General features: G+C 43.1%; 2 protein-coding genes and 1 pseudogene across 2 annotated transcripts; 2 read left to right on the top strand and 1 right to left on the bottom strand.

Annotated features, from left to right (window-relative positions):
- Window positions 1-47,470: 47,470 nt before the first annotated feature.
- LOC118992500 (V-type proton ATPase subunit d 2-like) lies at window positions 47,471-48,410 on the top strand (annotated as a pseudogene).
- A 17,699-nt stretch (window positions 48,411-66,109) lies between these two features.
- NID2 (nidogen 2) lies at window positions 66,110-125,456 on the top strand. The gene is made up of 19 exons (XM_037054307.1): window positions 66,110-66,452; window positions 67,098-67,409; window positions 75,397-75,629; window positions 82,457-82,614; window positions 93,173-93,307; window positions 93,732-93,977; window positions 95,358-95,558; window positions 96,914-97,144; window positions 105,093-105,236; window positions 108,452-108,571; window positions 109,523-109,753; window positions 113,167-113,388; window positions 113,983-114,152; window positions 118,233-118,362; window positions 119,056-119,227; window positions 119,909-120,066; window positions 121,501-121,624; window positions 124,343-124,455; window positions 124,765-125,456. The coding sequence occupies exons 1-19, from the start codon at window positions 66,225-66,227 to the stop codon at window positions 124,773-124,775; spliced, it is 3,339 nt and encodes a 1,112-aa protein (XP_036910202.1). The 5' UTR covers window positions 66,110-66,224; the 3' UTR covers window positions 124,776-125,456.
- A 107-nt stretch (window positions 125,457-125,563) lies between these two features.
- RTRAF (RNA transcription, translation and transport factor) lies at window positions 125,564-142,131 on the bottom strand. The gene is made up of 8 exons (XM_037054308.1): window positions 141,969-142,131; window positions 140,358-140,482; window positions 137,556-137,655; window positions 132,226-132,312; window positions 130,603-130,691; window positions 128,258-128,326; window positions 126,017-126,065; window positions 125,564-125,892 (listed from the first exon to the last, which is right to left on the bottom strand). The coding sequence occupies exons 1-8, from the start codon at window positions 142,027-142,029 to the stop codon at window positions 125,738-125,740; spliced, it is 735 nt and encodes a 244-aa protein (XP_036910203.1). The 5' UTR covers window positions 142,030-142,131; the 3' UTR covers window positions 125,564-125,737.
- Window positions 142,132-144,179: the final 2,048 nt, after the last annotated feature.

The following is a 144,179-nucleotide window of genomic DNA, read 5'->3' as shown; positions in this document are numbered from 1 at the left end:
CCTGAAGTGAAGAGCCATCTCCTCTCTGATGCCTGTACGTCAAAATTAAATTGATAGTGATGATGCAATTTCACTGAAGCAAATCACTTCCTGAAAAAGATGCTGAAATATATTCAGGAACAGACTTCATATTGCTGCCCTGATTTCTCTTTCTCTTCTCGATTCTTTCTCTTTGTCTTCTCTTCTTATCTCTTCTCTCTTTCTTCCTCTCTCTTTCCTTGGGGTGGGGGGGCGGGGTAGCGGTTCGGGAGTTTGAGGGGTGGGCGCAACAGGCATTTGATGGTTTCTCACCGGAAAAAGAATGTGTCCTTAAATCCTCATCTGGTAATAGATTAACGATGCCATTAGCTCCGAAAGTTTTAAGAAAATCTTTGGGCAGCTCTCCGTGTCTCAACTCTCACTGCATGCCCTCTGGTTTCAGCTCTATCCTGGACAGACAGGTAGAAGGCTCTTTGCAGCAGGTGTCATAGAACGTAGAAGATGCTTTCCTGTCAGCACAGGTTAGTACAGTGTCCTCGTCAGCATACTCCGGCACGCTAATGACTTTCTCTGTGAGCAGCTATGGAATTTTGTTCCTGCTGAGATGCCCGCCCCCCAAATTTCCTGAATTATATTCTGCTCTGTGTTATTTCACAATGTCCTGATTCTGTAGACTGTATCAGACATTTGGACACATCTTATGTGACTGCTTGGTGGTGGATGAGTGCTGGTTATTGTCGAACTTTGCTTCTACTTTACTTGGCTGCCAAGAAACTTTTAGGTCTTGCATGCCTAAAATTGTAGTGAATCTGACTGAAGAAATATTTATGTAATGGAAAATTAGTGAAGTGTCTGATAATTGTCATTGACAATGTGACAACTACAATGGAGGCTATCAATGATTTAGAAACCACAGGAACATATTCTTCTGTTTATAGCCTTCAGAAAGTAATTATAACACAAAGTAAGGTAACAGGTCTTCGCAGTGAACAGGAAGAAAGTAGGCTCCTCCTGCCAGTTCTTCTCCTGTCCCCCTGAATGAAGAGGCACTGGGAGCTGCCATGCCATGTACACATCTATCTATCTTACTGACTTAAGACTGAAATAGAAGCTATTCAGTGTTAATGCAGCTATTTGAACAAATGCAGTTCTTTAAAAAAAAAAACACCCAAGGATATGTTCATTGATTATTAGAGAGAGAGGTATGGAGAGAAAGAGAGAAACATTGATCAGTTGCTTCCCATACACACCTGACTAGGGATTGAACCCACAACCTTTCAGTGTATGGGATGCTGCTCCAACCAATTGAGCCACCTGGCCAGGGCTGAAAAAATGTGCTCTTAAATTGGCCTTTATATGTAACATATTTCTGCCCAGCTGGACCAAAGTTCACTAAACTGATATGCTTGGTTTTTCTATAAGGAAATTTGCACCTAGAATTCATAGCTTAAATAAGTTGAAAAAAATATTTTGTATTCAACTACTAAAAATTGTGTCAGTATACAGCAATCATTTTGACAAGTTTCCATTTTTTGACCTCGATCGACTCAAAATTATAGTGTTGTCTTTTTAAGGCTGTTTTGAAGTTTGATTATTAGAAACAACATACTTGATTACCAGAAATATTTCTCCTTGTCTTTATGTGCTTTTTCTCTTTATTATGATTGTATAAAGATGACTTGTTATGCACACTGTAGTTCAGAATTTATAATTTTTTTCTTTCTTGTAAAACTTTCAAGTAGTGAACTCCTTATTCTGCTTCCTACCCATTTTCACAGCATGTAAGCAATTCTCAAATAAAATATTTTCTTGAAAGACTCATAGCCTACATGGAATTAAGTAACTAAAAATTAAGTATAATTTATCTGATTTATTTTGTCTGACATTGCAAATATATGTGTACCCAATAGTCGCACAAAGTTTGGAACTATAACTCAATTTCTATTATTCAGCATCACATTATTACTGGGATTCTCATAAATATTTGTTGTTTCTAAAAGGATATATTTTACTCCAGCTAACTTGTCTTCTCTCAATAGTCCCATTAACTATTACCCTATTTCCCTGCATATTTAACTTTTTGAAAATTCTTACCTCTTTTGTACATAAAATGAAAGCTTTTGCAATCATTAATTATTGTAGGATTTGCTTTTGCAGTAATAAGTACACATACACACTGTGGTAAACTGAGAGAATTTCAATATACGGATGCTCCTCTACTTACGATGGGGTTTACCTCCCGATAAGACCATTGTAAGTTGACGGTATCCTAAGGTGAAAATGCACTTAATGCAACTAACTACCAAACATCTTAGCTTAGCCTGCTCACCGTGAACACTTACATCAGCCTACAGTTGGGCGAAGTCATCTCTTTGCGGCTGCCCTGCATCACCACAGAGTAACAATGGATGGCATATCGCTGGCCTAGGAAAATATCAAACTCAAAATTCAAAGTATGGTTTCTACCGAATGCTTCCACACTATCGTAAAGTCAAAAAATCTTAAGTTGAACCATTATAATTCAGGGATTGTCTGTATAAAGTACATAAGGAAATTCTGTACCTCGAGTTACATCTACATACTTTAAAGTGACTATTCAGATACTAACAATACATCATAATAACTAGTCTTATGTTACTAACATGCTTAATCTCATCTGATATGATGGTAACTTTTTCAGCCACCTGGTCATTGATCATACACAGACTGCAAGGACAGAAATTGTGTTGACATCATTGTTTGCCTTTTTGTCTTTTCAAAAGTCAGGACTAAAGCCGAACAGTAGTTTTCTTTTTTAATTTATTTATTTTTAACAGAGAGAGGAAGGGAGGGAGAAAGAGAGGAAGAGAAACATCAATGCATGGTTGCTTATCGCGAGCCCCCTCCTGAGGACCTGGCCTGCAACCCAGGTAAGTGGCCCTACTGGGAAACAGACTGGTGACCCTTTGGCTCACAGGCTGGCACTCAGTCCACTGAGCCACACCAGCCAGGGCCAAACAGTAGACTTTGATAGCAAAAGGTGAAGAGAAAGTTCAACATACTGCTAAAGAGATCTGAAGACTAGACAACAGTGGATGGGAAACCGAAAGGCTTGTGGGGAGGTGGCTGATAGGGCAATGCAGAGAATTGAGTACCTAAGTGCCTACAGAGGACATACGAGGGAGACAAGGCACGTAGCCCTGCAGATTCCTGGAGAGATTCAGAGCCTGGAGACACTGCAGTACTGCAGAAGGTGGTGGTGACATGCGAGGCTGACAACAAGAAAAGAAAGTTAAGTGTGTATGGGGTGGCCATCACTGGTCTACACTCACCCTGCAGTGGGAAACGCTCCTGCCCACCCCCCACCCCCCACCAATCCTTCCCACCTACCTTCTCCAGGGGATTAGACATTTATTTGCTTTTGTGTGTGTGATGTGTAGAAAGTCAGACTAAAGAACTGCAAATTCCAGGTATAGCCGAGTAGAAAGAGTAAGGAACAAAACTTAAAAAAAAAAAAACACTTTGAAGAGTGGGAAGCTTCCCCCTAACCCCCCCCCCCACCACCACCACATGCAGCTCTTTCCCTTTTCTGCCTTCCGTGGGCCAGGCGCGCACCCTTTCTCCTAAAGAAAAGGGTCGGGTGCACTCTCTGGAGAAAGCATGTTCAGGCACTGACCTTTGTGGGTCCCCAAATGCAAAAGCCTGTTTGTCAGCCAGCACCTCACAGCAAAGTCATCAGTTGACAAGGCCCAGCCTCACCCACAGAGTTTGCACTTAGCTTTCCAGGTCTTGGTCTTAAATGTGAAGAGTCTGCCAAAACTCCCCCGACCTTTGAGGAAAGACTCCATCCAAAACATATTAAAACAGGAAGGACACAAAAAGCTTCAGGAGAAAGAGTGATGCAGAGAGCCAAAGAAAACCTGCTTTCCTGCACGTTACTTGAACTGCTCCCTGCGCTCTGTCTTTCCACCCAGTTACCTGAGGGTGGCGCGCTTTCAAATTCACCTGAAGTATTGTAGCGCTCTCCCATCATTCCTAAAGAGATTCCGTCCTGCCTCGGCAGATACAAAGATTCCAGTTAGGTTCAGCTAAACGAGGAATTATTTGTTTTATGACTTTATCATGAAAAAGAAAATACAAAAACTGGCAGAAGCCTTGAAACTGCAGTTGTTCTTTATAATAGAATCCAGGATCGAATTCCTAGGCACACAGTCTGCCCACACAGGCCGCAGGGGCCCGGGCTGTTTCCTTCTCCTAGATGGTTATCTCACAAACTTTGAAGTGATTGCGACTTTGTTTGCTCAGCTGTCCCCGCTGCCGCCACACGTGCACTGCGGCTTTTCTCTGGGCCCCAAAGCTCTTTCGGCTAACCTTAGACACTTGATTTCTAAGTGCTTCGAGAGCTTTGAAGCCCCGGCTCTATGATCTCCTCCTCCCTCGAGGACATCCACAGAGCTCCACCATCCTCGGCCAAGGGCTCCTGGAGGTCGGCCCTGCTAGCTCACCGCTGCAAAGGTGGGTGGAAGGTCTGAGTGGTGACACAGCGCCGCCTCTCATATCACGGTGCCGAACAGGCCTCTGGAGACAGCACGCTGGTGGTTGATCCGGAGCTAGACACCAGAATTCCTGGCCTTGATGCCATTACTCTCTCTACTCCATAAAATAAAGGGGCAAAAGCAGAGTCAAGGAGGCAGACGTCGTTCCTAAAGGCAGGGAAATAGCACAGTTCTGGGTGAGGCGGGCACCAAATTCAGGAGACTGAAGGGCCCCTGGTTAAGGACTGGGGGGCAGATTCCTGCTGTGAGGATGACAGGTGCCACCAGGATCCTGATGACTTCTCTGAAGATTGTTTCACAAGCCACATCCTCTCCTGACCCGCAGCCCATTTCTCATGGCCAGACATAACTTCTGGGCAGGGTGGGCGGGGGGCGATCCTGAAGGAGGGCTTACTTCCTTAGGGCCCATGAGCTTGGATTTGGAACTTCTTATATATTTTTTAAATCCTCACCTGAGGACATGCCTATTGGTTTTAAAGAAGGGGAAAGGGAGATAGAGAGAGGGGGAAAGAAACGTTAATGTGAGAGAGAAACATTGATCCGTTGCCTCTTATCTGCCCCTACCTGGGACAGAACTGCAACCTAGGTATGTGTCCTGACCCAGGATCAAACCCGAGACTTTTTGGTCTATGGAATGTCCCCGCTGGAATGATGCTCTATGCAACTGAGCTATCGCAGCCAGGGCTGGCACTTCTTCTTTATCACTGTTATCATCTGCCAGGTTTCCCCAAGCAGAGCTGCGGCTCCAGCGACACAGACACCCAGGAAGCAAAGAAGCCAGGACTGCAATGGGCCATCCCCAGGGGCCGACAGGAGAGGGAGGAGGGGCATGCAAAGAAGGCACAGCGTAGGGAGGGAGGACACGACGAACAAGCGCGGTGCTGTGGGAAACTAAGAACCTCAAGTAACAGAGCCTAACATGCCAAATGCTGCAGAAATCAGAGGTGAGGACTGTGGAAGTTTAGAAAAGGTTGTCTCTTCAAAGAAGGAGTTTGTCGTGCTGGAAGAATATTCTGATTGCAAAGAAAGAAGTGAGGTGGGGGTTGTGAGACTGGGGAGGTCAGCAAGAATTTACTACTATAAGAGACTGGTGTTGAAGGGAGTAGAGAGACATTTAAGAAGGGTTAGCAGGTAACCTTGGCCTGCTTACCAGTGACAGTTCAGTGTATGGTATTTGATATATATGATACACGGCCTGGGAAAGCTGGTGGCTTTGAGGAAGGGTTTTAGAGAAAAACCTTCAAGATTGGAAAAAAAAAGTCTCTGCTGGTCTAACTACAACAGGTGGGGCACCAGGCACATGGTATAGTGTAGAGGTGCTCTAGCAATACCCACATCTGAGACTGGGCCAAAGGACCAAGCTTTGAGAGGGGCAGCTGCACGCTTCTCCCCGGGGGCTGCGGACCCTGCCCCCTCTCCTTCCCTTTCTTCAGGCCATCAGTATACCTCTACTTTCAAGGCCCAGGGGGGCAGAGAGGCACATTGCCTAGAATGCCTCTTCTCCACCCACGATGCAGAGGGTCTGGGAGACAGTGGGGACTCTTTGGTGACCCTAGTTATTTTAGGCTTGTCTACCCTTTAGCAGGAAATTGGCACTTGCTCTTTTATTTCCATAAGGGAATAAATAAATTAAAACTTGCAATGACATTTCTGAAAGGCTAACAACTCCTGATACCAATGCTATGAGGGGTGGCCTGTGACGGGATGTCCAGGGTAGGGAGGAGAAGAGGTGAAGGGAGAGCTGAGGGTTGGTTTCTCGGCTCTTGTTAAGACCTTAGAATTGAACCGAGACTGGAGTTGAACTCCCCACTGGCCGTGGCCTCTGAATTCTCTGCCTTGGGAATGTGCTTCAGTTTCTATCGCAACCTATGAATTGTGACTTCAAATGTGCCCAGCAAGGCACAGGGATGTCCCTGTGAAAACACGCTGCTGAGATTTGATCTTCTGCAGATGGAAACCGGAAGAAACTAGACAGCTCTGCCAACAGTGGAAATTTCCCGATGTTTGACATGGGCTGTCCTTCGCTGTCCAATTTGATAGGTGCCACCAATGACACAAGCAGAACTGAAGCCTTCTTGGTAGGGACTCGGGCTCGTTTTTTTTCCCCCCTTAGGCAGGGCACCCTGTCTTATTCAGGTCCTCCAACCCGAGGGCAGCCCAGGCATCACTGATTAGCCTGATGAGGAGGAGGAGGAGGAGGAGGAGGAGGAGGAAAAGGAGGAGGAGAATAGTGCTAATAACAAGAACTTAACTGTGTGTCAGGCACGGTCCCAAGTGCTGTGCAAATATCGCCTCACTGAGTCCTTCCACGACCCACCAGGATAGCTGCATTGCCACTTCCATTTTGCAGTCGCGAAAGGTGCCGTGGTGAAGCAGGTCTCCACCACTTACATTAACTGTATGTCAGTTCATGGTGGCATGGCATCTGCCCTGCTCGGTAGCTCTGCCAGATGCTGGAGGCCAAAGGAGTGTGTGCAGCGTGTTATGGATGGTGTGATGCGCGTGGCGTCGCATGCAGGCATTGCGGTGGTCGAGTGCAAGCCTTCGTATGGGAATCTCTGGGTTGGATTCCTGACTCTGCCCCCTTGGGTAACTGACTCAACTTTTCTGTGTCTGTCTGTCTTCATCTGAATCAAGGAAATACTAGTGCCTTCCTCACAGGACAGTTGGGAGGATGAAGGGAGATAATCAATGTATAGCATTTAGCACAGCACTTGCACCCCGTAAGTTCACTAGATATCAGTCATTATAACCCTAGTTCAAATGAACTATGCATTTGTTAGAAACACACCACGGAGTTAGTAATCTCCAGGATGTTGGGAGATAAGAAGGTGTAACGCTCTGGACCTGCCTTGAAAACAAAGAACTGAAACACGACTAATTCAGAGTGGTTGCAGTGCACGTCTCTTGTGTTTGCCTGCACAGCACGTGGTCTCTCTTCCTCTGGTGAAACGACCCGGCTGTACCTGGGGAAATGGGTCATCCTGGTTCCGTGGGGTTCTGACCCAGTTCCTCCCCATCAAGCTACATGGGCTCCTTTCCGTTTCCCTCCTGATTTTCTAAGCTCCTGGGACGGCAGCTGGGCTGCTGACAGTCCCCGTCCCCGTGCTGTGAGGAGAGCCTGCTCGAGGGGGAAAGAGCGCGAGCCAGAGCTCTGAGGAGGTCATTTGCCTCTGGGCCCCCAGATGTGCCCAGAGCTGGGTGCACGTCGGGCGCCCCTGACTTGCAGCTTTGATAGTCCTCTTTTCTCCTTAACCTACTTGAACTCAGTTTCCATCTTTGGTGTTCAAAGAGTACTCCAGATACAGTTATAAATGCTATTTGAATATATCCCCAAATCCTAGGTGGAGTGCAATTTTATATGTTATTACGTACAGAATATTTTTGTATGCACACGGCTTATCAAAGGTGATAACAATAATCCCACTGATCCCTGATCTCCCTGCCAGCCTGACCCAAGGTTGATCAGGTTAAGGAATTTGTTCAAGGAATAAATGAAAAACAGAGGCGGGATTCAAACTCAAGTTTTCTGAACGTAGAATCTATGAGTTTCCTACCACAGCAGGCCTCCGTATCACCTGGGGTGAAAAATTTTTTTCATCTGAATGCATTTTTGACAATGTTACAATATAAAAGTCAGTAAATAAATAGACTAATTTAGCAAAATTCATTTTGATTGTCTTTTATGGGTCATTCTTTTTGAGAAGGACAACTGGAAGTGAAGCTTTCTATTGTGCTACTCGAGTCCGACCTGCCTGCCCCCTGCCTGTCCCACAAGCCTTGTGTCCCAGGGAAGAGCTTGATTTCCTCTTTTGGGAACCATGAAATTAATATGCAGTTTACAGTTACCTCCGTGCGAGGTAAACTATGAGGAAATGGGGCTGAGAGTGTGGCCTTTGCCTTCAAGTAGCTTGATCTCCAGTGGGGAAGATGTGAAGGCAGTGAACCGGATCTCTTGCAAGCCGGTGAGGTTTGTGCCACTAATGGGCACAAACTATGGGCTGTAGCCACAGAGGAAGTGATTGCCACAGAGTATCAGTGGGAATGGGTCCATCAGGGAAGAAAGGCTTCTAGGGAGGGAAGTATTTAGCGACGTCTTGAAGCGTGAAAGAATTCCTCAGAAGAGTGTATACTCAGAGTTTACAAAGAGTTTACAAAGCTGGATTGTAGCACGCTCTAAGGTTTCATTGTTGGCTGGCTACCTGCAGGTATGGGGCTGGGAGCCTGGAATAGAACAGGGATACAGATGGAGTCCCCACCGTCACAGGGTTTATAGTTGGGTGGAGAGGACCAGCAAGGGGATTCAGTGAAGGGCAATGGGAGCGAGTGCGGGGTGCTGGGAGCACGGAGCAGCGGCCCTGTCTTCAAGGTCCGTCCTGGAGACTTGTGGTAAGACAACCCGTTTAGGGAATGGCAGGTGGTTTGCTAGAGCGTTTCTACAGGGGCTGGAACCGGGAGATGAAGTGAGAGCCTAAGGAGGAACCTGATGGAGACAGGAGGACCCAGGGAGGAATTGCGGTTGTCCCTAACCCCACCTTCTGTCACTGACATGAGGGAAATGTGAAGGGTTTGCTTCCAGCAAAATGGATTTGAGGCTTGCGAGGAAGAACTCCTGTTTTTTCTCTAGCTCTTTCCTCAGCTCATCCTCACAGAGTTTCCACCTCCTTCTACCTTATTTGTTACACTCGGGCCCAAACCGACATTCCTTGCCTGTGAGTAACATTGCAGGAGTGGCCACCTGGAGATGGCAAAGCAAGTCTTTCCTCTCCTCCAGCCCCAAGGCACTTCTCCCCTTTTCTCTGCGCCCCGTGGAAGACAGGGATTAAGAAGTACAAAAAATAGTCACGGGGGTGTCAAGCACAGCATAGGAAACACAGTCAATAATGTTGTGATAACTACGTGTGGTGCCGGGTGGGTACTAGACCTTTGGGGAGTCACCTCCTAGTGTCTAACCTTTAGCTTATGCATCAGAAACTAACATTAAATATCGAATGTCAACTGTAGTTGGAAAATAAAAATAAACTTTAAAAAATAAATTCTTAAGCTATTTACACCAAGTGGTATTTGCTTATTCTCCTGTGCAAGTTAAAATTAAAATCAGATTAGAAGAAATTAATGCCGCTGCTACATCAAGAAGGAAACTGTGTTCCTACGTTGCCTTACATAGGCAACAGGCCTACTGTGTATCAGCTGTAGTGTTTGAGGTTCACCACTAGGTGGCAGAAGGGGATAAAAGTTTTCCTCAAAAGGATGTTCGTCAAGTGGAGTATTCGATTTTCCTGGTTCTCTTCTAGCTTTATTTCTCCGGGTTTGTTTCAGGGTCTCTCAGGAGCGGTTTGGGAGGCAATTACAGTGCCATCTTTGAGGCAGAAAGGTTGTCCTAGGTCAATGATTCTCCAAGTGTGGTTCTCAGATTCCTGGGGGGTCACTGGGACCCTTTCAGGCGGACCATGAAGTCAAACTCTTTTTGGACTAACACAAAGACGTTATTTATCTTTTTTCCCTGGGTCGACATAGCTGCGCCAATGGTGCAAAAACAGTGGTGGTTTAAACTGCTGACATCTTAGCGTGAAGCAAGATACTGGCACCAGGCTATCGGTGATATTCTTCACCATCACACATTGGTAATAAAAATAAAATAAAATGCCAGTTTCACCTAAGAATGTCTTTGATCAAGCAGTATAACTATTAATTTTACTAAATCTCAACCCTTTGATGGGGGCTCAAATGTTGGAAAAATTTTAGTTTGAGGTAATAGCTAATAAGCTTAGCAATCAATGTATGTGAAAAGCCATTGTCCCAGGAACTGAAGGATGACCCACCCTGACTCCGGGAGACCATAAGCAGTTCCACCTTTGTGCCCCAGGAGGACTGCGAGCAATTCAAGATGATATCTGAGCCATTGTACTCCAGGGTGAGATGACCACTGCCCAGGACACAGATAAAGAGACCACTGCCCAGGGAACTAAGGAAAGAACACTGCAGCCTTTTATCTGATTAACTTCTTCCCTGAATTCCCAACCCCTTGCCTATGGTTTCCTTCTCCTTATAAAAAAGGTTGGTTTAAAATGGAATTTAAGACAGTCTGTTAGTGTCCAAACCTGCCCTCTTCTCAGGTCGCTGGCCATCTGAATAAAGTGCCCATAAAGATTCAGTCCCTATCTCTGGGACTGAATAGGGTCTGGTAGGTGGCAGGCAGCATGAAGGCCAGCTTTCCTGGTTTCACCTTGAATTCGTGTCTTTTTAGTGTTTAGTGAGACAAAGTTGGAGTAACACAAAAAGCAGTTATGCATATCAAAGTAGGATGGTTGCCTTGGAGAAAAACATTTGTACAGCCTCAGCAAGATTCCCTTCTTTGAACACCATTTTTACTTTAAAAAAAAAGAAAAAAACAACGCAGTCTGGCAAACAAATTATAAGTTCTTTCTCATACTCTAGATGTGAGGCAGGTATTTATTCCAAGTAAGGTAAGCAAATCCCTTTGAGAAAAACAACTAACACTATTTGTGCCAACAATAAATGTTGAGCTTTCCAGTGAAATGAGAAATTTGGAAAACTTGGATCTAGCACAGTGAGCTTCACAAGTTTTCTGTATTTGAAATTTTCTGATAAATTTCGTGGTGACATTAATGAGTTAGATATATTTTAATATTATATGATGAAATGTGTCAAAAATCTGATTTGTATAACCCATTGAATCCTGAGTAAAAGATCTATCCAAAGCGCAAGAAAGATCAATATATTTTAATGTAGCGGAATACAAAAAGTTCATCAATATGGTTTCAGATTCTGTGTTGTTACTAATCTTGAAATGCCAATATTGGTAGTTTGGTATTGTACCAATAATTACGAGCGTATCTGAAGTGCCTCACCCTTTTCCAGCTACTCATCTGCGTGAGGCTGAATTTTCTTCACATGCGTCTAACCCCCAGCTCTGCCGTGTTTGAGGAAGTGACTGTCTTGATCTGTTCCATCGCCCGTTAACCACCACAGATGAACACGTGTTCCTCCTTTGTCTACAAACTCTCTTCTTTAGACAATAAGATCTTGATCTGGTATCTTGATTATAAGATAATTTCACTTGGCTGTTTGTGCTTTGCCAACAGCAATCTGATTCTATCACCTTGTATTGTAAATATTTTGCAGTTGACAAACACCATATGGTCCTCTCAGATGCCCTAAGGAAGATGAGGTTGAGAGGGTACTTACCCACAGCCATATTAGCTCTGGCTTTTGGATTCATTTGCTGCCCCATGACACCGTTCCCTTTGGAAAGCAGTTCTCCATGTGGATGGCTTGTTAGAGGAGGGAGGGAAGAAATTGGAGACCAACCAATTCTGCATTTGGTAGAGACCCAATCTGTGTCACTTAGGCAGGACCAACAAGGGTGACATTCTTGTGTGTGGTAGTGACTGTCCCAACTACACGCAAAGTCAGATTCTTTTTTTGTTTGTTTGTTTGTTTAAATATATGGTTATCTTAAGTTTATTTTTTAAAGATTTTATTTATTTATCTTTAGAGGGAAAGGGAAGGAGAGAGGGAGAGAAATATCAATGCATGTTTGCCTCTCCTGAGTCCCCTGCTGGGAACTGGCCTGCAACCCAGGTGCCCTGACTGGGAATCGAACCAAGGTTGTTTGGTCTGCAGGCCTGTGCTCAATCCACTGAGCTACACCAGCCAGGAAATTCAGATTCTTTATTCAAGTGTCAGGGAGCCCTGGGAACAGGGAGAAAATCCCAGTTGCTTTGGAATCAAAGGCAGTGCTCCTTCCAGTTGAGCCCTCAAGGGGGCACTAGAGGGTTTAATCTGTCTTTGCAAGTAAAGTGGCCTACCACTGGCCATGGGGTACTGGGCTCTGTTCTAAATTGCAGTGTCTTCACTTCATCCCTTGTTACATCTTTGTTTCCAGTATAAACAGAGCCGCAGAATAACTTCAAGCGAGGGAAGCTATGAGTACAGTCAAAAGGATGATTTCTTCAGAAGCTAAGAGCAGTTTGTGTAATCTGTCATCGTTGCCTCTTCTGTTTATTCTGTTTTCCTCCTTTAGACAACTCCTCTCTACACATGGCAACTTTAGCAATATTTACATTTGTGCAGCCCCTCTCAGTTTTCAAAGTATTTACACAATCATTAGGAGACNTCCCTTGCTACATCTTAACAAGGGATGAAGTGTCTTCACTTCATCCCTTGTTTCCAGTATAAACAGAGCCGCAGAATAACCTCAAGCGAGGGAAGCTATGAGTACAGTCAAAAGGATGATTTCTTCAGAAGCTAAGAGCAGTTTGTGTAATCTGTCATCGTTGCCTCTTCTGTTTATTCTGTTTTCCTCCTTTAGACAACTCCTCTCTACACATGGCAACTTTAGCAATATTTACATTTGTGCAGCCCCTCTCAGTTTTCAAAGTATTTACACAATCATTAGGAGACAGGATAGTGAGCAGCTAGGAAAATTCCTTGGCGAGTGGAACAAGGAAACTAAGACAGGCAGCTGAGACAATGGCAGAGCAAATTACAGCCAGGTGCTAAGGGTCATCAGGGCTGAGGAGTCCTGAGTGCGCTGCTGGGGGCAAAACTGGGGAAACCAGGACCTCACTCCCATGGTAACCTCTCTTACGCTGGTCTTTTCTCCCTGGAGATAACATCTAGGCCTCCATGGTGCTTCACTCCAGACCCCCAAAATCAGCAAAACCAGGGGGGGTGATGCCAGGACTCTTGCAATGAATAAAAACCCACCCTCACCCACCCTGGCGCTGGCCAATCAGTGAAGACCACAACCCTGAAAAAGCACACCTGGGAAACTGATGAATAGTCTACTGAAACCCTCCCCTGAGGTCTCCCTTAAGATTCTGGCCTGCAAGAGAGAGATAAAAACCCTTAAGGCAAAGGACCCAGAAGGTACTCTCCCTTGCGGAGCAGCCATGCCATTCCTTTCCCTTCTTCTTCCCCCATTTCTTTCCGCACAGGCACATGTCTCCTGAATCCTCAGGCAATGGACAGCTGGCAGGTTGTTCCAGGCTGACCCCCTGAACCTGTCCCTAAGGCCTCCTTTTCTCTGACTTCCCAGTGAGCTCAGGAAGCCCTAACTAGGCTGTCCTGTTGCTTCTTCCACGCTAGGCTCTTCTTTACCTTACTGTGCCCAGCTTTCATAAATGTAGCCTCATAGTCCCCTGGACTCATGTTGTGAAATCTTTCCTACATGAAGTCAAGAACCCACTCACTACAGGCTGGCCCTAGGCAGACCCACTCAGGGCTAGGCCCCTGTCCAGTAACACTTATGTTCAATGAACTTGAGAACAGAGCCCTACCTCGGTGAGGAAAGTCAGCCAGGTGTCATTGGCCTGCAGTGCCTTGGTTTTAAAATAATTCACAAGATTGCTCTAGACTGGCCTGGACAATAAGCTGGTAGGATGGGGAGGAACTACCCCAATGCAGCTTCCCACAAGCCCAGCACCACCTCCAACTTAGAGAAGAGAAAGCACCAGAATCCAACATTCCCCAGACCAAGGAACCAGTATTTCCCATTCACTCGGATCAGGGTGGGGCCTGAGAATGAGCATGTCTATCAAATTCTCCATAGATGTATATATTGGCAGTTACAAAATAGTCACAGAGATACAGAGTATAGCATAGGGAATACAGTCAGTGATGTGGTGACTATGTATAGCACCAGGTGTGTGCTGGGGATGTTGGGGAGCACTTTGTGAAGTATGCGATTGTCTGGCCACCGTACTGTACACCTGAGACCAATGCAAAGTAATGTTGAAGGTGGACGTTATTGAAAAAAAATCCCAACAGATGCTGACGGCCTGGGGACTGCACTTTGATAACCACTGCTTGAACTCACACTACACAGGCTTGCGGAATCGGTTTATACCCTTGTTGCTAGATGGGTGGCATCCATGTTTATAAAAGAACTCATCTTTTTTTAAAGGTTTTATTTATTTATTTTTAGAGAGAGGGTAAGAAAGAGAAAGAGAGGGAGAGAAACATCAACGTGTGGTTGCCTCCCACACCCCCCCCACTGAGGACCTGGCCTGCAACCCAGGCATGTGCCCTATCTGGGAATCCAACTGGTGACCCTTTGGTCCACAGGCTGGCACTCAATCCACTGAGCCACACCAGCCAGGGCTAAAAGAACCCACCTTTTATGAATAGCCCTTTTTACTGATGACAAAGGTGAATGGGGATTGTTATGTGTCCAAGGTCCCATCATAAACATTTGTGTTCTGAAGTAGACGCAAGACCTTCTGATTCCTGATCAAAAATAGTTCCCAAAACCACTAGCCTTGTGTAACTTTATAGCAGACAGAGATGACAGGCAATTATTACTAAGTAAGTGTTCAATAAATACATGTTTAGTTGGACTTTTTGCCAAGCATGATTTAAGAAAAGAGCAAAAGAAAAATAATCCTCCCTATTTTTACTCACGGCACATTGTAAGGGGTAGAAATGTCTTTCAGTACAATTAGGAACATCAGTCCTGGACATATGTAAAATACTTAATTTCAGCTCTTTAAAATCACATGTCTAAATGCTCCTGGATTTCCAAAGATAATGATTTTAATCCAACTTAATACAATTTTTTTTATGTTTACTCTAAACAAATAACTGTGCTGGGCTGTAAGCAAGAACTGGCCAGTGTCTGAAAGAAATGTATCATCCAGTGGGAAGAAGCAGAATGTTCATAATTAACGGCAGTGTTACTGCGGGTGGAGAGCAGTGTGTACTAGGGCAGAGGCCCACGGACGCAGTGCAGGGAGACAAGGCCGGAAACAGCCTTCACTTAGGAGACTTAACGAAGGATTTGTGGAGGCAGTGGCATCTAAACTGCTTCTAAAACATAGGAGCACGTTGCCTGGTAAACCAAGAGGGAGCATCTTCTAGGCAGAAAAAACTGCCCGGGGAAAAGATACAGGTAAACACAGGGCTTGTGTGGGGAGCAGCTGCTTTTCCACGTGGTCTGGGAAGAACGCACGAGCGCACTGTTAGGTGCAGCCAAGAAGCATCCAACTGTTCTGATTCGGGAGAGACACGGGAGAGACACGTGCAGAGGCGAGCTGCTGGGGCGGTGGCTGGGGCAGGCAGCAGCATGAGGGACGAGTGAAAGGGACGGGAAGAGACCAGTGAGGAGCACACTTCGGAAGCTGACATGAGTGAGAGAATGGGTGTTGAGTCTTTCATAAAAAATCTGTTTTTGAACGTGGTTTCACTTACCTCTCTGGCTTCAGCAAAATACAACTCTCTTTAAGCTTTAGTTTTCTCACCTGTGAAGGGGGAGGGCCGATGTCAGCTAATGTCAGAAATCCCCAACATTCTGGGATTCTGAGACTCTTATCTGCCCTCTGCTACAAAGCTACTTCTGGGTGGCTTAGGTAAATTTTTTGTACTTTAACTTCGCCAAAATTAAGTGTGGTTCCAGTTAAAATCACCAGTTGAAAAAAGATGCAATTGAAGGTCGCATGGATCTGGCCATACTTTGGGGTAGAGAAGAAAAGATAAAATTCTTGTGTTAGAAGGTATTTGAACCTGCCTTATTAGACTTATTTCAACTATACCAACGTTTCAGGCATGGTGGATCTGCAACAGAGAGTGTTTTATCTTGCTGAGTTCACAAACGCACGGGACGGGAAGCATGATTTCAACTTTAAAGATGTGGTAAATTACTTAGGTTACTTCTGGTAAACACAAGGGTTTACATCAGGGGTAGAGGTCAGACTTCATGACTGTATCTGGAAATCTTAGGGAACAGATGAATCATATAACCCATCACTTCAATCGGAAAGCGAATGCACCCTGCTGTTAGAGTTCATCCCAAAGTGCTGTGTGAAGTATAGGGACCTGGCAGGGCTCGTGGCCCACCCCGTGTATAGGGCGTGATGGTCTAGCGCAGACTCCAGCCAGAATACCGAGTATCGCCTTTTGTTCTTTCCTAGGGGGTGGAAGGATATGGAAAACAATGTTCTGGCCATGGAGAAGATTCAAGGGAATGAAAATGAGTCATCACTGGCCGCCAGGAAACACCAGGAGTGCTCTAAAGGGAATAAAGTCCCCTGTACCTTGGGTGGGAGGAGAGGGACTGAGGGGAAACAGCAGCTGGCAGGGGAAGCCACAGCTGGAGAAGGGGCCATGGCAGCCAGACAGGCTCACAACCGTGGGGCAGGAACAGACCCAAAGGGATGCAGTTTATGCTGGTTTCCTGTGGGTCCCTTAGGGAGATTTTTTTTTTCCTGAGCTGCCCTTGTGATTTCCTAATCAACTGCCCCAGCCTCCAGTCTCCACCCTATGCAGTGTCATCTGCATGAAAATGTGGAGAATGTGACCCACTATTCACGGGGACGCAAAGGGCTCTGCGAGTTATGAGGCTGCCTGTGCAGCCCGCTACATAAAGGGCCCGGCACAAGCCGTGGCCCTAGGGCCCTGTGCAAGAAAGGCCTGAGGTCAGGAGACATCTGGAGTCGCTTCCAGGCCCTGAAGCAGGGATTTAGGGGAATTTCAGGCACATCCTGCCCCTTGCTGGAGCTGGGACATGGGATTTGGGCTGGATTCTCTCTTGCTTTCTTGTGCTCCATTAATTAACTAATTGTTTTTTTTAACATCCTATGTCTCTCTCCATTTATTTGGGTATTTAGTATCTCTAGATAAAGTCTTTTTAAAAAACCTTTCTTATCAAGGACATTTTCAAACAGACAGAAAATTGACAGGATCGTATGATGAACCCACACCACCTACCTTCAACATTTATCAATGTTTTGCCAAATCTGTTTTATTTTCATCTCCTCCACTTTTCTCCAAGAATACATTGAAGCAAATTCCAAATACCATATCATTTCTATTGTAAGAACTTCAGAATATATTGCTAGCCAATAAGGACTTTTTAAGAGCATAACAATAGGACTACCATGTGCAATAAAATCAGCAATTGTTAATGTCACATAATACCCAGTGTTCTGCTTTCTCCAGTTGTCTGAATATGTCTTTTGTGAAGTTGGTTTGAGTGGAGGTCTGATATGTGTGTGTGTTTTCCGGCGTTACCAAGGAACCCTCCGGTTCTCAGCAGACACTGAATGGGAGCCCTCCAAATTTCACTCCGTCTGACATTATCTACCTGGAGACAGCATCAGATCCTCCAGGGTGAGGGCTCAGCCCCACAAGCCTGCCCCAATTCAGATGCCAGTTGCAAGTCCAGGCTGTTACCTGCGCTCCTGACTGGCTACATACAGATTGGAGGTTTCCACCACTCCCTCCTCAGGTTGGACTAATTTGCTAGAGTGGCTGGTAGGACTCAAAGAGATGTTTGGTTTTGTTTACCAGTTTATTGTGAGGGATGCAGAGGACAAACAGCCCAATGCAGAGATATGTAGGGCGGGGGCCAGATGGGCCCAAGAGCAGGAGCTCCTGTCCCAGTGGAACTGGGGTGCTCCACCCTCCTGGCATACGGATATCTCCACCGGTCTGGAGCTTAGCAATTTTTGTTGTTCAAGAGTCTTTATAGAACTTAATCCGTAGCCCAACAGCCCCTCCCCGTGTCCCCATCCTAGAGCTGGGGGTGTGTGGCAGAAAGTTCCAAGCCTCTAATCACTAGGTCTTTCTGGTGACCATCCCCATCCTAGGGCCCCCACTGTAAGTCACGTCATTTAGCTGTTGCTCACTAAAGTGTTTCCTTAGAATGACAAAAGACACAAACATCCAGGAAATTCCAACGGTTTTAGGCACTCTGTGTCAGTAACCATGGACAAAGACCAAATAGTATATTTCTTATTATACCACAGAACATAAACAGGATCTACACTTAACACACTCTTTTTTTTTTTCATGACATTTATTTGTAGATGAAATTAGGTCATAAGTTCCCATAGAATTTCCCACATTCTAGATTTGGCTTTAATGCATCTGTGGATGACAAAGAGGCCACATACTAACCCTGACAAGCTCAGGGGAGGCCTGCTCGGTGGGCCTTACAAACCCAGAGATGGAAAGTAGCCACATAGAATGGTCTGGACATAAAAATTCCGAAGGAAAAGTACGTCAAAGTGGGTAGTCACGTCACATCCTTGGCCTGTAGCTTCCTTGACAAAGGTCAGTCTTTACCTTGAGTGAGACTGTCTATTATCTCATTGCAGCGAAGATAACCCAGCTTCCGAGTGTCAATCTTGTCCAGACCCCTCAGGGCTCACCCACTGCACCAGGGCACAGATCACAGAGCCCCTCATTGTACTCTTGTTCCCCACATACCATCTCCATGTGCTGCGAGTATTATTTATTAACTATCCTGTACCCACCAATGTAAAAGAAGAATGTGTCTCTCTGTTTTACCTTGTATCCAATCCCAGAGATTTCTCCACTTTGCTCTCTCCTGCCCCCTTAATCTACCCCCAATGGGTTTCATGTAACCCTCCCTATATCTCCTAATTTGAGTCTGATGTGTAGAATCAGACGCCTTCTTTGAGTCTGAGCTACAAAACTGTTCTTCTCCAGAGCGTGTTGTCTTATGGGTTCAAATAAACTCATACAGATTCTCTATCAGTTTAGACCGTTCTTACATTGACACATCCTTGTGATAATTTTTAAAAAATCACTAGTGTCTTTCAAATGGGAAGAGGTATTTAGAGACTATCTTGTGCATAGGAGTGATATTCTTTGTTACCAAGTTGTCTTCATTCTTGGATTTCTCAGCATAAACAGTGAAGAAATATACCTTTGAAAAGGAGAAAGACCGAGTTCCTATTGGTATTTCCAATGTATGATTACAGAATTTTAACTTCATTTATTTTATTTTTAACTTCATTTATTTATTTGGTTTTATATTTGTATCTTGTTTTTTTCCTTTGCTAACCAACTTGAGTTCTGTGATGATAACAATTAATTATTAGCTGTAGTTTTCAACATTACAGAATGTAGGTTGAGATTTCTTTGCAATAATTATATGGAGGCAATGTCTATTATGCTTCTGAAGATGTAGTTCCTCCCTGCACTGAGGTTTTCTTTTTTCCCTTTATTATTTCTGTTTTCCTTAAATATTTAGTGAACCTTTGGCTGTTGCTTCAAAAGGAAGAGATACTAAATCATAGTATTACTGATATCAGTAAGGTTACTGAAATAAGGGAATAAAATCAAAGAAGCTAAATGAAAACTCCATAATCTTCCATATGAACAGTAAGTATCAGTTTGAACTATTAACCTAAAGATAAAAGGCCGAAGTGAGAGGCCACAGCATTTATTTGAGATCTAAACGGATAGCCCTTTGGGAAGGACTGATTCAGGCAGAAACCCAAATAGTGTGAAGGCACTATTAAAGGTGAAGGCAAAGGGTATTTATGGGAAAGTAAAGGGGAACAATTACGTAAATAGAAAAGATTTCTATAGATACAGATAAGTGAACACAGTAATGCTAATTCTAAAGAATGCCTTTCATTTTCAGCTTGTGGTCATAATGTCTGCTTTCCTGTTGGCTTCGCAAAGGGTTGTTCTGAGTACAATGCTGCTGTAGCCCCGATCCGACAGTTACTTTACCTGGTTTTCACATCCCAGAGGAGGAGTGAGACATGCAAGGCTGTTTCTTTGGAAGGGCAGCTCCAACTCCGTTTTGACGTGGTTCCCTTTATCTTATTTTTATACTGAACTTATTTTTTCACTTAAAATAAATAAACAATGCATATTTCATCACTCTGCCCCCTGAAAAGACCTAGACATAATAATGACAAACCAGGAGTAATAAGCACAGCAAATGTTTAGGTTGTGACATCTAATTACATTCCCCCCTAAGAGAAACTGGAACTTTCTGGGAAAATGCCTGATTCCAAGTCTAGGGCAAGAAGTTAGAGAGTAAGTCTGGGACGTTGTTTTCTGTCAAAGAAGAAACAAGGAACCCATTCCAAACGAATGGGGTCACATCAAAAGCCACCTCTGAGGCTCTCATTGACCAGAGAGGAGGCAATTTGAGCATGAAAAGAATTAGAACATGTCAGATGCCTAAAGATTCATGAATTTATTCATTTTTTAAAAATTTCATCAGTTGTCTTTGGAGATTGCCTATGCACCAACTCATTTCTTAAAAAATGTTTTGAAAGGGAAAATATCAAGAATTCGTCCTGCCTTTTCTGTACGTGCTGATTTCAGGACAACCAAGCTGTTGATGAGGAAAAGTACTTTATAGACGAATTCCAACCAGTACATGCAGAAGGAGTGAGAGAATTTTAAAAATCATCAGTCTGTGACACCTACTGCAATAATGAGTCCAGGCAACAACAGTCAGGGTTTGATGAGACAATTAGGTCAAAAGCCGACAGAGAACTTTATAACAGAACTCTTAGACTGCGGTTGCTGGGGCTTACCCGTCGACCTTGTTATCATCGTAACAACCGAACTAGGCGATCATGCCCTACAACAGAACAAGCCCAGCACACCTTAGGAAGTATTCTTGTCTAAAAGAAAATTAAACCTGAATCTTATCAAGTCAGTAAATTTAGCTTTTTCTAAATAAGCAGAGTTTTAAAGACAACAGAAAAAAAATCTTGGTAAACATAAGGAAGAAAAAGAAACTGGGTATGTCCAAAAGACCATTTAAGTGAACACAGTAATCGGTGAGCTAACCAGCTCCTCTGCAGAGCGTCTTTCTCTCTACAATGTCACTGCCAGTGCTGACTGCCTCTGTCCACACGATTCCTGCAACACGCAGACACTCGACTGTTACGACCCCTTTGTTTTTCGAAGGCTATCTTCCTCCTGTTTGTATTTGCGATGTCACCTACTCCACGCCATGATAAAAATCTCATGATCAATATGATTTACAGGCCTTCAGTTTGTTTTAAGTAGTTAGACACTAGATTTACATTCCCTGAAGTCACTAACGGGAGCTCACACAAGGAAGCCCTGTCTAAACCTCAGTGCTGGTGGGGCTTAACTCGGTCCTCCTAAGCTGGCAAGTCCTGGCGTTGCCACTGAATTCCTGACAGCAAACTGGGGACTCATTTTTCTCCCAAGCCTATTACCCACCATCCACTTACTACAGTGACTATAAGCAGAAATTTTTTTTTTTTGGTTTTTAAAAACTAGCCTATTTCACAACACAGCTAACAACCAGCTTGATTCAAGAATTAAATCTCTCCCAGTACAGACTTCTCCTTCTCCTGAGAGGCAGGGGCTAGGAGGAAACAAATGAGCCTTGTGCTCTGCCCTCAAGGTCAGCAGATTGAATGTGGCCTTGTGTGCGTTGTGAATGTACAGTACATGACATCATGCATATTCAGTGGGCTTTTCCAACCGCCCGGCTCACTAGTGACCAAAATCTCTCTTTTGAGAGAAGCACTCATCTTTGCCTTCTGAGATGATTTTACTATCCTAGGACTTTTACCTTTTTTTTCCATCTTAACCGTGATTCTTCTTCCTGACTTGCTCCTTCTCTCTTCTCCTCCTTTCCTCTGCTTTCCCTTTTTCCTCCTTTTCTCTCCTTTCCTGCCCTGCTGCCTGCCCTGCTGTCTCCTCCCTTCCCTTTTCCTTCCGCTCCTTTCCCCGTCCTCTCTCCCTCTCACCCTCTCCATTCTGCATGTATACAACTAATAAAGATGTCTGACCTCAAGGATTAATTTTAGGTGGATAAATGGAAACTTTGTGTATTGCTTTCACCAAGTTCCAATCCTGCCTCTCCACCAGACTGCTAAACACTTGTATTTGGATATCCCATAATGAAATCTAAAGTAAAACTTACACTCTCCCAAAAGATTCTCCCTCCCGTTTTCTTTGACGTGAATGACACTTTCAGTCTCCAAGCTGCCCAGACTTGGAACCTCATAGCGCGTGCTCTCTCTCTCTCTCTCTCTCTCTCTCTCTCTCTCGTTCTTTCACTCTGTTGTTGAGTCAGGCAATGAATTCTGTTCTTTCAATCTTCAAAATGCATCCTCGCCCCTCCCTCCCCTCCACTTCTACCGTCACCAGGTGGTCTAGGCCTTGTCATGATGAATTATGATAATAGACCCCTTTATGCTCTTCTACCTTCTACTCATTTTGTCCTTGGGTTCCCAGGACCCACTGCGCCCACCCCCTGATGATTCTCACCTGAACACTGCTTAACTCATGTTACCCCTAAAACCTTCTCTTCAGCAGCCCAGGTGGTCAGGCTGGCATTTGACTTTTCATACTCATTTCCACCTGATCCGTTCACCCTTCTTTCCATCCAGATCCTGTATTTACAGTGCTTGTTTCCTGACCAAACCCCACCTTGCACTTTTGTTCTCGTTTAGGATACCACACTGCTTCTTCTGCAGTGTCTATGACTCATCCACTCTGCAAGTCCACACAAAACCCTCTGCCTGCAGAAAAGATTCATGGAGGAAATGACTGATGTTTGGTTTTGCTTTACAGTAACCCCCTGGACAGTGGGAAAAATGAAAAAAAAATGACTTGGCCATGTGTTGGTGTGTGGGGTACTCAGGGGTTCATTATCCTACTCTCTCTACTTTTTTATATGTTTGAAATCTTCATTATTAAAATGTTTAAATGAAACATGGATAGGAAACATGGTGTCCTATACTAGCAGGACGTATAGCAACGGGCAGATTCCAGCAGAATGGCAAGTTGGTTGTGGGGAGGGCTGGGGGAAGAGAGGTGGCTGATGGCCATGTAATTTCCTATAAAATTAAATCCTACAGGATCTGTGACTATTCTCCTATTGCATATGGAATACTCCTAGCCCTCCGGAGTATTTGTTGGATGAATTTATTGAATGAATAGACGATCTATTAATCAAGGTAGATCTGCCAACAGTTTGCAAATTCACTCTGTAAAGGAAAATGGTTATGTTTCCCTTGGGCTCCGAGTCACATGACAGCGTACCACAAAACCTCAGGTAAAGATACCAGGTAGCTCGCCGCCTATTCGGAAGGTTGTCATTGTGTTCTCCTTCTTCACCTGTGAATAAAACAGAGAACAAAGGAGTCTCTGCACTCCGGGGCTGATATAGTAGAGGAGACACAGACAAGGATACCCACGATACAGAGAGGCAAATGCAGAGCAAGGCACATGGGCTCATGGGAGCACAGAAGAGGCACTGCTGACCCCGGAGCCCCAGAAAGTCTTCTCAGAGCTGCAACCTGAAGGGTAAGAAGGAGTCAGCCTTGCGAAAAGAGAAGAAAAATCTCTTTCTAGCAGAAAAAAAGAAAAGCTCTGAGAAGAGAGGAAGAGGTGAAAGAATTTTGCCATGGATGAGTCACAGAACAGAGGATGGGGTGGGGTGCTTGTGCTGTGTCAAGAGATAAACTGAACAAAAAAGCAGAGGCCAGATCCTGTAGGGTCCTGCACGTCACTTTAGGAAATGTGAACTTCATACAAAGAGCTCGGAAAAGACATTACAAACTTTTGGAGCAGTCAGAGTGAGTCATCGGATTTTGCGTTTTAGATAGTTCCATCAATCCAAAAGTGCAGAGGACGGATAGGAGGGTGGGGAGTAGACCCTGAACATAAGAAAAAGAGTTTGACGTGGCAATCATTTTAGGAGATTAGGGAGTGCTCGCTTGTGTGTGGAGTGGGAGTACAGATATTTTAGGATGCCTGGTGAGCTCCATCTTCAAAATAGAAAATGAGGAAATGAAGTACGTATTTATTTGTTTGGACCTTCCTCATCCATGCAAGTTTTTCCAAAATGTTTTTATTTGGGAAAATAAAGAAATGTCTGTAAAATGTTTGTCTGTATAGGGAGTGCCCAGTTTAGGAATGGACTGCAGCGTGAAGGAGAGGAAAGACTGGTGGCCTGAGAGTAAGGAAACTGGGTTCTAGTCTTTAAGGGCTGTTTAGATTGTTCCACTCACTTTGTTTTATCACATAAGTTCTTTCACTTCTTTGCTTCATTGTCTCCATTTGTGGAGGCTGATTTTCTTAAATACTCCATGTGTCTTGGCTGCGGGCTTATTTCTGTGGCTGAGAGATTCCCTTTTGGATTCTCCATCACCTGCTTCATGGTCGGCCTGGGAAAGAGGCAAGAGTTGCCCTTGAAGTTGCATTCGTCCCTGCTTTCAGTAGGAGGAAGGACAGGCTGTGTCATCTGGCAGTGCACCTTGCTGGTTGGTCTCTTAGATGTTGGTACTGACCGTTTCCCCCTAAGGTCACATGGGCTACCTTCTGCCCTGTCTCTGACCTGATGGGGCCTGGAGGCAAGCATCCTACTATTGCTGCCTGGTTGCTGTTGCTATGGTATCTATACTCCATCTGTTGCCCTAGATTCCTTTCTGCTGCAGGTTTACAGGGCCTCCAGGTGTCCATTCCCATAGTCTGTTCCCACCTCTCAAATGGGCCTGGGCTACAGACATTCAATCCAACCTCCTCAAATTTCATTTTTTAAGTTATTTATGACCAAACTCTTAAAATTTTTTTTTACTTATTTATTTTAGAGAGATGGGAAGGGAGGGGGACAAAGAGGAAAATAAACATGGATGTCTGAGAAATACATTGACCGATTGCCTCTCACACGCCCCCAATTGAGGACCTGGCCCACAACCCAGGCACGGCCCTGACTGGGAATTGAACCTGCAATCCTTTGATTTGGAGGTGGGCACTCAAGCCACTGAACCGCCCCAGCTAGGGCCAAACTCTTAATCTAGTTTTTAAGCACACAATTTCTAAGGTTTTCTTTTTGAAACAAAAGTCTTAGTTCTCACTAAACCACCCAGGTACCTCAGAAGCCAACCCTGAGACGGTCATTGGCATCAGTGTTTATTCGTTCATCTTTGCTGACGAGAAAAGGACTGACAGTCTGCTTGGGGAGCAGGGAGAACTTATTTTCTCAACACTGATTTTTTCTTCATATTTGAGTGGGAAGTTAGAAGTTCACATCCAAAAGAATATCCTTAGGTTGTTGGGAAATGGGTCAGTCAACGTCAGAAAAACACTCAAGGTCAGAAAGAAAGACCTCTGCTTGCTTTTTGGAGTTTGGAGTTTTATCATCCCCAGGTGCGTGAATCTCAGCCCCTGGTCCTGGCAGAGCTGCCTCCAGGCTGAGAAGCACTTCAGTTTTGGCAGCTGGGGAATTTATGACCCCTGCGTCCAATCCAACCGAGCAGGAGAGGAGCCAGCTAGGAAGGTACACGACCTGGTCAGGCTACAGCTTGGAAGGAAGGAGTCCCTGAGGGAGAGGGTCAGTGGGAGGGGCTGACTCATCCACACAGAGAGTATTTGAAGGGTTCTGGAATTCTCCTTAGGTCTCGGTGGGGAAGTGAAACTGGGCTTTGATCCTCTGCGAAGAGGCAGACCCTGTTGAAAAGACATTCCAATCAGAGGCTACTCTCTGTTTCATGGGAAAGAACTGCAAAGTCCAGAAAAAGAAAAAAGACACCTTTTAAAGTTCTCTCTCTTTAGCGGGAGTGTATCGGTCCATTGAGATACAAGGTACATGGGATTTAATTTAGTTAAGAAATCGTTGCTTTATTTTCAAGAAGCTCTATAAAAAGATTCAGGACCACTGGAACATTTTGTAAAATGCAAATGTGTGTGGCCTGCATAGGGGTGAGAGTGAGTAGGTGGAGGTGGGTGGCTGGACAGAAGGGACTAACCATGGTGCTCAAGTGTCAGCGTCTCAGGTAGAGTCCCCTTCCAGGACCCCGACTGTTCTCCTGGTCAGATCACAGGGCATTCAAAGGCATTCTGAAAAAAAAAAGTCGGGGGGCAGTGTATTTTGGGATCTGGCTAACAGGATGCTAGATTAAAGACACATTGAAACTGAGTTCAGTGTAATATATTTATATATTTTGCAGGCGCTTCTGGTACAGTTATTCTCGCTGTTTGAATACAGGAATGGCTTTCAAGAATGCTCTTTTAAAAAAGTTGATATATAACTCGTATAACTGACTGACCCTTTTGAGAAAACAATCCAGTGACTTTAGTATATGTACAAGGTTGACTATCACAACTACCTAATTCTAGAATACTTTGTCATGCCCCCAAAGAAACCCTATTCCCTCCCCAGACACAAACCAGTTTCTAATCTTATAATCCTCTCCTAATCTACTTTCTGTCTCTATGAATTTTCTTATTCTGGGTATTTTATATAAATGGAATCTATATGTGCCTTTTGTGTTGGCCTTTTCCCACTTTGTCTGTTTTTAAGGTTCATCCATACTGTGGCATGAATTGGCACTTGATTCCCCTTTATGGCTGACACATTCCATTTCGTTCTCCGTTCGTCAGCGGGTGGCCATTTGGGTTTGTGCGTGGAATGGTCTTCCTAACCACTATGCTGGCTCATCCAGCGTGAAGGGCCAAGGCCAGTGCGAGCACCGGACTGTGAGCTCGGCCCAGCGCACCTGGTGCCCGAAGTGAAAGGGTTGTGTGAGAAGCAGGTTTGGAGTACATGGAGCCAGGAGCTACCGTGCTAAAGGAAACCTAGTTATTCTCTCTATAGAGAATGACATTACAAAACTGTCAAATAAAGAGACCACCCAAATTATTGGGGCCAAAAATGTAAAAAACACATTGTAAAGGTGTGTTAGGGAGGTAGTTAATTAACATATCTTACTTTTCTAGATTTGGGGTATGTTTGGTAATTACAATTTTTTTTCAAAATTTGTGATTGGTGGTTTATTTTCTCATTTTAAATAAATACTTTTTGATCTAATTTAATATGTGTAGTTTTGCCTTTTTCTCTTAAAAGAGCCCTCCCAAATCATTCACTCATATATATATATGATATACATATATTTATATGCTAGAAACACCTGAAAACCAGGGTCCACTCTGCCCCAGGGCAACACTTTCAACCCACTTTCTCTGCCATATACTTAGAACTCGTGTGAAGGATTTCTTCCAGGGAATTATATAGCAAGCTGCTGATTTCGTTGTTTTCCACCCTTTTTGTTCTCAGCTCTGGAGCACTTTCAGGAGAAACTAGCTCATGAAACACCTTCATTAAATGTGTACTACCTTGAAGAGTTGTTGTGGTTTGATATTGTTCAGCAAGTATTCCCCTCCCCTCTCCTTGGAGGTGGAGCCCATGTCCCTCTTTTTCAGGCAGTGGGCTGCACCATGTGACTCATTTTGGCCAGTGAGATGAGGACAAAGACACCCGCCTGACAGACTGAGTACCAGCTTCAGGAGCTTTGCAGGTTACCTCATTAGATCACGCTCCAGAAGCCCATGGTCCATCAGCGTGCATCCCAGAAGACGTGTCGGAGAGACCTGCCTCCTGAAAGCCCCTGTTCAGCTTGAAGTGGAGTCACTGCTGCTGACCTGCAGACCGAGAGTGAGAAACCAACATTCGTTATGTTGAGCCAGTGAGGAGGGGGCTGCTCTGAAACATAACAGAGTCAGACAGCGGGAGCTAACAGAGTCCCACCTTCCCAATCTGAACAGAAGAGCTAACATCATCTATCTTGCAGGAGGCAGCTGAGCTTAGTCTCAAAGTGTGAACTTTCAAGATCTCTGACGGCAGCCCAATACATCACCTTCCCAGGTTCCCACCTGAGCAAGCTTCCACCTTTCAAGGAAATCCATTTGCGGGTTAAGGTCACGTCTCCTTTCCTCCTCCTCCCTTCAGCCACGATTTTATAATTAATAATGTCCCCATCTGAAGTAAGCAATGTAAAGAAATAAAATCAATAAAATTAAAATGATAAAATTCAGGAAGGAGATACAACAGTAAAATACTTTGAGATAAAATTGTTAAGCACTTAGGTAAGCTACAAGGAATCACAGAGTAAGCCTGTCCAAACAAAGGAGGTTAGAACGGTGTGGAGAAGAGAGCACAGCAAGGACTTCTTATGGGGCTGAGCAAACCCACCGGAGAGCCACAGGCTCAAGCAGACTATCCTGGAGCAGAGGAGGTAAACTAGTGGTGTGCTGGAGCTGATTGCAGGCATCCCTTCTTGACTGAATTCATTGAAGTCAGTTATGGTGTGCATATTTACTCGGTAAAAATCAGCAAATGCTATTATAAACCAGGGCTGTTATCCTCAGCAAACTGGGCATATTGCTGAGATAAACCATATACTTTTTGAGGGAAAAATCTAGGGACTCCTTAGAAGTCCTGGCAGAAGTTCAAAAGTATACAAATCCTTCCTGAATCACTGCTTCTAGCTCCTTCTGTCCCACCCACCACAGTGCCCCAGGGCTCTCAGAAAACCCACCTCCCAAACACTGGCTTGTTATGCCCAAGCAGGAAGTCCCCCAGGGTCAATTAGGCCTGAAAACAGGGTACATTCGCAAGGAGAGCAAAAGAATGAATGAAAATTTGACTCCTGCCATGCACAGGGCATGCTACGTCTAAGCACAAAGTGAAACTTGAACTGTCCCTTTGAACTTACAAGGAAAATACAAAGGAAATTAAAAAGGCCTTTAATAGCACTTGAACACGCAGAAGAGCAAATCTAACTTCCTTTATACTTTTTCTCTAACATCTGCAGCTCTGTCTTGAGTAGAATTGCAGATGGTCTTTTTAACTTTTTTTTTAATGTTTGGAGAAACAACTCAGCTTTCAAAGTGGAATTATTAAAATAATTCCGGGTAAATGTAAGATCTTCCACTTTTCCCAAGCCAGCAATTCTTTCTGCCTTTTCATAAACTCTCCAGCATAGTTATTTCCCTCCGTCCCCTTCTTGGCTGCGTTCTTACAATAATGGGCTTCAAGGGATATGATTCCTTCTAATTGGGTTTCTATGAGACAAACAGGCAAGGAGTTGGGGAAAGAGAGAGAGAGCGACTAGATAGCTCCGACAGAATGACGTACCATTTTACTGTCTACATGGTTCTCGCTTTTTATGTTGGTGTCTTCCAGTCTTCTATCTATGCATGGTCTCTTGGTGCTGCCTGTAACATCCCTTTAAGAACAGTTAAAAGCTTAAATATCCCTTTAAGAATAATTAAAGCTTTAAATGGCTATAATATGTAAAGGAGAATTTTTAAAAAGCTCCAGATCCTGAGCATATTTTTGGAAGATAAACTCTATTTTGGTGAAAAATAGTGCTTCAATATTTTCATTATAAAAGCATCTGTGCATATTAAAGAAAACTTAAAGGACACAGAGAAGATAATAGGAATCCCCCAGAGTCCCATCACCCAGCTGTGGATGGCTGTTTCCGTTTTGATGGGGTTGTTTCTAGCATCTCTTGGTGTGTGCGTGTGTGTGTGTGCTTATTTAGATATACAGCAGAAGATGCAAATGGGTAACCTTTGGTCCAAAAAAAGTATGGCATGTTTTATTTGGCCCATGAGATATATTTATAATTTAAATTAGATTTCAGCATGTAAAAATAAAATCCAGATTTAAAAGTTTTCTGGAAGAACTGAACCTGCATCCCCAAATGACCGAGCTTCAGAGAGGCTGTGGCCCTCAGAAGGGGGCAGGTGCCTGCCAATTTGGAAACTGTTCCAACACAGTTTTTTAAACAAATTTGTTTATGCTGTCTGTTTGGCTCCAGTAGGTATTTTAAGTTTGATGCCCTTGATGTGGAGTTTGGGGGCTTTTTAAAGAAATATATTGTATTTATTTTTAGAGAGCGTGGAAGGGAGGGAGAAAGAGAGATAGAGAAACACCAATGTGTGGTTGCCTCTCATGCTCCCCCCCATGGGATACCTGACCTGGCCCACAACCCAGGCATGTGCCCTGACTGGGAATTGAACTGGCAACCCTTTGGTTCACAGGCCCATGCTCAATCCACTGAGCCACACCAGCCAGGGCAGGGCTTTTTACGTAATTGTACTCATTTTCTATTTGTACTATTATGCTCAGCTCTTTTCTTTAGGCAGTATATCATTAATCTTTCCATATGTTTTCTCCAGTGTACATACAATTGTGCATATAAAGTACATAAACATAGACAGATGAAAGTATTATTTGGAATATTTCCTTCCAAATTCTTTAATGCAAATATTCTTTTTAATAGTGAGAATCATACTGTAATAGAATTTTTACTTTTCTCTGAATTATAAATACCTTCACCACTTATTAGCTACATGCAGCCTAGTTGACTGAGTCTTCCCTCCAGGGTTGAATATTTAGGTTTTCTTTTTTCTGTCATAATGAATATTTTTGTGCCAAAAGCTTTTGTATTATTATTATGAAAGATTCTTCTGCTAGGACATGTTCCTGGAAATGGGCTATGCAAATAAAGGAACAAGGAATCTTAAGGCTCTTGGAGGGTGTTGTCAAATTGTATCCCAACAAGGCTATCCAGTGTTCTGATTTACATGTACACCTGCATTAAGTGAGGATGTGTTCTGACACCTTCCATTGCATTAAATGGGATATACGTTACCAATCTGATACAGAAACACAGTACCAGCTGTCTTTAATTTACATCCTTCTCCTCCTTAAGAATCCAAGATTGTCTTTTGAAAAGAGAAGATCACCCAGGAAAGAGAATCCGTAATTGCAAAGGGCAGCCGTGGGGCAGCCGCAGCAATGGAAGGGGAGAAAGTGTTGAAGGCAGAAACCCAGAAATCCCCAGCAGAGGCAGAAGCTAGGAGCAGGGGCAGGAGGAAGACAGGGTGAGGCAAAAGAGTGAAGGCCAGGAGAATCAGCTCTGGGAAAACCAAAAAAGTTTAGGCAAATATCTACAACCCACACCTCAGAGCTAAAAAGAAAACTGATTTTTTCATATTCTAGTGTGTTGTGTTTTCAGGTCCAAAGTCATAATGGGGCTGATCTTCTAGGGATCACTTTAAATTTTCCACCACAGGTAATTTCTCCATTTCTTTATCCTTCTCCCCAATTTATCCTACCAGTTGAAAATCCCTCTTGAAAAAGGATTTGTCCAGAACCTACTGCCCTGAATCCAAATCATTTATTGAACTCACAGAAGCATGTAACCAAACTAGAAACCAAGTGTTACCACTGACGTGGACTGGGAAGCCTGAATGAAAATCGTCCAAGACAGGAAGGAGAAGGTAAGTGGCAATGGGGCTTCAGAGCCAAGGGCAACACGGGGAGTGGCTAGTACTCCCTGCCTGGAGCTATTTATTATTAAAACAGAATCAAAAATCTTTTCATATTTTTTCTGTGAGCATTTCATAAAGCCAAAATTTGAAGGGAAAAGGGAAATATGAAAATATGAAACCTCATATGAATAAATAAATATACTTAGCTATAGCAATTTGTAATCAAACCTGAAGGGATCAGTTGTTTCTAGATTTAATTTGCACTTTATTTCATTAAAGCTATTTTTATTAGTTTCCTCCTCTGGGCTTTAGGATTTGACTCCAGTGACCTGGTGCCTGGAATACTGAGGAGGAGGAGCATGAAAGTTCTAGTTGTTCCTAGCTCACAATATATTCATATAAGTATTGATCTTTACACTAGGGCTAGCAAAACTTGCCAAATCTAGCCTGTTTTTGTACAGTCTGCGAGCTGAGAATGGCTTTTAGATGTTCAAGTGGTGAGAAAAGAAATCAGAAGAAAAATGTTTTGTGACATGTAAAAATTATATGAAATTCAAATTTTTGTGTCCATAAATTAAGCTACTCTGGAACATAGTCATGCCTATTTGCTTATGTATTGTCTACAGTGGCTTGGTTTCTTCTTCTTTTTCTTTTTATTTAATTATTTTTCAAGTACAGTTTTCTGTCTATTACTCCCATCCCATCCCACCCCCTTGTGCTCCCCCCTCCCTCCCATTTCCACCCTTCTCAGTTGGTGTCCATGTATCCTTTATATTTGTTCCTCTAAATCCCTCCCCTATTTCCCCTGAAATTCCCTCCTTATTCTTTGTCTTCTTCTTCTTCTTCTTCTTCTCCTTCTCCTCCTCCTCCTTTTCCTTCTCCATCTCCTCCTCCTCATCATCATTCTTCTTTTTTCCACAGTGACTGAATTGAGTAGTTGCAACAGAGGCTGTAAGCCTTGTACAACCTAAAATGTTTACCCTCAAACCCTTTACAGAAAAAGTTTGCTGACTCCTGCTACATTGCCTTTACCTACATCCCCTCACCCAATTTCATACCCCCCCGGAGGGCTTCTGTCGGTAGTGGAAGATAAGAGAGATGTCCTACATGACTTGAAATCAAGTATTGAACATCTGTTGGCCAGATTTGTAGCTGCCACTAAATCAGGCAGGACAAGTGGGGATTTGTTAATCTAATGTCAGAAAAAGAATTAGTGACAAATAAGATAAATGATGATGTTGAAGTGGGCATTTAGGATCTAAACGAAATGCTACAAGTCCAAAATGAGGAAAGCCCGAGGGAGTGTCTGGCATTGACATTCTGAATAATGTTGCCAAATTGGAGTGTGAAATAACATCACTCTCTCAAGAGAAGTGAACATGGACAAGCTTTTGCATGGAAAATGGTCAAACTGGCTGTCGTATCTAAACTTGGGAATAAAGAAGCAGCTCTGATGCTGCAGAGGCAGGACTGGGTGTAAAACAGAAGGCTTGGTCTTTAATGGCGGCCTTGCCGCTTACTAGCCCTGGATGTGGATCTATCGAAGTGTCTTTATCTGATGAATGGAAACAATATCTCCTTAAATAATTATGGAAGGAATTAGATAAGGTAACGTGGAAAGAGCTTTGCAAACTCTAAAACACAGACAGATGTGGGACAGTGTTATTGCTAGAAAGCCAGGCTGCCAATGATGGCTGTTCTCATGGACTGAAGAACATTCCATGCAGTTTCAGGGTTTGCGCACTGCACAAAGGGAGGCAGCCACGGGGGCCATGGGGCCTGCCACACTGCCCTGTCTGAGGCCGAATTCACCAGGAAAAGGAGCGTTCTTTTTCTCCCACTGAGGAATCTTCTGCCTATCAAAACATGCACTGACCCAGTGGAGGTATCTTTCCACATTCATTCTTATAAAACTGCTGTTTAGGTTTCCTGTATTTACATATCAATATACAGGAGCATTGCATATTTCAAAAGTAGTCAAGAGATGATGATAGATAGTTGTTTTCCATCTTCCTCAGAAGCGATCGAATATTCGCGGAATCTGCAGCAAAGAAGATCTCAGCCCAGCAAAGAGAAGCTTTCTGTTGATCTAAGCGTGATCCAACATTAGACCACTTGAGGCAAGAACAACATTTATCTTTGCAAACTCTTGCAAAATAGAAAACCCAAGGGCCCACCTTCTAAATGTCCCCCTAACGCTCCCAGTTCCCTGATTCTCGTGTTATCCTGAGACTGGAAAACACGGAGACTGCCGAGTGGCTTCCCTGTGCTTCACTCAGCAGAAAACAAAATGGTTTCTTTTTCCTAGTTAAATCTGTATTTGTCAAACACCAAGCTGTGCTGCATGGTGATGACAAGTAAGGAGAAAAACATACAGGGAATGTTTGAAGCATTCTGGAGTCTTTACAAATATCTTATGTCCTGTGCATATATCTTATTTATATTTTCCCTGACATTTACTGATTAATTAACTCAACTTTTTAACCTAGTTGGTAAGAAATGATTCCCATATGGCTATGCTTCCTCTGCATTTGCAAGAAACTCAGCTGATCAGTGAGCAATACATGTCTATAGCAACATGGGCATCAGCAGCAATAATACTGCCTGCTCTGAGGCAGGAATTGATATGAAAGCAAACAGGTAGGCTGTTGGCCTGAGCCAGATGTAACTTTGAATGATCCCAGCACACTGATCTCTCTTTCGCCTTTGGAAATCCTGCATGAATTGTAGCTAAACTATTCTGGGATAAAATAATGGTTTCCTTCTCAGAAATACTTTATGCAGAGACCGCTGTGCTTCCAACATGTTTTTTTTTTTTTTTTTTTNCAGAGACCGCTGTGCTTCCAACATGGTTTTTTTTTTTTTTTTTGCAAAGCAATGACCCTGTCATCTGTACCATAGAGAGACATCTGATGTTTCAGTAACAGCAAAGGTCCCACAATACAAATACTGCTTAAAATGGGTTCAGTGACTGAGGGGGTGCTCAAAGTTTAATATGGAGTAGTTGACATTATCTATGCCTTTCTCCACTATTGAATATTTTAGAACAACTCTGTGAGATGCAGACGGATATGGCCCTTGTTTAACAGATGAGGAAATACAGCTGGAAAGAAGTTGAATGTTGGATTCAGGATCAAAAGGTCAGTAGCTGAATCAGTTTACTTGAGAGTAAACCCATTACTCTTGGTCCGGTCCTTTTTGGGCTCCCCTCACTGAAACACAGGGAGAAAAAAGAGACTTATTCAGAAACTATTCTGAAAGACAAATAAGCAGACACCACCAGTTCACACTGGACGTTCGCTATACTGATTCAGTCGACCTCCTGGCTGATGCATTTTCTTTTTTTAAAAAAATTAAATTATTGGGTGACATTGGTTAATAAAATTGTATATGTTTCAAGTATCTAAATCTATAATATATCATCTGGATATTGTATTATGCACTTTCTAATATCACATGCTTTAAAAATTATTTTCAGGGGTCTTATAAGTGAAACATAGAATAAGATAGAAAGATCTTGACTTAATTTTAGTTATTCTTCATTTCTCTAGATTGAAAACTGTTATTTTCATTCCATCATCAGCCAGTGAAAGTCCCATTCATACTGAATGCCTGCCCTTGGGAAATTTATAATCATGTCAGAGAGTCAAATTATACATATTCAGAGTGGAAAATGTCAGTGTCACTGCAGTGTCTCAAGCCAGCCAACACAACTGTGGTCCCAGTTGTACACACGCGAGTCTTGATGGTAGCTGACTACAAAAAGTCCAACCTCTCCCAAAGCCTTTTCACCCCAAAATAAATCTTGGAATTTCCAGAGATGCTCACTGTGTCCAAGGCCCAGTTTTGGTTATTGAAGCAACCGTGGGTGACAAAGCCCAATTCCCAAGCTCCTGCTTCTGACAGGCCCCAGAGCTGTCTCTGCTGACGGTGGAGTGTCACTGGCCCTGAATGACCCCTGCCAGGGCCGTGCATGTGGCCACCACCAAGAGACCGGCTGACTATTCCTTCCAGTGTTAGAGTGCTCAATGTTGTTCTCCATCTCTCTGGGGGAAGGAAAGCAAGCCTATTTGTTCAACGGATTTTTACTGAGCAACTACTGCATACCAGACACTACTACATTTAGGCATTAAGGGCACAGCAGTGAACAAGACAAAGTCCCTTTTCTCATGAAACTTGTATTTTTAGGAGAGGAGAGAGGACATAAACAAGTACACAGTTTTGTCAAAACAAACTCCTAAAGAAGCAATTTTCCACGAGGGCCTCAGTTTCTTTCTGATGCAGCGCCAGCACCACAGGGCAGATGAAGGCAGGTCCTCATTCCGTCTGAAACTATCTTCGTGAGATAATTACAAACATCAAAAGAACATTGGAACTCATTCCAATGTGTGCATTCAATTTTCAGTCATCCTAGGCCTAATCAAGAGAATAAGTTTCAAAGGATTGGCTTGATCAGTTTTAATTAGCCAAGTGATTTTTATACCCTATATTGAGGAATTGTATTGTCCTTTTTAATGTATTTACCTAGGTATAATAAAAGGCATTAAATAGTATTATCAGACTTCATATTGACTAGCCAGTAAATAGCCTAGGGAATTTTTATTATTTGGGACTATTTTAGCCAACAAATGTATACTAGCTTTGTGAGCAACTCAAGTTTGTGGTTTTTTTATTTGATATTGGGGCCGTTGTCAGAGAAAATTATAGATTACACATGACAGTCCAGGAATCCTTGTGTAAACTAATGGAATTTACTGTATTGGACAACTCTTGGTCAGTTACTTTACAAAGCTCTCAATAAAATGTGAACAAGTGAAAGAATGGTTTTGAATACTAGGAAAGACTGAATTACTATGTCCAAGACCAGATCACACTTTGGTGTGGTGAAGACATGAAAACTGTTTCATTATTCAAGAATAGACTAAAGGATATCCATTGAGGTGCTGTTTAATGATGTGCTGTTTAATAGGCACTAATAACAGTCTGATCTTCATCAGTCTAATTGTGGAGGGAAAAGTCCCAGGGAGAGTTAAAAAATCATGCACTGATTCATGAATAGCTTTATGGGACAACAATTGGACCAGTTTGCATAATTAATCACATGTCTCCCTATTTTCTGATGACTTTTGGTCCCCCTAAAGCTCTAAAAAATATCAGTTACAGCAGCTAATTGGTTGGTGCCTAGAATCCCATGAAAGCATACAGATGTGCCACAGTTAATATATATATATTATATATATATGTATAAAATATATATATATACACATACATACATACATATAAGTGTTGAGGCTTTATATCAAATTGGGTATGCAGGGTAGAGGGCAATGCATGGGGGGAAATGGGACAACTGTAATAGCATAATCAATAAAATACATTTGAAAATAAATAAAATTTAGAAAATGTAGTAGTTACTGACATTCTTTGAAAAAGGCAAATTTAGGTCAGAGAATTTTATGGAAAGTAAATAGCTATGAAGGGAGCAAAACAGCCTAACACAAAAGGAAAGAGATAAGGAAGAAAGAGACAAGCAATAAATCTTCTGTCCAGTGACAAGCCCATTGACTGAATCATGGGTGGGTGTTCATCCAAAGGTACGGAAAGGAGACTGTTTCTATCTGATGTCCCCTTTTTCATCCACGTAGGGCTGGGAAGGATGCTGATGACTAAGCCATTTACCCCTGGAGGCCTTTGGGGAGCCTTGAGTCAGATATGCAGCCGTCTAGCTTGTGGGCGCCAGATGCAGGACCCTGCGTGTTCACCAGCAAGCGTGTGTTTATGACGTGTGTCTTGGAACTTAGGAACAGAATTTTTGTTGAAGAGTACTGAAAAAGAGCCTTTTCTGTGTGGTTTTAAGGCTGATTTTCATCAGCGTCTGTTTGAATGTATTTGGTCTTCTACATCTATGTCATGTGGTGGTGAATTCAGCCATGTACCTTTGGAATTTCAACTCACATCTGTTGGACCTATGACTACGGGTTGCCTTTATCCTATCCGACAAAACCAGGATGTTCCAAATCGCTTTTGTTAGACAGACAGTCAAGGCAAGGCTCACGGGACTTTAGCTCCCACTAAAATGGAAAACAGAGATAGTTCTGATTGTAAAATACCATCAGCTCATTTTATGTTCTTAGAGTTTCAGAAATAGTATGTAAATGGCACATTTTTTAAAAATGTTTCCTTAACTACTTTAACTATACAGTGAGATTTTTTAAAAATCACCCAGGTTTTCCTGGATTATGATAATTATAGATAAGGCAATGTTTAATTACCTATTGAGACTCTCAGGTGTATTTTTTCCCACCCAGAGTTTTGTAAAGTCTGAACGAATTTGACACAGCCACTATCTCTTGGGTTATTTTTTCATGCCTGTGTATAAAAGCCCACAGATGTGGTTTAGAAAGACATCCAAGGATGTGAAAAAAATTTGAAGTAGTCGGTGCCTTTTCTTGCTAGTGGAGTAAATTGTTATGTTTGTATCAGTCCTTTTATTTTTTTCAGAAATAGGATTGAACGACTGTCTTTTAATGATAATGGCGTCACTAAGGGTTATTTGTTTTGTTTAGTAGTTGACTGATATAGTTTCTGATTTTAGGGTATGTGCTGCTGAAGTGAGCACTGATATATTTTCTTTTAGATGGGCTTCAGTCTTCATTACTGAGATTTTGTTTAGATGTTGGATTGTTCCAATGCATAGTTATTAATTCCTTTTTTAAAAAAATTGATTGGGGTGTCCCAAGGAGTTAGAAAAACCATTTTAAAACTAATATGTCAAAATCATGAGAAATGACATTGACAATGTTCTTAGACTTGTCTTAATTGGATAATATCCATGTCAGAACTATCTGAGCAGAATAAGCTATTGGTAATAGAATATTTAGAATATGTTATTCAGCCCTGGCTGGTGTAGGATTGAGCACGGGCCTGCGAACCAGAGTATCGAGGTTCGATTCCCAGTCAGGGCACATGCCTGGGTTGCAGGCCAGTTCCCAGCAGGGGACACACGAGAGGCAACCATATATTGATATTTCTCTCCCCCTCTCCTTCCCTTCCCCTCTAAAGATAAATAAATAAAATCTTTTTTAAAAAGTGCAGTCTGAAGAGGAATTATAAAAAAGAATATGTTATTCATATAGCACAGACTATGCCTTGACTACTCTTAATATGTGAACAATTACCAAATAGTATAACACTCAGGTTGTCATCAGGGTTGAGCACCATCTTTCAGTAGCTCTGATATGTAATGAGGTTCACTTATATTAGGAAGGGAAAGTAGAGTCACTGGGTCCAGATTAGAGTCGCACGTAACCAGATAACCCCAAAAGTGTATAAATGATAATCAATTGACTTAAAAATCTGGTTTTGTTGGGCTATCTCCAGCAGATAAACAAGATGAATAAACTTTAGATGAGGGGTTGAGAAAAGCATAAGCAATGGGCTTATGATAAGCTTGTAGTGTTGAGTAAGTACCATTACAATACAACTTTGCCCTTAATGCACGAATTGTGAGAAGAAGTTAGCATAAGTCATAATGTCCACAGTGGGGTTAGTCTAGTTTTTGCTTAAGAAAGAAAAAGGCTCATTTGACTTCTGGATCCAAAAAGTGGGCACTGACACAATTACTTCTGTCACTAGTATAGTTGCTGGAGCCAATTAAAAAATGAAGAACATGAAACATATCTTATTATTTTAGTATCACTCCTCTCATTAGCTGAGGAGCTAAATCTTCTTTGGTACCCACTGACCATCTGGAAAGCCTCAAAAATACTTTTGATGTAAAAAAATCTTAAGTCTGAGTTTCGGGTTTAAATTTAGGAAAGACCAAAAGTATTTCTGTGTATCAGGCGATGCTGTAAGATGATTTAGAGTGGAAAAGGTCTGCAGCCAAGGGAATTAGGAAAATATTGCAATTGTACAGGCCTGTAGTGATGAAGGCCTGTCCTCGAGACTGGAAAGGAAGAAACGGATCTGCAGCAGCAAATGAAGTGAGAACTGGCTGGACTTGGGATTGCCTGAGAGAGAAGGCTCAGGGGAAGCCAAAGACGATGTGTGGCTTTTGATCCTGGGTCACAGGGATTAAGATGGAGACCCCAGAGCTGGTAGTATGGTGGAGCTGAAGTGAAAAAAAAAAGCAAGGCAAAAGGCAAGCATAACCTTGTGAAAGAGGAGCCAGAAGGAAAGACATCTGTGCTTTCACTCATTCGATACATCACCTCATTCCACAAGGATCTGAAATCATTTATAAAATTACATAGATTATAAATACATGAGGGAAGTGGTAGATGAGAAACATAGGCACAGGAGATATCAAATCCAGATGTCGTTTTAGCACATGGGTTTGTATACCATAGACACTACACTGCATGTTACCAGGGTGATGGTGTAAATTTGGCCCCAAACTTCCTAATGACCTGTGCAGGCCCAGGGGCACTACCAGAAGAGGATTCCAGTGTCCATAAAAATGAGTCTGCTGTTTGGTAAGAGCACAGTTTTCCATGATACACTTGAATATTTTCTTGTTCACAGAAAAGAGACACAGTGATGCAACAGATGATGTATTCTCCTGTCTAATCCCTTCAGGGATTTGAAATGAGCAAATGGGTTAATATACGAATGCTGCCAGCCTTTCCCTCTATTCTGCTCTTTAAATAGTGTTTTGGGTTTGTTCACTCAGTTTCTTCTCTTCCTTCCCCACTTAATGATAGTTTTGGCTTTGCAGACTTTCCCCTGCCCTGGATCTTGTTGCTGACTAATTGAGAGGAAAAGAAGAGGAATGGGAAGCTAAGATATGTGTGAAGTAAGGTTGGGGGAGGACCCTTAAAGAGTTTTTGGAGGAGAGGTTGGTTAGAAGAACCATGAGAAATGAAAGGGGCACAAGGAGAATACAATGGTTTTAAGAAGCATTGTTGTTGATTGTGTATCTCTTCCATAATGTTTGAAAAATATTGATCAGGATGGTTTTATTTTGAAATCTTAGTTTGGTTATTGGAGGGTTTTTTTTTTCCATTCATGCTGGCACCATTCAGAGACTGTGTCATTATGGATAAATGAAGCAGCAGCCGGGGGAGATGCAGACCTCCATTGCTGCATGCTAGACTCTCGCTCTGTGCTAGACTCCATCAGTGCTGAACACATGCGCTGAGAGCACAGCTTCCTCTCTGATGGTTAGACTGAGAGAACAGGCGATCCTGCAACATCGGAGCATGGATCAAACTTCAGACTTGATCCACCTGGAGTTGCAAACTAGGAGGTCATGCATCGGCGTGTGTTCACTAAATACATTTGTTTCAATAGAAATAAAGCAAAACAAGAAGACTCAAGAAACGGCCAACTTGAAATTGGTTCCTATGGCAATGTGTATGAATACCTACTTTCTTAAGAATACTCCAAGAAGAGGTATAAACTAGATCCACACTCTGCATGGTTGAAACTGTCCCAGCAGTACGTTCAATGATAAGACATTTCTTTGTGAAGGCTGCAAAGACTGAGTTTTCCTAGCCTCTCCTTCCCATGCCTCCACCTCTCCTCAAAGAAGAGACTGGCTTCTGCTAATTAGTTTCTTTCCTCTTCCCCTGTTGCCTAAACTGGGTCCTGTTTTTGGAAGACCAGTTATTCTGGGGTTCATGATGAAGAAATGATAGGGAAGGGATGGGATGGTGAAGGACAATGGGTAGGACAAGTTGGGAATTTTCTGGGTTGGGAGTTGAGAGGCTCCGTAGAAACTGTAGGGTGTGATAGTGGAACACAGGTGGCATTTTTTTTGGAAGCTCCTATTGTTTACTCTTTTTTACTTTATTGAGGTATAATATACCTCATACATATAATAAACTCCACATATTTAATACGTACTATTTGGTACATTTTGCCATACGTAGACACCCATGAAATTATTATCACAATCAAGATAATAAATTTATAGATGAGATTTAAAAAATATGTTGCTGTGAACTGTGTATTGCCTTTACTATGTTTAAAAAAAACAAATTAAGAACTTGCAGGCCTGGCTGGTGTAGCTCAGTGGATTGAGAACGGGCCTGCGAACTAGAAGATCGCAGTTCAATTCCCAGTCAGGGCACATGCCTGGGTTGCAGGCCAGTTCCCAGAAGGAGACCCATGAGAGGCAACCACACATTGATATTCTCTCCCTCTCTCCTTCCCTTCCCCTCTAAAGGTAAATGAATAAGATCTTAAAAAAAAAGAACTTGCATTATTTTGAAATTACTTTTTGGTTGCTGGGCTATGTTTCTTTGACTTGAGTTCCACTTAGATTCTGGGCCATCGCTTCAGTAGGGTTACATACAACACAGAATTTAGATGGTGGTTTCTTTAATACTTTTCCATTGAAGATGTAACTACAAAAGTAATGTTACAGCTGGTGGGTGACTTGGGAGAGGGAAGGAAGCGTAACAGCACATCCACGGTTGCGGGGAAGGCTGCTTGAGCCAAAGGCAAAGCATCTCATCTCCAGCAGAATGATGAATTATGTTCCATTTGGCAAGCTCCGTTCTTAAAACTGAGCTTTGGATAAATCTTGGGCTACAAAGTTGAAAGTTGTAATATTTAGCAAAAACTTGGAGTGGAGACTTGTGGGTTCCTAATTTAAACCCTGTTGAAATGCTTTGGCGATCAATGAAGCTGAGGCTAAAACTATGATCCTCTTCCTGAAATTAAGTTGCCTGATCAGCTGTCTGTGCAGATGGCTTCCCACCGCTGGATGGCAGAGCCAGAATCATCCTCAGGAAACAAGTCTAGGTCTATCATAATTTATAGGTGACTCCAGGACTCTGGAGATCTGAGGCATGGAACGTACCATGTTAGGTTGAAAAATTTATGAAGAACATAATATTATTTTCCCACAGAAGTCATAGGAAAATCTAAATAAAATTCCCATGGAACTTCTGATTTTAAGCAATGTACCTTTCTTTTCTTTAAATATTTTATTTATTTATTTTTAGAGAGAGGGGAAGGGAAGGAGAAAGAATGGGAGAGAAACATCAATGTGTAGTTGTCTCTCATGTGTCCCCTACTGGGGACCTGGCCTGCAACCCAGGCGTGTGCCCTGACTGGGAATTGAACCTCGATACTCTGGTTCGCAGGCCTGCACTCAATCCATCGAGCTACACCAGCCAGGGCAGCAATGTACCTTTCTGTTTGCTCTTCAATATAAATTAATTGTAAATTGTATCCCCAGGTAAACCGTTTAATTTGACTTGCTGTAATCAGGAGACTTTCAACTGCAAGTAACAGAGAACCTCACTCAACTGGCCCAAACAATAAAGGATTTATTATCTCATATAAAAACTGCACAGCTCCAAAGTTGGTTAGTTTAGTGACTAAAAGACATCATCAAGAATCCAGAGTCTGCACCCTGGCTGGTGTAGCTCAGTGGATTGAGTGCGGGCCTACAAACCAAAGGATCATGGTTTGATTCCCAGTCAGGGCACATGCCTGGGTTGCAGGCCAGTTCCCACCAGGGAACGCACGAAAGGCAACCATACACTGATATTTCTCTTTTTCTCTCCTTCCCTTCCCCTCTGAAGATAAATACATTTTTAAAAAATTAAAAAAGAAAAGGATCCAGAGTTTTCTAACTTTCTATTATACCTTGTTAGGATAGCAGCCTCATCTTCAGGCTGGCTCTTGTCCTACAACAAGATGGCTGCAGAACTGGCCGGCACCCTAGTCTAATTCAACAACATCCAGCGGCAATGAATTCATTCTTCATTGTGCTTACATTTTGTAAGACCAGGTGTGTTTCCCAAAGTCCCCTCAGTTGGAGCCCTTCACATCTCACAGCCAGAATGGCAGCATACATCTACACCTGAATGAGTCACAAGCAAGTTGAAAGGGAACACCTTGAGAGACTTAGACAAATCAGGACCTGAAACTGGGCCACTGGGGGCGCCTGAGACAAAAATCAGAGTTTTGCTAACTAGGAAGAAGAGGGTGCGACCACAACTGTCAGGCGGAATTGTGATTGTATCTGATTGAATATTGGAAACATATGCCAAAGTTGATTGTTTTTATTAAGATTCATTTTCAAGCCATTGTTTCTGGCAAAAATTTATTAGCAAGAAAAATAATCTATAAAGCCCAGCCCTAGTACATTGCAGTAAAATCGTATTCTTTGCATAGAGAATATGTGTTTAAATTCTTTTTTTAATATATTTTATTGATTATACCATTACAGTTGTTCTATTCCCCCCCTTCATTCCCTTCCACCCACACACTCCCTCCCCCACCATTCTCCCACCCTTAGTTTATAACCACATGTCTCAAGTTCTTTAGATTCTATATTTCCCCCACTATTCTCGCCCTCCCCCCTATCTATTTTCTACCTACCATCTATGCTATTTTCTGTGCCTTCTCCCCTCTTCTCCCCCTCCCACCCCCCTATTTCTAACCCTCCGTGTGTTCTTCATTTCTATGGTTCCACTCCTGATCTAGCTGTCCTCTTGGTTTGCTTTTGTTTTAGGTGTGGTTGTTAATACCTGTGTGTTTGCTGTCCTTTCACTGTTCATATTTTTCATCTTCTTTTTCTTATATAAGTCCCTTTAGCATTTCATATAATAAGGGCTTGGTGATGATGAACTCCTTGAACTTGACCTTATCTGAGAAGCACTTTATCTGTCCTTCCATTCTAAATGAAAGCTTTGCTGGATAAAGCAATCTTGGCTGTAGGTCTTTGGATTTCATGACTTGGAATACTTCTTTCCAGCCCCTTCTTGCCTGTAAGGTCTCTTTTGAGAAATCCGCTGACAGTCTGATGGGTACTCCTTTGTAGGTGACTGTCCCCTTATCCCTTGATGCTTCTAGGATTCTCTCCTTCATTTTGGTCTTGGCTAATGTAATTATGATGTGCCTTGGTGTGTTCCTTCTTGGGTCCAACTTCTTTGGCACTCTCTGAGCTTCCTGGATTTCCTGGAAGTCTATTTCCTTTGCCAGACTGGGGAAGTTCTCCTTTATTATTTGTTCAAATACGTTTTCCACTCGTGGCTGTTTCTTTCCCCCTTCTGGTACCCCTATAATTCGGATGTTGGAACGTTTAAAGATGTCCTGGAGGTTCCTAAGCCTCTCCTCATTTTTTTGAATTCTCATTTCTTCATTCCTTTCTGGTGGGATGTTTTGTTCTTCCTTCTGGTCCATTCCATTGATTTGAGTCCCCGTTTCCTTTCCATCACTATTGGTTTCCTGTGCATCTCCCTTCATTTCAATTAGTTTAGCCTTCATATGTTCCTCTAATTTGTGACTTTGTTCCTCTAATTTGTGACTATAATCTACCAGTTCTGTGAGCATCCTGATAAATAGTGTCCTGAATTGTGCTTCTGAGAGGCTGGCAATTTCTTGGTCGCTTAGACTTATTGCCTCTGGGACTTTGAGTTCTTCTTGTGCCATCTTTCGGGTTGTTCGTGCCTGTTCCATAGCAGGATCAGAGCCCTAAAGTGTTCGCTAGAACAGGGCAACTAAGTCGCTGGGTTGTGACGTTGTATGTGGGGGTGGGGTCAAAGAGGGACTATGGTGTCCTGTCCGCCGCCTGCCGCCATGGCCCTCACCGGTGCCGCAGTTGCTGCTGTCACCGGGCGGGCCCACGCGTTCGTCCCACTGCACGCAAGTGTGCCACCGCCGTCAGCCCTCGCTCCCTGGGGCCTGCGTGGTCTGTCTCACTGTGCGAGAATATGCGCCCGCGGTCTGCTCCGCACCCCAACTGGTTCCCGTCTGCCTGCGTGCCTGGGTCGGGGGGCCCTGTCCTGCCCGACCCTGCTCGCTGCTGGCTCCGCCCCTCTTACCGTCGGACTTCCGTATAATTCAATTTTCTGTCCTTTGGTTGTGTCTTTGTTTCTCCAAACCTTTGTTGTATTCAAACTTGGTTGTGGGAGAAGGCACAGTGTTTCCACCTATGCCTCCATCTTGGCGGAAGTCCTGTGTTTAAATTCTTAATTGCAGCCATTTAAGTTATTAAAATTCAAGTTCAAAAGAAGCAGGCATAGAACATCTCTCTTTGTAGTGCCAAAAATGGTTATCTGATCAATTAGAAGACCAGTCCTATCAACCGTGACCCTCAGAAGCTACTACAAGTTTCCTATGAGTATAACTCCCTGGGGGCTCAGTGCTCAGGTTCATGACTATAGAACCACAGGTCAAAGAAAGATCAATAACAACTGCAAATAACTTTTCTCATTCCTGCCTTTATAAGGAAACAGAGAGCAGGATACATGTCAACAGCAGTTGTATCAGACACCAGCACCAGGACTCACCTGGTCTTGTTCAGACCCCCTGTGGGAACAGCGCTAGTGCGGGCTCGGACGAACACTGTGCAACTGCGCTCTGATAGGGCCCCACCTGCTCTACATGCTGTGTCCCTCCTATCTCCAGCCCCACAGCTTCTGTGTTGAGGCTGAGGTGTGACGCAGACCCCTCTTCAGTGCTCACATATACAGCCAGAAAATGCAGAAGGCAGTAATACTCCATGGGGCAAACTTCTGGCCAATAGAAGAAGGGGACTGGTGGATAAATTATTCCTCCTTTACCCTTGCCCGAGACAGTTTACATCATAACTTTTTAAAGGACAGTGCCAACAATATCGAGGCACTTGGTGAATTTAATGACAGAAAACGCTATCAAGTATCCTTAACGCTCTCCTTCCTGCCTGCCTTACTCTCCTTATCTCTCATGCCTGCTACCGGCGATTGCATGCCCTAATAAAACAGCAACATATAAAGCTTTGCACTCTGCTTGCTGGGGAACTCAGGTTAAAACCTCCCTGCTCCTTGTATAAGGGGATGAGAAGCCCAGGCTTATCATTAATAATGGAGAAAAATGACAAAGTTTAAAGGACAGTTATTTAATACATTTAATAGATAAAAATACAATTCAGGAGGGAGAAAATTGCCCTGTTTACAATAGGATAGGCTGAAGTCTGGACCCTTCTAGGGAGAGAGGTAGACTTAGGAGGATGGAGTGTGTTCTGTCCCTCCTTTCAGCTGTTGCACCTCCTTTATGCTACCTGAGCAGTAGATGGTCACTTGACACTTGCTGAGTGAAGGAAGGAGAGGAAGTGACCAAGATATTTTAAGTGACGAAGGGGATGTATGGTTTAGAGAGCAATTGGAAGGCAGAGAGTCAAAAAGAAGAGGACATTGTGCTAACCTCTGCCTGGCTGGTTCTATGATGTTGAGAAAAGTCACATCACGTCTCTGACCTCTAGCACCTCCCCTCTAACAAGGAGACAACATTGTGCCTACCTGAAGGTAAGGTGTAGGCCAGGTAGGTGCCTTGAGTACTCGTTATTTCTGAGTGTCAGTGATCTTGATTCCTTCTCTGTAGAATGAGAGTGTTGAATGACATTATCTTTAATGGATTTAGTCATTCTTAACATGCTATGACTTGGAAGTTCTCTAGGCTTTCTGAGAAGTATTGGGCAGGGGGCAGAATATAAAGAGAACTGGGTGAGTGGGAAAAGCCTAGCCCAGTCCCAGTGTTGAATGTTGGATGAGGGCATAATCAGCACCCAGCTAAGGTCATACGAATCCAGCTCAGCCAGGCAGCTTGAGACTGAAAAAAGTCAAGGGCTGGAGAGACCCAGACAGTCAATAGGTCTGGGAGAACTATCAAGCCAAACCTTGGGGCTCCAGCCTCTGCATGGGGAGAAGTAAATTCAGAAAGAGGCTGGTGTTCATAGAAAATGGAAGGGAAGGGGTATTGCTGTGTGGGAATTTGGTTCAAGGTTAGCCTGGAGAAATAGAATTCAGAAAGTCAGTTCAGAGAAGGAGAGTTAAAGTTTAAGGTCTTGGAAGTGAAAAGTTGCAGTCATTGTGTGGACTGGGAAAATTGCACTTGGAAGCAAGTAAGAAAAAAAAAAATCTGAGCTCTAAACATACCCAATCAATGAGCTGTGCAATCTCAGAAAAAGGATTTTACCGTCTGGAGTCCTGTCAGTGGAACAAAGTGCAATTCAACGGTCCTGTCTGTCTTTTGGATTCCACAGTAGTGGGGCAACGGTGGTACAACTCATGACAGGGTTGTGCCAGGGAAATTCTGTGTAAGAATCAAGAGGCAGCTGTCCATATAAAAATCCTGACGTTTCGCTGCTATAGAGTGCATAAATGCGCATGTGCTCCTGCCAGTCCATCTACCAAAAGGAGGAGGCTGATGGTGGTAATAAAGAGGAAGTGGTACTGTTCTCAAAGTTGAAGTCAAGGAAAGAGGTGTGCCGAGAATTTGAGAATTTCCAGAATCACTCCCTGGAGCTCATAAGTACATTTTTCACCTACTGACGTGGAGTTACATGATCAACAACTTGATTCTACCAATGAATGGCGTGTTGCAGAAAGATGCCACGAAGGAAGTTCTAGGGGAGTGCCACCTGCTGGGCCAGGTCACGGAAATGAAAGCAGTCAACATTCCAGGGAAGCCTTCTGATCTCTTTAATGTCTTCCTGGTGGGAATGCCCTTGGCTCCATTCTTTCAAAACTGCGTGTCTGAAAATACCTTAGGTGGACTGAATATTGAAATACTATGCAAGGATTACTGCACAAGTGTTACCTGGAGGCATTCCATAAATTCTTTAGGAATCATGATGATGTCACAGCAGAAATTATCGATCCCATTCTTGTGTCTGAGGCTGATAGAGGTGACTTTATCATCACTCTTAACTCCTTCAGCATGAAACTGAGCAAAGGTGACCAGAGGCCCTCTAGTGGACCTGTGGCAAGCTCTATTCCATGGGGCAGCACCTGCTGGTCCAAGCAGAAGACTTCCAGCAGATAAAGAGAGAAGGGAGCCACTATAAAGTATGCAAGCCTGTGAGGTTGTGGGTGATGGCAGCGGGGGAAAGTCATTGGAGGTTGTGTTTTATGATCATAAGGTAGAAATGATGTGCCAGCATTCAACAGGCAGTTCCAGTGTGGCTTCTTTTATGCTTACACAAAGTCGAAAGAACAAGAAATGAGACCTACTATGTGGATTGCAGAATGCATCTCATGAAGATACCCAACTAAAATGAACAGCTACATTCCTATTCTACAACCCAGCATGGGGTCTTAGAGGCAGAAAATTATAAATGTGAAGAGGATGCTATTGAGGAAAATAAAAGGAATTGTGTTAGATTATCTAGGTTGCACAGAAGAAAGCCACACAGCCCCCTTGTGAATCGAAGACCCACTGGAAGCCCAGAAATCCAGCCCTGAAACAAAGCTCTCATTCCCCCAGCTCCACTCCCAATACACAGCCTTAAATCTTGCTTCTACACTTGTGTCTCACTTTTCACTGAGCCTTGGGCATTAGTTTTAATGAACCCTTTTGTACTTTCCCTGCTTTTATTTTGTTGGGTTAAAAATAAAATCTAATAAAAATATTTTACTCTTAAAAAAGAGGAAGTGGTAGAACTTCCCAGGAACATTGCAGGACTGCAAGGAGCCATTTTTCCATATTCTTCCTTCACCAGCTTATGGGGTGTGGCTTCCAGGGCTCCACCAGCACACTTACGTCATGTTTGTGCTCTCCTTCTCAGGCCCCACCCCTGCATGCCCTGGCAACAGAGCAAAAAATTAGTGAATGGCCCTTTACCCATCTCCCCAAATGGACTGCCTTGAGCCACTGCAGTGGGCCTCTGCCAAGGGCATCAACTGGAGAGTGACCAGCTACTCCCTTAATGACGAGGGTGAGGCTTGGGAGGGTCAGGGAATCCAGCCCTGTGGTTGCCTGGGCCATTCTTACAGTATGGCAGGGTGGACCTCAGGCCCAAGGCCTCTCCACAGGCCTCCAAACCACAGAGTTTTAGATTTTGGATATTTCTTTCTCTGAGCTCTATGCATTTGGATATTTTGAAGGATTTTACAGTTTTTAAGCTACCTTCTAAAAAAAAGGATGAAAGCCTAAGATAGTCTGGAGAGGACAATCTTCTTCTTGGCATTGTATCAAATTCTTTTCTCTGGGGGAGGCCAGCTGTGGAGGCAGGGTGGGGTGGGTTCATGAAGGTTGTAGCATGTTCTGATTTGGGGCCCGATATTGTTGAAAAAAGGCTCAGAGGAGACTCCAAGCACTTAGATTTTTGGCTTTAAAACTGTTTTGTTTAGATGTTCATATCTGTTTAAAAGCTTTCTCAAACAGAAACAATAAAGGAACTTAAAGAGAATATTTTCCATGAAGCAAGTTTTTTTTCTATCCTAGGCTGACATGTTCACTCTAAAATCACACTCGTGTTTAATATATAAGTATGAAAAATAAGTGAAATACATAGGATCCAGCTGAGCTTCAAAATACTCCAGACTTTTATCAATAATAGTAACAACTGCTTTCAGCTATTACTTGAAGTTGGGTCCCAGGCCCTATTCTAAGTATTTCATATACATTATATCAGTATTTTCAACAGTCTTTAAATGATGTCTCATTATCCCCATCTTAAGGTCAAGGACCCTCTCAGCTCAAGGAGCTTGCCTGGGGCACACTAACAAGCATGGGAGTTTATGTTTGTATCCAAACCTAGATTTGTTTGACTTGAAAGCCTGATCCCCATCAGCGGTGTGTTGGTGAATGTTCACAACCAGGTCTCTGGTGGGGGAGGGGAGGATGGCTTTAGAGTGTTCGCCAATTTGCTGTAGTATAAAAATTCCCAATGTGGTTGATGTCAAGCTACCGACTTGACCTCACTGAACAGAGTTGAGAACACACAAAATCCACTCTTGCGGGTGTCAGCTGCCTCCAGCGCGCCGTAGCTTACCTTGTGTCTGATGTTGTCATTAAGTACATTTTGGAGCCTGGAGTAAACTTGTGTCACTCACCACTGAGTAGCCAGGCCCACAGTCTTTCCACTCTTTGGAAAGACTCACGTACACTTATTCTCGTAGGGTTCCTTCTTGGAACACTGCTGCTGGGTACTTGATGCATCCAAGCCCGGCCCTAACAGCTTCGCATGCATTTTCTCACCCGATTTTTCCTACAGCCATTTTGAGGAGACTACTCTTGTTTCCCTTAATTCACAAAGAGAGGAAGAGAGGCTTGGAGAGTTGAAGTCATTTGGTGAATGCCACACAGCTCACAAGTGAGGTGCGGGTAGCCTCACACTAGACCTGAGTCTGTGAATCCTGTAGACGGTGAACTTTTCAGGAGGCACTGGGGAAATAAATAGGATGCTGCAGTGAAGTAATGTTAGCCAAGTAAGATTGGATATAGATGAAATTTTATCTATATAATGCCAAAAAAAGGTATCTGTCACTTGCCTCTGGATGATAACAAGCAACAGAATGATTAGCTGTGCTTTTAATTGTTTAAATGTGGATAATTAGGGAAAAGCAACTGTGGTACAATGAAAAGAATATGGAGGAACCGAAGGGTCTGGATCAAGTCCGCTCTCAGGCAATGGACAGCTGCGTGATCACGGACATGCCCCTTGACCCCTCTCAGCTTTGACCATCTCACCTCCAAAATGGTTGAATAGGCACCGACTGAGACCATTTAAGTGAATGGTGTTTAGGATCCAAATGTTTGTGTAATATTGAGTTTTGGGGTTGAACAGACACAGCTGAACAATGGAACTTCTTTTTGTTCACAGTCTGAGCTTTCAGGAAAAATGTTTAAAAGTCCAGAATTAGTGCAGCTACTGTGTAATTTGGAGTTTGATAATAAAAAAATGATGCACAATTGTTTAACCTTTAGTTTTATGAAACTAAAAAGTTGTGAATATATGGATGAACATTTGGAACCAATACTCTCCAGGAGGACTTGGTCTAGTCATTTTATTTCTTAAGTTCAGGTTCTTGCTGACTTTTAGATGAGGGTAGAAAACCACCTGAATCCAGATGAACTAAACTGTTGCCCCACGTCCCTTCTGAGGGTTGTTTCTCTAAACTCACTCTGCGTGGAGATGGCAGATGCATCTAACCACAGGCTTATGAAAGTTTTCTCATACTTGGAAGTCACAAGCAGTATGAAGACTGGATGCTTAAGGAATTAAACCCTCTACATTCTCCTTTGACCAGAAGGAATGTTGAGAAATAAAGTACGGCTCTGTTTCCCCAGGGATGTGATAAAGTCTGAGACTTGCAAAAGAGCTTAAGTAGTACAACTTGTGTAAGAAGAATTCTTTGGGTGCAGTTAGTATAAACAAAGGGTCCTTGGCACGAACAGAGAACTAAGCAGCTGCAAGAGATTTGCTTAGAAAACCAAAAGATTAAATACTCTTAGGAGAGAGAGGAAATACCCACTAAATTCTCTATTTCCCCTTTCCTTTCCTACTTCTGTATGGTGCTTCTAGGATTAAATATACCTATCTGTGGTTAAAAAGTCCAAAGGAATTAGCTACTTAAGAATAACCATATTGTCAGCATTTTTCTTTATCTTCTTAAATTTAAGCAAGCATCTGGATATAAAGTTAAGTCACAAGAAATGAGTTATTTATATCCTTTTGCCAGCATATACTTGATGAGATCATCAATAAAAGGGCACTGATAATAATTTAACCCCCATGAGAATATCATGAGTTAGTGGGAGTCATTAATTCAGAAAGGAATTGGCTTGAAATGAAATGATTAAAAGTACATGCCAGAATCAGTTCACTGCAGAAAAACCCTGGTCTTGCTATTTCTTGTGATTCAGCAGATACCCATATTCCAAGTTTCTTAAGACATAAACATGAAATGAATTGGACCTTTTTTCATATTCCACATCATTGAACTGGTCACATTTTTGTAAAGTAGTCCTTATTGCTGCTGCAACACAATCAGTTCAAAGCTGGGAAATGTGCAATGTATAATTTCGTCAGAGAGTTTTACAACTTTAAAATTTTACTCAAATGATAGAAATACAATTGCTATTGCGTTGAAACATATGGAATTGTCAAAATATGACCTTTTATCTAAAGACCAAATTTCTGTTTTATTAAAATATAGTACATAATTGAATAAAACACAATTGAATACCATGACATGGAAGTCTATCCAAAACTATTGTTAGGTGATAAAAGCAAGTTTTCAGTTTGTATAAAATGCCACAATTTTTGTACTTGTTTGAATACTACATATATTAGCATACAGATGGGAAACATATTTAGGAATATACACTAAGCTGTTAACAGTAGTTATAACTGAAAGCAAAATTATTGAAGGTAAGTTTTATATTCAATATAACATATTTCTGTAACATTTTCATTTTTATAACAAGCACATATCATGTTTGAAATCAGATAAAGACTTTTTAAAAATGTATGTATATAGGTGGCAAATAAAAACATGGAAAGATGCTAAACATCATTAATAATTAGAGAAATACAAATTAAAATCCATCCTTAGAAAAATACAAATCGAAACCCACAATGAATTACCAAAACACATCTATCATAATGACTTCAGTAAAAAAATACTGGCAACATCAATGCTGGAGGGGACACAGAAAACCCAGCTGACGATGATGAAGATGAAGATGATGAAGATGAAGATAATGATGATGATGACTGTTCTTATTAAACCCAGATCATTTATATACTGCTGGTCAGAATAAAATGGTACAACCACTGGGGAAAACAGTTTGGCAGTTTCTCATAAAGTTAAACATACATTTAGCGTATGACCCAGCATTTCTACTCCTAGAACAAGAGCAAGAAAACTTATTTCCACACAGACACCTGTACATGAATATTTGTAGCTGCTTTATTCATAATCCTCAACATCTGGAAACAGCTCAATGTCCTTCATCTGGTAAGTGGATAAATACACTGCAGTACACCCATAAAACACTACTACTCAGCAGTGAAAAGGAACAAACCGTGATACATATACAACATAGATGACTCTCAAATGCATCAGTGTATATGACTGACATTCTGGAAAAGGCCCATCTCCAGAGTTGGAGAACAAATTAATGGTACCCAGGGGTTAGGATGGGGTGAGGAAAGTGGAGGCCATGCTTTAGGGTGAAGGAACTGTTCTGTGTCTTGATTATGGTGGTTGTTACATAGCTCTAAGCATTTATCAAAACGTAGAGACCCGTACACCAAAAAAGTGAATTTCACTTAGTATAAATATTGAAGTTTAAAAAAAGGTATTGGAAAAAAGATTTAATTCATGTTTTATTAAAATAAAATCTCTTCAGAAACCCTGATGCATCCCCTAATTTTCTTGGCAGCATTAAGAAAAAGAAACTGCTTTTAAACTGACAGAGGTGATTGCCAAGTATAAGTTAACCATGATATTCTTCCTCCTTGTGGGAAGACTGGGAGTTCAGAGCCAGCACTCAGACACTCTCTATACAAATGCCAACTGTCTGAAGTGCAGATCAACACGTGGTCACTTGTGAGGAGCGGACTATACAGACTCTGGATGACACCCATTGAGGCTTTTGCATCAGGCAGCTCCCCCTTCACACCTGAGGGCTGCTTTTCCTTACCTATCAATTAATCAGATGCAAAATGTTTGCAGATGGTCAATCAGACGTTTGTTCACAGTCATCTTAAATTCCTATGCTCCTCTTCCTTTTGATAAAACCCTGAGTAGAGAAGGCCCTTGGGGGTCAGAGGAGCAAGGTTCCCTCTCCTTTCTCCTCTCACTGCAGAGCAGCTCGGGCTCCAAAACGTGAACTGGAACACTGAGATGCGCCACGTGAAAAAAATCTCTTTAGCACTTAGCATGGTATTTGGCAAATAAAATCGGTGTTTCCCATTATATTTTATTCTTGAAGTTTGTCTTATGAAGTGGCAATTAAAAAAAACAGGAAAAAGAAGAAGGAGGAGAAGGAGAAAACAACAACACGGCAAAATCTGGGACCTGAAGCTGGAAGACAGCTTTTCTTGGTCAGGTCCGTTTTCTAGTTCAGCTCAGAAATGACGTCTGCCCTGTTCACAGGGGTTACTGATGAGCCAGGCTTGACAAATTCGGGTTTGTAAATAGAAGAGGCTGAAACAGCTTGTTCTGTGTAAATAAGCCTGTAAAGTGGCGCCCTAAGCAATAATTTTAATGTACCAGATGTTCTCAATGAAGTGACCACGTCACATAACAGCATGCCCAACAGACTAAACTGAAGGAATCTCCACCATCGCCTATCATTTTCTTTCCCTTCTTATAGTAGGACAGCCTTTCCCCCTGTCAAAAATAACATTGGGGAGCTAACTTGATGCTTATTTGATTCCGTCTGATGTTGTTTACTGTGGCTGCCAGATGCTTCATGGAGAGGCTAAAAGGTCTTTGCAACCCAAACTCTCAAGATAACGCGGCCACATCTAAGTCAAGTGAATAAGGACAAACTCAGCCCTTCCTATATTCTTTGACTTTGAAGAGATAACAGCCCAAAAGCTCAGGGCAGAGTGTGTCTCTGGTGCTTTGAACTGATCTGAGAGAGGATGCTTCCTCTCCTCGTTTCTGTTTGCCGCTGCGGTCACTTAACGGTGGGAAGAGCAAGAGCTGTGGTTCAATAATCCCGAGCCTGGGAACTTGGAGATTCCGTGAGGGTGCTGTGATGCTGGAAGGTGTGACCGAATCTCTCTGAGTCAGGGTTTGTCACACTAAAGCCAGGGGATTAAATTATAGGTTTTCTCAGGCCCCTTCAAAATAAGGGGGGGAAATGTATGAAACCCAACTAGATTGAATTAGTAATGGAGCTTGAGTATACATAATGCTCAGGATTCTTCCTGAATCATTCAACTCACCTGTTTGTCAGTACGCTGCTCATTCAGTACATGGAATAAAAATTAAAGAAGTGGCAAGCAGACAAATGACACTATTAAGGAGGACAATTTAGAAAGATGGGGCTGTTGCTAAAGTTCTAGGGCATATAGTATAATGACGTTCAATGCTCAGGTTTTTGAGTCAGCCTGCCATGTTTGAATTTCAGTCTCACTAATTGGTACCTGTGTATCCTTAGCTGAGTTTCTTTCTCTGGGCCTCAGTTCAACAAGCGATAATAATATTACCAGAAATAATATTGGGTTGGCCAAGAAGTCTGTATAGTTTTTTTCCTGTAAAATAAGACACATTTTTCATGTTCGCTAATAACTGATTTATTGATTTGGATATTTTGAATATGTTGGCTATCTCCTGCATAGTGTAACATTGATTGTTCTCGGTTAATGTCTTAATTTGATCCCTATCCACTTGAACTGGTCTACCCAACCTTGGAGCATCATCCAGCCAGAAATCTCCAGCATGAAACCTTGCAAACCACTTTTGGCATGTTTGATCAGTCACAGCACCTTCTCCATACACTGCACAAATCTTTTCTTGCATTTCAGTTGCATTTTTACCTTTCTTGAAGTAATAAAGCATAATATGCCAAAAATGTTGCATATTTTCTTCCACCTTCAACGTTAAAATGGCTACACAAAAATTCACCGATTTTGATGTTTTTTAAAAAATGCATGCTGATATGATGGCCATCACAATACCATCTACCATATTGTTTTGAATGATGTTAAAGACAACTAAGTGTTATTAGTGCCATCTTGTGAAAAAAAAAAAACTAAGTGAACTTTTTTGGCCAACCCAATATTATTCACCTCAAACAGTTGCTATAGGGATTTAATGAAGTAATGCATGCTTGTCTCTATCATGAAACATTTGATAAATTTTATATGTTACCACCCTCCTGCAGCTGCTGCTCCTGCAACATATAGGATAAAGTGGATGGTGCTGGGGAGAGGGGACAGCTGTGGTGGAGTGACTGAAGTACCAGATGTGACAGCCAAAGCCCGGGGTTTTAGTTCAGGATAACACTGAGCTAGAGATTATTCCCACGAAAAAATTCCACAGTGCAAATTACATGAGGCACATACCGTCTCTTACTAGCTGGGTGGCTCTCCCAGATATTGGAATGAGCTGCGTGAGGTAACGCATGTGAAATCACGCCTTGTAAACCACAACGCCCCTGCAAATGTAAGGATTGTTATAAGCTAGTGAAATTATGAAGAAAACCTATGACAGAAGTTTTTCTAAAACGAGATATTCATTCTTCTGACGGGCTGAAAGACTCGGCACTTTTCTTCGTGACTCGGTTATTTTCATGAACATCTCTGACTGTCAAACAAAACTCACCTGTCTGTGGCACTTTCCCGTTTTAACCTGCTTTCACGTACCTACAACCTCTTTCATTCCCACAACCTAAAATGCACGTAGGCTCTGTCCCCATCCTGATCCTGCTCTTAGTTCTCATCAGTGTCTCCTCCACAGCTGCCATGGTCTGGCTTATTATCCCATTTCTCTTCACTCACAGTTATTATTTGAAGCATATGTAAGAATAATAGCAAATACTCACCTTGAATGCTGAGTCAAGGAAGAATCTGAGCAAGAAAAGAGCATGTTCAGGTATTTTGAAAAACTTACTTAGCATCATTTGAACTTGGATAGACTGGAATATACAGATGAGGACAGATTAGAGTGTCATTCAACACAAAGGAAAGGTGGTAAGAGCAACGGCAGGGAGGATGGGAAGGAGCCAAAAGACTAGAGATAGGAGATAAGGAAGTGAATCTTTATCGAACATATGCCATGTGTCACGTATTGTACAAGGGGACAGGGACGTATATGAGTCAGACAAAGATGTTGATCTCTGTGTGCTTATGGTCTGTGGCATTTGTCCTGTGTCAATGAGATGGGAAAGTGGGAAGTCAGATAGAGGTGACTGTGGTTTCCAGCTTGAGTGTCTGGGGAAGTGATGTAATTGAATAGCAAAGGGAAGCAGGAGGGGGACTGGAGAGGTGTGAAAAGTGACACATTCAGTGCTCAGCACAAGAGGCTTGAAGAATTGATATCTAATTAAAATGCTTTTCTAAAATGCAATGAGCTCTAAATTTAACTCTTGGGCCCTTTGGCTGGAGCCAACTGATCTGTGTGGAGTTGTACAGTTTCTTAGTATCCGTTGAAAGACGCCCCAGTTGGACTAGGGACACTTACTTCTTCATGGTCCCAAATTTTCAGGGCCATTTTTCTTGTAAGCTTGTATGAGAAAACACATTAAAATAGATAATATCTTTGGCTATAGCTTTACAGAAAGATAATAAAATGTATATCAAGTTGACTTATCTCATAAAGACCTTCTATAAAACTTGAGAGCATAAGATTAAATGTTAATTCAGTCAAAGAATTTTTTGGAGGTAGATAAAATAATCCAAGTACATGTATTTCTGATAATATAACTTAATACAGGGATAGACTATAGAGAACATGTCCAATAGTCTGTTTTTCAAACATCAGCTATGTCTAGGAAATTATCGACAAGGGCTGGATTTTGATTAATTCCTGATTAAATTCTCTGCCTGATACCTGACACAGTAATGTTCAGTGTGACTCATCAGAGAAAGCTCTGGAGGCCAGAGATGTACACTCACAGAGTTGACTTGCTGTTGGGAAATTTAGAAGCATTACTTTTTTATTCTTTCCCAGGCCAGCAATCATTCTACTTCCTCACAGAAGTGGCCACAGAGATGGTAAGATCATTTTCTTGTGCTTCAAAAGTATATTGAATCTCCTCATACTTCTAAAGGATTTGTTTAAAACTTACTGCTCTGTACCATAATCTCTAGAAGAGACTATTTTATCTTGAGAAAAATACTGAACGTAGGTTCAAACAGTCAGTCATTTATAAATAGGTTTTTCTTAGATCCAAGTGACTGCTAGCATAAGCTATTTAGGAGGTGTCTGTAGAGCAGTGGTTTTTAACCTTGGCCATATTCTGAATCCTCTTGAAAACTTTCAGACATACTGATACCTGAGTCTGACCCCCGGGTTCTGTTTTAATTGGTCTTTGAGAGAGCAACATCTCCTCAGTGATTCTGATGGGTAGCTTTTATTGAGGACCACAGCAGTACAGCATCTTCAGTAAGACCACATCCCAGAGGTCCTTGCCAACATAAGCTAGCTGAAAAATTAAAGTCCAAATGAAGTGACCTATTAGAGATACTTATTTAAAGTCCATGCTAGCTCGGTCCTTTCAGTGGCTCCACTCGCTGTCACCTGTCTTAGGGCTTGTCCAGAGATGGAGCTGTTTCTGAGGTCTGCTCCAGCTTTTTGCTAATAAAGCCGTGCTGTGGAAATGTGCCATGTTGGCCAGGGAAATGTACCCTAGCCAATTGTACCCTATTCCAATTCATGGAATGTCCTTATAAGGTGACATGTATCTGTTAAGAAAAAAAGAGAGGAGGGGCAGCCATGAGACATAACCCCATAGCCCACTTTACATCATTTAGAATTTGAGAGTTTGTTCTTACCCATGCTAATCTTGGTAGTCATTTTATGACACAGACAAATGTGAGTAGTGTCTGATCTGGACGTTCCACTGCTTAGGGATGTATCACTATATAAATGGAATCAACAATACGGAGGAGATTTGGTAGCCTTCACATTTCGGTCTTTTCTTCCTTTATTTGTTGTTGTTTTGTTGTTGTTTCTGATGTTCAAGTTTGAGGGCGTACTGGCTCGTGTTGGTGCTCCCAGTCACTCTGGATGGCGTAAGGACCAAGTTCCTGTCAACAGACGCAGGAAGCACAACTCCGTTTGTGTTTGATGTGGCCCTTGGGGCCATCAGATCCTAGCTCAGCTACTCATAGCTGTTGTAGCCTGAGCATGTCAGTTAAATGCTCAGAATCTTGTTTTCTTTATTTTGTAGTGTTCCTGCAGGGATTATAAGCGATATATTACGGTGTCTACTGCATAATAAATGCTCAATAAACTATCGCTATTATTATCTCCAAATCTAGATCACAAACTCCTTAAGGAGGGTCATGTTTTCTCTACCAAGTTTAGACATTTATAATTCTCGAGCATACCTGAGATGGTGCTCAAAAAAGATAATGTGATTCCAACTTTATGAATGAGAGGGAACATTAGAACTAATAACCTATGCAGGCTTGCAGAATTAGAGGTACCATTTACAACCAGGTCACTGAACAGTGTGACTGGTCCACCAGGGAATCAGATCCACAGTCTTAGGAGGTTAGAACCTGGGTCCTGGCATCAGATTGCCTGAATTCTTGACCACTTGCTTTATCCCTCTCAGCTCAGTTTCTGTACCTACAATCTGGACATGATCAATAGATTAATGAAATAATGCACATATAATTCTTTTTAAAAAAGATTTTATTTATTCACTTTTAGAGAGGAGGAGGGAGGGAGAAAGAGAGGGAGAGAAACATCAATATGTGGTTGCCTCTCACATGTTTTCTATTGGGGACCTGGCCCACAACCCGGGTATGTGCCCTAGACTGGGAATCGAACCAGCCACACTTTGCTTTGCAGGCTGGCATTCAATCCACTGAGACACACCAGCCAGGGCTATTCTTAACCAGAACATTATAAAAGTTCGATTAAAGTTTGCTGTTATTATTTTTGGCTTTATTAGCATTGTTCTGATTTATGCACTAACTTCTAGAGAAAGCAACAGTGGCCAGCAGGTTACATGCAACAGAAACAAGGTGACTTAACTGGGTAAGAAACACAGGATGTCTAGGAAAAAAGTACAGATGAAGCCAAGGACAACAGCCTGTGGAAACACAGCCACAGTCACTATCCAATGGAGACAGCACACACTGAGGTCACTCTTGGGCATTCATTCAATTCAGCTGAAGTTGACCAGCCTCTATTTATTCAACATTGTGTTAGATAGCTGTGGGAGTCTTAAAGGAAGGGAAAAGTAGAACCTTCAAGGGACTGAGAATCTGAGTGGGAAGTCTTCTCTCCCCACTCAGCCTCCCCTGTGAAGACAAGTCAGCACTTAATCATATAACATTGTGAAGACAATGGAGGCTGATGTTATATAATCAAGTGCTAATTTGGTGGTTCAGCCTGTGCTTGCATAGTAGTTAGAAGAGGATAGAGGCAATACTGGCCTGTCTACACCATTCTTTCTAGAGGAAAACAGCGCTATAGCAATTATTAATAATGCTACTAGCAATAACTCCTTCAACTGTAATTAAGAGCAAAGGTATCTTATCTACCAACAGCAAAGTTACATCTTTTAATTTTTACTTTTCCAGAAACAATCTAGAACATAACTAACAAGTGAAGAAACAGGAAGTGAATTTTTTAGGACAAAGTACAGGAGATATAAAAAATTTCTTTATAACACTTTTCCTAATTCAAATCAGCAACGGTTGATTATAGAGCCCAGGAGGCTGTGCCAGATACTGTGCTAGACCCATGAGATTTAGAGTGAGAAAGATACAGTTCCGCACTCAAGGGCTGGTTTACATTTTCATGGTCATGTGAGACTATCAAGGCCCGTCTCTTCCTATGCTTGGGCTTGCAGTAACAACAGCCTGAAACAGAGATACTGAGTAGATAAGGGTGCATAGAAAAGAGAAGACAAAGGTGTGCCATTACATGAAAACTACCCCTGAGGCCTTTTAACCAGTTGGAGGGACAGATATGAGAAGGCCATTTCCATGTATTTGGTGAGAAGCTAAGATGGGGCTGTGCTCAGGTGTTATAGCTGCTCAGAGGAGATGTTCTCTGCCAGGACTCAGGGAGGCTGCCGCGTGATGTGCTGTCTGAAATGAATACTGATGAGAATGAAGGATCGTCAGGAGTTGGGCCTGGGGTTCCAGGCAAGGAACAGCAGAAACCGAGGAACACTGGAGTCAAATTACTCATGTGGTTGGGGAACTGCATACAGTTCAGTACTGCTAACGGTGTGAGGAGGCAATGACAGAGGCCAACCATCAAGGCCTTTGTAGCACTGCTGGGCAGCTTAAATTTCACCCTAAAGGCAAGCGAGCTCCACCAAAGGGTCTTAGGAACATATGATGGTCAGATGTGTGTATTAGACACACATAGAGAAAGGATTTAGCAAAGTATCAATTAGGATTGAGTACTGTTTCATGGAACGGTGGCTTAAGCCAATAGAGGGTTTTCTCACCTAATAAGAAGTCTGGCCCTGGCTGGTGTGGCTCAGTAGATTGAGTGCTGTCCTGTGAATTAAAGAGTCACCAGTCGATTCTTGGTCTAGGGCACAAGCCTGGGTTGCGGGCTGGGTTTCCAGTGAGGGGTGTGCAAGAGGTAACCACACATTGATGTTTCTCTCCCTTTCTTTCTCCCTCCTTTTTCCTGTCTAAAAATAAATAAAAATAAAATCTAAAAAAAAAAGAAGTCTGGAGGTAGGCATTTACTCACTGCCTCAGACATGCATCTCCTGTCTTTATGCTTTGCCATGCTTTTGTTCTCACAGTTGTCACCTCATGCTCAGAAGGTTGCTGTCTGAACATAAAACAACACATCCATATTTAGGAGAGCAAGAATGGTGAAAAATTCAATTATTCCCTTTAATAACCAATGTGAAAGATTTCCCAGAAACTACCAGCCTTTCATCAGACAACTGGCAGTTAAGTCAGGACTATTACTGGATGGCCTCCTCTAGCTGCAAGAGAAGCAGAGCAAACAATCATCTTCTTACTTCTAGAGTAGATTTCTGTAAGGCAGAAGGAAGTTGAGAATAAGCATTGGTGGCTAACTTACCTAACACTGAAAATAAAGAAGAAATGGGTGTTGTTGCCATTAATTGAAACTAAAACCTCAGAAATTCTGAGTACTGCATGTAGTTCTCCTAGATGTGGGTTTGAAGTATAATCTCAAGGGGATATTCATCAGGGAGTTGAATATAAATCAAAAACTCCAGTGAAGGCTTAGGGCTTGGCATATATTTGGAGGCCGTTAGAATGTAGCTGAGATGTAGGGGGTTGCCCTACATTCTAATGACCTCCAAATATATCCTGAGCACTACCCACAGTTTCTGAGGAATATGCGGTTTTTCACTCCCCTAACATAATTTCAGTTTAGCCCAAGTTTGTGGAGAGGTGCTAATTTACACAACTATGTTTTTCTACATGCTCACACACCCACCCTGGAATTTAAAGGATAGTAAAGTTATGCAAAGAATCACTGTGTGCAATGAGAACCAGAACTTTTTCTGCCAAGCCCACCTCTAATACAAACATATACACACACAAGTCAGTGCTATACATAGAACTTGCTCTTAAATACCCACATCTATTTCACACTGTGGAGCAAATGTGTTTTCATTCTCTCAGCTAAAATAACAGGAACTCTCATCACACTGGAAGGCTTGGTATTTAATACAGTAATATAACCACACAAAAATTACAACTGTGGAGACTCTTGTCGAGGTCTACTGGGAAAGTATCTGGTACCATCTCTGGCTTGGGATAAAAATCCTGCATCTAAATAATCTTACATCTCAAGCAAAACTCAGATCTACTGTGAAGACCCAGTCCAAGAGGACTTAACCTTCAGCCTGAAAGGGGCCTCTGCCTCTCTAGCCAGTCTGGCCAGTCACGGAAATTCTACTCTGGAACTGTGAATACAAGAGAAGTATTTCTTCAGTATTTACTTTGACCAGTGGAATAGCTATGACAAATTTTTTCTTTTCCCCAAGACACAAAGTGACATTTTAAAGGAGAAACTACTCTTTTGGTGCCATAGAGTCTTTTAAAAATATTAGAATAAGAGCTCGAAGGAATGTCTACTCAAGCACAACTGCCCAAAGCCTCATATTTCAAGAAGAATTCAGCCACTTTATGCAGACAGGGAGCCAGGACTGCTCACTTCAGCCTTTTCCCTGGTGGACCTACTTTCTAGTCAGCATGAGATTCAAAACTAGTAACATCTTGGTCCAAGGGTCCCTTTTTCCTGTTCTCCATGCTATCTGGCAGCATTGATTCCCCCCCTACATTTCCTGGATCATGTGTTCTTTAAGGTTAGGGGTCACATCTTGTACTAGGTTATTTCTCGCAGAGTTATGTCTGTCATGGTAAACCTGCAGGAAATAGTTATTAGACAAATTAATGAAAGAATGGAGAGCAGTGGTAGGTGAGTTGCTAGGCAGCCTGGTAAAGAGGATTAGAAAACTCAGGTCAGACAGGCAAGAAAGGTGCTGTAGAGGAAAGAACGTTTCACTGAGACAGCAGACATGGATCCTAGCCCCCAGTGGGCTTGCTGGCTTTCACTCATTAAACAAACATTTCTTTAAGCTTCTTCCAATACGCCAGGCAGGTATGGCTACAGACCATGAATAACACAAAGTCCCTGCCCTGTAAGTGTGGTGGTGATGGTAAGGGGTGCATACGACAATCAGGGATTATAGAGATATGTGTGATTGGAGATGTGATAATGGCCATCGCAGGGCACACAGTACAAATAGAAGGGGATTCTAAGTCAGACTTGTGGTTTCCAGGAAAGTTTCCTGAGGGAAAAGTAATTTGATTCAGGTCTTAAAGGGTGAGTTGAGTGTTGATTAGATGAGATTGATTGGGAACAGTGTCACACAGGTAGAGGGACTTGTATGTGAGGATGTTCCAAACCAATTGAGAACCAGAGTCTCAGCTGAAAGATTTGCCATGGCTAGAGCTGAAGTTAGAGAGGTAGGAGAGAACTACCTTCCCAAGAGCCTTGTGGCAACACAATTTAATGCTTAATAGCAGAGGTTTAAAAATCAGACAGAACTGAGTTCAAATCTCAGCTCTGGTACTTACCAGTCATGTCACAATAACTGAATTTTTTTCTAACCCCTCTAAGTCTTAGTTACCTTAGCATAGTGTCTAGTTGTATCACTTATTTATTGCTGCATAACAAATTATCCCAAACCATAACAGCTTGAAACCATACATATTTACTAAATTCTCAGTTTCCATAGGTCTGGAATCTGGGTCCTACTTAACAGGGTCCTCAGCTTCAGAGTCCCTCACGAAACTGCAAAGTGTCAGACACAGCTAAGGTGTCGTCTCAAGATATGACGGGGGAAGAATTCACTTCCAAGCTCACTTACATGTTTGCTGGAAGAATACAGAGCCTTGCTGGCTGTTGGCTAGAGGTTGCCTCAGTTCCTTGTCATGCTGGCCTTCCCAATGTAACAGGTTCCTTCATCAAAGCCACTAAGAGAGAGTCTGCTGCCATCAAGATAAATGTAGCTGAAGCACTGAAGTGACTTCTCATCACTATCACTACCTTGTGTGGGGTAGAAGTCACTAGGCCGGCCCACACCCCAGGGGAAGAGCTTATACAAGGAAATGAACACCAGGAAATGGGGATCATTGGAGGTCATCTTAGGGTCTGCCTGACCCTCTAGCCTAGAGCTTCTTACAACTAACTACATGTTAACTATTATGTTCAACTGAGGGTTGGAAAAGATAGAGAGCCAGTGAGGGGTTTCATTTAAGGAGTAACTTTAGGTGACTATGGGCAAGTAAAGCAACCTCATGTCTTTGAGCCTTCATTTCCTGAATACAGTAAAAAATACCTAACCCCCAAAGAAATGAGGAGATATATATATATATATATATATATATATATATATATATATGCACAAATACATTTTGTAACACCAAATACACAATTCTTCACCCTCTGTGGAAGCAAACTGATTTGGGCCAATTTTCTATTTTGTGTTGATTCTGTGAATCTCACAGTCTGACATCTTCAAAATTTTTAGGGCTTGGCCTTATGGGCCCAAGAATATTTGTACAACAGAAATAAACTTACACACACACACTCAATCTTTTGAATGTCCCTTTAGACCAGGGGTGTCAAACTCATTTTCACTGGGGGCCACATCAGCCTCAAGGTTGCCTTCAAAGGGCCGAAATAGTTTTAGGACTGTACAAATGTAACTACTCCTTAACTGTTAAGGAGTTGAAATTACATTCATCCTTTGAAGGATGAGGCTTCATCCACCATGAGGCTGTTGTGGCTGTGCTGAAAATGAGTTTGACACCCCTGATGTAGACAATTCCAAATGTTTGCTTGTTACCTTCTTTTTAAATACTTTTGCTTCCAAGAACCCCATGAGGGGCTGGAGAGAGAAAACAGACTGAGGAATTTCAAGCTCTTGATAATAAAAGTGATAATAAAATCTTGTCCGACTCCTGGTGCTTCGCAGAGGAAATGTTGATGGTGTATGAGTTCCCCCACATCCTCGCAGCCGGTTTGTGAGGGTTACCAGTCCCGCTATGCAGCTCGGGTTCTACCTCCGTGTCCCGGGGCAAGTGCGGCTCCGACGCCTGTAGGCAGCGGGTAAAGGGCCCACGGTCCCCCTCCCCCGTGGCTCTTCCACCACGTCTGCTCGGTGCCCAAGCGGGATGCCTCATCCCACGCCCCAAACGGAGCCGATCACACAGAGTCGCTTTTCATGTCCTTCCCAGGTGCGGTTTTTCCCCGGGGAACCTAAACAGCGCTCTCGACCGGGACGGAACTTTGGAGTCTGCCCCTCAGGCTTCCCACAAAGACGCGCTCCTCTACAGGGCGTCTGTGGGTGGAGGGGAGCGGTCCAGGAGGGTGCGACTGCGACAAGTTCCCTTTGCTTCCCGGCCAGAGAAGCGGACTTCGAGGGCAAGGGCTGTCTGGGTACCCCGGGACAGATCCTCGCCCGGCCCGCCGCGTGGGGGGCGCTGCTGCACCCAGGCCGCCGCGGGGGCCCGGCTTCCCGCGGAGGTCAGCTCCTCGCAGCGCCGCCGCCTTCGGAACCGCGAGCCTTTTGATCCCAGAGGCGGGGCTGGAGGGACAGACTGGACGGAGGGAGGGAGGGAGTGCCCCCGGGAGGGCTGCGCGAGCGGAGGCGTCGGAGAAGCAGCAGCAGCTCCGGGAATTCCCGGCCACCGGTTTTTACCTCTCCAGGGGTAAAAGCCGGCCCGCTTCCGCGACCCCTGCCTTAGAAACTTTTAACGAGAACCAGATGCGGCTGCCGCTGCCGAACTTTCTCAGAGCCGGTGATTGGTCCCCCGCGCAGGGCCTCAGCCAGTCAGCGCACTGGGAGGGCGTGGAGGCCCGCCCCACCCCAGCACCCGCGGTGTCCAGGTTGGAGGCTCGAGCCGAGCCGCTAGTGGGCTGGCGGGCCAGGACGCACTGTGCCGCAGGGCAGCCCGGGGGCCGAGCGAGCATGCGAGGGGATCAGGCAGCTGGGCTGCGGGCACTGTTGGAGCTACTGCAGCCGTTGCTGCTGCTACGACTTCTGTCCCAGGCCGCGGCGCTGCAGCCAGGAGAGCTCTTCCCCTATGGGCAATTCCAGGGGGACCAGCTCCTGAATGAAGGCGACGACGAAAGCTCAGCCGCAGTGAAGCTGGCGAGTCCCTTGCGCTTCTACGATGCCCAGTTCAGCTACCTCTACGTAAGTTCGTACCCCTCTGAGTGTGCGATTCGGAAGATTTCTCGCAGTCTTCCCAGGGGCCCACGTAGTGTGGATCTCCTCCTACGCCTGTCTTCGGAGGAGAGGAAATAGTGCACACCCTTTGCTGTCCCTGAGCTCCCCTGGGGTGGAACCTGGCTTTGCAGCGATGCTGCTGCCGAACCCGCTGCTTTTTCCTACCCCGAGTGAGAGAGCAATAACTGTTCGTGGCCACACAAGCATTCCAGACAGAAAAGAAGGTAGGGTTGCTATGGCAGCCAGTGGGGTTTGCAGCTAGAGCAGTGAGAAGGTTGTGCACGCCTGTAGAGCTGGGGTGCTCCCTCCTGGTCCTGAAAGTTTTCTCCAGGGTTGTGCGGAATGGGAGAAAATGTGCGAACGATTTAGAGCTCCTGGATCGATTGTGTCGTGCTATAGGCTAGGAATGGACAAGTAGGACACGGGCTGAAGTTGCTCTGGTCGCCCTGAACCAGGAGTCGGCCTACCAGGCTATGGGGTTGGGAGATCTTCATGCCCCGAGCCTCCATGAGAGGCAGGGTGGGCGCACACGTCTAGACCTTTGGTGGCCGCCCTTGGGCTTCTTGCAGAGTAAGCGACCGTCAGTCACCTTTTGCTCCCCTCCTGTCCCAGGTGGGCACCAACGGCATCATCTCCACCCAGGACTTCCCCAGGGAGACCCAGTATGTGGACGATGGTTTCCCCACGGACTTTCCGGCCATCGCTCCCTTTCTGGCCGACATCGACACGAGCCAGGGCAGGGGCAGGATCCTCTACCGCGAGGACACGGGCCCAAAAGTGCTGAATCGGGCGGCTCACTACGTGCGCGCAGGCTTCCCGCGCGCTGCAGCCTCTGACTTCACCCCCACCCACGCCTTCTTGGCCACCTGGGAGAAGGTGGGCGCCTACGAGGAGGTCAGGTTCGGGACACCTCCCTCGGGAGAGGTAAGTGACAAGGGATGCTTGGCTGCTCAGCCAGTTGAGGGATAGGCGTGAATTCTGGGCTGGGACCCAGAGACTGGCTTGGAGCCACTTTTTCTGAGTCTGCTCTTGAGCTGAACCTGATGTATCTATCCTTTGATGGCACCAGGGCCGAAATGGCTTGGAAGTGCAGCCTTCAGGCTTCCACTGAGGATCTGAGAGGTGGTGTCTTTCAGCAAGGAAAAGTGCTTAGAGGGTGAGAGGGCCCCAGTGCAGATGCCGTGCAGAAGGCCCTCAGAACACAAGGCGGTTTGCTGTTTGGTTGTTTATTTTTAGAGTCACCTCTAAGTATACAAGAATTATTTCTAATTACATGTTCATTGAAAGAGAAAAGCCAATGCAAGCAATTTATAAAAGAACAACCTCTCATTTTCCTACCACTCAAAGATAACCACTGTTAAACATTTTCCTGTATATATTCCATAGATTTTTTTCTATCAATATCTGTATTTGTCATTTTCTGTTAACAATGATGAGTTCACAGTGCACATACTGTTTCATAGCCTACTTTCCTGCCATTAAATAGTATATTGTGAATATGTTTCAATGCCAGTAAATCTATTTCTATGTTATTTATAAAGTCTGCATAATATTCCAACCAGTGGATTTACCACTGTGTCCAGTGATTATTAAGGTTATTTCTAATTTTTCATCATTATAAATAATTTCGTGAAGCACTTTTTAAAAGCTGAATCTCTGTGCTTGTCCTTAGTTGACATTCTAGGATTTGGAATTGGTGGGCCAGAGGGATGCACTCATTATAAGGTTCTTGATAGCTGTCACCAGCTTGCCCTCCAGGTTGACGTGCCCCCTAATTTACAGGAGACTGTCTTCAATTTGTTTTGTAGTCTCTATCTGAGAAAAAAACCAAGCTCCCAGTCTCTAGGCTTTTGCAAACACTCAAAGTCCTCCAAATGGACATCAGGGGGGGCCCGGGTGGCTTGGCAACGGGTAAACTGCCTGGTTCCTGGAGTAGATGGGACTTCCTTCCACGAAACTAGACCTGACTCTAGAGTGTCAGACACCAAGGGCTGACACGCTCACAACTTATCTCTGTTTTAACTCATCATCTATTCAGCTCTCTTAGCTGCAGAAAGATGACACATCTCCTCCCTGAGAGATTAAGAGGCGTGCCCGCTCTCACTGAGGAGTTCAAGATGGTAGCCATTCTGTAGGAGAAATATTTCTTAAAGGCTGTATTGAGCAAAGGAGTTTAGAAATAAAAAGGGATTGAAATCATGATTATTTTTGTCATTGAATTTTTTGGTCAGGCAACATCTAGTTTTGTTTATTAATTTTTTAAAATGCATGGTTTGACATTTCAATTATTCCATTCAACAGAATACATTCAATTCAGAAAGATATACTGAGCACCTCATTTGGGCAGGGTGCTGGGCTAGGTGGAGAGCTGCGGAAAGTTGAATCAGGCAAGGCCCCCACCGTTAGGTTGCATTCATTCATTTCTTTTTGCTTATACATTTAAAAAAACATTTAAAACGAAGTATGCCATACCTATAATGAAAAACTTAGAAAAGAGGATAAATATTATTTATAATTTCACTAACCAGAGGTCACTGCTGCTAATAGTTTATTTTCTTCCACTCTTCTTTTCTAAACCTATATCATATATGTGGCATATTCACATATGTGTGTGTAAGTAACTTACATTTAAACATAGTTGAGATTTATTCATCCAACAAACCTCTTTTGCACAATTACTCTATCTCAGGGCTGATGTAGACTCCATGAAAGGACATCCCCTTTACACCCAAGGATCTCGAAGTTTAGTAGGGGCATTGATTATTATTCACTGTGGTAAGTGGAGTAGCATTTTGCCTTATGAAGACTAACTCTCCCCCACCCTGGTTAGGGGACTCAATCGGGAAAGGTTTCGGTGAAGAGGTAGCTTTGAATCTGAGTTAAGCAGAGAGGAACATTCCCCAAAGGAGGACAGCCTGTGACACATCACCCATGTGCCGTAGGGTAGAATGTGCTTGGGGCATTACATGTGGTACATACCACGAAACAGGAAGGGTGGTGGGACAAGAGTCTGGGAAGGCCATGGGGTGGGACAGATCTTGCTGTGCTGAGAGTTTGGACTCTGCCTTTGAGCAGTAGGCGGCCTTTGTAGGATCTGGAGCGGGAGAGTGATAGTATTTGTTAAGGCTGCTCTTTCTGCCTGTATGAAAAAGGTGAGGGCACAAAGGAAAGACTGGCTACTTAGACACATGATAGAAGTTGTTTATTCAAGATAGCTCGTTAATTCTGATAATATTTTATCACACTGTCTTCCCACAACAGTCCTACAAGATAAGTACCACCTGACTTCTTGTTTACATTTGACAGATAAGAGCAAATAGAAGTTAAAGCTGTTGCCCAAATTCTGCTCTTAGTGAGGCAGAGGTAGGTTTAGAATACAGATTTCTTGATTCTGAGCTTTTTTAAAAATTGCTTTTACCCAGACCTTTTTTATGCAAGACCCATTTCCTCGGCACATGTGATGAAGACGCAATAATTGTGCCTTTTCCTCAGATCCAGTAAATAAAGCTGGAGTTTTAGTGTCATGATGTGATCTCGGTACCGGAAGAGCCCTTGGAACCATACTGCATCCAAAGGAAGAATGAACTGGGAATGAAATCTGCTGCCAAGGACACTGTTGAATCCAATTAGTGTCCCAATACTCTGGAGAGAATCAGCTGGTGCAGTCTCACTTTTTCAACACAGACTAGAAAGACAAAGCTGAGTGCGATGAATAAGGGAGAGGAGTAAGTTGTGCAGAAACTCTGGGGTGACGAAATCACACTGGAGTTGAAGTTCCAATTTTGTCGGGGCTCATTTGACACTGAAAATTACAATACAGACGTGACTTTGTTAACTATATTCCTCAATTTCTTCTGTAGTGTGGGAATACTGCTTATCTTATCCAGCTTGCCAGGTGGCTATGAAAACCATAAAGATACTAAAAACATTTTGAAAGAAAAAGTATTTATGAAAGGTTATCCAGTGATTTCGGAAACAACGACTCAGTCTCAGCCTTAGTTTCCCAAGCTGCGAAGCGGAGTAGGAATGCCACCCTTACAGAATTGTTAGTGAGGGTTCACTAACTACGGTGGTGTTTTCCCGTAGCTTCTGTAGACCCTGAGACCTGGCTGGTGTGGATGCTCAGCCAACCCATGTTGCCCTTCATTGGCTTGACGGGACTAGGTTCTGGTTCTTGTATTTCTGTCTTGTAAGGATGCTGTGCTGCGGGTCCTTTACATAGGACTCTTTAAATACAAGGTTTTCCAAACTGAAGTTTCCGTCTGGGCTTTTTTGGGGTGGGGAGTGCAGGAAGATTTTGTAGATTCCATCTCTCTTCCACTTTTCTAATTAAAATCAATCTTCAGACATTGCCATATGCTGAGTTGGCTTCAGGGCCTGTTTCATTTAGAAAGGAGTTGAGGATTCTGTTAGAGAGGGAATGTTTTTTCAATTACCAGTGTTGAAGGGTGTTGTGAATACTTTAAAGAACTCTGTGACTTGAGTTCTTGTTCTAACAGTTCTTTGGAGGCAGATTTTGGCAAGTAATCTACTTTGCTTGAAGGAGTTCTACATGGCTTTCTTAAACCTTGGCATATTAACCTTATGTTGCAAAGTTACTGGGAACTTGACGATATCAGAGGAATGGCATCTTTACCACTGAACAATTTCAGTTGTCCTTTCCCTCCGTGAATATTCATGGTGGCTGTGACAGGATGTGATAGCTGCTATTGCAGAGATGTCAAGATGTAACTGTACCTGAAAATGTGAACAAATAGTGTTTATCAACTCAGTTAATCTGAGATTCCTCAAGCTGTCATAGGTAGTTGACAGAGCAAAGAAGTCGTGGTATTATATTGACATTGAAAGAACTTATTTACAGGAGACACAAAGAAAGCTAGGGTTTCCTTTAGTTGTGCTTTTTGGGGGAAGGAGAATATTGTTTGGTGGTTGTCTGAAGGATGGGGTTTCTAGAGAACTGATTACTCAGATCCGTGAGGAATGGGGAATGACTTAAGTTTCAGTTGGGCTGGAAGAATGGATCTTGATGAGGAGGCAGCAGGAGAGACTGATCTGAGTTAGCGTGTGGGAGAAGGCTGCTGGGAGGGCTGGGCTGCCGAGTGGATGAAGGAGAGTCATGGGGCAGTAACATAAGATGAACTGAAGGTTGCCCATGGGAGGCCTCAGTGCAGGGATGGAGGCTTGTTGACTTACTTAAAAAGGATGATTAGTAATTGAGAGAGGAGGGCATTTGGATCCACAGAGAGAATGAGAGGTAGAAGCAGGACTCTGCTGTAGCGTTTTGACTTCTGGGACTGAAGTCTAGAAGAGGGGAGGTCTGCAGTGTACTGGAAAGAGTTTAACCAGAGTCCGAGATGCAGCTATGAACACATACATACACAATGAGACATATAAGGAAAGTGGTTAAAGAAATGTTGAAGTTTTGCCAAAGACTGAGGGTCAGGAAGGATATGATAGTACCGAGCACTTAAGTGCATTTTGGGCAGGATTTATAGGGTTTAGGACAGAAGATGAGGGAAAATCATGCACATGACAGTATCGTGCAGCTGATGGAAAGATGGAGAATTATACTGAGGAATGGTGGGTAGCGTTGACATCCAACACTGGGGGCCAGATGTCAGCGATGCTGCAACCGTGGAACGCATGTGACCCCAAGGAAGAGAGAAAAGAGAACCCGATGACCCTTTAGGAGTCAACCTACTCATTAATTTTCAATGTAATTTTTCTAAGCCACTCTAGGCAAATTCCTTTGGGACAGGGCATGGCATCGTTCTGGTTTTTTGCTAGATGACTGAAATCAATTAGATGGGTTACAAAACTTAGAAACTCAAAGACGGGCATGCTTTATGTCCATCAGCTCAGCTCTGCCCTGTGTCAGGCAATATTGACTGGTGACATCCTATACCTGGAAGGGAGTTAGACTCCTGCCTGCTTTGGGCTGAGGGCTCTGGCTTTTCTCTCCTTCTGATAACAGGATGGCGGAAGCCTTGAAGCTCAGCAGCCACCGGCCCTGACCCTCTGGCGCTGCTCCTCTGCCTGTGGAGGCCGCTCTCTCTTTCTGGCGCCTGGAGGAGTTGGGAACCTGTGACCCTTTTGTAGGGCTTGGCAGCCCATCTGAAGGTTTCCCCTCAGAGACGGAACATGTGGGGTTCTCAAAAAGGCTTGCCTCTAGGAATGTGAAGACCTTTCCGGTCTGGAAACCAGTCAGGAGAGCCTGGGGGGAGGGGCGGCCCTTCAGGACTCGGGAAGGCCACTCTTTAGCAATCAGATGTCGAGTTTTATGGAACTGAGTGAGAACTTTAAAGGTGATCCTTTGTGTGGGGGTGGTTTTTAAAGTAGACAAACTTTTGGCCAGTACTTTGGGGCCCCAAAATCTATTTTAAATTCTTCTTTTATTTGCCTTTATTTAAATGCTTGCCTCCTGTAATAAGTGCTTGTCTCAGGGACGGCTTGTAAAAGACATCGAGTAAATTTTTATTGAAATGAATTTGTTCACTGACGGAAAGAATGAATGAAACTAAGTGCTAAAGGCCCAGAGCCCAGTAAAAAAGTCAGACACTCCTCTTCCCATCTCTGTTTACTTTTCCCTTCCCCTCCTCCCCCATCCCCTTCAATTCCTTCGCAATCTGTAGGCTCTTATCTCGCAGAATTTCTCTAAACTTAGAACCAGGGTTTCTTCCTACCTCACGTTTGTTGTGGGCAATCAATGTCAGGAGCTTTGAAAACTTAGCTTTTAGAAACATTCTTTCTCCTTCTGTGAGTACTTTTCTTTCCCTAGTTGAACTTTACTTATTTCTGACTAATGTAAAGCTCAGCAGTTACTGAATCCACATTAATGGATGAGATAGAGTATAGTATGTATAGACGTGTCTCGGAACAGTCTTTGTTTATATTTCACAGAAGCTCAAGCTTCCCAGCTTTGAGAAATTCTAGAAAACATGTTTTGCTCTTTTTTGTTGTTGTTAAAAAACTCAAGCTTTGCTGATGAAACAATTAACAACTACAACGACAGCAAATATACTAGCCGCTCTCCCCCTACCTTTGTAAGTTTGTGAACTTAAAGAAAGAAGAGCAAAGAGCAAAGCCAAGCGAGGTGACCTTTTCAGTGTTAGAGACTGCAAGAAAGGTTGTGTATAACTTTGATTTTTCTTGAAAAGCATTTAAAAACCTGTGTGTTTTTGTCTGATAAGCAAAACCTCAAAACTATACTTGGAAATTAAACATTTGTGGGAAGATTTAACATTAGGAGACACCTTGAGCACTGTATGGGGAGAACAAAATGCAGGGCACATTCCTCTTATTTGCTGTTTTATTTAATAAACTGTGATGTTCTTTGATATTCTTCTTTGTGCCTAATTTTGATAGGCTAGCAAGATATGGCAATATCACTACATATCAGTAAATAATGTTTCTATGAGTCACATTATTTAAAAAGCAGTGGTATTTATAAATACTTCCCAAGTTCCCTACTACATTGTAAAAGGAGTGGAATTTAGTGAGAGAGCTGTTGTCAGAGTCCTCGATATAACATCTTTTTAAGATAATCAAGCACCGTTAACAGATCATTTTGGCAGGATGGGAGGAGATAGCTGGATGTAGATAAAGGGAAAAATGTCTTATTGAAATGATGAGAATAAATTGAACTTTAAGGAGGGATTCCATAAGGACCTGCTTAGATGTTGCGTTTGTGGCTAATTTAGTTCCTTGCCCTTCTTTCTGGTCTGCTTTGGCTCCTGCTGTGCTTATTACCATTCCTAGGGCCTCCCTGCCCCTGCCCCTGCCCCTGCCCCTGCCCCTGCCCCTGCCCCTGCTGCAAGGGAGGTACCCGTCTTCCTCTGTAGCCTCTACTCCCTCTTTCAGCAACTCTCCTAGATTCCAGCCAAGGCTGCTTCCCTCTTCTAAGCTGTGAGACCATCCTGGGCACAAGCTCCTTTGCTTCTTCAGCACCAAGCATAATGTCCGGTGCATAGATGAATCAATAAATGGAGTTTATAAACACATAAACAGCTAACCAGGCAAAATGAGGTGAATTCTAACTAGAAACACTCACAGTGGCATTGGGAGGGTCAGAGGACAGAAATGAGTCTACACGGAATCACGCAGAGGGGCAGCATTAGAAGGCGAGGAAGGTTTTAGGCACAGGGAAACATGAGCAAAAGTACGGAAGCATCAGAGTACACAGGACAAGTGGGAGACAAACTTGAAAGTTTGATGGCCATACAGCAAATCTGAGCCTGGGAGGAGAGTAGGCAGCCTCCACGTCACTCTGAATGGCATGCTGAGGAGTGGTTGGCCGAGTGGCACAGGACCTGATCCGGCCTGACACCGTGAACTGGCTGTCAGCTTGGACAGATGCGTTAGCCCCTGTGTTTCTCTTTCCTCACCTGTAACTCTGGTGCTGGTGTGAAAAGATCGATGGACGAGAAAAGAAAGTGAGGCTGTGAGAACAGTAAGGAGGCCTTTTGATGGGTCAGCACTTGGCCACATCGTACCTGCCCACAGTGGGCATTCAGCGGGTAGGCGAATGAGTGGATGATCCAGGTGAGTGTCCAGGGCAGAAAACTAGGGCAGGGGCCGTGGGAATGGGCAAGGCCAGCTCCCCACTTGCTCTCAGCTCTGAAAGAGATTTGGATGGGAGGAGTTTGAAACCTTAAAAGGTAATATTTTTTTAACTTGTGTTTTTATCTATGCATATTTCAACTATTAATCTACATTGATAAAAGATGATTATAATAACATAGCTCATAAAACTATATTATAACTTGAAGAGGAAATTTAAAAGAATAGTATGTATAAAAACAATTTGGAGAAATTCTAAGAAAGAAAACCCTTTGTACTTTATGATGTCTTATTTGTATTATCTTTTTGTTTGTTTGTTTTATTAAGAATATTTCTTTTTTTCCCCCCACAGTTGAATACCTTCCAGGCAGTTTTGGCATCTGATGAGTCTGATACCTACGCCCTCTTTCTTTATCCTGCCAATGGCCTTCAGTTCTTTGGAACGCGCCCCAAAGAGGCCTATAATGTCCAGCTCAAGCTTCCAGCCCGGGTGGGCTTCTGCCAAGGGGACACTGGCGACCCAAAGAGAGAGGGAGCATATTTCAGCTTAACTAGCACTGAACAGTCTGTGAAAAATCTCTACCAGTAAGTACCACGGGGCTTCAGCTCTTTTCTGTTGGACTGTACGGACCCTTAGGAGCTTCCCAAAGTTGAGTGGCGCTGGGTGCGACTTCTCGTGAGTCCCCCCAGGTGCCACAGCTGGAGTGTAATCATGACCAAGATACGACGTGATCTGCTTGGGGAGGAGAAGTGAGCTGTGGCCAGTTTCTCCGAGGAGATAAAGGCCTCGAGCCCCCTCATCCATAGCCTTTTATTGGGTTCTAATACACAGGAATACAGGTTGGCAAGGATCAAACAGTAGATAACATTTCAAAGAAATCTGAGGGCTTACTATGAGTCAGAGTCTGTCAGGAACAGAGTTTTAGGGTTTCTTGCTCGAACCCTTAACATATGAATGAAAGCACTCTTAGCAGAGCAGATTTCACAGGTTTATCAGGAAGTCTTTGTGATGCCAGATTTTTCCCCAGGACACGCTCTAGCAAGGCAAGGAGCTGCATCTCTCCCCAACAGTTATTCAGGCTTAAGGGGATTAGAGCCAGGAAGCGCTTCTCCCAGAGAACATAGGGACTCGGGCTTTGACAAAGAGGGGTGTGTGAGAGAGAGTCCATTGCTCTTTGTTGCAGCCCCCCTTCCTTCCATGAAGGCCTCCCAAGTGATCAAGTCTGGCTTAGGTTGCCCCCCACTGTGAGGGGTCTTACCTGTCATTGACTTCCGACCAGCCTTTGGGGGCAGAGAGGAAACTGAGGCAGCATTTGCAACTGGAGACAAGCTTTGTCTCCTGCGGCTCACATTCCAAAGGTTGTCCCTTGCCCTTAGCCACAAGGGGTACAGATACAATTCCTAAAACCAGGCAGAGCGGTCTACAACAGGTGGCCATAAGGCCATGAAATAATGTCTGGGTGGTTTCCAAGCAAGGCATCAGGTCACAACCAGGACTAGACTAGACAGTGAGAGGAACAAGTTCACCAAATAGAAAAGGCGATTTGTTCTTCTTGCCCTTTTGGCTGAAGATACCCGAAACAGAACTGCGTGTCTGTGTATATTTGCCCAGCCACTGAGGCTCGCTATGGAAAACATTGCTCTTGGAACCACATAAAAATACCCAGTCACGTAACGGCCCAGACTGAAGTTTTTCAGGTTAATTATTTCACAGGAGCAGATGTTGTGAGTTCAGTCTTTTGGATAGATAACATATTAAAAGTTAAAGTAAGAGTGATGTAATGTGGGAAGCAAATAAATGGACTGGTAGATTTTTAGAAGTCTCGGGCTTTCTCTATGGCTTTATTGTCTGAAATCGTCCTGGCTGGTTGTCCATGGGGTCACCAGGGCTGACTGAGCGCATTCCTCAGCCCCACGAGCGGCTCACTCTGTTCATACAACCCTAAGCCCATTTCCTCTTTGTCATTCCACATCAGGCCAGTGTAGGGGTTAGCACCTCTTGAAATTTATTAATTTCAGGGCTTTAAAAAAAGTCTTGTTTTTATTCATTTCCTGAATGCTGATCTAGAAACTAGACAGAACACATATGGCTACTGAGCTTCCCTTCCTGCCTCTCAGTTGCACTCCATTATTCTTGGATATTGGAACACATTGCACGTGTGCCTGCCATCTGCTCTGTTCAGCTTCCTGAGAGCTGGCCCTACAACCAAATGTGTTACTTGAGCTAACATTTATCGAGAGCTTACTATTTGCCAAACATTGTGCTAAACACTTTCTGGAAGCTGTCTTAATTAAAATTCACAAGAATCCTAGGAAGTAATACTCTATTCTCAATTGACAAGTGAGTTTAGGAAAGTTACGTTGACTATAATCTCAGTTATTGCATGGCAAAGCCAAAATGCAAGCACAGGGCTCGAACTCTGAACTTCTTGTTTTATGCTAAATCCTGGTTTTCTTTTCCATTCTTATGATCTACGTTGGGCGTGTCTAGGTCTCCACCTAGGCTGCCTTTCAGTCTAGACTCTGGAGAAGACTTAGCTCCTTGCTTTTTCTCCCTGGGTTCCACCAGACTCTTTGACCCTGGAGGCCATGGAGTCTCTGCTCCTCAGATATTGTGGAAAGCTCACAGGGGGCCAAGCACTCAAGAGACAAAAATGCTTCAGGCACAGGCCCTGCACTCACAACTTGCCCTCTAGTGGGGTTGACTGACAGACAGGTCAACAGTTCCAGAGCATTAGAATAAGTGCTAACATCTACACAGGACCCAGGAGGTGGCGGGGGGCAACAAGCCTGTAGGAAGAGCAGTTGTGCTTCCCCACCACAATCATAAACGCCCCTCAGGACACACACACACGCACACACACACACACACACACTCACCACCTTTCACACTTTCCTTCATTTTTATCTTTGATGCTTCCCAGAAACCTCTGAATCACTTGATGAGAGCAAAATACTTGTGGGGCCAAAATGATTAACAGAGGGATTTTTCTTTAAGTGTGACCCATATTAATATTAAAAAATAAAATAAAATATAAACCATGCACAATAATGTGAAGTAAAAGTAAAAATTGCCCTGGCTGGTGTGGCTCAGTGGATTGAGTGCCAGTCTGTGAACTGAAAGGTCACTGGTTTGATTCCCAGTCAAGGGCACATGCCTGGTCCCCAGNCTCAGATACTGTGGAAAGCTCACAGGGGGCCAAGCACTCAAGAGACAAAAATGCTTCAGGCACAGGCCCTGCACTCGCAACTTGCCCTCTAGTGGGGTTGACTGACAGACAGGTCAACAGTTCCAGAGCATTAGAATAAGTGCTAACATCTACACAGGACCCAGGAGGTGGCGGCGGGCAACAAGCCTGTAGGAAGAGCAGTTGTGCTTCCCCACCACAATCATAAACGCCCCTCAGGACACACACACATGCACACACACACACACACACTCACCACCTTTCACACTTTCCTTCATTTTTATCTTTGATGCTTCCCAGAAACCTCTAAATCACTTGATGAGAGCAAAATACTTGTGGGGCCAAAATGATTAACAGAGGGATTTTTCTTTAAGTGTGACCCATATTAATATTAAAAAATAAAATAAAATATAAACCATGCACAATAATGTGAAGTAAAAGTAAAAATTGCCCCGGCTGGTGTGGCTCAGTGGATTGAGTGCCAGTCTGTGAACTGAAAGGTCACTGGTTTGATTCCCGGTCAAGGGCACATGCCTGGTCCCCAGTGTGGGCCAGGTTCACAGCTGAGGGCCTGTGAGAGAGAACTGAGCCATGTATCTCTTGCACATCAATGTTTCTCTCCCTCTTTTTCTCCCTTCTTCCCCTCTCTCTACAAATAAATAAGTAAAATATTTAAAAACAAGTAAAAATTGCCCAGTATTACTACTTCAAGTGATAGCTAGTGTTAATAGTCCTTCTAGAATTTTAGGTATATATAAAAAAAGTTTAAAAGCCAAAATAGTTATTTTGCTATACATGGGGCATTTTCCCACTTATCACTGTCTTATAAACCTCTTTCAGTACAATATCTGTTTATATTGTCATTTTAAGGCTATAAAACATGGCAATATATATCCTGTATTATTCAGACAACTTATTGATAAATATTTAATCTATTTATGGTTTTTCCTTTTATAAATATCATTACAGTAAACAGCATAATATACAGAGTGGGGCAAAAGTAGATTTTCAGTTGTGAGTATGTGAAACACAGAGTTTATTTATTCTTGTATTATTTTTTTTACTAATTATTGTATAAGCACGTGGAAACCTACTTTTGCCTCACCCTGTACATTGCTCAGATTCTCATTTCTCTGAAAAGTACAATTGCTGAGAAAGGGTATATTAAGCTTAACATTTTGATGTGTATTAACATATTGCCCTTCAGAAACTTTGCACCAACCTGCATCTTCACCGGGAATGTAGGGCAGTGATCCGCAGCGGCTGTTCCCTACAAGCTTCCGTCTTTTGTAATATTTGTGAACTTGATAGGTATAAAATGTTCATATTTTTACTCTAATTTCTTTGATTACTAGTAAATCTGGAGACATTTTTATACGATTAATAGCCATGTATCTGTCTTTTTTGTGACTTATACTTAGCTATTTTCTGTTGGAGTGTTTACAACGAATTCTTAAAATAAGAAAAAATATGGTTAACATCTCAGTCCTTGTACATCCTATGAGTATTTTGATTCATTTGTTCATCTTTAAAATTACTCATGACCTAGAAGTTCAACTTATTTTGAGGGTTGTCAAAGTTATTGGCCTTTTCCATTATTATTTTAGGTCTTGGTGTTATTCTCAGAAAGGTCTTCTCTACCTCCAAATTATAGAAATGTTCCTCAATTAAATCATCTATTTTAAGCCCTGGCTGGGGTAGCTCAGTGGATTGAGCACGGGCTGTGAACGAAAGGGTTGCCAGTTTGACTCCTAGTCAGGGCACATGCCTGGGTTGTAGGCCAAGTCTCCCAGTGGGAGCCACATGAGAGGCAACCACACATTGATGTTTCTCTCCCTGTCTTTCTCCCTCCCTTCCTCTCTCTCTAAAAATAAAAAAAAAGAGTTCTGTTTAAAAATAAATAAAAATAGACATTTAGGGTTCTTTTAACAAAATCATCTATTTTATATTTCATTATTTAAATTTTCAGAAATATAGAAAAATGGAGAATAGGTAAATGAACACCCAAATGCTTATAATATAGATTCAAGTGGTTGACACTTTGCCATATTCATCAATTTTCTTTCTTTTTTGCTTAAGTGTTTTAAAGTCACACACATTGTGCCAGCCCCTCCTAAACTCTGCAGCATACGTCTCTGAAGGATTAAGTTACTTTCCTAGTCAGTGGAATCTCTGTCTTCCTCAATCTTATTTCATCATTATAAATTCAGAGGTCATGAATTATATAATTCATAGTGTGGTTGTCATAAATCTTCTGAAAATTTAAATAGGAATGCAGACATTTGCATTTTTAAGATTATACTTTTCTTTTTCCTGGAAGAGAGTAGTTGCTAAGTATTATGTACAGGGCCCCACATTTGGCATTTTATGTGATTTTCTAACTTAATCCTCCTAACGACCCCAGGGAGGATGACACTGCCACCTGGTTTTGTAGTCTTGTTTTTCCTTTCTAGGAAATAAATTCTTTCTATCACTAAGCTTTCCAAATGGCCTTGGATTTTAGGATAAACTCAGATTGGTTACTTTCCCACCATACACAGGGACCAAAGCAGAGATAGTGATTTATATTTACTTAGGAGATTATTTTATCTAGCTTTTATCTCTTGTAATTTGTATTTTTCCACTTTTTGAAGCTTTTATAGTTTTTTTTCTGTTTCTAACATCAAGCAGAAGTTTCACAGCTGAAGCACCTCTCATGTGGTAATAAACTCAGTGTCCTGAGAGCTTCAGGGGTCTCTCTTATCTTCTGCAGTGTTCCTTATTTGCTTGCCAAGAAACACCCACATTAATTCTCAGAACTTGCAACAATACGTGCATATTGCACAAAGAATCAGTTTTGATTTTTATAATACGGTTTCCCTAAGTTAATTACAATAGCAGCAGCAGCAGCAGCAACCACTGTAACAATAACACACAAACACAGGGGGAGAGATCGAGATCGAGGTGGGGGATGGAGAGTGAAAGAGATTCATTCTCAGAATTGTATGGAAATATTATTGTTGTAGAAACACGTATGTATATGATGAGCACCTCCCCATTGAGTGAAGTTCTCTTGTCATCATGTGAGTCAGTGAATTCTTTACTAACTTACTGGTTCACTAACTCTTATTCCTCATTGACTGAGGGAATCCCACAGCGTGGGAGACTCTGAGTCTGGTATTCTGTACGTACACCAGAGGAATACACAGACCAGTATATTCAAGCTTGCCAGACCCTTGTTTGTTCTAATTTTTCCTTATTTTTAGAAATCTTATATACAGTTACTCTCTTCAGAATGTATCATTGGTTTTGAAATAAGTGATCATTGGGATATTTGGGAGACTGAATAACCCAGGTTCTTTTCTAGTAGAGTGAGCTCTTGATTTCCAGATATTTCTGAGTACTTCATACCTTTGACCCATGACATTTTTATTATACTGTTTTCCTATTTCCCCCTTAACTGTGTTCTGCACTCGCTGAACATTTTAGATTTGCACACTTGTATTTCTTTGCATTTTTTTAAACGTTGACTCACCATTCCCTGTGAATTAGTTAACTGAACAATCCCTAAGACTAAACAGTGAAATGTCTTTAACATTCTGTAGAGTAGTGATAATTTAGATGCTGATTATAGTGTATTGGTTTTGGGACATAAAATAATTACTATTTCATGATAATATAAAGCCCAAGTATAGAGCAGGTCTCTGATACTTGTGTTGAGTCCAGGCTCTGTCAATTATTAAGAGTAGTTAGCCCCTCAAAACCTGTTTTCTCCTCTGTAAAGCTGGGCATGGTAACCGCCCCTGCCTTGCAGATTGTATTGAGGAATGTTAAGCACTTGGCACACAACTAACTCTTAAAAGCATGTAGTGGTCATTATTATTTAAGTGTTTGGCAAAAGTTTTTCAGCATATGTTTTCTTAGAAGTAGAAAAGAGATAAAATATTCCCTCATTCCTTCTTTGTTTTCCATCAGCCAGATTTTAGATAAAATGTGGATTGTAGAAGAGATTATAACTTGATAGTCTAGCATTCTGTGAAACACAGCCTTTGAAAGTGAATTGTTTATATCAAAATTTCAGTAAAGTCCTTTCAGTTAACATGTAAATCTCATTTTATTGTCTGCACCATTGAAAACTCTGAATCTGATCTTAATATTCTTTCAGTTTTAAAATAAATTGCTCACCTTTGCAGGCGGGTGGGTGAAGGGCCATTTTGGTTACCGTGCTCGGCTCTCTTTGTTTAGACACAGCAACCTGGGGATCCCTGGACTGTGGGCCTTTCACCTCGGCAGCACCTCCCCTTTGGACAACGTCAGACCCGCAGCAGGTGGAGGAGTCCTCTCCAATGCCCGCTCGTCGGCGTCCCTGGAACAGCCCTCCAGCCATGCGTCAGCCCTGGAAGGCAAGTGCAGTGAGGACAATTGGGGTTATTCTGGTGAGAAGGAGGAGGAGGTTGAATCCCCCTGAGTGAACCAGAGGGAGGTGTTGAAAGGCCACAGCAGTATCCATGTTTCCGTCCACTCAAAAGCTGATGCAAGGCCCGTAGGACGTGGTATCTCTGCTCCAAACTCCAACTTGGCCTCCCCTTGGCATTCAAAACCTGGAAATACGCCATTCTACCCTGAAAGGAAATCTGCCACCTTGGACCCCCAAACCAAAGAGGGCAGGCATGTGAAGGAGAAAGATGCCCCAGATAGAAGAGGCTCAGTTGAGTCTTCTAAATAGCCAGGTTCCCTAGTGGCCTGGGTCAATCAGAGATAGAAGGAAATTCATTAAGTCCTTCCCAGGGAGCACCACCTCCCTACCTTAAAAACAGAAGTATCTGGCCCAACCCAGACAGAGGGGCCCTGTCTTCAGAAAGGGATGTTCTTCCAGCCCATCCTGAACAAGAGGTAGTTCTGCCCGATTACACTGTTCCAGGTCACACAACACCACGGCATCATGGGCAGCGCGTGGAAGGGGTGGAAGGTGGCAAGTTCCAACCCAGGGGGTAAGTGGGTCACACAACTGGGTGCTAAGATTCCATTTTTAAAAAGCTGGTTTTGCAGGGAGTCATGATTTTCTCTCAAGCAAGTACGTGGAATGTTAAGCAAAAAGAAGACTGAAACTGATTTTTGAAAGCATGTTTCAGGGGATAGAATATCTCCCCTTTGCCAAATACATCTTGGCAGACAAATTTCTGTTTGGAATCTCTTGACGTTTAATAATGTTTTTTAAAATGGGCCTCATGAAGTGAGTGGGAAAGGACTGGTTTGCTTGTGCCAGCTACGCTCTCAAGTGTAATGAAGTATTTCAGTTTGAAAGTTCAGCAAAGGTAAAACGTTCTGGGGCTTCATGCACATGACTGTGATGGAGGGCAGAAGACTTTACTTTGGGGTGGCTAACGTTTCAGATTCTTACTCTGTTGTGGGACAACTCTTGTACTCCCCTTGGTCAGAGTTACTTGGTGGTGTATCGGAAAGGAGACCCACGGGGAAAGAAAATTGCTAACCACCTGTGTCTTGTCATTTCTGGCTCATGGCTGTGCAGCTGTGGTGTTCACCTCCCTGGAGCCTTGTGCTCATTTCATGACTCACTGACCAGAGTGAGGGGCCAGGAGAGAAATGCCATGCAGAGGCAGTGGTTAATTAATATAGACATGGAGCCGTGTCACCTTCTTGTCCTAGTTGAGACTTGTCATGTCAGCTCTTTCTTCCCAGGCGGGGATGTAAACATGTGAGTGGGGGACTGACCACAGAGTCATTCCGTTTGTCCCAGGGCCTGCTCATCTGACCTCGAACAGGAGGAAATGGGTCAGAGGTGAAGGCATTCTTCAGGGCCTCCTTTGTTTTCTCTTTCTTTTTCTGTTTCCCATCCCTTTTGTGAGAAAAGAAAAAAAAAAAGAGGGTCTTCTGGGTTCTTGTGTGGTAGTAAATGTGCTTGAAGAAGTGTTTATCTCAGGAGGGAAGAAACTATTTTGTGACATTGCGTAATGATTAGAAGGTGAGTGTTGGTGTCAGACTTAGGTCGAATCCTGGCTGCCACACTCCAGGCAGGCAATTTACGTAACCCCTAAGCCTTTGATTGCTCCTAAATTTGTTAAGAGGATTAAATGAGATAATGAAGGTCTCAGATTAGTGTCTGTACTACTTGGTTCTTCATAAATGGTGGCTGCTATTGCTAATTACAGAAAACTTACAGTAGCAGGAATGAGGTGAGGGATGAGAGTAGAGAATGGCCTAATTAAACGGCTGGGCCATAATTTGTGCCTAAGGCTACATTTCTGTTAAGTTGAAGACATGAATTTTTCTGGAAGACTTCATCCCTCCTTGACAATTTCCTGACTTTTCAGCATAAGTTCCATATATCTAAAGAAAATTTAAAGCTAAGTATCAAAGATTTTTAGCAAAGGAATTTGGAGGGGAAAATATACTTCTAAATGGTGTTTTCACTTGTGACTCCCTGTCCTGGGAAGAGGCTGGATTTCTGAAAGGGTGAAGAGGAAGAGGCCGCCCCCCCTGCTTTGGGCTGGAGGAGGTTGAGCTGGCTGGAGTCATGGTGGAGGAGGTTTAGGGAACTGGCAGTGGAGAGCAGAGGCGCAGCCGTAACCCTCCTGGGGCGTGAACTATGCTATTTATCTGCTGCTGAATGGCATCTGCTACTGATGTCTTGGAAATGGCAAGATGCGTATGCAAAAGCTGGCGAATACACTGGGACATTTAGAAACAACATCTAACTAGAATTTCTTGAAACTTGGAGGACAAATCAGCAACCACTGTGTCAGAGAGAAGAGAGGGAAACCTTGAAAACTTGAAAGCAGAGAGGGAAAATACGTGAGCCCCTGTCTGCACTTCAGGTTTCAGGAAGACGGTGGGAAGTACAGAGCCATGCAGTTGTGAGATACGGGGGTGGGGCGTCGGTGAACTTTTTTTTTCCCACATGTAACACTCGCACCCCAAAGATCCAGCAGGCAAAAGCGGACTTCCCCTGGAACAGCCGGTGGGTGAGGGTAGCCAGCAACACAGAACATGCCTACTCACCTCCTGGCCATGACCCATCCTGCCTGGCTTTTTCTGCTAATGGAGTGAAAGAGTGTGGATTTTGGTGTGAGGTGGACTTCATCTTAAGCTTGATTCCCAGCTCTGCTGTGTGGTTTGGGGTAAGACATGTGATCTGTTGGGTCCCCATTCTCCTCGGTTCCAAAATGGAAAAGTTGTGAGTGAGCATTGAAACTGAGCATTGGCAGCACCTTGCCCAGGGAATTTTAGTTTCCCCTTTAAGCTTCATAGTAGTCGTCTTGCTAAATGAGAAATTAAGTTAAGATTTTGTTAAAGTCCCCCTTGAATGTTTCTCTTTTCTCTTTTTATTTTAATTTTCTTCCCTTAAGGACTCTTTTTTATAGACTTGTCTTTTTGTTGAGAAATCTAGATTCTTTTCACATCATGTCTACACCAGACAAGAATGTCCCAGTCATAAGCTAGTTCTGGCCTCAAGTATGTTATTTGCTTTCTTCTGTTTTCATAGCCACAGGCAGCAATCAAATGAGTGTGCAGGCGTCCTCGGAGGGGTCCTGTTTCTCCAGGGAGCTCTAGGAGCTTGTGGTCAAACCAAAAAGTTTCCTGAGCACCTGCCATGTGCTGTCTCCAACTGAGGCACTGGTGGCCGTTTTTGCTGGCGTGTGTGGAGTGCCCCCCGGGGCTCCAAGAGGGAACGTTGCTGTAGACTGAGCTATCCCAGTCATTCCTCAGATTGCCCTGTGAGGTAGATGCTCTTCTCCCTCCCATCAGACAGAGGGGGAAACTGAGGCCTGGAAATTCTGAGCCACAGGTCTGAGTAAGAGGCAGACCGAGACGACATGGAGGTAAGATGACAGGTAACGCAGGGAAGTCAGGAAAGTCATTGTGAAGGAGGAGAAGCTTGAGCCAGGCCTTTCAGGTCAGAGCCTGATGTTAGAGAAGGAAAGAGTGGTCACAGAGGTGACGAGAATGGAGGTATGGAGGTGAACAAGGAGAGAGTGTGAGTGAGTGGACGGGGTGGGCGTGCGAGAGGAGCTGCCAGTGAGGGCTACAGTTGACTAGGACAGGGACTGTCTGTATGTGGGGAGCAGAAGCAACAGGGGTCTTAGACATTCTTCAGCTGCAGTGGTGCCAGGAGGATCTAACCTCAGTCTGCATGGTGAACTAGAAAGGAGAGGGGACACCTGGCTTTCAGAAAGCCCAGGTATTCACGCTCCTTGAGGGAACTGTCTTGCTTCTCCTTAGGACACAGGTGGCAAACACAAGGCCTGTGGGCCGAATCCGGCCCATCACCTTGTGTCTACCTGGTGGCAGCACCGAGCTCTTGCTTAACTGTTAAGGAGTAGTTACATTTTTACAGTCCTAAAGTTACACTTGGCCCTTTGCAGGCAACCGCAGGCTGATGTAGCCCCCCGTTAAAATGAGTTTGACGCCCCTGCCTTAGAGGGAAGTCGTGCTGGGAGAGCCCAGGCTGGAGCGGATTTCCCTGGGGCTTTCAGTCCAGCTGCTCGTGCGGCCTTGGGGAGGGTGGTAGGGTGCTGCTTGTGAGCTTCTACCCTGGGATGAAGTGGAGTGGGCTCTGCCGCCCAGTCCAGGTTTCCAGGCAGCAAAACCCTTTTCCGGGGGCACCTCCAGGTTGCTGTGGGTCTGTGACGGGGAGGGCCCCCCATACCGGTGAGAACCTGCATGGGAGAGCCTGCTGGTGTCGTGGCCGTGGCCGTGGCTGTAGACCCCCTGCCCCAGCCAGGGCCCTAATAACTGTTTGCCCAAACAGCACTGTTATGCAACAAACGCATACATCAAGAATAAACAAACATGTAAGATGCAGGGAAAAACACACCGGTGTATTTTGTTATACCTTTGGATGTGGTTTTTCTTACTAGTCTACCATTCTGGGAGGTGGGGACACTTAGCAAACTCTGTATGGCAGTGGAAATGTGGGTCCTTTTCCTGGAAGTAGCAGTAGAACTTGTGCCTCAATAGCCACTCCAGCTGCCTGGGGCGGCCCGTGCAGGAAGCCCTCCAACCCCCTTATATCTCTCAGTGAACACGGTCTCTGCCTTGGAGCCTGGTCACCTCCCACGGGGCTGGGCTAGAGCTCTGAGTGAAGGAGGGCAGGCCCGGGGCTGAGGACAAGTGCTTAAGTGTTTCTGGAAAAATGAAGATTGGAGGATGCATCAGAGCAGGTGCAGAGAAGTTTTCCATTTTTGTGAAAAAATCCTCAATTAAGGACAAGGGTCAAGTACTTTGGCAATGCCTTTGCTCTTCTTTTTCCTCTTATGCATCCTCGCCCTATTTTTTTATTAAGGATATGTGAAGAGTAAAAAACATTCAATGGAAAAAAGAAATGAGATTTAAAAATCCTCTTAAGATACCTACCCTCAGCTAACAAAGCCTTTGCAGACTGAGTTCGTTCAAACCTGGCCAGCCTCCGCCCTCTGGCTGTCCCGAGATGCTGGCGGACCTGTCATTTTGACTCCGTGACAGTAGCTCCCTGGCAGAAAGCAGGGTCCCCAGTGGGTCTGGAAGACAGCCTGCCCTGTGGGTAAATTCAGCAGAGAGGAAGCTGTGGAATAAAAGCTATTTCTCGAAGTGCCGGCTCTAGTCCACTTGCATCTAATTCAACTGGGGCCCTTGTTTAAAATTTCCACACCGGGCCTCTAGCATCTGAAACAGAATCTGCATATTTAAACCAGGTTCCCTGGTGATTTTGAAGCCTGCCACACTTGAGTACTACCGGTGTAATGGAAAGAGCATGGGGTTCAGAGCCAGACAATCATGTAATCTTTTTGGACCTCAGTTTTCTTATCTGCAAAGTGGCAATACTCTCACCAGCATAGGAAGAAGTGTGTGTGAAAATACATTCAAAACTATGATGTAAAAGGGCATATAAATAACCACTGGAAAAAATATGCCACTTTTCGGAGATGCTCACTGCACTCTCATCCAGCTGGGATCCAGGTGCGAATTCCACACCTTCAAGTAGTTCAGCGTCTTTGAAACTCCTGCAATCCCACAGAAAGCTGAGAAGTCACATTGGCCAGAAGTTCAATTTTTCTTGCCCTGGATAGACAGCCCCATGCACGTGGGATCGAATTTCTAAGCCCAGATCTCCCTCTTAGTCAGGGGAGGCACCTGGCCTCTGTACCCCTGGATTACCTCCACTAAAGGGTCTTCATGTTGCTTGTTGTGCCTCTAAGCCTAAGGGGGCACTAAGCGCTCAGATCCTTTTCTCAGTTAGCCAGGAATGAATGGGAGAGCATTCTGCGAAATCCCACGCACTCCAGGAGCTGCTAATTGGTTGAATGAAATCCATTATCTACATTAATGAGCATTCTCTAGCTCAGATTTGGAAAGTTTACAGAACACTGTCATCAGTGGGGCGTGGCTGAGGTGCAGATTCTGGGGATCCACCCACAGGGACCCAGGTGATTCTGATGCAATGCAGAATCCACAGGGACAAATGCAGGGCTCTCTCTGATTTGGCTGAACAGTGGCCTGCTGAGCCGGGTTGGAGTTTTCCTGCCTGGGAGATGTGGCTACAGCTGATGCTCCACGAACGTGCTCCTCTGCAGCCTCCTGGTCTCAGTCAGTGGACCCTCCAGCCTTCCAGCTTCCCACACCAAGGCCTGAACGTCACTAAGGACTCCTCTTTCTCTTCTCTCCCTCCCCTGTCTTCCCTCTCTGCCACCACTGTCTCTCCTTTCTCTTTCTTCCTCCCTCTCTCATTCTCTCTCCTCTCACCAAACCTCCATTTCCTTCTCCCCCCGCCCCCCACCCCGCCTCCACTCCCTCCAACAGCAAACCCCATCAACTCCACCGTGAAATATTCCAGGCCTGGCCCCTTCTCCCACCAGCACTTCCTGCTAGCACAGCACTGGCTGGTTGCTGAGGTGCCTAGAGGTCCTCGGAGAGCTGCTGGGTTACCTCTCTGCCTTCTCTCTGTCCTCCCGCAGGCCCCACCTGCCCGACAGACCAGCTGTCCCTGCCTCCCCCGTCCTCCCCTCCTCAGGCCTCTGCCCGAAGGCCACCTTCTCCTGATGCCCGAAGTGTGCAAGTTCCCCTCCCCACTCTTCTCCTTCCTGGAGTTAAGTGTCTGCACAGCTCTTGACACAGTCCTCCATACTAGATAGCTTACTTGTCCAGTGACTCCTGCCTAAGGGACTGTAAGCTCCAGGACAGGAATAAATTGTCTTTTGTTGTTGCCCCTGCTGCAGCCCCAGTCCCTAGACAGGCATCAGGCCCATGGTGAGCACTCAGTAAATATTTGTTGAATTATTGAATGCATGAAGGAAAATTGCCACAAGCATGTACTTTTCACCTACCAAGCCAACACTGTAAGTGTAAGTGAGCACATCTGTGCATGAAGACAGGCGGACGTGGAAAAGAGGTCCCAGAAGGGAGCCTTTTGTCCCCCCAGATTATGTGCAAACCTACCTTCATGCCCTGGTGTGGCTGTCCTGGGGGCTGGAGGGCTGAGCCTGGGTGCTTGGCTGAGTTGGTTCTACCCTGAGAATGCAACATTTCACACACACATGAAAACCAGTTTTAAAAAGATCCCCAGGCCAGTTTACCAGTAACTAATTGAACCCATAGTCTGTCTCAGAATAGCCTTCCAGGGGAGAGGAACCATTATTTTTTGTTGTTAGACAAATGGAGTCTGTATGCCAGCCAGCTTACCCTTGTGCACGACTGCATTTGTAAGCTGCTGGCTGCACGGCTGTGCCTCCCTCGTCACCCGTATGGAAGCCATGCCTACCCCTAGCTTTCTATCGAGATTAACCGCATTCTCCATGACTGTGGTCCTCCTCCACCCCATGTCTCTGTTTCATGACCCACTCTCAGAATGGGAATTGTGTTAGAGAACAAGTCTTCACAAGGTGACAAATTGAGGGACTGTATTGGGGTGGCCATTATGTTTTTTCTGTACTGTGGCTCTAGAAGTGTCTGGTTGTCTTTAACTTCATTCAAAACAATTTTGTTAGATTGTATTGTGGCAGCTGCCTTATCAGCGTGCATTTAAAAAACATCAACATTGGTGAATTTTTGTACAGACATCTTAATGTTGAAGATGGAAGAAAATGTGCAACATTTTTGGCATATTATACTTTATGATTTCAATAAAGGTAAAAATGCAACTGAAATGCAAAAAAATTTGTGCAGTATATAGAGAAGGTGCTGTGACTGACTGAATGTGTCAAAAGTGGTTTGTGAAGTTTCTTGGTCCTGTTGACATTTTGGCCAAATAACCGTTTGCTGTGGGGCCGTCTTATGCATTGGAAGATGTTTAGCAGCACCTCTGGCCTCTCCCCATTAGAAGCCAATAGTGGGAGATAGCTGACATATTCAAAATATCCAAATCAATAATTATTGGTGAAAATGAAAAATGTGTATTTTATTTTATGGAAAAAAGATATGGACATTTTGATGAACCCAATAACACAAGTCCATTGTTTCCTTAATTTGGGACAGAAGAGTGATAGAGTTTAGTTTTATTTTTACCCAAATTTACCTGTGTAAGATTGCTTTTTTTACTTTGGTGCTCGGAAGTATATTAAGAAAAAACATGATTTCCGACAATGAGATGTGAGAAAAGGATCTCATCCTGATGTTAGAGATGAGGATATGGACAGATACTACATTTTCTTAGTTTCCGCAGAGCCACCTGAGCTATGGGGGTGGTCAAGTTCAAGCTTGGGACCCTCTGCCCTTGTGGGAGGGCACTCACAAGTGTGCCAGTCCCTCCAAGTGCCACTTCTTTGCATTTAGTTGTGACTTTGAGCTGGAGAAAACCGAGACTTTGACACACTCAAGTTACATTCATTTCTTTTTACTTAAACGGGTCCCCCGACCCCCGCCCCTTCTTAAACCAGAGGTAAACAGTGATAAAATATTATCCCTCACAGAGACTTCTTATAATATTCATCATTGTCCATTCTGTTTTAAATTTTTGTCACTTTTCTGTTTTAAAAAATGTTCAGAAGTATGCCTCGTTTTCCATGTTTATCAAACTGGAAGTTCTCAGCTCTGTCACCAAGGCCCTGTCCCAAGTCCTGAGTCACCAGCTCCATTCCCACCATGTGCCGGGTCAGATGTTCCATTTGACTCCAGATGGTCTGCCCCGCCAAGCCCTCAGCTCGCTGCTGTGTCAGGAAGCTGCAAACAGCATGTCAGTCCTGTCCGAACGTTACCGCTGCAGCTGCTTCTCTCCCTTCTTGTCACCTGTGTTTTTTCCTCGAGCACTATACCGTCCCCCTGGGTAATCTCCGCTGTATCCTGCCATTGAGCCTGATGGATGTCTCAAACTTTCCTTCTGGAAAAGCCTCTGCTGACTAACCGCAGACACCTGGCCAGACCCTTAACCTAGTTGTCACGATGCGTGGACCTGGGTTCCCCTGGAGGGCGATAGAGGGCGGTTGGGAGGAATCTGGAGCCAGACTGCCTGGGTCAAACCCCAGCTCCGTCCACCTCCTGCCTGTGTGACTTCACGAAAGTCACTTTGACCTGTACCTCAGCCTGTTCATCTACGAAACAGGGATCAGAATGGTCCCCAGCTCTATGGAAATTAAGAGTTAAAGTTCATAGGATAGCGCATGGCATGTGCAAAGCACTATTTCAGTGTTCACTGTTTTTCCTTGCGGGTAGTCTTCCCGGGGGCTGTGTTGTGTCCTGTATGGTGCTACATCTTCCCCCTTTTGGTTCCTTTGTTTCCGTTCTTCCCTGGAACACTGGCTAAATAGGATTTTTCATTATCTTCTTTATCCTCTCATTTTCTCCTTTTCAGACCTAGACCTGGGACGCAGCTCCCACCTAGTTTTTCCTAAGATAGGGTAGGGTGCCTGTCTCCCTCGGCAGCTGGCTCCTCACGGCAGCGTCAGAGCCTAGCGCTGGTGTTCTGTGCCATCCCTGATGCTCAGCCTGCTTCTGGGGTCTCCACCCAGCTCCTAGGGATACAGGAGCAGAGGGGTGCCCAGCCCTTTGCCTCCTGGTGGCTACGCTTGGGATGGGCACTGTCCCCCACGTCGGGGAGAAAGCCCTCACTTGTGCGGCCCCAGCCACGTCCCACCCACTCAGCCATTTCCTTTATGATCACTGCTGTCTGCTCCAATTCCTCTGCTTCTTGGTAGCCCAAGTGGCCCTCTTTCTTTTTCTCTTTTCCTAAGTGGGAGATGGAAGGAACTGGAGCATTGCTTTTTCCCAAGGCCATATGGCTTCCTGGAAGAGCTGTGACAGTGACCAGGCTCTGGACCACTGCCTGGGGGGGGGGTCCTCCTTGTGTCCACCCACCACCAGGAACCCTCGCAAAGGCACAGGGCAAAAAAACGGTGGGGTTAATTCCCTGGCCTTTTCCCCTCCCCAGCCAGGGTCTCTCCTCTGTCTTTCCTTAAAGGGAGTTGAGAGGGGGTGTCCTTTAAGGTCCTTCTCTCAGAAAAAAACTATTATTCTGGGTAGTGAGATAAGCTATAGGTTATTCTCTTTAAGTTCAGGGTCACCTAAAAGAAGGGAAAATAAGTGGTCAGACATGAAATGGCATTGTTTCTTTTGTCTTCTCCAGGGATCATTACTATCAGGTTGAACCAAAGTTGCTGATCTTTGGCCGATTTCCACCCACAGGATGGTGGTTTTGTACAGTTCAGCCAGCCTAACACGTTCTCACTGGCTGGCCCTCAAAGCGGGGCAGGGCAGCTCATCCTAGTTCACTAACTTGGCAGTGAGACCAGACGGGAGCAGTTAGCAGTTGTTCTTGCCGCAAAGACCAAGCAAGTTAATTCCCCTGGCTTGAATGTTATTCCTGCCTCTTAAACATCAAAACCCCATGTGTTTATTATTGCATAATCTAAACTGATTTCAGGGAGTGGATGCGGTATCCATGATGAAGCCTGAAGCCGGCAGCATTGATGATGCCGGACTGCATAGTCCTTTCTAACCCAAATTTGTTTTACTTTCTGTTCTTCATGCATGAAGCCTCCAACAAGGAGACCTGTGAACACAACCACAGACAGTGCTCCCAACACGCCTTCTGCACGGACTACGCCACGGGCTTCTGCTGCCACTGCCAGTCCAGCTTCTTCGGAAATGGGAAGCACTGTCTGCCGGCAGGTGAGGCGTGCTGGCTCGAGGGGCTGGGGCTGCTCCGTGGGTGTTTCTGCCACCGGCTTGTTTCTCTCTGCCGCTGTGAGCTCTGCTTATAGGTCTAGCGTCTCCGCTCCTTGAATCAAAGCCCGAGGCACTTGCCGGTGCTCAATACACGCTTGAGGAATGAACATGTTTGGGCTAATTTCCCAATTTGAGGATTAACCAGCATGTTTCTTCCTTTCTGCCAGCTCTCAATAGAGCCAGATTAGATGGGAGAAAAGAGGTTGAAGACAGGTGCATTTTGTACTTAGATAGGTAATTGCTTGGTTAGAGAATCATGAAAATGGCTAAAGATTGAGTTTGGGGGGTTGCAGTGGAATTATTTATTTCAGCGGGCCATTTTCAGTCTGGGCAATTGTCAAGGTTGACTGGATTTGCTGTTATTCAGGGGCACCTCTTCGAGTCAATGGAAAAGTGGACGGCCACCTCCGTGTGGACCGTACGCCTGTGACCTTCAGTGACGTGGACCTGCATGCTTACATTGTGAGCAACGATGGCAGAGCCTACACAGCCATCAGTCACATCCCACAGCCTGCGGCCCAGGCCCTTCTCCCCCTCACGCCAATTGGAGGCCTGTTTGGCTGGCTCTTTGCTTTAGAGAAACCAGGCTGGAAGAACGGCTTCAGCTTCACAGGTGAGCAGGGCCTCTGAGAGGGCTGACAGTCGCCATTGGTCTGGTGGCATTGCTCCTTGGGTTTTTGTTCAGTGGAAGAGGACTTACTTTTTTCCGTGGTCCAGAGCCGCGGGTGTGTGTACTTTTCTGTCTGGAGGTAGTTGGGGGTGGTTTGGCCTTGCAGGGCTGTTTTTTAAAGATGGTGATTTCTTCAAAATGGCATCTGCTCTGATATCTGTGTTTCCTGGTAGCACAAAAGGCCCTCATGTTTTAGGGCAGGATAAATGGGAGATAGAAGGAGCCGCTGGAGCATCGAGCTACCCAGTCTGCTATGGCTTCCTCCAAGTTGTCCTGACAAATAGCATGATTCCATTCGGAGCATTCATGCCTTCTCATGCCAGTTTGTTGGATCTTGTTTGTCAGGCTTTTTTAAATCAGTTGTTCTGTACAGATCTGTCCGACTGGGGTGCACAGCTGGTAATGGCAGGACACCTGGAGAAGACTGTGCATCGTGGGAAAGGGCGCGCCTTTCTTCTCCTCCCACCCCACCACTCTGGCCTGTGAGGAACAGACCAGTGCTGGTCGGATGTCGTCCAGCACACACATCACCAAGGCTCCTTGTGAAAATGTAGAGTCTCACTCAGTAGCCCGGGGTGGGTTCCACGACTCTGTTTTCTTAGCAAGCTCCCGGCAGACGCTCATGCTGGTGTAAGGACCACCCTCCGATAGCAAGAGTGTAGAGGGTAATTTGGGGCTCCTCACCTCCCCACTTGAGAAAGCTTGGTTTCTAGTAAATGTATCTTACTTCACATAAAATGCTGGGAGAAGAGCTCTTCCCCACCTCCAGCTTCAGAGCTCAACGGCCGCAGTAGGGTCTTGCTCTTAATCAAAGTTTGAATAAAACCTCGAGTCAAAAGTAGATAAGTAAAATAAAATATACCCAGTTACATGTGAATTTCAGATGAACAATGAATAATTTGAAAAATTCAGTATGAACATGCCCCACATATTACATAGGACACGCTTATACAAAAAAATCATTATTTATCTGAGATTGAAATTATAACAGGGTATTCGGTTTTTGTTTGTCCGTTTTGGCTAAGCCTGGCACTGTTGGAAAGAGAAAGGTCAATGATGTTCCCAGGAGTTTATTTCTTACAGAAAACAAGCTCCTGCAAAGAGAAAAGGTGTGAGGCGTGGCAGGAGAAACCATACTCTAATAGAAAGTTTGAGAAACCGATTTAATTAACAGCTGGCAGCACTTCGTCTTGGGTATCAGATGCTCTCCTTCGGCACCGTCGCCGTCAGCAGTAGGAAATGGGAGGTGGACGTCCGCACAGGTAATTATTACTCGAAGATGCAAGGCCTCTTTTTACCCCTGTACTGATTTCCCCCCTCTAGGTGCTACGTTTATCCATGAAATGGAAGTGACTTTCTACCCAGGAAAGGAGAGGGTTCGAATCACTCAGACTGCTGAGGGGCTTGACCCAGAGAACTATCTGAATGTTAAGACCAACATTCAAGGCCAGGTGCCTTACATCCCAGCAAACTTCACAGCCCACATGGCTCCCTACAAGGAGCTTTATCACTACTCAGACTCAGGTATGTGTAACCAGTCTACATCTGTAAAATGGGAATAGTACTTCTCTGTCTCCCAGGATGGTTATGAGGGTTAAATGTTACTACATAGAATGTTCTTAGACTAGTCTGCGGCACATAAAATAAGCTCAATATAGCTTTTACTTTTGTTGTTAACATCAAATATATATAGTGTAAACGAGCAGAGCGCAAGCTGCTGTACACAAGAATCTTAATGTTCCTGCCCAATGCTTTCTAAGGACGATGGTGATGATGATGCAGCCAATAGCAACCTTGGCTTTGGGTGTGGCTAAGGATGCTGCAGTTGTACACAGTTTTGAACCATCCTGCTCTCTAGGTCACTGGAATTTATACTCAGCCTTTAGCCTTATTTACATTTGCTTTAAAATCACAGAAAGAGATGCTGCACAGTGTTGTAAAATCAATGTTAGATTTGGATCAGAAGTTAGAAAAACATATCCTGGATTTGCTGCTTAAAACAGGTGAGGGAAATGTCCCTCATCTGAGAGCCTATTTGTCTCATCTCTACAAGGAGAATAATAACTCCCTTTCCGGATACCGTACACGGGGGAGATGTATGGAGTGATGCGGTTTGTAGAACACCACCTGAATGCAGGATACTGCCTCAGTCCCAGCTCTGGCCTGCAATGCGGCAGTTTACCTTGGCTTGTGCCTTTCCTTCGCTCTTGCTTCTTTTACTGTGTGAGCTGGGCAAGAGATGTAGGGAAGAGAATGGCTGTTGAGACCTGGACTGTGCACAGAATAGTGGATGGCCATCCAGATAACTGGCTTGTACTCCCGACTCCGGGCTCAGGTTGAGAGAAATGACCCCTTCCTTTCCCTGGAACCCTTAGATGTACTCCAGTGCAGGGTGTTGGAAGCGGTCACCTCTGTGTGGTGTAGAGGATGGACTGGTTAAAGTCTTGGGTTGTAGAGGCAGGCTGACCTGAGTTTCATTGCCAATTCTACCACATATCAGCCTTGCATCTTAGACTACTTCTTAACCTCCACAAGGCTCTGTGCCCACAATTGCAGGACTCACCTCATGGGCTGTTGCGAGGAGTAAACAAGGCAGCACATATAGAGCCCTCAGTGCGGCCGGCCTGTAGTAGCATTTATTGTTCACATAATGACAGGCAATGACTGGACTGCCTCCCTCTCCGCACTTTGGCTTTGTGTTAGCTCAGGTCCTTGAGATTGCCTGCAGGTTTCCCATGTAAACCTGGGAACTTCCCAGGGAAACACGTTCCAGGGGTTAGATGAAAAACTACATGCAGAAAAGTCTACTCTCTGTGAAAATCGCTGTTCATAATACATTTTAAATTAACCACCCGGCCTGTATAATGTGTCTGTTGCAGCCGTGACCTCTACGAGTTCCAGAGACTACTCTCTTACCTTTGGTGCTGTCCACCAAATGTTGTCCTACCACGTCGACCAGAACATCACTTACCAGGCATGCAGGCACGCCCCCGCACCCCTGGGCATCCCTGTCACCCAGCAGCTGAGTGTGGACCGGGTCTTTGCCTTGTATGATGATGAAGAAAGAGTGCTTAGGTTTGCTGTAGCAAATCAAATTGGCCCTGCTGAAGGTACAGTTTCCTTTGTTGTTGTTCTTGGGCCAAATTACATGCAACCTTCCTAAATTCCTTTCTGAGTAGCCTCAGAATGATTCACAGAGGTTACTGAAGGTTACTGCGCCAGGCTCTCTGTTATGTGCTAGGTGTAAAGACGAATAAAGCAGGGTCCTGTGCTTGAGGTGGAGACAGAGGCAGAAGAAATGGACCTTCTAGAACAGTATCCTTGCCAAGCTCAGGAACAGAGGCTAGTACACGAGGCTAGTTTTTACAATGAGTATGAGCACTGATCTGTATTGGGATACAGCTCAGAACAAGGTGGGGCCAAATTAGGAGGGAGAATGATGCTGACGAGTAATTATTATAACTGTAGCAAGTACAGGGTGCTATGAGCTTGGTCTGGAGGTTCAGGGAAGATGTCCCTAAGGATGTGATATTTTAGCTAAAACTTCAAAGACAAGGAGGATCTCATCAAATCAAGGTGGCACAAAAGTCCAGTGCCTAAAAGGGCTAAACAGCGTAGATTGGCACAGATGAAACCCCACATTTCACACCCGACTTAATGTGGAAAGATGGGACGCTTTCCCTGTAAGATCGGGGGTGAGACAGGGCTGTCTGCTCTTCTAGTCAACACTGTACTGCAAGTTCCAGTCGGGGGCTATAAGGCAAGAAGGTGAGATAAAGGGCATTGGAAAGGAAGAAGTAAAAGTGTCTCTATCCTCATATGACATGTTCTTCTATGTAGAAAATCTAAGGAATTCACATTTAAAAAAACAAGGTTAGCAAGGTTGTAAGGTACAAGATCAATATACAGGAATTAGTCCTGCTTCTATATAGCAGCATTGAACAAACTGAAAAGGAAATTAAGAAAACAATCCCATTTCAAAAAGAATAAATTATAAATTTTTAAAAACAAGTGCAATATGTTTACATTGAAATTTATTAAAAATTTTGAAAAAATAAAGAGGCGCTAAATAAAAGGGAAAACACTATGTTCACAAGTCAAAAACCTTAGTATTGTAAAGATAGCAGTGCTTCTTACACGGAACTATAGATTCAACACAGTCCTGTCAGCTAGGTGTTTTGGAGAAACTGACAAGCTAATCCTAAAACTCATATGGAAATTTAAGGAACCCACAAGAGCCAAAATCATCTTGAAAAAGAACAAAAGAGTTGGAGAACTCATTCTTCCTGATTTCAAAACTCAGAGTTATCAAGACTGTATGGCCTTGGCATAGGCCGGACATACAGGTCGATGAAACAGAAGTGGGAATCCAGAAACACACTCTACTTCCTGTCAATGGGGTTTGACAAGGGTGCCGAAACAGTTTGTGGAGGAGAAAGACTAATCTTTTTTACAAATGGTTCTGGGACAACTACTGGGTATCTGTGTGCAAAAGAATGAAGTTGCACCTCTATACCACACCATGTACAAAATTCAAAAGTGGGCCAAATGCCTTAATGTAGGAGCTAAAATTTTAGAAATAGACACGGGGTGAATTTTTGTGACTTTGAATTTGGCAATAGCTTCTAAGACGATGATACTAAACCCACAAGCAACAAAAGAAAAAATAGATGAGTTGAATGTCATCAAAATTAAAAACTTCTGTGCTTCAGAGGACATTATAAAAAAAAGAAAAATATTTGTAAATCATACTAGTAATGGATTTGAATCTAGAATATGTGAAGAACGCTTACATCTTAATAATAAAAAAATAACCTAAGTAAAAGATAGGCAAAAATTATGGGTAGACATTTCTCTGGAGAACATACGCAAATGTCCAATGAGCACATAAAAATGCCCAATGTCATTAATCATCAGGGAGATGAAAAATCAAATCCACAGAGATAATATTTTACATGAATGTGGATGAATATAATAAAAAAACAGTCAAGTGTTGGTAAGGATGTGGAGAAGCTGAAACCCTCATCCATTGCTGGTGTGAATATAAAACAATGTATACTGTGGAAAACAGTCTAGCGGTTTCTCAAAATGTTAAACACAAATTTACGATTTGAGCACTTCTAACTCTCTCTTTATACTCAAGAGCAATGAAAACACATGTCCCCGCAAAAACTTGTACATGGATTTTCATAGCAGTTGTTCATAATAGCCAAAAGGTGGAGAAAACCCGAATTGATGTCCATCAATTGATGAGTGGATTTTTTAAAAAGATTTTATTTTTTTACTTTTAGAGAGAGGGGAAGGGAGGGAGAAAACCAGAAAGCCAATATACTTTACAATATGGATGAACTTTGAAAAGATGCTAAGTGAAGGTCACTAGTCATAAAAGACAACATATTGCATGATTCCGCTTGTATAAAATGTCCAGAATAGGCAAATCCACAGAGACAGAAGGAGATTGGTGGTTGCCTAGGGCTGAGGAAATAATAGGGAAAAAGGGAATTGATGGCTAAAGGGTACAAGGTTTCTTTTTTAGGGAGTTAAAATGTTCTAAAATTGATTGTGGTGATGGATGGTTGCACAACTCTGTGAATACAATGATAACAATTTAATTGTGTATTTTACTTTTTTCCAATTTAAAAAATTTCCATTTGCATGGAGTGTGCACTTTAGATGGGTGAATTATATGGTATGTGAATAATATCTTAATTTTAAAAAACAGTTGTGGGGAAAAAACCATAACTCTAAAGCACTGGTTCTCACTCTTTAGTCAGCATTAGCCCCACACCTATAATTCTTGATACAAATGAAGGTAAAAATGTTCTAGGTCTATCAAGGCATCGAAGGACATGAGGAGCCTTATGTGCGTACAGCTAAGAAGCCAGTGAAAGACGCCAGTCTGAAAAGGCTACTACGTACTGTATGATTCTAACTAAATGACCTTCTAGAAATGCTAAAACTATAGAGATGCTAAAAAGATCAGTGGTTTCCAGGTGTTCAAGGTGGGGAGGGGAGGAAAAGGATGGGCAGGTGGAGAACACGGGATTTTTAGGGTGGTGAAACTGTTCTGTATGATCTGTGATGGTGGATACCTGTCATTACACATTTGTCAGAACCCACAGAGCGAACGACACAAAGAGTGAGCCTAATGTGAGCCATGGACTTTAGTATTCTAGTATTTGGTATACTAGTATGCCAATATTGGTTTACCAGTTACAACAAATGTACACACTAATATGAGATAGTAATAGGAGGAAACTGCAAACTGGGGTGGGGATGGGGTATAGAGTCTGTACTTTCTGCTCAATTATTTTTGTAAACCTAAAACTGTTTAAAAGAATAAAGTATACGAATTTTTAAAGATGTCCTAGGCAAGCCAGAGGATAAGCCTATGAAGTCAGGGAACTCTATAGATAGGAAATGACGTCAAATCAAGGGGACATTTTCATGCTGAAAACCAACAGATGGTGCTTTACCCTAGAACACAAGAGGCACGTGAGGGGAAAGAGAATGTCTCCCTCATTCAGCATTTTGTATTGAGTCTGTTGAGCCCAGAATCAGTGCCTTGAAAGGGAATTCTGTAACTGACAGGCTGTATCTGCCTCCGGAGGGGAGGGCTCCCTGAGCCCGCCCCGTCTCAGTATGCAACTGTCACGTCAGCAGTATATCAGGAGATTAAGGTAAGAGGACTGGACCCCTCTGGGATGCAGGATGGACTCGAAACAAGAACCCTGAGTTTGCTGGTTTGGGTGGGAGGTTGGTTTGGTTTTAGGAAACTTGGATGGGGCACAGGCATTGGGTGTCCAAAGATGAGATTACAAGGTAGTAAATTAAGAGCATGGAAGTGTCACTTGATTTTAGAGAAACATTTACATCACAAGGAGAGACTTAAACAAAAACAACTGGGGAAGACATCCTTTACCTTGGAATTCCAGTTTGGCCTTTGGCTGGGTGTAGGCGTTTGATCTGTGAAAACAGCGATTAGCAGAAGGAGCCTCCCAGGTTACAGAGCCCATTTAGGGAAAAGATTGATCTCTGGGTGTACTTTTCCCAGAGACATAACCAAATGGGAGTAACAAAGGGTCAGAGAAAGCCAGCAAACTGGCAGGTACCAAGCTGGTAATTTGTCTTTAGAATTTTATATGATTTCTCTTTCCACACCGAGTCTAATAATAACAATAGTAATAGCAAAGGATGGATTACTTGGTGCCAAACACTAGGTACCTTCGTGAATTATCTCATTTAATTTCTGCAACAACTTCAACCCAGTAGGGGGGTTACTACCCCCTTTTACAGAGATTGAGGTGCAGACAGGAAGCACTTTGCCTGGTCACAGCCAGAAGGCGGCGAGCTGGACTCAGACCTAGGCACCGGCTCCAGCCCCCACTCTCAACTCCTCCTCGTGGCCCTGCTGCTCCAGGGGACTCCGCCGGCCTTGGGGCTGCCTCATAATTTAGACCAAATTTTACAAGAGGGAATGTGTATTTGTAACCCTTTGTGTTTGCACCCTCCCTAGGAGAAGATGACAAAAAGAAAACCTCTTGTTCTTTCTTCTCTCAGTGCATAGCAGTATCTTCTTAAGAATTTCTCACTTTTTCCAGAGGGAGTGATTATCTGGTTGGAATGTCTGTGAAACAGCACAGCTGCCCCCCGTGATGTGGGCGCTCCCAGCTTCCCAGGGATGGGGGGGCACTGCTGTGGTCTTCCCACTCAGGGCTCCCAGCCACCAGCTCGCCCTTTCCGAGTGTTTGAGCTTCAGTTCAGGTTGGCTGTCTCCTGCCCTTACTCCTACTTTGGGGCTCCTTCTGGAGAGCAGAGCAGACTTTGGGCAGAGGGCCCCCACACTGAAGCCAAATGGGCTGTTCCTTTAAGGAAAATCACTCTTCCCTATTTGATTAAATGAGTAAATTAGTTCCAGATCCACTGTCAGAGAGTCAAGCTGTTTAAGAGGGTAAGGGTGAAAGAGAAAATTTCTTAAGAAGGGCACTGCTCGTCTTTGCTTACTATAATAGGAGACAAGCTAGCAAGCTGTAGAGAATGAATAGCCACATGGTTTTAGAAATGTATGTACTTTTAAAATAATGTTTCTGAAAACCAAATTTAGTAAACAGGGCCCCATGCTGGGAAGGACTTTAACACTTGGTTGAATGCTCTGCTGTTGTCTTCTTGAAACTCTTAATAGATTTTGAACAAGGCGCTTGACAGCATCATTCTCACTGGGCTCTGCATTGGGCTCTGCAAACTGCAGTGGCAGGTCCTGTCAGTGAAGATATTTCAAATCAGTATCATGTAATTATGGACATCCTCTCAGTTGCAGGTAGGCCAGTGTATCCTGTCCAAGGCTGCAAGTCAACTTTTGTGCTGCATTTGTTTTTCTTTTTTATGCCGCACAGGGTGGTAAGCTCTTATAATGCTCACTAATCTTTGCTGGAATGTGCCACAGTGAAAACTTGATGCTGGAAAGCACTGAACAAGAAGGCTAAGCATTAGTATTTATAAATTAAAACATTTTGAAGCTCACATCCCCCCCACCCACACTGGGGAAGCCAGGCATTTTGTACAGAATCTTCTCAAATGTGCAGAAATGATAATGGGGGAGAATCAGGTCTGACATTGGGACTTCAGTGAGAACATGACCCTGTCATTAACTGGAACAAATGCTGGGGACTGACTCCGGAAGTTGGTCTATACTATTAAGCTAACCCAATAACCACAAGCCTAGTGCTGTGCTTATGTCCCATCTGCCAAGAGACCCAGGAGGAGAAAGGAGGGGCGTCCCAAGATGTCTGAATGGTCTGGGGGGCTAGGCTTACACTGGCATGCTTCTTAAGTCTATTAGGTTTGACAAGTGCTAGAGTTATTTGTTGGTCCTCGCCTCTTGGCAAAGATGCTGTTGCTCCAGCCAATGTCAATGAGGCGAACCAAGGATAAATCCATGGCCTGCCATATATATTTTTTCCAGGCCATATTATGAGAATCAATACCATGAGAATATTCCACTGCAGGAACACACTGTAGTGTTTCTTATAAAGCAGATGGTAGGAGTTTACCAGAAAGCAAGGGCGTCCCATCAGGGGCTCTGCCAAGGCATCCCAATTCACAGAAAACTGGAAGAATCCTAGTGTGGGCAGTGTGGCAAGGACTGGGGAGCTGGCCAGGCATCCTGAAGACCTGGCAGGGAGTCCAGTCTATGAGGCAGACGACAGCAGCAAGTGCTTGGGTCCCCACTAGGAGTTACTTAGGGCAGGGCCCACCTACGTGAGGGAAGGCTGGTAAGGAGACGTGGGTGAGATAGAAATGGGAGGGAATGCAGAAGGAGGAGGTACTGCCACAGCCCATCTATGGAGGCCAAGATGCTGGTTTCTGCAGAAGTGAAGGAGCTGTGAAGAGCAAGGCAGGGGTGTACTAAGCTGGATGTCAAGACAGGGAATCAGGCACAGAAATCCAATTGGTCATGACTTAGATGGAGCCCCCGTGGTAGCAGAGATGGCTTGATGTAGGGCGTGGGAGATTTGGGTGGGACTCCTGAAATCTTTCAAATCTAAGATCAGAATTAATTGTAGGGATTGAGACGAAGGCAAAACCTCAAGTGAGGAGGGAGAAGGAACACGGTCACTGGGAACTGGGTAGGCCTGCCTGCAGGGAATCGCTTTTCACGCATGTTGTGTTGGGTTTTCTTTATTTTTTAGTAGTTCTGGTGATATAAGCATTNAATTGATCATGACTTAGATGGAGGCCCGTGGTAGCAGAGATGGCTTGATGTAGGGCATGGGAGATTTGGGTGGGACTCCTGAAATCTTTCAAATCTAAGATCAGAATTAATTGTAGGGATTGAGACGAAGGCAAAACCTCAAGTGAGGAGGGAGAAGGAACACGGTCACTGGGAACTGGGTAGGCCTGCCTGCGGGGAATCGCTTTTCACGCATGTTGTGTTGGGTTTTCTTTATTTTTTAGTAGTTCTGGTGATATAAGCATTATTTATATTCTCATTTGATACCTGAGGAATCACAGATGTAAATGGAAGTGCCCATAGCACTTCCTGTCTTGGAAGTTTGGGGCCCTTTCTGACATGAGCATCTCTGTGTCCTCAGCTTACACTAGATAGCTTTATGGAATTCCTTTGGTGTGTTTGTAGCCAAGTGGTGGAAAGTGTGGTCTGTGGAGCCAGACTGCCTGGCTTTTTACCCCAGCTTCCCCGTCCCTTCTGGCTGTGTGCCGCTGGGCGGTTACTCGGCCTCAATGCACTGCAGTAGAAACGAAGATGAGGATGATACATCCCTTTCCCAAGTGTAGCCTCAAGGATTAAATGGGATGGTACTCAAAGGGTGTAGAATAGTGCCTGGCATATCCTGTATAGTGTTCAATGAGCGTTGCTATTACGTTCTATCTGGAAATAAAATTATGGAAGATTTCAGATGTTAACAGTCATCACTACTTAGTGGATGGATACTTCCATGGCAAGGTTAATCCTAAAAAGTAAATAGTGTAAAAATCATTCTTCTTTATTTTGTAAAAGCAAGATTTTCTCATTAATTGAATTTTGACTTACAGTGAATTTTAGTGAGAAGTTTCCCAGTTTGGAAGCAGAAATTCGGGGTATCCGTCCTTGCTCTGCGGCTTCCTGGCCTTGTGAACTTGGGCAGTTTTTCATCTCTTGTTCTTTTCTTATCTGTAAAAATTACTGATAATGGGGATGACAGCCTACCTTATTAAAGAATTACCCTGAGAATCACATGAGATGATAAACCAAAAGCATTTTTATATAAAAGGATGTGATGTACTGGATATTTTTAGTTCCTGGACACAAGTCTGCTGTATGAAAGAAAAGGTTAGTTGTATGTAAAGTAGGCAAAAGGAAGCCATTCTAGAATTTTAAAGTACAATGCAAATAATCCATCCTAGCTTTGGGTAGTAACAACTTGGTGAGGTTGCCACACGGGCCCCCACACACAGACAGTGTACAGTTATTTCCAGCATCTCTTGGATCTTCTTCCTGTGCCATTCTCTTCAACGACAGCCAGATTTTGCTTTTGTTTTTTATTTCTTCTCCCTACTCAGAAGACTCAGCCCCTGTGCCAGTGAATCCTTGCTATGATGGGACCCACAAGTGTGATACAACAGCTCATTGTCATCCAGGGACAGGCGTAGACTACACCTGCAGGTGTGCATCTGGGTACCAGGGAGATGGACGGAGCTGTGTGGATAAGAGCCATCCTCTTTGTCTTTCATGGAGTCCTCTAGCACTCTGTGTATAAAACAGACAGACAAGTGTCTGTCTTCTTAATGATCTCCATTGATCCATGAGGTTGGCAGATGTTAATCTAAGGCAGTGATTTAAGGAGTAAGGTGTATTCTGGTTAGGTTTGTGAGGACAGTTTGGAGGGGGAGGGGGGAACTAGGGTCCATTTGGTTGGGTTTGTTTCAAAGCGATTTCAGCTGGTTTGGGGTGTGGGCTCAGAATTAGGACAATGAGAAGAATGTTGAAGCATGAAAGAATGAACTCAAAGTGGAAGATTTTTAACACATTTTCCAAACAGTTTTTTTTGCCAGCTTAATGGATGATAGAAAGGAGAATTATGCTGAGGCTGTGCCATCCTTTGAGATCTGAGTGGTAGAGGAAGTCTACTCTGCCTTCTACATTGTCCTCGCCTGCCCCCAAAGGTCCTTGACAGCCGTTGTTAAGCGTAGATGCTCCCCCTCCCCTAGGGGTACAAGGAAAGCCCCTCCTTCGACAGGGAGCTGGAAGTCTTTTCACACTTTCCTGACACCTGACATCCTGTGACATAGGAGAGAATTCTTCTACACAAAAGCTCTAGTTATGCCCTGGCTGGGTGGATCCCTTGCTTAAAGTGTTGTCTCATGAAGCAAAAGGTTACGGGTTCAATTCCCAGTCAGGCCACATGCCTGCGTTGCAGGTTTGGTCCTCTGTTAGGGCTTGAGCAAGAGGGCAACTGATTGAGTTTCTCTCTCTGTCTCTCTCCTTCCCTTCCCTGCTCTCTAAAAATCAATAAGCATGTTCTCAGGTGGGGATTAAGGAAAAAAGCTCCAGTTACTGCTGAACCCCTCAGTGTTTGCACTCCTGAGGGGCCAGAGCCTGCTCTGAGCAGACCCTGGGAGGCTGACAGGACTCCAGTTTTCTATTGTGGTGCGAGGTCCTCCAAGGAGGTGTCCCGGACTGCGCTTCAGGGAGCTTTAACCTTCTCCAGCTTTGGGGGGACAAGTTTCTCATTCGTGATGCTTTTAGCCTCTGCAGGGATTTTTCCCTGTTGGTCATTCATAACAGTGACTGTCTGTCCAGACTTCAGTGTCTGTGGGAGGGCGGCTGCCCTTTGAGGTCTGAGCAGGATTCTAGGCCCTAGGCTTGAAGAACAGAAGTAATTGGGTAGCTGTAGGGAGTCCTCTCTCAAAAATAATCACAAGAGACTGATTGGGTTCTAGAAATACACCCTGTGTCTCAGGAATTCCTGCTTCCTGTCATTGCCTGGGTTCCTGTCACCATGAGAAGTACTTTTAGCATACGTTTTATGAATAGCTTTAATTTCCTGCGTTTGGCTGGATATTTTCATAGCTTTGGTTTTATAGCCTCTTCCAGGCCCAAGGAACCGGATGGTCACCAGCTTTGCCCAAGTGGGAATTTGAACCTTGCTTTAGAAGAGGCAGAGGGCCAAATCTCAGGGATCATTAAATATGGCAATACAGAACTCAAACTCATTAGATTGGAGATAAGGTTTTTGTTGTCATTGTGTTCCTTTGGTTTATTTTGGGTTAACGGAGGAGCCAGCCAGAAAACTTTGTTTGTTTCTTACCTTGCAGATGAATTTGTAACTACATCTGCCTTTGAAGGAGAAAGGAAGCTGAGCATGGGGGCCAACTGCTCATTCGAGCAGAGCCTTTCTGGGTGGTGTTCAACTTGCTGTGTCGAGCAGTCAGGATTTGGGGGGACTTAAGGGAACTAATTTATATTGATTTACCTCCCCTGAGACTGAGGATAAGCAAAATGTTAATTTGCTAATTAGAATGTAAAAAATTCCTCTGCTGTGAACAGAATGTCTGTGTTGGATGTCCAGTATGTCTGCTAACTGGTACCTGGGGACAGGCCCTCGGTCATGGGCAAGGGGCTGAGAGTGTGGTCACAGCTTGGGTGGCACTGCTAACACTAGAGGAGATTCCATCTCGGTCACGGGAGGTTGGGCAAGGAGCCACATCTGTCCTCAGCCAATTCATGTCAAATTAAGGGCTGTAAGTCTCCAGCTTCCCAGGTCCGATGTGTCCCTGCCGTGCGTGGGCTGTCCCCCACTGCCGCAATGCATATCTTTGGGATTCCTGTTTTCTAAGTCTTACACGGATTATTCCATGCCAAAATGTGCCATCTCCTGTTTACACATTATGAAAACAGTTTTGGGGTGTCACTGGGGATGTGACTATTTGCAGTGGAGCCTTGAGCAAACCTACACCTGTATCATCCTCTTAACTCGGAAAGATTTCCTGTCTTCACAGGCACCTTATCTCAACCACTGGGCATTGCTTTTAACAGTTAGACTCGTAGAGAATTTTTTTTTCTTTTTTTGGGGGGTTGGAGGGGAAGTGCCTTGCTAATTTTCAGCATGTGCTGATTTCAGTAAATAAAAGGAATATATGTTGGCTTTTGTTTGAAGTTTTAGGATGTTGTAGTTTTGAGAAATAGGAACATTCTCATGGTACCACGGAGAAAACGTGTGTGTGTTTGGGGAGGCAGGGTTCCTGAGTTGTTTGCACTTGCACTTTACAAGCCTGATAAGCTTAAGTTTTTTTATGGGTTGTTTCAAAACCTCTGATAATAGTTTTCTTATACTATTCTATTTCTTCTAAACATAGAAAGCAAGGAAAATTGCTGATGGACTGGGCATCCTAGACTGTAGCGCTGGGATTAGGCAAGACTTCTTAGGTTAGTGCTTCTTAGTTGAAAAATTATCTGGGGCCTCTCAGGGCTTCTGTGCATCTGTAAGTCAGTCCCACTGGGAGACAGAGCCAACAATGAGAGGGAAAAGCTATTGTTGCACACAGTTATTGTAGTGTTACCGAAAGGAAGCGAATATAGTTTGTGGTCTAAAGGTTAGTGCCCAGGTAATAACTTCCTGGACTTCACTGCGGATGAAAGCCGCCTGGGAAATGTACTGCAGGATCTATTTCTCGAGTGACCACACATTTGACTTCTACACTGAACACCCTAATGGATTAGCTCACATGACCCCGACCATGTATGGTTAGGCTTGCCTTTCGGTGTCGTATTTCTGCTCCTGCCCAAAGGTCTTCTGAAGTTGAGCCCTCACTGTTGATCCTCGGTAGGAAAGGCCAGGTAGAGCACAGACCGAGTGCAGTGAAGTCACGCTGTCCCTCCCCTCCCCGCCCTCCCTCTGTCCCTGTTCTGACCTTTGCAGATGTTGATGAATGCTTGGAAAACAGATGTCACCCGTCGGCTACCTGCTACAATACCCCCGGCTCCTTCTCCTGCCGCTGCCAACCTGGCTACCATGGGGATGGACTTCAGTGCACACCTGGTGAGGTTTGGAGGTCAGATTAGGCACCGAGAACTCCCAACTCCTTACTCCTGTGTATAATGCACACCCATGTTTTTGTGCGTGTGAGGCACTGGATTATTATACCCATGCATAATGTGCATCCTTATTTTTCCCACAACAATGTGGGTACAAAGTATGTTATACATGGCAAAAGACAGCATTTTTCTACAGCATTTCAGCCCACTCTTGATTTATCCAGGTCTAAGGCCGTAGTTAGTAGATCTTCAGGCTCTGGATCTTTCCCTCAGTTAACCACCAGTTGCTTGGGTTTCTGAGAGTTCACTGGCTGTTGGCTTTCTGGGAGACCTGGAATGTGACCCATCTGTTGTCCAGCCTAGCAGCAGTTCTGGGTAATTGCCCTAGTGATCTGCTTTGCCTCGATAAGTGTGATTTAGAAGAAGCGTTGAGCTCAAGTTTACTCAACAGGAGTCATGTGCACTGGTGAGCAGGCAGCAAGCTCCCACGTGACTGCTCTAGAACTTGGGCAGCATGGTGCAATCTAGCGATAGCTGTTGACCTGGAGCTTCTCAGACTTAAATTCTGGACTGCAGGGGATGCACAGAGCTTGGCTTGTTTTCTCTGGTCTTGTTGGGGTGTTTGGACAGAAGGCACACTTGCTCTTCATTTTATTCAGACAGCAATAGGAGCTGGAGGGCTGAGGGGAGGGGCCGTTTTACAGTATAGTTTGACTAGGGACTTATTGGGTAAACTGTGAGAATTAGGAAGACATTAGGTAGGTAGTACTATAGCTAAAACAAGAACCCAGGACTCCAAAACACCAGTAATTTGCTAATTTTCCCACATTATGCTGCCTTCCAATTATAGAAGAGAAAACCTCAGACAGGAGACCTTGAGGTTGGCTCGTAATACTGTCTGGGTTGCAATGCCTTCTGTCCCTGCTTTGTGTCTCCTCTGCCCCTGCCCTGGAAGACACCACGTCAGGACTGAAAACCTGTGAACGTCAGCAGCGCGATGCCCAGGCTCAGCATGCCTACCCTGGTGCCAGGGTCCACATCCCCCAGTGTGATGAGCAGGGCCACTTCCTGCCGCTGCAGTGTCATGGCGGCACCGGCTTCTGCTGGTGCGTGAGCCCTGATGGTCACGAAGTCCCTGGTACCCGGACACCACCCGGCTCTAATCCGCCTCACTGTGGACCACCAGGTGAGCCAGTCTGAAAGGGAACCTTGTGCCTGGTTAGGCCTGGGGGCTCGTGAAGCAGAATGGCATGGGCTGTGGGGTAGGTTATAACCCCTGCCCAGACCATGCAGACTCAGGGCTGAGTACCATCCTCTTCCTCCTAGGAACACTTGAATGATGTGCACACCTACTTGCACATTCACGTTACAGAGACATAGAGACATGTACATGTGACATATGAGGTCACTGCCATGCATTGTACTCCAGCCTCCTCGACCCTGGTCTAGTATAGGACTAGAAGTCGAGATGGAGTGTGTAGGTCAGGCTGAGGCCACTGCTTTAGACCTGCTAGGGCAGCTTAGAGATATTAGAGCTGGAGGATCTGGCCAGACTGGCTTTTTGTCCAAAAGAAAAACTGCCTTCCCAAGGAACTTTGTATCACTCAACTTTGCCTTCTGAATTGCAGGGAACTGTCTGAAGGCTGTTTTAATACCATTAGGAAAAAGAAGTGTGTCACTGGTGGGTGGGTCCAGCTAGTTTGCCTGAAGCTAACAACCCCAGCCCTCTCTGGCCAGCCCAGCGTGTCCGTGGGGGATCACCCTTGTCCAGCTGCCTTCGGAAGAGAGGCAGGGACCTGTCTGGTTAGCCCACGTGATCCTAGACGCTGATGACAGATGTGCCTGTTATCATCTGGGCACTCCCCATCCAGATGGGGCGTGGCTATTGAGTCTCAGTTTGTGCCAACCACAGGCTGCCAAGGCAGGCTTCTGCTCCTTGCTGAACTGTTCAGAGATGGGAAGAACTTTAAAAATAAATACAGAAGAACTTTATCATGAAGCCTGTAGGATTGGTATGATGCCACTTTCACTAAAATAATTTGTGTCAATGAGCTTGCTATTTAAAGATCCATTTTTAGCATTGAAAAGGGTTTCATAAATACTAGCCTTGGCTTTTTATTACCACCAGTTTTGATCCTTTTAATAATATTGTTATGGCCAGGACATCAGTGATTCTAAGACTCACGTAGGTAAAAACTGGTAATGCGTAATCTAGCTGCCCTTGTTTGCACAGTGACACTCCTAGTTCCTATTCTCTGTCCCTATTTTTAGGAAAAGATTTTGCATACCTCCCTGTCCCCTCCAAAAAATGAACACAGAGAAACTCATGCCTACTGTTTTAAAAACCTTGGTTCTAACTCCAGCTGGGAGTTGAAGAAATCCGATGGTTGGGAGTTTCCTTAGGAGAACAGTTCAGTAGTCTATTGTTTATCACGACAAGCATGTGTTAAGGACAGCGATTCAAAAGGGAGCCAATAGAAGGGGAAGTTAATGACTAAAAGAAGGTCATGCTCTTCTGGACAGACTCCTTCCCACGGCCAAGATGCTCCTCCTGGCTGCCGTGTCTGACTAGTCTCATTTGCATCACAGGGTCAGCTTGAAGGAGGAGAGAATACTTTCTGCCCATGATTTCAAAATATTTAAAACCTGGCCGACCAGAAACAGAAGAAAAATAATTCCATGGTTGGATTGGGAAGGAGCTACAAATAGTAAGGAATGAGAGGGCTGCCCACATGTTGAATGAGGGGTGGCACCCATTTACCAGAAGCTGACTGTGCTGGGTGTCCTCATTCCAAACAAAGAGATGTTCCTCGTTGGGTGGTCCCCCGAACCAAGAATGGATTCCCTGAGTTTGGAATGTGGGCCTGCGGCAGTGTTGGGAACTTCTCCAGGGGACAGCCCCCCTCTCCCACCCTTGCGATGGGCAGTAAGTGTTTGACGAAGTGGTGTTTCCCTCTCTGGGTTCACTGAGACACACCTGGGTGAGGAAGTCAGAGTCTTCCCGTCTCCATGAGGTCTCAACCTGTGCTTCCCATGGGTTATGGGCTGCGGAGACAGTCTGAAAGGCATCTGCTGCCCCCAAATCGGGTGAGTCTTGCAGTTGAGCCGGTTGGGTTTGAGCCCCGAGGATCTTATCCACCACCTCCCTGCTTTCCCAGAGGAACGGTAGGTGCTGGAGCCCAACTGAGTACTTCCAACTTGGTTCTTTGAAGCTGTTGGAGGTTTTGACCAAAGGAAGGACATGAAATAACCGGGTTTTAAAGGGACTCTTTCTGGCTGCTGGTTGAGTTTACCTGAAGGAGCAGGGAAGTAGAAGCAGGGAAACTAGTGAGAAGGCTATCGTGGTGATCCTGGCATGAGGTGATGGCCTTCGACCAGGATGACAGGGTCGGGCGAGGTGAGTGGGTACTCTGAGTGTATTTGGAAGGCACCTCTGACATTTCTTGACGTGTGGCAAGTGACAGGAAGAAGGGAGTCTGGGATGACTGGGTCCGAGCAATGCAAAGATGGAGGTGCAGTTTACTAGTAAGGAAGAGTTGGGGGCCGTTCTTGTTAGTTCTCCTCTGAGACTTGTTGCACATCCAAACGGTGGTGTCAAGTAGATATTTGGCTGAATGGTTCTACATACCATAGGCTTTGAGTTGCGAGAAAGAAAAAGGAAGTACTTTCTATTTCAGTTCCTTCAGGTGACCCTACCACAGATGGCTGTGAGAGTTGTTTCGGCAGTGATAGCAAAGTCCTCGCAGAGATCTGCCGTGTTTGAAACAGAGCCGTGGTGGCCCTGTCAAAGCAGCCTGGGAGCACTGCAGGTAGAGAAGCTGCCCTGCAGGAGGAGCTACTGGGAGGTCGTTCCAGCCTGGTGGTGAACGAGGAGGGAGGGAAGTGGGGGAGGATGCTGGAGGGAGGGGACAGAGCAACATGGTGGCGAGGTGGAGCCCACAGAAGAAGGTTCAGTTTTGAGGTAATCTCAGGAAGTGTGGCCAGAGGACCACTAGGAACTGGAGTGTCACCACTGCCACTGTGCTCCCAAGTCCCGATTACAGTAAGTTATACTTTAACACAATATAGTCTTCCAACGGACAGATACCGGGGGCCACATAAGTCGGACATTCACTGATGCTTTGTCAGACAAACAGTAGCCAGTCAGCCACAAGATAACCCTGAGATACAAGTCCTAGAGTTTGAAGCAAGTGAGAAAATAAATGCTGGGTTTAGGCATCGTAGGCCACTGAGCCCCACGTGTTCTGTTAGCAGAGGCCCTGGGCCCGGGCGGTGTTCCTGTGGCCCTCTCATGTCTGGAGGAGATCGTCCCCCTCCCCAGGGCGAGTGAGTCCTGGGCCCCTGATCTAACCTTCTCTTGTTCTTTCCTCGTGTGGTGGGGCCTTGGTGGCAGGTCCTTCTGGCCTGGGAAGACAGCATCAAGATGACCTGCTTCTCCTGGTTCCTGTGGAGAACTTTGCCGCTCTGGCCCGGTGCTCAGGGGCTTGGCCGAGGCTTCTGAGGATGAGGGCCAGGAGGCCAGGCCTGGGGGCCTCGAGCCACGTGCTGCACTCTGTCCTAGGCTCACAGTCAAAGGCCCTTTTTGTCCCGTCTGTTCAGCACCCACCCAGAGGGCCCCGACTGTCTGTGAGCGCTGGAGGGCAAACCTGCTGGAGCACTACGGCGGCACGCCCAGGGACGACCAGTATGTGCCCCAGTGCGACCGTCTGGGCCACTTCATCCCCATGCAGTGCCACGGGACTAGTGACTTCTGCTGGTGTGTGGACAAAGACGGCAGAGAGGTGGAGGGCACCCGCTCCCAGACAGGCGTCGCCCCTGCATGTAAGCACCCAGGGGCGGCTCTCACTCGCCTCAGCTGCGTCTGAGGTTTCTCTGCAGGGAGGCTGTGCGTGAAGATGGGCAAACGTGGGGCCAGCAGACCCAGAGAAAGAAGTCACTACTGGGCTGTGGGTTTATCATCTGATCCCCCGAGACCCCACTGTGGATTTAATGTTTGGTTTGGTCATTAGCAGTTTCTGTAATTAGAACATCTGGAACTCAGTTCAGCAGGCAGTTACTCCCCTTCCCCAGCCCAGGGTGAGAGGGGATGTGTGTCACCCTGGGGCCCAAAGAGAAGCTGACACAACACTGGCCCTGGGTTTTCCCCCTTAAAAAGAAAAAAACCCAAACCTGCTTTGTTCTGAAGGAAATGTGTTGTTTTCCTCCTTACTAATTGGCAGTGATTTACATAATTGATCCTTGAAAAAAAACCTAGGAATTAGAATTTAAAGGAACATCTGGAGCACATCTGTCTAGGTTTGAGGACTTTTGATGTTTTTGGAGGCTCTGGTCTGTGGGAAAAGAACCTCTCCTCTCTCTCCCACCCACCCTTGTTTCCTTCCCTCTCCGCTCATCGACCTCCTCTTTCACATGCAGGTATACCCACGGTTGCTCCACCCTCGGTCTGGCCCGCGCCCCGGCCTGATGTGACCCCTCCGTCTGTGGGCACCTTCCTGATCTATGCCCAGGGCCAGCAGATTGGCTCCTTGCCCCTCAATGGTACCAGGCTTCAGAAGGACACGGCCAGGACCCTGCTGTCACTGCATGTAAAATGGCTTTCTCCTGTGGGGGCGGAGCTGCATGGAGTCGGATGAAAGGCCTGACATGGAGGGAGGTTCTGAGGATTTCTGGGCTGCAGTCTATCTCCATGGGCCTGACACCAGCACCACAAAAAGTGCGGCTGTGTTGCTCGGACTCTGCAGGCTCATTGGTTCATGGGGTTTCAGACATGCGGCCAGGGCATGGGGCATTTCAGGGTTGTCAGGATGCTGAGGCAATATGCTAATCCAAGGGAGAACCGACAGACTCTTAACCCAAGTCCCCAGGGTTCTTTCAATGCCCAGACGTTTCCAGAGACCAGAACTGAAACCACTGGAATAGCTGCAGGCTGCGTCAGTGGAGAACCCCAGATGGAAACCCTACAATGCCTCATTGTTGCAGCCCTCTCCCCTCCCATTGTGGTTCTTTTCTCAACTTCTCTGGTTCCTTCATAGACGAAGATTTGGGGAGAGTGTGATGCTGGAAAAGGAGTGGATGGAGCTTTCCCTAGAGGATGCTTGCAGCTTCCTGAGCCAGCAGCCTCCCTATTTTCAAGGCACTCCATTTTGGAGGAGGGATTTCTTCTCTAAAATGAAGAAAAGAGCAGGGAGTTCACCAGAAAGACAGTGACACGTATAATGGAAAATGGTCTGATTCCATTTCCAAACTTTACACTCCGGGTATTTGCTTATCTCTGAGAAAGAAGAGCAGTGTCCGTGTTTGCAGTTACTTCTGTTGATGCACTAACTCCTTATCTGGTTCCAAAAAAGTTTAGAAGCAGCCAGTGTTCAGTAAACAATGCCTTTCCCTTTCCCTTTTTTTTTGATTTGAGGGTTTTTTTGTGTGTTTTCTTAGCAAACACTGGCATGCTCTTTTTATAAAAGTTCCAGTGAAAGAGGTGGGAACTTAGAAGTTACCACAAGCTACACATCTATTTAATCCTAGCCTCGTCAAATGGCTTCACTGCGTTTCTGGACCCAACTCTCGTGAGGACAGGGTGGTGGAGGAACTGGAACAGAACTGGAACATGGGCTATCCGTACATGGTGGGGAAATTTACTTAAACTGGGACTTTTTTCTCTGAGTAATTTTGAAGTCATTACATGGGTTAACAGATCCCATGACTCCCTGGGTTAATGGAAGCCCATATGATGTGCATTCTTGCCCGAGACAGATACTTTTTAGTTTTGTTTTTTTAAAAATATATTTTATTGATTATACCATTACAGTTGTTCTATTCCCTCCTTCATTCCCTTCCACCCACACACTCCCTCCCCCACCATTCTCCCCCCCTTAGTTTATAACCACGTGTCTCAAGTTCTTTAGATTCTGTATTTCCCCCACTATTCTCGCCCTCCCCCCTATCTATTTTCTGCCTACCATCTATGCTATTTTCTGTGCCTTCTCCCCCCTTCTCCCCCTCCCACCCCCCTGTTTCTAACCTTCCATGTGTTCTTCATTTCTATGGTTCCACTCCTGATCTAGCTGTCCTCTTGGTTTGCTTTTGTTTTAGGTGCGGTTGTTAATAACTGTGTGTTTGCTGTCCTTTCACTGTTAATATTTTTCATCTTCTTTTTCTTATATAAGTCCCTTTAGCATTTCATGTAATAAGGGCTTGGTGATGATGAACTCCTTGAACTTGACCTTATCTGAGAAGCACTTTATCTGACCTTCCATTCTAAATGAAAGCTTTGCTGGATAAAGCAATCTTGGCTGTAGGTCTTTGGATTTCATGACTTGGAATACTTCTTTCCAGCCCCTTCTTGCCTGTAAGGTCTCTTTTGAGAAATCCGCTGACAGTCTGATGGGTACTCCTTTGTAGGTGACTGTCCCCTTATCCCTTGCTGCTTCTAGGATTCTCTCCTTCATTTTAGTCTTGGCTAATGTAATTATGATGTGCCTTGGTGTGTTCCTTCTTGGGTCCAACTTCTTTGGCACTCTCTGAGCTTCCTGGATTTCCTGGAAGTCTATTTCCTTTGCCAGACTGGGGAAGTTCTCCTTTATTATTTGTTCAAATAAGTTTTCCACTCGTGGCTGTTTCTTTCCCCCTTCTGGTACCCCTATAATCCGGATGTTGGAACGTTTAAAGATGTCCTGGAGGTTCCTAAGCCTCTCCTCATTTTTTTGAATTCTCATTTCTTCATTCCTTTCTGGTGGGATGTTTTGTTCTTCCTTCTGGTCCATTCCATTGATTTGAGTCCCAGTTTCCTTTCCATCACTATTGGTTTCCTGTGCATCTCCCTTCATTTCAATTAGTTTAGCCTTCATATGTTCCTCTAATTTGTGACTATGTTCCTCTAATTTGTGACTATAATCTACCAGTTCTGTGAGCATCCTGATAAATAGTGTCTTGAATTGTGCTTCTGAGAGGCTGGCAATTTCTTGGTCGCTTAGAGTTATTGCCTCTGGGACTTTGAGTTCTTCTTGCACCATCTTTTGGGCTGTTTGTGCCTGTTCCATAGCAGGATCGGAGCCCTAAGGTTTTCACCAGAACAGGGCAACTCAGAAGCTGGGTTGTGACGTTGTATGTGGGGGCAGGGTCAAAGAGGGACAATGGCTTCCCATCTGCCGCTTGCGGCCAAGGCCCTGGCGCCGCAGCCACCACCGTCACCAGGCCCACGAGTTTCGTTCCACTGCACACGAGTGTGCCATCGCCGTCAGCCCTCCACCACTGGGTTCGCCCCCTGGGGCCTGCTCAGTCCATCTCACTGTGCGCGAATGTGCGACCACAGTCAGTCTGCCCCACACCCCGACTGGTTCCGGGCTGCCTGCGCGCCTGGGTCGGGGGATCTGTCCTGCCCGACCCAGCTCCGCTGCTGGCTCCGCCTCTCTTACCTTCCCCGTTGAACAGTTCGTAGTTGTCGGACTTCCGTATAATTCCGTTTTATGGTCTTTGGGTGTGTCCTAGTTCTCCAAGCCTTTGTTGTGTTCAAACTTGGTTGTGGGAGAAGGCACAGTGTTTCCACCTATGCCTCCATCTTGGCGGAAGTACTTTTGTTTTTGAGTAAAACTGTACTTGACCTTCAGGCACCCACCCTCCTTATAAACTATTCCCTTGTCCACGGGAGCCAAATCCTGCTTGTTCAGTGTTTCTCGTACTGACTCCTCTCCCAGAGGCGTAGGGCAGGCCAGCCCCAGGCTTTGTCAGGCAAGCAGGAGCTGGCATGACCTCAGGGACAGCCAGATGATCCCTAGATGTTGGCTTTGCACATCTGCTGGGCTTCTCAAAGGAGGAACTTGGGCTGGAAATTGAATGAAGCAAGTACTATGCAGAGATTTGGAAGGGAGTATCACTGACTCAGCATTTTAAACAAGACTTTGCAAGTTATTTAGCAATAAGGAACAGGGGGACCTTCCTAGCCAGAAGCTGGGTGACTGCCATTCCCCAGTTCCTTAACCGCTCAAACCATCTTTTACCTATGAGTACAAGTGACCAACCAACTGCTTTGCAATGAGAGGCAGAGATGGGGGTGAGGGTGACTGCATCTCACCTAGGAGAAAGGTCTCACTCCTATCTCAGGGCAGGGGAGTAGATTTTATGTTGGCAAATTCTAGAAAGGCTCATTCAAAAAGTGCTGAAGACATTTTAAAGGAGTCACAGTTTTTACCCAGTAGTAAGGGCTTACTGCCCTGAGATGAACATTTGTCTTCTATCAATGAAGGAGCTTTTTTCCATGAAAGTTTTTTTTTCATGAAAAACTTTTGTTTTTACTGCCAACAATAACAATGCTTATTGAGAGCTTACTGCATATTAATTTCCTATTAGGACACTTCATAAGCATTTATGGTATTAATTTTTATAGCAGACAAAGGAAGTGTAGGTACTGTTATCTTCATTTTAGAAGGAAACCAAGACCCAGAAAGCTCAAGTACCACAGTCACACAGCCAGTTAAGTGAGGAAGCCTGGCCAGCTTTGATTCCAAGAAGTCGGCCTCCATAGCCTACGTGCCTAACCACTCAGCTTGGTTGCCTGTAAGACTTTGGTGCGGAGCTGTTCACTGCAGCCATGCATGAGCGAGGCAGCTGAGCATGCACTCGGGGAATGCGAGAGTCCTAATTCTTCCAATTCTGTGTGTTCATCAACATAGGGCTCCATAGTTGTGGGAATTGACTACGACTGCCGGGAGAGGAAGGTATACTGGACAGATGTTGCTGGACGGACGATTAGCCGTGCCAGTCTGGAACCGGGAGCAGAGCCTGAGACAATCATTACCTCAGGTCAGCAGCTTCACCCAGAAGACACAATTTGCATTTCATTTGCTTCTACTAAGTCCAAGATACTTGCCTGTTTTATGCCAAGTGTCTACTTTTATGTAATGGGAGGAGGAGTTAAGTTCTTCCTATATGTCACTTTTTTTTAGCTGTACAAAAACAGACGCTCTATAAACAAACACAGAAGGAATGAAAAGTTGATTTTTACAGTGGGCCCCTTCTATTGCGAATTCAATGGAAAGGGATCACAGCAGAATGATGTGGCCATAGTTGATGCTGCGGATGCCTGGGGCCATCAGGTTGGTGGGCCACAAGGATTTGTAAAATGTGTAACACCTGACTGTTTAGTCAGGGACACTGACCTCTTTTCCCTTAGACTGTCAAATTAAAAAAATGACAATAGCCAACACAATAGCTGTCCAATGTGAATGAATCAAAATTATACTTTTTTGGATCAGATCGGCAAAAATGTATTTTTTGGTGTGCTGCAGAATTGTAGTCATTGATGTATGTCATGAGATTAAAAAGGATGAACATTGATGGTCTAGAAAACTAGAAGTGGCGGGAAAAGTAAAAAAAAAAAAAATCTGTTCCTCCATTAACCTGATTCTTCCCACTTAGGGACTCTCAGGACTGCATTTTTTTAACTGTTCAAACATAGATCCCTCTGCTCCAGTCTTGCCTTTGTTTAATTTCCAGGTCTGATAAGCCCTGAAGGACTTGCCATTGACCACTTTCGTAGAACGATGTACTGGACGGACAGTGGCCTGGATAAGATAGAGAGGGCCAAGCTGGACGGTTCCGAGCGCAAGGCTCTCTTCCACACAGACCTGGTGAACCCCCGAGCCATCGCTGTGGATCCAATCCAGGGGTCAGCTGGGGTGCCCAGATTTTCTATTACCTGCGGATCCTGATTTAAAGTGCTTGGAATTTAATGTGGTGTGGGGAGGGTCAGAACAAAAAGCAGAAAAGCTCAAATTAATTTAACAGATCGGCAGTATTTACTGAGGATCCACTAGGTGTCAGGCACTACTCTATTTCTTATCAGATGAGCTAAGTCCTGTCTGAGGTTAACACTTGAACAGGAATGAAGTGGGTCTCTTTTGGCAACGTATTAGGAAGTCATAGTGTGAAAACCATGGTGGGGTTTATGTCATTAATTGGTGAGAGTAACCAGAATTCGCATACCCAGCATTTTCTTCCTTAGGCCTCACTTTCATTGTAACAAAAAACAAGAATAACATGTTCCCTGTCCATAATTACTAAGGTCATCACCTGGGACATGTAATTTGGTCAGTGTCTCAGTACTTGTTAGAACCAGGGAGGATTTATACCTTGAGAAACTCTTGCCATACTTAATGGGGCCTCTACCAAATGAAATTCCAGAAAAACCCTTCAAGTAGTAAAGAAAACATTCAGCTTAAGCTTCAGCAAATTGTTTTTGACTCAGAAATACTCAGTGAAAAAAGTCTCAAAGATGGTTTTGAAATCTGAGTTCTTCTACAGATTGAGGAATATATATTTTTCTGTATTCCATTTAATTTATCCACAGCAACTTGTACTGGACAGACTGGAATCGAGAAGCTCCTAAAATTGAAATGTCATCTTTAGATGGCGAACACAGAAGAATTCTGGTGAATCAAGACATTGGCTTACCCAATGGTTTAACCTTTGACCCCTTGTCCAAACTGCTCTGCTGGGCAGATGCAGGTAATACTACTGATGGAACTCAGACACAACGCTTCATTACAGTGGTGCCAACACTCAACAGATTCTACAACAAAACCAAATCCCATCTTTTAGATCTTCTGGCTTAAATTTGTAACTGCACAGCATATATAATCAACTACTTTGGTATATAAACTTTAAAAGAACACTTTGTAATGAAATTCCTAGTGTTTTAGGGTGTGCATGCGAATCAGGCAGTTAAGTTTCAGGGCTAGTATTACGGCCAACTCATTTCTGTACTGCATGCCATTCCCCGCCATGAGCACTTGGCAGACTTTTTAAGTTAAAAAGAAACATTACCCACTGTTAGAATGGACAGACTTCGATAAGTGAACAAGAGGCTACAGGTGGTTTTTTCTTTGGCCAGTATTATAAATTTATAAATGTCTCTTCAGCAGACAGTATGTTACTATCCAGGAAATTCTCTGAAAAGTGATGTGGCAGCGTTGTTTCCTTCAGCAGCAATTTTGGGTTCTGTTGTGTGATTTCACTATTAGCAAAACTGAAAAGATGCTATACATCTTGTTATAAACTAAAGAATATGAACAAGGCAGTTCTTGAAGAATTAAAAATCTAATAAAAAGGACTATAATGCAGAGATCACTATTATAACCCAGTTGCCCAAACAAGTTACATTTCTTTGAAGTATTTGAAATTTAAATCCAGGTTCCATAAGAAATGTGAAACTTGGAAATTTTTAACTTAGCTATCGCAAAATCTTCATGATGGACTTCCTTTGCATTGAAAAATATGAGCCATGTTGCCACTTTACTTTTTATTCCTACCTAGAAATACAGCATTTAAAAAAAAAACCTTAGATTTTAGTTAAAATGCTACATTGATTATACATTACTTACAAAGGGCACATATTTGTCCGAATGTTATCATTTATGATCTAACACACAGGTGGCAAACACAAGGACCGTGGGCTGAATCCCTGCCCTGCACCCTGTTCCTACCTGGCGGCAGCGCTGAGCTCTCACCTAACTGTTAAGGAGCAGTTACATTTGTACAGTCCTAAAATGACATTCGGCCCTTTGAAAGCAACCATGAGGCTGACGTGGCCCCCAATGAAAATGAGTTTGACACCCCAACACTTGAAATTTTATCAATTAAAAAAAAGTTTATTTAACACCCTACTTTGGGAGAAACTTGGCCAGATTTGTGTAAATGCAATCCTTTCTTTCAAGAAAGGATTAAGAGTTTGAACTCTATTAAAAAATAGAATGCTATTAAACAAGTTAAAGACTGGTCATAGAACAAGGTTTTTTAATTTTTAATTTGTATCACTGCAATGAGAATAAAGTATTTATTTCTTATTCTTTAAGACAGACTCTACCTGCCACTATTATTTTTTGCGAGTTTTCCCCCCATGATATGGAAGTATCTCACTTGCCTGTTTTGATGTTTTCAAAGGAACAAAAAAACTGGAGTGCACACTACCTGATGGGACTGGACGGCGTGTCATTCAAAACAACCTCAACTACCCCTTCAGCATTGTCAGCTATGCAGATCACTTCTACCACACGGACTGGCGCAGGTGAGCTCACTGGATAAGCCCAAAAACGCAAACTGTTCTGGAAGACACATTTGGTTTCCCAAGTGTCAGTGACTTTGGTAATTAAGCCCTCTACTGAAGTTTTCGTTTTGTTATCTCTTCATCAGTAGATATCATTCAAATATTACCCACATATTTAACGGTGTACTCACATGAAGCTGAAAAGTGGCAGAGCTGCTAGGTAGTAACCTATCCAAAAAAGGAAGTGCTTTAATCTAAATCCAATCTTCAGAGAGTAAGACTAGCTTAAGGGCATCATGAAGTATGTTAGTTATATGATTTGAATTGGTTTTTTAAAATGACATTGTGGACTTATTAGTTGTCTACCAGTTCTCCAAGGAAGAATTGGGAAGCATTAAAAAACAAACAAACATGGGGTTGGCAAAAGCAGGCGTACAGTTGTTTGCATGGAAAGACAGTTTTTAAAAAAATTTTTTAAAGTATATTTTATTGATTATGCTATTACAATTTTCCCACCTTTATCTCCCCTCTGCCCAGCACCCCCAACCCTCCAGTATCCCCACCTTAGTTCATGTCCATGAGTAGTACATATTAGTTCTTTAGATTGTTTCTTATACTATTTTTGACCTCTCCCCATCTATTTTATGCCTGTGTCTACCAATTATGCTTCTTCTTCCCCGTACCTTTTCTTCCCTAGTCCTCCCTTCCCCCTCCTCACTGAAAACCTCCATGTGCTGTCCATTTCTCTGATTCTACTCCTGTCCTAGCTGTTTGCTTAGCTTTTGTTTTCTTTTTTGGTTCATTTGTTGACAATTGTTTGTTGTTGTCATTTTACTGTTCATAGTTTTTGATCTTCAATTTCTTACACAGAGTCCCTTGAACATTTCATATAAGGGTTTGGTGATGATGAACTGTTTTAAGTTGACCTTACCTAGGAAGCACTTTATCTACCCTTCCATTCTAAATAATAGCTTAGCTGGATGGAGTAATCTTAGATGTAGGTCCTTGCCTTTCATGACTTCAAATACTTTTTTCCAGCCCCTTCTTGCCTGCAAGGTTTGAGAAATCAGCTGATAGCCTATGGGCACTCTCCTTTGTAGGTAACTCTCTCCTTTCCTCTTGTTGCTTTTAAGATTCTTTATCTAATCTTGGGTAACTTAATGATGATGTATGTGCCTTGGTGTGTTCCTCTTTGGGTCCAACGTCTTTGGGACTCTGGGTTTCCTGGACTTCTTGGAAGTCTTATTTCCTTTGCCAGATTGGGGAAGTGCTCCTCCATTATTTGTTCAAATAAGTTTTCAATTTATTGCTCTTGTTCTTCTCCTGGCACCCCTATAATTTGGATACTGGAATGTTTAAAGTTGTCCCAGAGATTCCTAAGCTTCTCTTCATTTTTTTGAATTCATCTCTTCATTCTGTTCCAGTTGGGTATTTGTTTCTTCCTTTTGTTCCAAATTGTTGCTTTGAGTCCTGTTTTCCTTCCTGTCACCATTGATTCCCTGAATTTTTTGCTTTATTTCACTTTGTGTATCTTTCATTTTTTGACCAAGCTCACTCAGCTCTGTGAGCATTTGGATTACTGGGGATTTAACTCTCCATCAGATAGGTTGGCTATCTCATCACTTAGCTCTTCTTTCTGGAGTTTTATTCTGTTCTTTCATTTGGGCCATATTCCTGTCTCCTTGTACCTGTAAATTAAGTTGTAAGGGAGCAGGATCTTAGGTACTCACCCAAGCACCCCAACCCTCCTTGCCCTGGGTGCATGCTGCACCAGGGGGCTGCTGCCTGTGGGGGAGGGGCCTGAGAGGGAACAATGCAGCTCACCTGCTTGTCTCTGGCTTCACTTCCAATCAATTCGTGTATGCGAGACTGGGAGTTTCTCCCACTGCAGCAACCCCTGCTCTAGTCCACAGTCAGCTCAGAGTCTCCATTTCCCAGTCAGTCAGCGCATCTGTGTGGGCACCAGCCTCACTGCAGCCAGCCCTGCCCACCGCGGTCCACTGCCTCGCAGGGGTTCTCTCAGCTAGCCCTGCCCACACGGTCCGCCACTGCAGGTTCTCTCCATCCACCCATCTTACTGGTCTGGCTGACTGTTTAATTCCTTGGTTTTCAGAGTTCCATGCAGTTTGATTTTCTGGCACTTCTGGTTGTTTATTGATTTTAGATTGGTTGTTAATCCTCCTTTTGGTTGTGTGAGGAAGCAAAGTGTTTCTACCTACACCTCCAGAACTTCTTAGTTCCAGATTATGATTACAATACCTTTAACTCAAAAGACTGTCACAATGGCACAGTAATCTCATTTTTGCCCACCCCTGTATAGTGTCTAAATCATTTACCCTATACCCTGTAGTTTTGATTTAATTGGTCTAGCAAGAGGTCTGGGCATCATAGATCCTCACATGATTCCAACATCCAACTAGGCCTGAGAAGCAGATTTGCATGGGTAGTTCTCAAACGTAAGCATGGCATCAGAATCATCTGAGGGCTTGTTAAAACCCACTGCTGGGTCCTATCCCAGAATTTCTGATTCAGGCCCAAGAATCCACAGATGATGCTGGTCTGAGAACCACTTTAAGAACCTCTGCTATAGACAAATCTTCTGAATCTAAATGAGTCAAAATGTTTCACTGTATTAATTTAAAAAATGTATTCTAGAAGGCTGCAGAGATTCTTCTTGATCGAAACTGATGTTTTCTGTCCAACCTTAAGTCCCACTTCACTCTTCCTTTCTGTTACCAGAGATGGCGTTATATCAGTCAATAGAGACAGCGGCCAGTTCACCGATGAGTATCTCCCAGAGCAGCGATCCCATCTCTACGGGATAACCGCAGTCTACCCCTACTGCCCGGCAGGTAAACCAACATGCTCAAGCTGACCCTTTGGATCAGCAGGGGGCAGGAGGACATACTTGGTAACTGATTACCCTTGGCGCAGACACTGGCTGTTGCCACTGACATTGCCACCAGTGAGACAGCCACTTTGAGCTGGGAAAGTGAATGGCCAACACATGGGAGTGACCAGTGTTTACTGCCTAAAGTTTACCTAGCTTAACTATACACAGAAGTGGTCAGCCTGTTAGGACATTTTCCCTTTAAAAGACTTGCTACTGCAACTCAGTTATAATACTCACCCACTGTCCCCTCCCCGGTCTCCCCTTACAGGAAGAAAGTAAATATAGCATTGTAAAGGACTTGCGTTTACAACCAGAATCTGGACCCTAAAGAACATTCACTGCAAACAAAGGTGAAGAAAGTAAAAAAGGAATTGGCTATTAGAAGTTCTTGCACATACAAGGAGGACATTTCAGTGCAAAAACACTAAGTATATTTTGTGAAAAGTTTATACCTCAATCTTTACTACTGTAGTTTTAAAAACAAGTATTGCAAGTTTTGAAAAGGTTTAATTATTGCTTATTAAAGCAACTTTTTATAAACATTTACATATTTAAAAGGTTAGATTCATTCAACTAAGAGCCAATTAGAAATATGTTGAGACCCTAGATCTGATTTTTACTATGGGTTCTTTTTGATCAAGAAATCAAAGCACATACAACCCAAATAAGTTCCTGAAGACTGTAAACCTTAACATATGAAGAACTACAAAGAACTGATGGGAAAGAACCAACTTATTTATAGTTTCCCAAACAAAACTTCCATGATTTTTTTTTACCTCTGCATCAGTGCATTTCTATTTATATTAAAAGGTGCTACAATATTTTCAATTTGTATTTTCTGATCCTCTAAGTCCCTGTATAGAATAACCCACAGAAATAACTGCTTTATAAATACCAAAGATGTATCAGTTCTCAAATTTTCTAGATTACACCAATAAAATATTTTAAGTTTTCCTATAACTTTTGAGGACCTGTGTTATTTCTATAACAAAGTTGGGCATTGGCAAGTACCTTAATCAAAAAGGAAGAAGATTAATTATACATAAACATGACACAGTCAAAAAAAATCCACAGTCCCGAACTTTATTAAAGAAAAAAGCAATGATGGTAAATCTCTACAACATAGTCAATTTTCTGGGATTCTTCCCTTGAAAATGTGATGTTTGATTTCGAAACACATACCAAGACATACATGGTTCCCAATTGTACTAGGTAGGTGAGAGGCTGAAATCCTAAAACGTTCATCTTCCAACTTTCCCCAGTCTGTGGTCTGTCTTTGGATCGGCAATAATTGCCTGAACAGCTACTATGGCTTCATTAATTTTTGTCTGTAGCTCTCTGAGCTCTTCTATATGTAGCAATCGCAGAATTTGGGCAGCTTCATTAAGAATTGCATCTATTTATAAGAAACATGGCATTAATCATTAACTTTTGTATTTAAGACCATTTACTCACTCATTTCCCCCCAAAATGTTCACCAAGTCTCTAAAAGTAGTTTGAATTAAAACAAAATCACTTACCTCCCGTGTCAAAACCAAGGATATGCTTATCTAAAGCAACAGGCAATCCCTTTTAAAAAAATGGACAAATGAGACTATAGTTAAGTATCACATTCTTTTCTCAACCAAAACTGAAAAGCAGCTAGCTAGTCTGTTATTTTAACCCTTTCAGTCACAGCTACAAGAAGACTGAGAACTCTCTTTAAATTTACATTTTGATGTTTCCCCTACGATAACCATTTAGGAAACAATGGCCTTTGGATGCAGTGGGAAGCTAGTTCCATAACCCATGCAATCCTTGCACACCAGGCACATAAGGAGCCCCTTCTCTGCTGCCAGGTGGGTACCACTGCAGGGCTCCTTTGCTCAATGTCACTGGCAGTAAGCAGTGTACAAGGCAAATGGAATAGGACTGCTTTCAACATTCCTTTCCTCAGGCAAGTTTATTTCCAAACTTCACAAATCTAAAGTATATCTTTTCAGTCAGCATTATTTATCAATTATTTATATATAATTACACTTTTCATAGTCCATTTGAAGTTACTTTGAATAGTCTAGGAAAATGAAAAGAATCTAACAACCATTTACCTAACCTTCCAGTTAGCACCTACATCTAGATATAGCAAAGGTGGTGATTATGATCATGCCAAACTATATGCAGTTCCTAAAGCTATCAAGTAAAAATAAAGACAGGAAGTCTAGATGTTCTGATGATTATACTAGTTTAATCATCAGAACCAACTGGTAATGGTTTAAATTATTACCAGTAGTCACTATACTTTTAATGCTACAAATACTAAGATGTTACTACTCAATTCTTGCATAATATATTAATGAAAATCTACCTAGGCTCCATCTGCTTCGAAATAGTTAATAATATACCCCTTATACAAGTGCAGAAACAAATGGGTATGAAAATTCAGTGAGCAAAACCACAGAGCAGAACTGTACTGAGTGGCATTCTATGTTAGTCTGGTATCAGAGGTTCTGTTTTCCCCTTCGTCTGACAAAAGGCCAAAGAGCTGTGACCAAAGACAACCACATGCTAGTTATGTATGGTTACAGATAAGAACACAACTATAAAACTCCACTGTATTGGATTATAGCATAGTATCTTTTGAAGTGACATTAAAACTAAGATTTATGTGGAGCATGGAAAATAAAACTAACTTTTACTTTGCAAACAATGGCAGTGATTTGGCTATGCACTTATTTGCACTGCCTTCCAAACCAAAGGCATAGTTTTACTGAATCAATGAATTTATTATGTCAGAACAATTTAATGCCTGTTCTATAATGTGGGAGAAACAGGCTGATCTCTACCCCAATTTCCAGTGGCCGGATTCATGCATAATTAATAAGCCAGTAAGAACCTTTAAAAAAACCAAGTGTCTTTCCGAGGGGACTACATTTCCCTGGCATTAATAACCTTTAACAGTGCTGAGCCTTGCTAAAGACAGGGTCAGAGGAGATAAATGACACTGGGAAATTGGGGGAGACAAAAAGGATCAGGGTCCAGGGTGGTGGCTGTACCAAAGGCACTCACTGCAACACCTACAGAGCAGGAAGGGGCATTAGCAGACACCCACAGCTGCTGCTAACCCATGAGGACATTCTTTGTACTGCCCCACAGTTAATGAAACTTCAGGGGCATTTAGATCTCTGGTCCAGTTAATCTAAAAACACCCCAGAATTATTAGGGAAAGGATAGTTCTTGTGTAGTTTTTCTCATTCTACAAAGCAGGATGGAAAGGTCTCAGTCACCTGTACCCTGAACCTTATGATCTAATAGCCCTTCTATCCCCACTTCACCGGGACATCAACTAGCTTATGAAACCACCACATACGGCCCCTTCTCCACACACAGTGAGAGCAGAGGCTCTTGCATCAGATTGCCTAAGCCCAACCATTTATCAACTAGATGACCTTACGCAAGTTGTGTGTGTTTTATGCTGGGAAATAGAAAAAGATAAATTGAGAAGAGATTTCTCTGAAGAAACAAGAGCAAGGATAGGATTTTAAGTCGAAAAGAAAATTATTAACAGAGAAGGTGTGTCCTATTTCCCCAGCAATTAGTCAAAATAACCCAGTCCATTTCACATCCAATCCCTTTCCTAAAAGAAAACTATCCTTTCACTGGGCAGATCTGACACAGAATAGGTACCTTAAGTAGATACATGCAAAGTTTCAACTCATGACAATGCCAGAAGAAACTTTCACTAATTACTTTAGACTTTATTTTAAAAAAACATGCACACATACCTCTTTTGTTTGATTTGCTTTAGCAATTGCATCCTGTGTCAGGCGCTCCTGGACCAAAATGCGAATTGCCTAAGAAACCCCAAAAATACTGTCTTTAGTTTTCATCGGCTGTCTGTCATCTTTTCTTCTGTGTCTAGATGATAAGGCTGCCCAGTCTGATGAAGTTAGAATTACCTAGTTCATTAAACACTCCTCATTTCAAATAAAAAACAAAACTGATTATGTACTAAAAGTTCTCACATTTAATATTTAACAATGTGGAATGATGTTTAAAACAATTTAAAACACTTTTTGAATAGGTAACTCATGTACATGGTAAAAAAATGCATACTATTTTAAATAAAGACAGATACATGGTAAAAAGATGTGCATCCCCTTCCCATCCAAGCCTGTCATCCTTCCAGACGACGATCGTTATTAGATCCTTAATAAATTACAAGCACACTGAAGCAAAGATGCAATCTCTGACGTAAGGGCGGCACATCATACATACTGTCCTTGCTTTTTTCACTTATAGTATAATGTTTTCCGATCTTTCATAGAACATACTGCTTTTTCATCACCAAAGCATTGTATCATGGGCAGACCCAAGTGCATGTGTGCACCTGGCACAAACTAAAAAAAAATCTTTTAATGGAATTTTAATTGATGACAATGAGAACTCAAAAATAAGTGTGAAAACTGGAAAAAAATGTTTAATTGTTTTAAAAGTCTTATTGATTCTAGAGCAAGGGGAGGGAAGTGAGAAAGGGAGAGAAATGTGGTTGTGAGAGAGAAACATCAACTGGTTGTCTCCTGCACACGACCTGACCAGGGACCCAACCTGTAACCCAGACACGTGCCCTGACCAGGACCAGGGACCTTTCAGTTTGCAGGATGATGCCTAACCGACTGAGCCACACTGGCCAGGGCTGGGAAACTTTTTTAAATCATAAAAACAAACCGAGTGCTACACTGGAAAAGAATAAACAATCTTTAACAGTGGTTGCAAGTGTAAACAGTCTGTCAAACAGTTAATATACCAATTCTGACACTTGGCAAAACTATGAAGATGTTTTTCATGTTGCTATGTATTGTCTGATTGCGTCTTAAAATAACTCAAAGGACAATCATGCAGCTAGGATTAGAATTTTATTAAGCTTATGATTATAGCTTTCACTTTTTCCAAATGGGTGTTTAAAGTCTAATGAAAAGTATCCCCCAAATGCTAACACTGCCTATTTCTCCTCCCAGTTTATGATTAAAGCTGACGTCAAAATTGTGAAACTGTTCCAAAGCAATTTACATAATTGCCTGAGTAAGGAACAAGCCTTTTGAAAGAGCTAAATTTCACTAACTAAAAACAACTTTTTGTCTCTTAGCATCCAATGTGATTTGATAAAATCCAAACTGACATTCAAATTCAGTATACAAAATTATAATAATTTCAGAACAGTTTTCCTTGTTATAACTGCCAATTTAATATATAACAGTTCTAAGAGATACAATGAATTATGGCTTAATCTCTTGTGGGGAGAGTGAAATTGGTAATTTACTGCAAACTAGTTTAAAAGTAATTTATATGCACAAGATGTAGATTTTAATTTCTCATAAAAGTCAGTAATTTCTAAAATAATTTCTAAGTCTGGCATCTTAAGTACCACTCCCCTTCTGACCCCACTGTACTATCACAGTTACTTCACATAAACCTTCTGAGGTATGAGCGTCTTTTTCCTCTCAAAGTAGGAGACCTCTTTCAGACCACTGGATGGTTCCCTGAGGTGGAGGTATGAACTGAGGGCCAATCCCAGATGGGTGACTTGGAAGGCAAAACATCCATTCTCCTCTCAGAGAGATTTTGGAGTATGTTTCTTTCACCAAATTCACCATTACTAATTTGGCATTATCACTACTGTAATGAATACACACCAGAATCTTTAAAAGGACTGATTAAATATAAATGAAGTGATACAGGAAAAAGAATGAGCCACAAGGTTAGATTTTAATGCCTACATTAAATCCTGGCTCTATCATTTTTGTCATCTTACACATTTACTCTCTTTAAGTATGTCCCTTCTATATATATTAAAAAGACAAATATTAGCACCCACCTCGAGGACAGTTGGGAGGGTTGAATAAAAGCATCTTTGCAAATGGATTTAAGCACAGTGGCAGGCACAGAGTAAACACTCCTTGCAATTAGTTGTTATTAGATAATCTAAAACAGGTGAAATCTGCTTTATGTCCTGCATTCCTTCACATTTTAGTCATTCAATCATACATTTAAATATCAAAAATAATTTTTTGAAAATGAAGTTTAAAAAATATATAGAGTTTCTGTCAAGAATCAAGAATATGAAACTCACCTTAAGCATTACCAGGTAATCATCATGACGCTGTATCTGAAGAAGGTTAGCCAAAGCCATGACACCAGCCTTAAAATCAGGATTATTTACTAGGAAAGATTAAAATGGAAACTCAGAACTCTGCACACACATAATTAGGCACACATGTAAACTTACAAAAAGGATTTTGAAGTTTCCAGTAGCAAATCCCAATTTTTAAAACCGGGGCTGAGAGCAGTACAGGGGTATCAACAGCTAGGTAAAGATGAGATCAATCAATAGTTTTCTTATTAATCAGCCAAACTGAACAATTCAGTAAGTGACTAAATTACCTCTTCTTAGATTTGCCCTATAACTTTTTCTGCAAGGCCCATTTATGTAGCCCTTTTATTCATTTATCTTTGGAGGGGAAGGGAAGGAGAGAGGGAGAGAAATATCAATGTATGGTTGCCTCTTGTGTGCCCCATGCTGGGAACTGGCCTGCAACCCAGGCATGTGTCCTGACTGGGAACTGAACCTCGGTTGTTCGGTTCACAGGGGTTGTAGCTCAATCTACTGAGCTACACCAGCCAGGGCTTGCAGCACTTTTAATTAACATTTCTTCCCAAGGCTATTAACTTTAATACACAGATCCCTTCAATGGACAGTTTTCCCAAAACCTTGTCTCTAAGCAGCAGCTCTTGCGTGTCCAAGTAGATTGTTAGTTCATAAGGATAACTCAAATTATAGGTTACAATGAATTAGTGAAAGATTTAACATATTATTATAATCTAAGTAATTAGACCCTTTATACTTTGAAAAGGAGACTTATTAAGACAGCTAGGACTTAAAATAATAAAACATTTTACCACTTTCTCATAGTGTCACATTAGATTATGATGTTATGTACCCCGGAAGGCAAACAGTCATGACCATGATTAAATACAAAGCAAGACCTCCAAATTGCTATAAGAGCAAAGAAGAGCATTTTAACATTCAGATATTCAACTACAAGGAGGGAAAAAGCACAGTGTAACTGGCAACGAAAAACATCACAGAGAATAAAATATCCTTGCAAACACTGCCTGCAGGAAGCAGGAGAGTATCAAGTAAACCCACACCATCCTAGTAGTAGGAAACACTTAAGGAACCAAAAATGTTTACCATTTTTATGAATTTACATAGTCATCTCCCCCCTTTTCCAAAGGGGATCTTTTCCAAGACCCCCAGTGAATGCCTAAAACTGGGATAGTACTGAACCCTATACGAACTATGTTTTTTTTCCTGTATATACACACATCTTTTCAACTAAAAGCAGCACTTTAGGGCTTCTCTTTGGCATATCCAAATTGCCAGCAACAAGACTCTTGTGTTTTATGAAGTAAAATAAGGGTTACCTGAACACAAGCACTGGGACACCATGCCAATCTGATACCCCAACCAGCTACCAAGTGATCAGAGCAAGGGTATGCTGAACCAAGGCTTTTTATTCACGGACCAGGCAGGATGGTGCAAGACTTCATCATGCTACTCAGAATGATGTGCAGTTTAAAATAAACTGTTCATTTCTGAAATTGTGCATTTAATATTCTGGGGTAGCAGTGACCACAGGCAACTGAAAGCACAGAAAGTACAACCGTGGATAAAGGGGTCTACTGTACTTACCATCCAAGTTGATCAATGGCTCTGCGTTTTTAGCTACATTGTCAGCATTTTTTGTATTATCAGATACTGAGTCCTTGTATTTTTCAGCTGTAAAAATAGGCAAAAGTCCAATTTGTAAAACTGCAACTTAAAGTAAAACAAACATTGCTTATTTACTGAATTTGAATCAAACTGGTTATAAGACAACTCATCTAATTAAAAGTATTTTTGCTTTTAAAAAATCCAAAAAAAAGCACTGAGTATAGCTTTCTAATTAAGCTAATATGATTAGTGAGTACCTTACACAAATATCTTTTCATTAACATCTTTAAAAGTAATACACTTCAAATGTTACCTACGTGTGAGCAGAGAAAATCTGCTTTTACAGCTCCCTCTGATAGAACAGGAAGATAGTAAATGTAGTTACACGAGATTAAATGCAAACTCACTAAAAAGTTTCTTCCAAAATCTTTTAAATACTGAACAGAATCCAAAATCTTTGCTTTCTAAAAAATCAACACTTTAGCTCTGACTGGTGTGGCTTGGTTGGGCATTGTTCCACAAAGCAAAGGTTGCTGGTTCAATTCTTGGTTAGGACATATGCCTGGGTGGTGGGTTCAGTCCCCAGTTGGGGTGTATGTGAGAGAGAACTGATCAGTGTTTCTCTTCCTCGCTCTAAAAATAATACAATCTTTAAAAAAAAGTCAGCACAAAAAATAATACAGCACCATATACAAACCTTGACATATTTCGCAGAGACTTGAAAGCCAGAATTCCGAAAGTAGAGTTTGTAAATTTTATTTGAAAAATATTTAAGAATACACAAAACTTAATACACATATCAAAGTACAATACATCATGGCTGTAGCAGACCGGTTTGTTTTAGTCTGGCAAATGTCACTCAGCTCAGTATGGAAAACCTACAAAAGTGGTGGGCAGGCGCCAGACCCTCAAACCGAGTCTTCCCATGGGAATCAGGCCTAGAAAATGCATACAGACTTTTATGGCTTGCTCTTGCTAAAACTTCATCATCCTGATCTAAAACAACAAATGTGTATCATCTATCTTCAAGGTAACTTCCAAAGCCTATGTGAATTTTCCCAAGAACAGAGCTAATCAGCTCATCACCATTCCCCTCTGCATGTTATTTTCATTCCCTTGATTGTACCTAAAATGTAGACAATAATATTCTATGTAATAGATAATAAATCTTTCTCTGATGTAAGACCTGAGGGAAACAATAAAAGCCTGTCTAGGCAAGGGTCGGGGCGCCCTCCTCCTGAGGGAGTAGCTGTGCCGTTCCCCTTTTCTCCACAGGACTGCTGTCGCCTGTGCATTCATTCTCGTCTTCAGTCACAACAGGCAGATCTGCTGCCCGGAGTCAGCCACACATGACAAAAAAGATTATGACCTATTGAGCAAAATAAGAATCCACATAACCACAGTTGATTTAAATAAACTGGAAAGATAGGAAAGTTCTTTCTTAAGGTAGAGAGCCAACAAATGTAGAATGACGGAATTAGATAAACATCAGTTGGCAATCATGAACTATCTAACTCAAATGAGAATGATTAAAGGAATGTTAAAGCTCAGGGCAAAGTCTGAGGAGCAAAAGCTTAGTGACATCATCTCAAAGTATCTTCCAACAACAGATGTAGTTATTTATTTATATTATTATTATTTAAATATATACTTTTTGGAATAGAAGACTTTTTTAAAGATTTTATTTATTTATCTTCAGAGGGGGAAGGGAAGGAGAGAGGGAGAGAAATATCAATGTATGGTTGCCTCTCATGTGTCCCCTGCTGGGAACTGGCCTGCAACCCAGGCATGTGCCCTGACTGGGAATCAAACCATGATTCTTTGGTTTGCAGGCCCGCGCTCAATCCACTGAGCTATGCCAGCCAGGCAGATGTATTTATTACAAAGGGGAAATAATAACTTCAGAATGAAGAAACCCTAACCGGGTGATCAGTTAATAGGACCAGTAATCACACGTATCGCTGACATATACCTCTGGATATCATGCATTTAAAAGAATACAACATTGCTTCTGTGTGATTCTTAACAGAAGTACAAAACTTCAATCTAAACAGGAGGAAACATCAGACAAACCCAGACTGAGGATTGCTGTATAAAATATGTCAGTGTCATGAAGCACAAATGAAGACTGAGGAACTGCTCCAGGTTACAGGAGACTAAGGAGACATAACAATGGAATGCAACACATGATCAAGGATGGCATTTTTGTCTTGGTATAAAGAATATTATTGAGACAATTGGTAAAATGTGAATAACAACTATAGAGAAGAGTATTGAATCAAAGTTAATTTCCTGATTTTGATAACTGCCTTGTGGTTATGTACATTTAGGCAACGTGCATTAAAATACTTATGGGTAAAGAAAATCGCCTAAAATTTAGTATCAAATGGTTAGAAAAAATTATGTACACATTATATAGAAAGGACGAGGCAAATGAATTAAATGTTAATATTTGCAAAATACGGGTATAAGCAAATTCTTTGTACTATTCTTACACTTTCTCTGTAATTATGAAAACTGAAATTATGTCAAAAAAGTTTAAAAAGTCAGATTTTAATCCCATTCACAAGCTGGCAACATGCTATAAAACTATTAAAAAGCACAATAAAAACTCACAATGGTTTCACCAAAGAATAAACTTTTAAATAACTTAAAAGTCAAGACTGCCAACACGTAAATGGAAAACCACAAAAGAACAACAGTGCCTTCTACTGATAAGAGACAGTATTACTACTTCAGCCCTTTTCCCCAAAAGTCTGTTCTTACAACTCTGAATTTTAAGACTACATAAACACTTGTTTTCTACTTTATACTGTTAATATACTTTTGATATCATTTACTTTTCAACTATAATTCAACTAAAATTTCAAATAAAATTCAAACATAAATTTCAATGTCAAAAATTTATTTTAGATACCTCAGTCTATTTATCTTAATAATTTAAAAATACTATGCTATTACTGAGAAATAATTGTACTTCAGACATACAGTCAGTTGTAGGGATATATGATCAGATGGTACCCAAAGTTACTGGTACCCAGTTAACCTAAGTTGAAATTATAAAAATGGGACAAATGGAATAAATAAAACAAATATACTTGAAATGTGACTAAAATTTCTTTTGGGAATACCTGAAAAACCACAATAAAGACTTTCCTAAAGGTCCTACAATTCAATTAATGTGACCAAGGCTTATGACTGTAACACTTCTGCTTAAATATTTTCTTTTTAAACTAAATTTCAAATTTAAAAAAAAAGCCTGGAGTTTTTCTTAACATTTCTGCCATAAGGTTTCTGAAATATAAGTCTGAAGGTTGGATGATGCCCCGTATTAGAATATGTGAACATTCATACACATCTGACAAACATCTCTTAAAGTTGATAAACTCATCTATTATTAGCAAGAAACTGTACCATGTACTGTTGCATGACCTCCCACTCCTTGCCAAAGAGGCACATGTTCCCAATCCCTGCAAACTGTGAATGTTACCTTACATGCAAAAGGGACTTGGCAGACGTGATGATTAAGAACTCCAAAATGAGAGGATTACCCTAGATTACCCAGGTAGGCCCAATGTAATCACAGTACCCTGATAAGAGGGAGGCAGGATGATCCTCACGGATGTGACAGTGGAAATAAGAGTCACAGAAAGACTAAAGATTAAAGATGCTAAGCTGTTAGATTTAAGGGGAAAAGCCAAGGAATGCAGGCTCCAGAAGGTGAAAAAGACAAAGAAATGGACCTTCCCCTAAAACCTCTAAAAGAACCTGTCAACAACTTGACTTTTAAATGCAGTAAGACATGTTGGACTTCCAATCCCCAAGACTGTAAAATACTAAGTCCATGAGTTTGTGGTAATTTGTTACAACAGTAATAGGAAACTAAGAGATACTACAAAAAACAAAACTGAGCATGATCTTATAATTTAGTGGGGCAAATAAGACACAAGCAAAATGGAAAAGTAGTGAATGATCTAAAACATAGAGTTAAAAGCTATGAAAGTTCAGAAGGAAATGCTAATTGGTATTTGTGCTGGATCTTAAAAGGATGACCAGGATTTAGATATGTAAAGAATATAATGAAATGGCACATTAGTAGAAGAAAAATGTAAGACAAGAAATCAAGGGAAGAAAAAAGAGAGGTATAAATGGGAACCAGCATTATTCTAGTTTGGCTAGGATATCAAGTACATAAATACTGGCTAAGGAGCCTGGTGTTCATTTTGTAGAAAATGGAAAAGCAATAACTATAATAGAAGGTGTTTGGGGAAACCAAGCACAGCTTTCTAAAACAGACTGATATTCCAGAAAGTTAGACTGACAGGCCATACATAAGAGACCAAGTATGAAAGATACTACAATAATCTCTGCAGAAAGTGACAAGGGGCTGAACAGAGTGACAGTACTGGGAATGGAGAAAAGATACAACAGACACAGGAATATAGATAGATGGAAACTGGATGGGAAGAAAAGGGAGCAGTCAAAGAAACCAAAAAGGCTTCAAAAGCAAGTGATTAAGAGAACTGGAGCTGAGAGTCCCATAACAGAGAACAACATAAAATGCAGAGGATGAAGGTAAGATAAGATAATCGGATCTTGCATTTACATATTAGCAGGCTTTTCCAAATGAAATGGTCTATTGAGAGGAAACATATTTACTGCAAAACTTTTTTTACTATAGATACTAATATTCAAAAGCTTCCAATAATACAAGTATCTGTAATAAAATGACATTATTTATAAATAATAAATATATGTTGGTCTATAGCATATATTGGCATTACCCATATGTTTCAGTCTCTTGTGAAATTCCCCGCTTTCAATTCTGAAATCCTATCAATTCTGGGACACTAACAACAATTTAAATTGAAAGCCTAAGGTGCAGACTAGGAAAGAGGGCAAGTTTACCAAAGTAACACTACTTTGTGAGAAGACATTCAATTAGCCTTCTCCAGAAGACATCATTTCTAAATTCTAGCTAAAAAAACAACAACAAAACCCTAAATATCAATGAAAGACAGCACTTGGAATTTTTTATGATAATAAAAAGACTAATTTCAGCAAAGAAAATTCTTTCCCAACAAGCTGGGAGTGGGTCAGGGGGTGAGTACAAGATACAGAAGAATGGTTCCCGAAATAAGTAAGTTCTTAAACAGATGCTGAAAAAGAACATGAGGATATATAAAACTTAAAATGAACCAAAAGCACAAGACAAAGAAACACAATCTGAACGTTCCCCACAGTTTTGCACTCCCTTCCCGCCTTTTCTCTCCTCTCTTTAAAACACATTTCCCCCCAACAAAACATACCATTATCTCCATATTCAAGTCTAACAGCTAAACCAAGAAGCCAGTCAATTGCTTCTTGTCGATCTTGAATCTTGAAAGGACAGTTAACATCTGTGAGATACTGTGAGGGGGAAAAAATTCAGTTTCATTATTGCCATAAAGTCACAGAATCTAAAAATGATCAGGTTGAAAGATACCTTAGTTTGGACCTCAAACAATTCTTTGTAACATTTAAGTGTACCACCTTCAGTGAAGTATTTCCATCATGCTTTTTGGAACACTTCTTTCGCAGATTCCAGGCAGGGCACCACTGATATAGAATTACTTCCTCATTTTTTAGATAAGAAAATGGAGGCCTAGAGAGGTCAACACTTGCCAAGTCACATGACACAGATCTGGGACCTGGATCTAAGTTTCTGATTTCAGGTCTCAATATACAGAGTAGTTAAATTTTAAAAAACTATAAAAATAAGGATATACTATTAAAGCAATTATTATCTTAACCTTAACTATATTATGTAAATGCCACAGAAGATATTAAGTCATACAATATACACAAACAGTGTAAGCAAACATTTTAAATAACTGGCAGAAACTGTGTATCAAAATCAGTATTATCCTTCAAGTGAGTCTCTTAGGGGCTTAAAACCTAATTCCAGGAACAATACTATTACTTAGAACTCAGGGGGCTCGTTTGGGGATAATTAATCAGCACTCTCAAGTCATAGCTCACGTTTTATTCCCTGGCTTTAAAAAACAGAAAACAAAACATCTCAGTCACAAGATTTGTTCATGATCTATAAAGTACATTTACCTTCAAAATTTAAAAATTACCATATTAAGTATATTAAAAAATGTCTCATGATCTAAACGTAACTTCAAAAGAAGTTACAAATATGCTTTAAACAATGGCATCACTCCAAAGAGACCAATGTGAAGGACAGTATCTATCTGGATGTGTGAAGTTTCAATACATCTATCTTTAAGTCATCCTACTTTATGTTACTCTTGGGTGTTTTTCTCAAAAATTTTTCATATATCAGTCCCCCATTAATCTTAAGAGTACATTCCAAGACTCTCAGTGGATGCCTGAAATCTCAAATACCAAACCCTACGAATACTACGTTTTTCCCAATACATACATACCTATGATATAAGGTATAAATTAAATAATGTAAGAGGTTAACAGTAATAAAGTAGAACAATTACAATATACTGTCATGAAAATTATGTGACTATGGTCTCCCTCTCTCAAAATCTTGTATTATACTTACCCCCTTCTTGTGATGATGTGAAATAATACAATGCCTGCATGAAATGAAGTGAGATGAATGACACTGGCATTGTGATGTAGAGTTAGGCTACCACTGACCTCTGTCAATGAAGGAAACTTAAACATGAGTACTGTGATACCGTGGCAGCTGACCTGATAACTGAAAGTGCAGGGAGTGTGGATACACTGGGAAATGGGATGATTCACCTCCGGAAAAGGTTGGGACATCGTGATATTTCACCATGATGCTCAGAATAGTGCACAATTTAAAATTAATTAATTAAAATAATTAATGAATTATTTCTAAAATTTTCCATTTAGTATTTTCAGACAGTGGTTGACCGCAGATAACTGAAACCTCAAAAACAGAATCCAAAGAAAAGGGGGGATTGCTGTATTCTCCAAATATCCTTCTATACATGGAACTCTGTGTACAGCCTTATACACATGAATTGGCCATAAGAAAGATACGATATAAAAAAATGTAAAATTCTAGTAACATTTCAAAATTTTAAAAAGCTTATAAAAATTTTCAAAATACTTTTTAAGAGCAAGGGGAAATAATCCAGGAGTAACAATAAAGGCAATAGAAGCAGTGGAATAAACATGTAACATGTGCTGTGGGCCAGGCACTCTGTAAACAGGTGTATTACAATCACTGATTAACGACACACACCACCCCTATGATATAGGTTCCATTGTTATTCTCATTTACTGATGAGAACACTGAGACACAGAAAGGTCAATAAACTTGCCCACATTCAAAGAGCTAGTGTGTAACTTATACAATGCCCTAACATATAAAATCTCTGAGACTAAGGAGAAAGTTAGGTACCTAATCACTTTGCTTCAGCAAATGAAAAATTTGGTCTTCTTCATATTTTTTAAAGGGAAATACCTTACTCATTAAAGTAAAAGAGCCAATAAAAATGTTTAATGTAAGTAATGATATTATTATATAATGATATTGTATAATGATTTTTATTCAAAATTGGAAACAATTTTTTCTGCAAAGGCATTATTAAACTAAGTCCATGTAAAAATTACTCTAGCCCCCAAAATAAGATAGACTATATGTTTAATTTTACAAAATAAAATAATTTTATATGTAATTTTATACAAAGCCTTTTAGGATTATTTCTAATGTACATAAGGTACATGTGTGTACATTAAATATAACTAAGTAAGACCATCTTTTTTTCAAGCATATAGATATCTTATTTTAATATAAGTATTATTGCTACAACTTTAGTCTAATGCAAAAATTGTTATTTTGGTCATTTTTACCATTTATAGAATATATGTATCTCACTGTTTAAGGAACTTCACAGTGTTTCCTGACACAAATATTTCTAATACTGAAAGCTTGGTAGGAAGAGAGAATATAATTTACTCTAAAAGTAAAAGAAAGTTAAATCCTGAAATCCAGCTCTTCTAACACTGATCATTCTTTTTATTTTAAAAGAACAAAGTAAATTTTAAGCTTGTCTGTCAACACATAATTTTTTGAGAAGCTCTCTATACTTTTATTTTACTTTCTAATCCATTACCTTTTCAAAGAACTTGGGCCAATCACTGCTGTGGATGTTTCTTAAATTACCTCTGTCTTCAATCTTGTAGTGTCTGATTTTCTGGTCTTCAAGCCAAACAATAAAGTTTCTAAATTCTGTTTCATCTGCAACAAAAGTACCATATAAATTAGAAGCACTTCATTTGCCACAAATGATCTTGTGAAATTTTTTAAAACTCCAAAATAAGAAGTTAATTGAGCTGCTCAAAGTAGCAGTTGAAAAGTGCAGGCTGTGGATCAACAGATTAAACACGTCCCGGCCTACATTCAAACTCCGGTTCCAGGCACTTGATGGTTGTATAAACTCGGGCTAATCACCTAAATTTTCTGTGCCTCAAATTCTTGAGCTACAAAATGGGGATAATTATAGGACTTACTTTATAAGGTGTTATGAAGATTAAATGAAGATTACAAAGAGTGTCTGGCAGATAGTTTTGGCTATGTGTTATTATTCCAGTCCTTTGGAGAGTGGGATGGGACATGGTTAAATTTATATAAAAATAATCAAGTACAAAAATTAAGTGACACAAAAGAAAGACACTATTGTCACTGTTACATCACATTAAGTGCACACATAAGGTACATTTTTGTTTCATTTACTCCTTCCATCCGCTTTTGAGGTAATATCTCCCTTTCACAGATGACAAAAACTGAGGCTCAAAGATTCAAATCCCGATCTACGCTCTATTGCCACCATCCTTTTTTGTTAAATAGAAGGCAAAATAGAAAAACAAGGTTCTAAAAATTGATATGCTTCTACAGGATATCAACAAAACACTATCATCCTACTTAGAAATTGTTTTTTCACTTTGAAATCCAAGCTCCCATTATGAAGTCCTGAGAATGCTACCACGGTCTGAGTATCCCTGACTGCACCTGGGTCATTTTCAAACGTACTCCTCTACTACAGACTAAGAACCCTGGAAAGTGTACGCAGTGGATAGTAGTTAAGTAACAGTGGGTACCAAGGTCAATACTTTAAAAAACTTCAATGCTATAAAATCCCAAACACCTTTGTATTTACAATTCAACCACCCCGTTCATCTTCTATCAACTTTCTAGCACGACCCACGCAAGCTAATTTACAGCCCGTTATGATACTGCTTACTCCAACAGTGCCGGTCCGTGGCTTCACAATGTAGGGTCTGGATCTCAAACTGCTAGGTGGTTGAGTGCCTCCCCCGCCCCCCGCCCACCTCATTAGCCCCTGGCGGCCAGTTAACTTGTCTTCAAACTGCTCAGCGTCTTCCTCAGTTTCCAGCCCTTCGCTAGCTAACAGCAGGTACTCAAGGTATCGCCCAATTAATCAGAAGAGATAAGTTAGAAAGCGAATACTTTCCTCTAATGTGCTCAGGGGCTGGGGGAGGGGCGGTGGATGTAGGAGTTTAGCAAGTGAGGGTAGAGAGGGTGCTGAGGCAGGAGTGGGTGAGGGGGCTCCGACGCCCAGGCCTGGCCGGAGTCCCGGGAGGGGAGGAGAGGTGGCGGAAAGCAGAGCTGCCCCCGGGGTAGACAAGGCCTCGGAGAATCCTGGTAGGGAGCCGGGCGCCCAGCGGGAGCGTGGCGCGCCGCCAGCCCGGGACTACCGCCTCACCTTTGCAGTTGAACCCGGCAGGGTTGTGGTAGTCCAGGGCTGTCAGCTTGCGTCGGAACATGGTCCCACCGTCTCGCTCTGGTCTCCCGAGCCGGGAGAAGAGAGCCGAGGAGCGGCTGGAGACGCAGGCACCGGCGACGCAGCGAGAGGGCGGGCAGGCGCCTGGACGCTCTGAAATGACGGAGGCCTTCACCAATCGTGGCTTAGGAAAGGCGGCGGCCGGCGAATGCCCACCAATCGTGGCTTCGGCTGGGGAGGCGGAGCTACATCGGGCACGTTGACGCTCAAATAAACTTTATTGTCAGCTTCCTACTTGTACAATAGGCAAAAAGCCTCTGAGGAGCCAGTTTCCGTTAAGTTTTCCTCGCCTTCTTCGTACAGCACGCAGAGAATAGTATATGCAGAATTTCTATTATTGGCCATACCGCTCATTGGATCATAGAATTACTCTTCAGTATTTTCAGCGTATTCATGCATTCATTCTTTCATGCATTGAATGCCTCGTACATAATGGGTGCTCATCTAATACTGCTAATACAAAGACTTTTAGCAAGGTCCCTTTCAGACTACTTGGGAGTGATCCACAGGTAAACGTTCAACCATAATACTATGTGATAGTTGCAAACATCGCCAGTTATATATGTTTCATTTCAACAGCTTATAATTAAACACTGTTTTAGCATTTGTGGGTCATACAAATGAGTAAGATATTTTCCACGAAGTTTAAGTACAATGGCAAAATAGACATGTAAATAGAAACTTATAATCTAGAGTTAGAAAGTGATAAATTATGGGAAGTACAAAGTGTACTGTCAGAATACGACTTCAAGGAGGCGCTGTGAGACAATGTTCCTATTAAGATGCTTACTGACTGCATCAAGAAAACCAGCTTCCAGAGCATCTTGCCTTAAAATTTGATCACTACTGTGGTGTATGCTAGTTAATGAAATGCTAGACAAAAAAAAAAAAAAAAAAACCTGTCAAGGAAGGGAAACGAATAAAGCAATTGCCTACATGCAACTTAGGTAATATATTTTTTTTAGAGGGGAGAAAAGCAGCTCTTAAAATTTATTTTCTGGAATTTACTGTTTAATGCAAAAAATTAAGTTGTTTGCTCTTGACCTCTTCTTTCTATTTCAGAACCCTAAGTTTTGGGCTCCTTGAGACTGTCTCTGGTCATCAGCCCTGGCCACCCTCAGGAGTATGGGAAAGTTAGAAGAGGATTCAGACACACAGAATGTTGAAGGGACCTACCAGTCTTGAGGAGGGGATAAAGCTAGTTTAGAAAATGAGGTATTACAGATTATGAACATTCAACCTCTCTTTAGTATTAAAGAAAAACCTTTCGTCTTACTTATTCTGAATTTGAAGAGATCCTTTGGCCTATTTCGACAAGAAGTAAATCTTAGACAATTCTGTTTCTGAAGAATATGCATTTCAAGAAGGGGAAACCATCTTTTTTAAATCAAATGTCCTGAGCTCCAATCTAATGGTTGATCAGACGTATTATAGGTCATTAATCATCTGTATAATTATTTAACAAAATTACCGGTAAGTGTTGTCTGCATGCTAAGCAGTCTTCAAGACATTTTGGATGCATCTGTTAACTTATACAGAAAAACCTCTGTTCTTGGAGAGCTTGCCACCTGGCGAGGGACAACAAACAATATAATTATAAGAAAGCAAATTATTTAGTATTTTAGAAGGTGAAAAGTGATGGGGAAGTCATAACAAGATAAAAGGAATAAGGAGTGGGGCAATGGGAAATGATGCAGGTTGCAGTTTTTAACAGGATAGTCAGGTTAGGTCTCATTGAGAAAGTGAAATGCTGAGACTTGAAGGAAGTAAGGAAGTTAGCCACGTAAATAAATGGGGGAAGTCAGTTCTAGAGAGAGCACTCAGGGCAAACGAGAGATAGGAATAGTTTATATATTTTTAAATAGCTGAAAAATCAAAAGAAGAATATTTCATGACACATGGAAATTTTATGAAATTCAGATTTCAGTGTCCATAAAGAAAGTGGTATTGGAACACAGCCATACCCACTTGCCCACTTGCTTTGTAGCTCACTGGTGCTACAAGGGCAAAAATGAATAGTTGCAATAGAGACCATCTGGACCACAAAGACTAAATACAGGACTTCAGAAACACAGTGGTGGCAATTTCACCATTATTATCAGGCCAACACAGTATCAAGCAAACCAACAAATC

Source organism: Sturnira hondurensis, unplaced genomic scaffold (genome assembly GCF_014824575.4).
Source record: "Sturnira hondurensis isolate 20B ecotype Veracruz unplaced genomic scaffold, ASM1482457v3 Scaffold0008196, whole genome shotgun sequence".
NCBI classification, from domain to species: Eukaryota; Metazoa; Chordata; class Mammalia; order Chiroptera; family Phyllostomidae; genus Sturnira; species Sturnira hondurensis.
Note: the sequence above shows the minus strand (reverse complement) of the source record. Positions and strands in the feature narration are given on the sequence as shown.

Excerpts from the sequence above, each read along its gene's own strand:
- NID2 (XM_037054307.1), top strand. The coding sequence starts at position 66,225 with ATGCGAGGGGATCAGGCAGCTGGGCTGCGGGCACTGTTGGAGCTACTG. Across the intron at positions 95,559-96,913 it reads TTATCACTACTCAGACTCAG|CCGTGACCTCTACGAGTTCC; the intron begins GTATGTGTAACC and ends TGTCTGTTGCAG. Across the intron at positions 97,145-105,092 it reads TCAAATTGGCCCTGCTGAAG|AAGACTCAGCCCCTGTGCCA; the intron begins GTACAGTTTCCT and ends CTCCCTACTCAG.
- RTRAF (XM_037054308.1), bottom strand. The coding sequence starts at position 142,029 with ATGTTCCGACGCAAGCTGACAGCCCTGGACTACCACAACCCTGCCGGG. Across the intron at positions 137,656-140,357 it reads GGCCCAAGTTCTTTGAAAAG|TATCTCACAGATGTTAACTG; the intron begins GTAATGGATTAG and ends TCCCCCTCACAG. Across the intron at positions 128,327-130,602 it reads ATTACCTGGTAATGCTTAAG|GCAATTCGCATTTTGGTCCA; the intron begins GTGAGTTTCATA and ends GGGGTTTCTTAG.